Source organism: Phyllostomus discolor, chromosome 12, assembly GCF_004126475.2.
Source record: "Phyllostomus discolor isolate MPI-MPIP mPhyDis1 chromosome 12, mPhyDis1.pri.v3, whole genome shotgun sequence".
NCBI lineage: Eukaryota > Metazoa > Chordata > Mammalia > Chiroptera > Phyllostomidae > Phyllostomus > Phyllostomus discolor.
In genome coordinates this window covers 28,127,507-28,253,894 of record NC_040914.2, presented here as the reverse complement: position 1 = coordinate 28,253,894, position 126,388 = coordinate 28,127,507, and the positions used below count along the sequence as shown (strand labels likewise).

Here is a 126,388-nt window from a genome sequence, read left to right as displayed (position 1 = left end):
GGGAGAGAAAGATGTCAGAGAGAGGGATGCAGCCCAGGGAGGGGTAGGAAAGGGAAGAGGGGTGCAGGGAAGGTGGGAGGGAGACCGAGTGGAGAGCCACCTGGAGAGGGGGGAGGGGGAGGGGGAGGGGAAATTGTAGCAAAGGCGGGGCGTGGGTAGAGGCGAGAAGAGACGCTGTCTACCCTCCGCAGACCTCCTTCCTCCAGCCAGGGACCCTGATAGTCGTGCTGACTTACAAAAAATTTGTAAGGCGTGGGGAGACGCAAGGAAACAAATGATGGTAACCCCAAAAGAAATATTAGCCCTTAGCTTTATGTGCCAGCTTCAGTTCTGGGCATGTTATTGTTGCATGTTATTAGGCATGTTTGGTTACAGAACCAAAGTGGGGGTTCTGCTGCCCGCCGCCCCCAAGAAGCAAGTTCCAAAGGCAGAGGTGGTGAGAAAGTAAAAGAGGTTTTTCATTCAGGTGCTGCAGGGTCGGGGAGAATGGCAGACTCTTGTCTCAAAGCCCACCCGCCCCGGAAAACCCGAGGAAAAACCCAGCCATCCTCAGCCAAACTAGATCACAAGGCAGTGTCCAGAGCTCCTGCTTCCATTCAAATTATCTTTTGGGAAATGCAGGTACTGCTGAGCAGATACCCGGGCACCTTGGTCTTGCACAGTGTCCAGTCTCTGGCGCCCTCCTAGAAACCTTCTGTCCTGCCAAAGTCTGTCATTCTGTTCCCAGGGCCACAAGGTCCCACTAATTCACCAGCTAGTGTGTTCTCCAAGTGGGCAAGACAGCGTTCCTTCCTTCCCCTTGGTTTATATTCTTTCCGGAGGTGAGACAGTCGGCTCGCCCAGTTAACTTCCCAAAGTTCCGCGGGCTTGAGAGGGGAGGGGGTCCACCGACGACCAGTCGCTTTTTTTACCCAGACTAGACTGACAGGCTAGTCACCTCCCACCCGTGCCACGATTCTGATCTGTATGGTGCAGCTGCCTGCCTTCCCTTGTTCCCACCCCCAATCAGGTACCAGAAGTGGATAGGAGGTCTTTTTCCACTATTGAATTATCTTGCCAGGTTGTGCGTTCTCAGTGTTTTACTTCCTCACGTTGGCCAAGTGCCCGGGGCAGGGTACCTCACTCCAGGATAGGTTGCTCTGCAGGAGCTCAAGGCAATGCCGCCCCACCCACCAATTCGCCATTGCCCAGGGCAGATGGAGATCTCTGGTGGCCCCTCCTGTTCCTGCTCTTTGCCTGCTCCCAGTAATCCGGCCAGGCTATCGGTATAATTAAGATGTAAAAACCTCATTTAATCCTAGCAACCAAGCTATTTTCCGGGTGAAGACAGTGATACAGACTAGAGAGGTCAGAGGAGAGGAAAGTGGGGGAGCTGGGGTGGGAAAGAGGCCTCCAAGGTGGGGCAGTCTTACACTATGAAGCACAAAACCAAGTGCAAAAACATGTCTCAGTGACCACAAAAATGCTAACTGCAGCTGCCTTACGTGGCAAATAATGACCCCACCTTTTTTCTTTTTTAATCGTATTCTGGCCAGGGCTGAAGCTCCTTTCAGATAAACTTGTTGAAGCGATCTAGCCAGGCCTACTGAGCTGTCCTTGGTGCTGAACCCTCTTTTCATAGATTAGGCCATCTTGCTTAGTATCTGTGGGAGACCTATCCGGGGTGCTGCTTCTGACAGGGTGTAGTTGTCCCCGATTGAATCTCTAGGCAGAATGCCCAGATCTGTCTACCTCTGACTTCTTCAAAGAACCGATCTGCCAGGGAAAGAACCCTGCTGTTGCCAGTGAACAAATCTCTCTGGGATGTGTGGAGTGTGGGATGAAAGCAGATGAGGGTAAAATTGCACAGTCCTTTTTAAGAGGCAGATTTGGCTTTTAGGGTGGCAGGTTCTGGCTAAAACCTGACTGAAATGATTAACACAGTTTCTAAAACATCTGTTTGAAAAATTGCACCCCCAAAAATGAAAAACAAAAGACAGATGTGTCACGATTCAGGATGGTGCTTATCTTGGCTTGGGGAAAATTGCAGGAGTGCTATGGAGCAATATGTGAGTTATTGGCAAAGTTCTAGTTTTTACATTGCGAGGTGGGGTTAAAGAAGGATATTATTGTGTATTTACAAGAACACAGCATGGTCGCATTTTATGCTAACTCGAACTATAAACATCTGAAATCGTGTTTCAGTGGGATTTTTTGTGGGGGAATGACATGAAACCTTGTAACTTAAAATTTCCTAAAAAGCCTTACTTTCTAAAATGATCAACCATGTATATGGTGAATAATGTGTTATTTTGGTACCACATTACCTGGTGAAGAGACATGCCAATCATCTCTTGTTAGGGTTGGCTTTGAATTTTTCAGGTTTTGAATTGTGCAAGGTCTTCAAAAATCAGCCCCTGATGTAAAAACCCAACCACTCTGGAATTAGTGACTGAACCGATGGATATATTTGTTCTTTCCAAAAATTTGGTCACCAGGGAAGCCACAGCTTCCTCTATTGCTAAGGAGATACACATTCATAAAACAACTACTATGTGCTCAATATTGAAAGAGACAACTGATGTGTGTCCCCTTCCTCTAAGATGATAATTTCCACACCTTTTTTAAGGAGCAGGAAGTTTTGAGGGTCCGCTTTGAACTTTTGATCAGGTAGACCTACTGAACTCTTGAGTCTTCCCTACATTTCCAACCTTATCATGTTGTTGTCCCAGGGGGGTTGTATATTTCAAATTCTCTAAAGAAACTGGAACTCATTACATTAAAAATATTTTTTCTTTATACTGTCTACCTTGCTTTCTGTAATTCCAGCTCCATGATGGTGGTGACCATATGTTTCTAATACGCAGCTGAGTATCTAACTCTTAGGAGTGTTCTTGGCACATGCTAGATATTCTATGATTTCTTTCTGAAGGGTTAAATGAATAAAAGGTGAGGCCTGTAAATGTAAACTATTCCCGTGTCTTTTTAAAAAGTATATTATATTGATTATGCTATTACAGTTCTCCAGTTTTTTTATCCCCATTATTCCCCATTGCTCTGCAACCTCCCACCACTGTATTACTCCCCTCCCCCCCCCGCCAACACACACTTAGTTTAAGTCCATGGGTTGTACATAAAGGCCTTTGGCTTCTCATTTCCTATACTATTCTTAACCTCCCCCTATTTTGTGCCTACCATTTATGTTTCTTATTTCCTGTACCTTTCCCCACGCCCAGTCTCCCTCCTCCCACTCTCTGCTAATAACTCTCCATGTAATCTACATTTCTGTGATTCTGTTCCTGTTCTATTTGTTTAGGTTCTTTTTGTACGTTCACTTGTTGATAGTTGTTTGAGTTTGTTGTCATTTTACTGTTCATAGTTGTGATCTTTTTCTCACATAAATCTCTTTAACATTTCATTTAATAAGGGCTTGGTGATGATGAACTCCTTTAACTTGATCTTATCTGGGAAGCACTTTATCTACCCCTTCATTCTAAATGATAGCTTTGTTTAATAGAATAATCTTGGATGTAGGTCCTTACCTTTCATGATTTTGAATACTTCTTTGCAGCCCATTCTTTCCTGTAACGTTTCTTTTGAGAAATCAGCTGATGGTCGTATGGGCACTCCTTTGTAGGTAACTGTCTCCTTTCCTCTTGCTGCTTTTAAGATGTCTCCTTATCATTAATCTTGAGTAACTTAATTATGATGTATCTTGGTTTGTTTCTTCTTGGATCCAATTTCTTTGGGACTCTCTGAGCTTCCTGCACTTCTGAAAATCTGTTTCCTTCACCAGACTGGGGAAGTTTTCCTTCATTCTTTTTTCAAATAAGTTTTTGATTTCTTGCTATTCCTTTTCTCCTTCTGGCACCCCTGTGGTTTGGATGTTGGAACTTTTAAAGTTGTCCTGGAGGTTCCTCACCCTCTCCTCAGTTTTTGGATTTTTGTTTCTTCATTCTGTTCCAGTTGGATGTTTATTTCTTCCTTTGGTTCCAAATTGTTGATTTGAGTCCTAGCTTCCTTCTCTTCACTGTTGGTTCCCTGTATATTTTCCTTTATTTTACTTTGTATAGACTTCATCTCTTCGTTCATTTTGTGACTGAACTCAATCATTTCTGTGAGCATCCTGATTGCCAGTGTTTTAAACTCTGCATCTGATAGGTTGTATATCTCCTCATCATTTTGTTCTTTTTCTGGAGTTTTGCTCTGTTCTTTGGGCTGTATTTCTTTGTCTTGGTGCACCTGTTATGTTGTAAGGGGTAGAGCCTTAGGTGTTCACCAGGGCAGGGCAATCCTTTTCACTCTGTTGTGGTGCTTTCTGTGGGGGATCGGTCAGAGAGGGAACAATCCTGCTTGCTCAGATCTCACCCCACTTGTCGTCACTTCCCACAAATGGATTGTGCCCTTTCAGGTGCTGATTCACAGGTGGGTGGGTGAGTGTATGTTTTAGAACCCTGCGGGCCTCTGCAAAGGACTCTCCTGTGAGACTGGTAGTTTCTCCCGCCACTGCAACCCCCACAGATTTTTACAGCCAGAGGCTTGCATTTTTAGTTTCCTGCACCGAAACGCTTGGTTTCACAGTCTGTCTCCCTCTCCAGTTGTTCCTCTTGGCCTATCCACACATGAATGTGGGGCTGCCCAGTCAGCCAGCCCACACCTCACCTGCACAGTCTGCCACCTTGCTGTGCATCCTCTCTCCCCCAGCTGCCCATCTTTGCCTCTTATACCAGTCTTGATAAATATTTCTTATCTCCTTGGTTGTCGGACTTCCATGCAGTTTGATTTTCTGGCAAATCTGGTTAATGTGGACAAATCATTACATTTTTAAAAAAGTGAGTGACCTGAATCAAGTCCATCATTTGGCTGGGTGCAGCCAATGGTATTCCCTCCTCTGGGACATTAGTGATGGTAGTACCAGGTAAAGACTCCTGGAAGTAAGGATCAACCCACAAAAAGAATCTACTTCACTTTTTAAATTTTTTTTATTTGAGAGGGATTTGTTATTCCACTTATTTATGTATTCATTGGCTAATTCTTGTATGTGCCCTGACTAGGCATTGAACCCACTAGCTTGGTGTGTCAGGATGGTGCTCTAACCAACTGAGCTACCCCAAACTGGGCCACTTTTTTTTCTTAACAACTATAGAGAATTAATTCCACTGTGTGGATGCATCTAGTTATTGTGACCCTTCCCCCAACTAGGAGACATTTAGGTTATTTACAAAAAGTGATCATCTGAGATGCTGAGACCCTTTGGGACAGGCCCAAATTCAACTTGTAAATGAAACCCTTGGGATTAACCCTTGTTTAATTAGTACTGAAAATTCTTCAACTTATATGGCAGGAAAAAAAAAAGAATGATTGGAATGGAAAAAAACTTACCAAGTTGCCTCAAACCATGAAGCCTCCAGTCACTTTTACTGTCTGAGGTGATACTGTAGGACAGAGTTGTCGATTCCATTAAGAAATATGGGCTTCCTCCCAACCTCCTCCCATGGGGCTTTTCTGTCATCTGACTAATGGGGTAAACACAAAATCTTTATAAATCAGTAACATGTATTTATTTTTATGGGTTGATTTTAGAGAAACTGAGAGGAGAGAGATCAATTTGTTACTGTACTCAATCATGCATTCAGTGGTTGCAGTTGGGTGATATTAGTGTCTTCATTTTACAGAACAAAATAGATCTTTGTGGAATGATATAGAAAGGTCTCAGACACATAATTGCATTGAAGAAGGCAATTTGTAATGACTGCTCTCATCTGACATTACTTATAGCAAAACCCAGCAACACGTGAATCTATGCTAGTTTCCATGGATGAAAGATGTGTGTGTGTGTGTCAAGGCTCGCCAGATTCAAAACAGATTTAAAATCAAAAGCACATAGCCCTGGATGGGTGCCTCAGTTGGAGCATTGTCCTATACACCAAAAGGTTGACTCCCAGTCAGGGCATATACCTAGGATGCACATTAATCTGGTCAGGCCATGTATGAGAGGCAGGTAATCTGTTTCTTGCTCTCTCTGTCTCTCTCTCTGCCTTTACTCTCTCTCAAAAAAATCAATAAACATATCCTTGTGTTAGGATTTTAAAAAGAAAAAAGCAAAAGCACGTAGATTAACAAGTTTATCAATGTTTCATCTGGTCACAGTGAAGGGATGGGTGGGCATGGCCTCTAGGCCACACAAGTGCAAAGAGCTCTCACCCCAGCACCCAAGAGGCTTGAGCCCCCATACCCTGTAGCAGCCATTGAGTCCGCCTGCCTGCAGGTTTCACTGGACCCCGAGGTTTTGGTCATTCAAAGTATTAGTTCTGAGCCTTGCTTTCCTCAGCTGAAATCCTGGGCAAAATAATGCTTTAAGTAGAAATTAATTCCCCATTTATTAATAAATATGTTATGTATTATATTAGTGTTAATAGAGCACCATTCTATATCATTTGCTATTATCAACAACAGATTGCTATTATCATCAATAATGAAATCCTAAGTAAAACATGACTAAGGTGTAGTGAGGCATAGCTGGATAATGTGCCTACCTGATGGAAATCCATTTATTTTCACAGGAATTCCAGCTGGCATGGGGTGGGTGGGGGATTGTTCCTGATCTGACACAGGATTGTCCTCCTATAACTGAAAAGCCCTGCAGGGAAGGGGGACACCTGGGTTGGTTTCTGCAGGGGGGGTTCTTGTCCCCATCTCTGAGGCCGAGGATCTGGGCCCTGCCTCTGGTCTGACCATTTCCAAGCCAGGAATCCAAGGCTGGGAGGGGCAGGTGGCCTCATACCTGCAGCAAGATTGCTGGGCCCCTGGGATTTGGATAAAGCATTCTTGCCCACTGGCCCCAAATGTTGACACTCATTTTGACAGGACAACTGGTACCCATACCTTTTGCACGTGATGACTGTTTAAAATGACGTGAGTCTCAAATCAAATGTTTATTATATATATATATTTTTAACAGACCACTATGAGAAACTTTGGCATCTGAAGTGATGACTTTTATTCCCTAATGGTGAAAAAATAATTTTCTGCTCTCATGAACCACTTGGCAACTTCTACTGTTGCAGGGAAACCAGAGGCTGGGTGTAGGGGAAATGAGGACACCCACAGATAGCGATAACCTGACCTCTGAACTAAATCCAGGCATGTGTGACAAGGGGAGAATGTCTCCGTGGAGCCTACCTCCTGACTTCCTTTCTCCTCCCATTCCTCCATTTTACTATCCAGGAGATGGAGACCCAGAGACACTAAATGCATTGTCTAAGCTCTTACAGCAGTTTACTGCAGCTAGATGATGAGTCACAGTGCCCTGGCCACATGCCCAGATATTAGATCTATAGGGGGACTTCCTTTCCATATGGCCTTGTGGATGCACTGGAAGCAGCTGGTGTACATGCCGTGGCCTTTTCCCATATTGCCAAGATCCATATGGGTAGGACCTCTATTGAGTCCTACCCAGGGGCTCCAATGTCAAGTTTAGCATTACTGCAAACACTCAGAATCCATCTATTGGGTGTGGATTCTGAAATAGCATACCTGCCCCTTTCCCCCCAGCTACGTGTGCATCCTCCTCTGGTGTTGTGTGAGGTTGAAGTTCCGGCTGAAGGTTATCCCGCAGTTGCCACACTGGTAGGGCTTCTCTCCCGTGTGGATCCTCCGGTGTAGGGTAAGTGAGTAGTTCCTGACGAAGGCCTTGCCACACTGGCTGCACCTGAAGGGCTTCTCACCAGTGTGGATACGCTGGTGCAGGATGAGGTAGGCACCCTGGCTGAAGACCTTGCCACATTGGCTGCACTTGTAGGGCTTTTTGCCAGTGTGGCTGGCCTGGTGAGTAGCCAGGGACGAGGGCCTTGCGAAGTGCATTTTGCAGATGGAGCACTCATAGGGCTTCTCCCCGGTGTGTGTCCTCTGGTGCAGGATGAGGTGCTTGTTCTGACTGAAGGCCTTGCCACAGTCCGAACACACGTATGGCTTCTCCCCAGTGTGCACACGCAGGTGCTCCATTAGTGAGGAGTTCTTGCTAAAGGCCGTGCCACACTCCCCACACATGTATGGCTTCTCGCCAGTGTGTGTCCTCTGGTGCACGATGAGGTACTGTTTCTGGCTGAAAGCCTTCCCGCAGTCCCTGCATGCATATGGTTTTTCACCGGTGTGCACACGCCAGTGCTCTGTGAGTGAGGAGTTCTTGATAAAGGTCTTGCCACACTGGCTACACTTGTAGGGCTTCTCCCCTGTGTGGATACGCTGATGGATGGTGAGGCACGATTGCTGGGTGAACTGCTTTCCACATGTGGTGCAGGAGAAGGGCTTCTCGCCAGAGTGGATTTGTTGGTGCCTCTTCAGGGATGAGTTACAGCCATAAGCCTTGCCACAGTCCCCGCAAGCATATGGCTTCTCCCCAATGTGCAAGCGCTGGTGGATGGTGAGGCTTGATTGCCAGGTGAACTGCTTCCCACACGTAGTGCACGAGAAGGGCTTTTCCCCGGTATGTGTCCTCTGGTGCAGGACAAGGTGCATTTTCTGGCTGAAGGCCTTCCCGCAGTCCCCACACACATATGGCTTCTCCCCAGTGTGCGTCCTTTGGTGCAAGATGAGGTACGTGTTCTGGCTGAAGGCCTTTCCACAGTCCCTGCATGCATACGGCTTCTCCCCAGTGTGTGTCCTCTGGTGCAAGATGAGGTTCCTCTTCCGGCTGAAGGCCTTGCCGCAGTCCCCACACACATATGGCTTCTCTCCTGTGTGGACACGCTGGTGGATAGTGAGGCATGACTGCTGGATAAACTGCTTCCCACAAGTTGTGCATGAGAAGGGCTTCTGCCCAGTGTGGATTCGTTGGTGCTTCATCAGGGATGAGTTATAGCCGTAAGACTTGCCACAGTCCCCACACTTGTAGGGCTTCTTCTCTGCGCAGAGTTTAGAGGAGGGACTGAGGCTGGAAGTACCAGAGTTCTTCCCACTCCTGGTGAACGGGTGCATCTGTGATTGTCTTGGTCCTCCCAACCTCTGTGGGGCTGGCATAGAGCTTTGGTGGACAAAAGACTTAAATTCATGACTTTCAGGGGCTAATGCTTCAGATGTGTCCAACTGCCCCAAACACGTCCCTGGGGCCTCCTGTTGACGCCCAACTTGGTCATAATCCTGGGTACCATTCCTTGAGGGTCCTTCCACCACCATGGCAACAGATGGTCTATCTTCCCAATCTTCCTCCTGTGGGTCTGATTCTTTCATGTCAGGTCTAGTCTCTAAGTCTGAGGGGAGAGGGAAAGATGATGACACACATGTAGTTAACAGAGCTGGGGGGGAGGGCCTTCCCAAGACAGGACTAGGCACAGCCTGAGAATAGGGGGCACACTGTCATGTGGACGGAGAATGGAAGCAATAAGCTGTGACAGTGAGGTTGAAGAAGGCGAATAGGAAAAAAAAAGGGTGAATAGAGAGCAAGAAAGACCCCCTTGGGAGTGGAGACAAAGGTAGCCAGCAGAGCTTAGAGCTGGGTGGACATAACCCTGAAGAGAAAGAAGAAAGTGGACTTGGAGGAGCGGATCAAAGGATCCTACAAACCCAGTGAGAGTTCACTGCACCAGCCTCCCCACTACCAGCACTCATCCTCTACTCCGTCAGCCACCTGTGATTCTTAAACCATTGAACTTTATTACAAATGATAAAGTAGCAGCTGACTCACTTGTGGATATGCTGGTTGTCCTCTGTCTCCGCACTGGCCAGCTAAGCTCCCACCATCCTATGCTGCCCAGGAGCGTCCTGGCCCTGGCAGCTGGCTCCTCATCCCTCCTATTTGTACACTCATCCCCCACTGCTGAGCAGAGCCCCTCCGATCCCCTCTTTGTTTGTTCTGTGGGTTCTTCAATCTCTGTTTCTAGCCTAGTAGGTTGTCATGAGTTCCAGACTCTGCATATGGACCTCAGGTTCATCACAACATTTTATTTTATTTTTAAGATTTTATTTAGAGAGAAGGGAAGGGAGGGAGAAAAAGGGGAGAGTATAAGAGATTAGCTGCCTCCTACATGCCCCCGAGTGGGAGACCTGGCCTACAATCCAGGCATGTGCCCTGACTGGGAATTGAACTGGCAACCCTTTGGTTCACAGGCTGGCTCTCAATCCATTGAGCCACACCAGCCAGGCAAAAGGTTTAAAAATCTTTTATAAAGTGCAACTCCATACATTTCTACATCTGTGAATTACATGCTCATAAGCTGTGTTCACATTTCTATCATTCATTCGGTCTTTTCTCGTTTATTCCTAGGAACTTTTTATATATTTACAAACCTCTGGTGGCCATACATGCGGTAAATATACTTCCCCACTTCATTACCTATCAAGTTCATTTTTAGCTTTGAGTAATTTGAATGTCCTACCTAGTCAGATCTGTCCATCTTTTTTATTTCTGGGTCATCCTGAAGTGACAGGCAGATAGTAACGTGGTAAAGCTGCCCCCTTACCAAGCGAGACCAGGTTCCAGTAGTTCTCCATCATCACGTCCCTGTACAGGTCCTTCTGCACAGGCTCCAGCTGCTGCCACTCCTCCTGGGTGAAGTCCACAATCACATCCCTGAATGCCACCGACCCCTGTAAGAGGAAATGCACACCACTCACCACAGGGCCCTCCTCACAGAGGTGGGAGACACAGCCATAAGGGCTGAGAGGATCAGGAAGGCACACAGGATGCACCTGACGTGGTGTTGACAAGGTTCAGAGCTCTGAAGGTCCTGACCAGTCAGTGTCCTTGGTGCCTAAGTCACTAGATGGTCCTCAAAGGGACAAATAAACTATGGGGCTGTTCACCAGGAAGACAAACAACCAATTAAAGAAGAAAGGCCCTGAATAGACACTTATCCACAGAGGACACATAGATGACCAACACATATGAAAAATACTCAACATCACTTATCGTGACAGAGTGGCAAATTTAAACCACAATGAGATATCACCTCACACCTGTCAGACGGAAGCTCCATAACAAAACCAGAATCTAGTCAATTTCATCCTGACAGTTGCCTGAACAGCAGTAGCTCTAGGGGGCGTCTGGGAAGCTGGAAGGTGTGGTCTGTGGTTGGGTCCTTGCGGGGAGATTCCAGGTGGGGGCAGGTGGGTCAAGACCTGAGGCTTAAATGACAGACAGAGCACTGAGGACGCAATGCAATGACCCCGTGAATGAAATAAATGTGGCTCAGAGCATGGTGGACAATAATGCAATGATGACAATGACATCACCACAGCAGTAACACCTGTTACTAGGTGGTTCCTCTGTGCCAGGTTTTAGTCTAAGCCATGTTACCAGTTCAGTTTCATGTTGAGCTCCTGTGTTGAAGTGCTAACCCTCAGCTCCTTGAATGGGACCTGATTTGGAAATAGGGTCATTACAGGTGGATTGAGTTAAGATGAGGTCACACTTAAGAACTGTGGCCACCTAGATAATGGGACATCTGTCCTTATAAAAAGGAGATATTTGGATGCAGAGACATGCACACAGGGACACACCATGTGAGGATAGGAGTTATGGTGCCATGATCCACAGGACCAAGAGAAGCTGGGAGAGACACTGGCAATAGACTCTTCCTTGGTGCATTCGCCCAAAGGTGGTGGGTGTGATCACCGTGTGGGATGAGTAGAAGGTCAAATGATCAATGGTTCTCTCTCATATCGGTGTTTCTCCCTCTCTCCCTTCCTCTCTCTCTAAAATCAATAATCATGTCCTCAGGTGAGGATTAAAACAAGAATGAAAGACAGGAATATTCAGAATAGGCAAATCCTGAGGCAAAGAGTAAATGACTGGTTACTAGGCACAGGGAGTTGATAGGAAGAATCTAGAGCGATGCTTTGTTTTCAGGGTGATGCAAACACAGGGTGGGGCAAAAACAGGTTTACACCTTGTTGTATGGAAAAATATAGTAATTAATAAACCATAATATAAGAATAAACTCTGTGTTTCATGTACTCACAACTGTAAACCTACATTTGCCCCAGCCTGTATTCTGCAATTGAATGTGGCGATGGTTACACAACTGAAAGCCAGTGAATTGTACATGTTGTAGTGTGTGGGGTGTATCTCAATAAAGTGTTAGAGGACATGAGAAACCCAAGCTCATGGGTAAGGGAACTGACACGTTTATACAGCAAAACAAGTTCCAGGTGGATAGAAAAGATTCAAAATCCACTGAGCCACACCAGCCACGGCTGGACTTTATAAAAATTATGCAATGCTTTTGGACTTAAGAAATATAAAGGTCTCCTGTTCAATACCCAGTCAGGGCCCATGTCTAGGTTGTGCTTTCAGTCCATGGTTGGGGCCTGTATGAGAGGCAACCGATTGATGTTTCTCACATTGGCATTTCTCTCCCACCCTTTCAGTCCCTCTAAAAAATAAATAATTAAAGTTGGGGGGGAATAAAATAAGCCGAATAACAAAAAGCAAACCAGGAAGAATATTCACCACAAAAATGTACATACTCCCTCACTCACACTCTTTTTTAAAACCTTCAAGAATGCTAAGATTCCTATAAACCAGCAAAGGATAGGATAATTTGCCCACCTGCAGAAATGGCCAATAAACATTTTCTAAAAATCAAACCTCAGTAATACCACAAACAATGCTACTCGGAAAGAGTACATGTGATACATCAGTTGTCACCTACTGTGTAGAAGGTTTATACCACTTGTCACTTACATCTAGTGAACTGAATAAATACCCAAACAAAGGCCAAAATGAAACAGTGGCAGCCCCTGCTGCATGCTGCTGGGAGAATAACCTGTCCCAACCCAGAACTATGAAGACTTCTGAAAGCCCTTAACAATACCCACCTCCACCTTCTTCTGCAAGGAATCTCCCCTAAAGAAATCATACAAAATGCAGGGGAATGTTTCATGCCCAGCCCTGGCTGGGTGGGTCAGTTGGTTGAAGCATTTTCCCATACACTAAAAAGTTGCAGGTTCAGTCGAGGATTGGGGTGCATGTGAAGGCAACCCGTTGATGTTTCTCTCTCAGTATGATGTAGCTCTCTCTATAAAAATCAATGAACATATCCTCTGGTGAGGTTAAAAAAAAAGATTTATGCCCAGCAATACATTTAATTTATTGATTTGAGGGAGGGAGAGAATTTGTTTTTCCACTTAATTCATGTATTCACTGTTTGCTTCTGGTATGTGCCCTGACCAGGGATCGAACCCATAACCTTGGTGTATCAAGATGATGCTCTAATCAACTGAGCTATCTAGCCATAGCCATATATATTTTTTATTGTAAAATATATTTCTTATATAAAAGAAAATTTATAAAAATACCACAAATAAGCTTTGAACACAGGCAGTATTGTAGCCAATGAGGTTTACCTGAGGTGCGATTATTTTTAATTGAAAGCTTTCCTCTGGCTGGTGGGACTCAGTGGATTGAGTGCCAGCCTGCAAACCAAAGGGTTTTCTGTTCAATTCCCAGTCAGGGCATATGCCTGGGTTGTGGGCCAGGTTCCCCCAGTAGACGTGTGAGAGGCAACAACACATAGATGTTTCTCTCCCTCTTTCGCCCTACTTTGTCTTCTGCCAAAAAAATAAATAAATAAAATCGTTTAAAAAAACTTTTCCCAATACCCTGCCATGACAACTAGAAATACAGTTGGCACTGACAATTTTGGGCAGTCTCTACAGAGACTGGAAAAAAACCCCCAGTAAAACATAAAACATCACGGCGAAAGCCAGGGTTATTATGGGTCCCTGTCCCCAGGCGTCCTCCTCCCACTCCTCTCCAGTCCCCTGGGCATTTAGTCTGCCCACTTCTGAGGGTCCCTTGTCCAGCACATGCTTCCCAGGGCATCTGTCACAATTGTAGAATGGGTTTAATTGCCCCTTTCTAGGTGTATGCCAGAGTCTCCTGAGAGCCCCCTTAGTAGGACAGGTCACTCTTGAGCTGCCCTGTCCCTTGTGGTTAACAAAAGCTAGTGTCAGGACAGTACCTTCCCTCCTGATGGTAGAAATAACCCCAGGAGACCAGGCCAAAGGCCTCGTCACCAAGGGGACCTGGGGGGTCATCCATTCACAGATGTTTGACTTTTAGGAAGGAGGTGCAAAAGAGTGTCATGACTCACCAGGGCCTTCTTGGTTAGCGGCTGGGTGGCCATCCTTTTGCTGACCATGGGGACAAGGAAACAAGCAGGCTGTGTGCAGGAGCAGAAAGAGACATACAGTGAGAGACCAGGTCGAAGCTCAACCCACAATGCAGACAAGACAGACAGACATGCCCACTAGAAGACAGGCAGACAGGGACATGCACACACGTTCATACTGAATGCATGGGGGAGGCTATAGCATCCAAGGCACTGGACACCATATGATTTAATCATCCTGACATCCTACAAGGTATGTACTATTCCCACTCACCCCATCTCACAGATGAGGAAACAGAGGCCCAAAGATATAAGCCACATGCCTGAGATGACAGAGCTGGGACTGGTGTTTGAATGACTAGGTCCAAGTCCAAGTGTTAGCTGTCTCTCAACTGCACAACCCACACCTACACCCTGAGACTCCCCAACACACACATGTGCATCCATACTAACAGTCCCAAGACCTGGATGGAGGAACAGGACCCCCTTTACCCCCTCCATTGGTCTGAGTGCAAGCCCCAGAAGACACCTCAACACTGCCCCCATACTCTGGGTCTCCCGGAGATCTCATGGGGTTACTGTGAGGCTTAATGAACAGATACATGTAAGGAGCCTGGAGCCATATAGCACAAAGTAATACTCAGTTCAGCCCATGCCAGGTGGCTCAGTTAGTTGGAGCCTCCTCCTGTACACCAAAAGGTTGCAGGTTCAATCCCAAGTCAGGGTGGATACCTAGGTTGTGGTTTTGATCCCCTGATGCCTGGTGGAGTTGCGTACAGAGGCAACTGATGGATATTTCTCTCTTCCTCTCTCTGTAAAATCAATAAACATAAAAATGATGTTTATTATAGCACTGTTCCTAGAAGCATAACATCAACCAATCAATGAACAAACAAGCCCTGGATAGGAGGATAGAAGACTGGGTGTCCAGTCTGAAATCCCAGGTCATCTCCAGGAAACAGGAGTTATGTCCCTCAGTGAAGTGACTTCATGCTGTTTTAAGCAAAATTTAATTTTTAAAAAAGATTTTATTTATTTATTTTTAGAAAGGGAAGGGAAGGAGAAAGAAAGAGAGAAACATCAATGTGCGGTTGCTGGGGGCCGTGGCCTGCAACCCAGGCATGTGCCCTGACTGGTAATCGAACCTGTGATGCTTTGGTTCCCAGCCCACGCTCAATCCACTGAGCTACGCCAGCCAGAGCAGAATTTTAATTTTTACAAATGTATTCTTTCTGAACTTGTGGTCTCTGACTCCTATCGCTGCACCACGGGGCAACAACATGGGCTCCTTTTGCTGGACATGGTACCACCTGAGCCAACTCAGGAGTTATAGTGGGCCAGTGACTCCTGGAGTCACTGGAGGAGTTACAGTGGGCCAGTGGCTCCTGACACCTGTAAGGGTCCTAAATATAATTTTTAAAATTTGTAATAGAAAAAGCCCATCTAATCCAACCTGGACTGCATTTGTCCACACAGCAATACAGTCACAACTATAATTTAATCATTTAAAAGGAGGCCATGAAGGCACAATGGCCCTAAAGTGACATGTGCATAGGGCTAGTGACCTCTGAACCCTGTGTGGCCTCAGATCAGTGGCTGCAGAGCCAGGGGTGGCAGCTGCTCTTGCTCCTGCTCCTCTGTCTAAGCTTTCTGGCATTTCTTTCTGTCCATTGTTTCTAAAGGGAAACAAGGATTTGCCATCTGTGGGGTGGTTAGGGTGGTGGTTCTGGAACCCGGATGCCTGGGTGTTGTGTTGGGAGATTCACTTAAAGCCTCTGAACCTCGGTTTCCCCATCTGCAAAATGGGGATGGTGAGGATCCCTACCTCAGAGTTACTGGGAGGCCTATGAAATGCCCGGAACCATACCCTGAGCACCCAACACACCCTCTCTGAACAAATCCATCCAGGTCGGCATGGGGCAGGGTCTCGGACCCTCTTCCTTAGCCCCACACCTGGCCTATCACACACGTCCTGCCCTCCCACGGCCAGGGGGCAGAAAGAAGATGGGCTCTGGGGCCCGCAGGCAGGCAGCTCCACCAGGCAGCCTGTCCAGGAGGGCCCTGTTCTCCACGCTCTCGGGAGGGCACTCCCGACGCACGCACCCACTCACCCGTGTCAGCAATACCCAGAGACAGAGGCGCCGGTGCACACAGACAGGGGAAGGCTCGGGCAGGAGAGACGCACCCCCACACGCACTGACACACTGACACCCAGTCCACAGGCAGGAGCAGAGGAAGAGACCAGACATAGGTGGACACTTGGATGGCGCCCTCACAGGGAGACACCGCGGAAGGAAACAAAGGCAGACACGCACACACGTACGCACAGAGGGACCCCGGAGAGACAAAGACAGGCAGCTGACACACACAGGAGCAAAGGGGGGACACAGGTAATTTCGGACACACTAGCCCTGACAAACACGGAGACACACAGAGACGGCCTGGGAGTCTTAGCCCAACACACAGACGCGCGCACACACAGCCCCAGGGACCACTTTCACCCTCAGGACCCCGCCCAGACCCGCACACTTTACTCCCGGCCCCGCCCAGCCCGCAGCCGAACTCACCGCAAGGCAGGCTTCGCTCTGGAAAGTGATCTGGGCCCACTAGGCCCCCCGGCCGCTCTGCGCCTGCGCCGATGGGTAATTACACTTCCCAGAACTCTGCGCGCCGCCGCCACACCCTCCGCTTGGGCCTCCCCGCCCGCTCGCCGGTCTTAGTGGGACAGACCGCAATTCCAGGAGCGGAGGCTTTGCTCCATCTCCCAGAGGAACACGCGGTACCACGATCCAGAAGGGATTCGTGAGGGATTAGGGTGAAGGGCGCGCACGGGAGCAGGGAGAGGGCCAGGCAGGAGCGGGGTGGGCGGAGGGAGTGAGGGACGTGGAACGGGAGGTGAAGGGGAGAGGGGTCCGGGAGACGCGGGCAGGGGTGGGGAGCCGAGGGAGCTGCACAGGAGGGAGGGGAAGGGAAATTCCAGAAAAAGCGGGGCACAGTTGGAGGCGGGAAAAGAAGCTGTAAGACCTCTGCAGACGTCCTGCCTCCAGACGGGGAACCTGTAGTCATGCTGACTTGCAGAAAAGTTATAAAGCGTGCGGAGATGCAAATGATTATAACCAGCAAAGAAGTAGTAGCACTTCGCGTTATGTGCCAGCCCCTGTTCTGGGCGTGTTATAGTTACAGAACCAAAGTGGGGGTTCTGCTGCCTGCCGCCCCCAAGAGGCAGACTCTAGGGGCAGAGGCTGGTGAGAAAGGCAAAAGGTTTTTTCATTCAGACGCTACAGGGTCGGGGAGAATGGCAGACTCTTGTCCCAAAGCCCATCCCCTCCGGCAAACCCGAGGAAAAACCCAGCTTCCGCAGCCCAACCAGAACAGAAGGCCGTGTCCAGAGTTCCTGCTTCCACTAAAATTACCGCCTTTTGGGAACCTTAGGTGCAGCGGAGCAGATGCCCAGGCACCTCAGCTCGCTTCCGGCTGCTGTCCAGTTTCAGGCTCCCTCCTGCAACCTGCAGGCCCCTACATTGCCCAGGCTGCTTCCAGGGCCACGAGGTTCCACCAGACACACTGGCTAGTACATTCGCCAAGTGCGCAAGAGAGCAGCCCTTCCTTACCCTGAGTTTATATTAGTTTGAGGTGTGGGACGTTCTGAATGCCCAATGAACTTCTCAAAGTTCAGCATGCTCCATTAGGGTCCAATCTGGGACCAGTCCCCTCTTTTCCCTGGGCTAGTCTGACCAGTCTTCCCTCCAGCACCATCCCCTGCCTACATTCTGTCTACTATGTCAACCCAGGTTCTGGTATCCAATTTTTTTTTTTTTTTAAGATCGGAGGTGAAAGGCAGAGGAGGAGGGGAAACATCAATATATGATTGCCTCTTGCACGCCCCCTACTGGGACCTGGCCCGCCTCCCACGCAAGTGCCCTGACTGGGAATCGGACCACTGATCCTCTCAGGCTGTTGCTCAATCCACTGAGCCACACCAGTTGAGGCCGTATCCAATTACCTTGATAGCCTTGTTAGCATTCAGTGCAATACTTCCTCGTGCTGTCATCTTGCCCAGGGCAGGGGGATCACTAGGTGGTTAATACAGTAGCTTGGTTTCGCAGGCAATGCACCCCGCCCACTGCCTTACCAAGGCCTCAGTGATTGGAGATCTCTGGTGGACCTTCTGCCTGCTCCCAGCTGTACTCCCCTCTGGGCGTTTGGAAAACATTTCTGTGGAAATAATTTATCCCCCAAAAAAGGAACACAAAGATTTGTCAGGATTCAGGATGATGATTCCTGTGGCACTGAATAATTGGGAGAGTGCTGTAGTTATATGTGAATTATTGGCAAGGTTTCAGTTTTCATGTCAAAAGTTGAGGGTCACAGGAAGGACATTATTGTGTATTATAAAACTACAATATGGCTATATTTTATGCTAAGTCCAATTATAAACACTTGAATTCAGGTTTCAGTGGCATTTTTGGTGGGGGGGGGAAATGACATGAAGCCTTGCAATTTAAAACTTTCTAAAAATCCTTTCTCACATGATCAACTGTGTAAATTGTAAACCATGTTTGTTATTTTAGGATCACATTAGCTGGAGAGACGAGACAATCACCTCTTGTTAGGTTTGGCCTTGTATTATGCAGGTCTGGGGTGGTGCAAAGTCTTCAGGAATAAGCCCCTGGCATAAAAATCCAGCCATTCTGGAATTGGTGAATGAATGGACGGACGTGTTTGTTCTTCTCGAAGATCTGGTCACCAGGGAACTCACAGCTGCCCCCATCACTCAAGATAGACATTCATAAAACATCCACTATGTGTTAAATACTCCAAGAGCCACCTGAGGTGTGTCCCCTTCCCCTAAGAGGATAATTTCCACCTTTTTAAAGAGCAGGAAGATTTCAGGGTCTGCTTAGAGCTTTTTTGATCAGCTAGACCCACTGAACTGTGGATCTTCCCTACATTTTCAACCTTACATGGAGTTGTTAGCCCAGTGGGTTTTGATATTCCAAGCTCTCTAAAGAAACGGGAACTCATATTATAAATCTTTTTTCTTTATTGGTGTCTACCTTGCTTTCTTTAATTTCATGTCCATGACGGCAAAGAGTGAGTGAGCTGAATCAAGTCCTTCTGTTGCCTGGGTGCAGCCAATGGCCTGCCCATTTGAGTCACCCACGATCATGGAATCCCAGTTGGGTAAGACTCTGCAGGGAGACCATGCCATGGGCAGGGGATCTGTTCTTCCCACTATGGACCTGGCCCAGAAGGCAGGGCTGTATGGCACCAGGTAAAGACTCCTGTAAGGATCACTCCACAAGAAGTATTTACTTCATTTGTTAAAATTCTCATTTATTTGAGAGAGAGAGGGGGATTTGTTGTTCTACCTATTTATGAATTAATTGGTTAATTCCTGTATGTGTCCTGACCAGGGATGAAACCCACAACCTTGGTGTATCAGAGTGACTCTAACCAAGTCAGCTACTTGGTCATGGCCACTTTTTTTTTCTTAACAACTATAGAAAATTAATCCCACTGTGTGGATATATCTAGTTCTTATGATCCCACCAACTATCAGACATGTAAGTTATTTACAGAAGTGACCATTTGAGATCCTGAGACCCATGTGGAGAGGCGCAAACTCAACTTGTAAAGGAAACCACAAGGATTTCATGAAACCACCCAGGGCACTCAGCTCCCAATGACCTTTTTGTTTCATTACTACTGAAAAGTTCTTCAGTTTATTCTGCAGGACAAAAGAATGATTGAAATGAAAAAAACTCACCTAGTTGCCTCAAACCTTGAAGACTCTAGTCACCTGGGGTGTCTGGGGTGCAATGGAGAAGGGCAGAGTTGCCAAGTCTGCTCAGAGAATACAGACCTCCTCCCCACCCCTCCCACAGGGTGTTTCTGTCACCTGACTCATGGGATAAGACTTCTAAACACAATCTTTGTAAATCAAATAACATGTATTTTTTAATTGATTGATTTTGGAGAAACTTAGGGGAGAGAGATCAATTTGTTGTTCTACTCATTCATGCATACATTGATTGTGACCTGACCTGGGATCAAACCCACCACCTTGGTAGATGGGGATGATGCTCCCACCCACTGAATCACCAGGGTGGTCCTGGTTTGAGGGCAGGCGGGTAAGTACACTGTTCTCTGCCCACAGCACCATTTCAGTAAATTAGCAACTGTACTGCAGTTAAGAAACATGTATGTGAATCAAGGGGGCCAGACACAGAGAGCACACAGTGAATGATAGTAGTAAGAGCCGTTATGTTCAGTTCGGAGGGCCCGGTTCACAGATAATGTGGCCAGGATTCTAAGGGCTAATCCACACCAAGTACTTAGGACAGACCCAAAGAAGTGCAGTTAGTGGTATTGTTGCTGTGGGCTTTTAAAAGGACCCATCAAATTTCTAAAACACAACAGAAGCTTTAGAATATATAGTAAAAATAGCGAAGGCTTTATTCATTAAAATTTTTTTCTTTTATTGTTTCTAGTGAGAGAGGGAAAGACAGGGAGACAGAGAGGAAGAGAATCATCAATCAGAGACAGAAACATCAATTGGCTGTCTCTTGCTGGATTCACGACCAGGAACCCACAAACCAGGCATATGCCCTGACTGGAATTGAACTGGTAATCTTTCGGTTTGTGAGATGATGTTCAAACAACTGAGTCACACTGGCCAGGGCAAAAATAGCTAAGGCTTTAGAGCACCATGATCCAATGCAGTAGCCAGAAGTAACTATGAAAATTTAAATGAATTAAAATTAAAAACACCAGGGCACATACAAGAATCAACCAATAAATGCATAAATAAGTGGAACAACAAATCATATCTCCATCTCTCTCCCTTCCTCTCTCTTTAAAATCAATTAAAATTAAACAGGTAAAAATTTAGTTCCAAGGCTGCACCTGCCATATGTCAAGTTCAATGCCCCTTGTAGCCAGTGGCCCCCATATGGACAGTACAGACAGAGCTTTCTGTCCCTGCAGAAGGGCTGGGGGCAGCCCTGCTCCAGCGGGTCCCAGCACGTGTTGTAGGAACCGTGAGTGAATTAGCTCAGGAAACCCACCTAACACCACAGGGCAGGTTTCCTTACTCAATCTCCTTACAGACGAGGGTACGGGGCTCAGAAAATGCCCGCACTGGTTGGAGCACACAGCTGGGGTGTGAGCCTGGGCAGACCTGGTGCCAGAGTTCCTGCTCCCAACCCGTTCTAGTCAGTCACCCACTTCTTCCTGATCTTGCAGTGCTGCTGGAGCAATTCCCCTTCCTTTTACCTCATCTTCCTCCTGCCCCTTCCCTTCCTTCCTTTTCTTCTTTCCCTTCTCTTCTGCCCCCTCCTAGCTCCTCTCCCTTCACTTGTCCCTGCCCACCATGTCCCAAGCTGGGGTGGAGAGACTGGGGGAAGAAGTGGCCATGTCCTCCCTGCCACACAAGAGCAGACTGAGCTCTCCCCAGGACAGAAAGCTGCTGGAGCCCCACCCACACTCAGCAACCATTGAATCCCTTGGACACGTTCACGGGCTCTGGGGTTTTCCTGGCAGAAAGCATCAGAGCTCTCAGCCTTAGTTTCCACAGTGGAAATCCCAGGATAATAACAGGACTCTAAGTAGTAGTTATTGACCTATTAAAAAATACTTTGTTATTTTGTCCTTTATAAAGCACCATTCTTATATCATTTGCTATACATTATTGCTAATATATCGCTCTCATCAATAATGATGCATAGATTGGATAGCATGCCTGTCTGACTGAAGGCACCTTATTTTTGCAAGAATTCCAGTCAGGAGGGGGTGGGTGGGGGACAGATCATGACCTGAGAGAGGATTCTTCTCCTGAAACTGAAAGAGCTCTATGGGGAGGGAGGCTGATTTGCAGGTTTTTTTTGGGGGGGGGCCCTTTCCCTCATCTCTGAGACTGAGGATCTGGGCCCAGACTTCTAGTCTCAGCATTCCCAAGCCAGGAATCCAGGGCTGGGAGGGGCATGTGGCCTCATATCTGGGGCAGGATTGCTGGGATGCTGGGGAACCAGTGGGGAATTTGCACCTCCGCCCACCAAGCGTTGACACTCATTTTGACAGGACAAAGGATAACTGTACCTTTTGTACCTGCTGACCGTTTAAAATGATGTTAGTTGCTATTACATAAAAGTTTTCTTTAAAAAGAATTTAACATACCACTATGAGAATCTGGCATCTGAAGGAATTACTGTTACACCTTAAGTCTGAAAAAAACATTCTTTCCATCATGAACCACTTGGCAACTTCAACTGGTGCAGGGAAACTGGGGGCTGGGTGTGGGGAAAACGAGGACACCCACAGATAGCAACACCCTAATCCCTGGACTAGATTTAGCCCTGTGTGACAAAGGGAGAACGTCCCCATGGAGCCCACCTTCCCTTCTTCCTTTCTCCTCTCCCTCCTATGCTTTACTATCCAGGAGCTGGAGACCCGAGACACTACATTGGTGCAGACAGAATAGTTTACTTGATCTTGGTCTGGAGCCATAGTGCCCTGGACATGTTCCCAGATACTAGACCTGTATGGGGGCTTGCTTTCCACAGAAGTGTAAGCAGCTGGTGTGTATGGTGAGGTCTGTCCCCAGCACCCACATCTCTAAGACCTAACTGCGCAGGACGTCTCTTGCATCCTAACCGTGAGTTCCAATGTCACCTCTGTCACTGAGGCACGGGCTCAGGCCCCGCCCATTGGGTGGGGATTCTGAGATCCCACAAACCTTCCCCACCCCCACCCCTACTGGTGCATCCTACCAGTGCATCCTCCTCTGGTGTCGGGTGAGGTTAATGTTTCCACTGAAGGTTTTTCCACACTTGCCGCACTCATAGGGCTTCTCTCCCGTGTGGGTCCTCCGGTGGAGGGTGAGTGAAAAGTTCCTGATGAAGGCCTTGCCACACTCACCACACCTGTAGGGCTTCTCACCAGTGTGGATGCGCTGGTGCTCAATGAGGTAGGCGCCCTGGGTGAAGGCCTTGCCACACTGGCCGCACTTGTAGGGCTTCTTTCCAGTGTGGCTGGCCTGGTGTGCCACCAAGGAAGAGCGCCCAGAGAAGTGCATCGGGCAGAGGGAGCACTTGTAGGGCTTCTCCCCGGTGTGCACGTGCTGGTGCTCCCTGAGTGAGGAGTTCTTGCTAAAGGCCTTGCCGCACTGGCTGCACTTGTAGGGCTTCTCCCTGGCGTGGCTGGCCTGGTGTGCCACCAGAGATGCACGTGCAGCGAAGTGGTTTTGGCAGATGGAGCACTCATAGGGCCTCTCCCCAGTGTGCACACGCCAGTGCTCCTTGAGGGAGGATTTGTGGCTGAAGGCCTTGCTGCACTGGCCGCACTTGTAGGGCTTTTCACCAGTGTGGCTTGTCTGGTGTGCCTGCAGGGACGAGCGCGCCACGAAACGCTTTTGGCAGATGGCGCATTCATATGGCTTCTCTCCCGTGTGTACGCGCAGATGCTGTGTGAAGAAGAAGTTCTTGTTGAAAGTCTTGCCACATACACTACACTCAAAGGGCTTTGCCCCCATGTGGATGTGCTGGTGTTCGATGAGGCAGGCCTTCCAACTGAAGACCTTGCTGCACTGGCTGCACACGTACGGCCCCTCACCCTTACGGGACCCGTGGTGCAGCATGAGTGAAGAGCTCTTGTTAAAGGACTTGCCGCAGTCTCCACACTCAAATGGCTTCTCCCCAGTGTGCGTCTGCTGGTGCTCCATCAGGTGCACACTCTGGCTGAAGGTGCACCCACACATGGTGCACTTGTAGGGCTTCTCCCCGGTGTGCGTCCTCTGGTGAATGATGAGGGTCACACTCTGACTGAAGGCCTTGCCACAGTCGCTACATGTGAACGGCTTTTCCCCAGTGTGTGTCCGTTTGTGGTTCCTAAGGTGCACATCCTGGCTAAAGGCACGCCCACACACAGTGCACACATGTGGCTTCTCCCCAGTGTGTGTCCTCTGGTGCAGGACAAGGTGCATTTTCTGGCTGAAGGCCTTTCCGCAGTCCCCACACACATATGGCTTCTCCCCGGTGTGTGTCCTCTGGTGCACGATGAGGTGCTTCTTCCGGCAGAAGGCCTTGCCGCAGTCCCTGCATGTGTACGGCTTCTCCCCTGTGTGCATGCGCTGGTGGATGGTGAGGCACGACTGCTGGGTGAATTTCCTCCCACACGTGGCACATGAGAAGGGCTTCTCTCCAGTGTGGATTCGCTGGTGATTCTTCAGGGATGAGTTATAGCTGAAAGCCTTGCTGCACTCCACACACACATAGGGCTTTTCCCCTGTGTGTACCCGCTGGTGGATGGTGAGGTAAAACTGCCGGGTGAACTTCTTCCCACAAGTGGTGCAAGAGAAGGGCTTCTCCCCAGTGTGGATTGGTTGGTGCTTCATCAAGCACGAGTTATATCTGAAAGCCTTGCCACAGTCCCCACACTTGTAGGGCTTTTTCTCTGCACAGAGTTTGGAAGGAGCATGGAGGCTTGAAGTCCCTGAGTCCTTCCTGCACGTGGTGAACGTGTGCATTCCCACTCCTTTCAGCTCTTCCGATCTCAGTGGGGCCAGCTTGGAGCTTTGTTGGACAAATGTCTTAAATTCACAACATTCAGGGGCTAATGCTTGGGACATGTCCAACTGCCCCAGACAGGTCTCTGGGCTCCCCTGTGGACACCCCACCTGGTCACGCTGTGTCCCAGCCCCTTCACAGGTGGAACCATTCTTCAGTGATTCTTCTGCCACCACCACAACAGATGGTCTGTCTTCCAAAACATCATCCTGTGGGTTGAATTCTTTGATGTCAGGTGTAGCCTCCAATTCTGAGGAGAGGGGAAAAGAGATGATGACACACATGTAGTTAACAGCACTCAGAGGGAAGACCTTTCCAAGATGGGACAAGGAACAGCCTGAGAGCAGGGGAGAAACTGTTGTGGGGACAGAGGGAGAAGGGAAGCAGCGGGCTGAGACAGTGAGGCTCAGAGAGGGGAGTAAGAAATGTCCCCCTTGGGATTGGGTGCAAAGCTGCCCAGGGGAACTCAGAGCTGGGCAGACAGAACCCTGGAGAGAAAGAGCAGGAAGGCGGGCTTGGAGGAGCTGATGGAGGCCCCCACAAACCCAGTGAGAGTTTATTGCTCACAGCTGCTGGCTTCCAGGCCTCCTCCTGTACTCCACCAGCCACCTGTGCTTCGCAAACCATTGACGTTTATTACAAACAATAAAGTAGAGCTGACTCTCATGTGGATGATGCTGGTTGTCCTCTGTTGCCCCACCCCCAGCCAAGCTCCCACCTTCCTACACTGCCCAGGAGCAGCTTGGCCCTGGCAGCTGGGTCCAGACCCCTTTTTGCATACTCATCCCTCTGTGCTGACCACAGCCGCTCAGTCTCCTCCTGAGTGTGGCCAGTGGATTCCTCATCTCTGTTTCCAGCCTAGGGGCTGTCCTCAGTTCTGGACTCTGTACCTGGACATCAGGGTTCCTCCCAACATTTCAAAATCGTGAGATCTTACACAAAAATCTCATTAAAAACAGGAAGATCTGTATCTGGCTGGTGTGCCTCAGTGGACTGAGTGCCAGCCTGCAAACCAAAGGGTGGCTGGTTGGATTCCCAGTCAGGGCACATGCCTGGGTTTCGGGCCAGGTTCCCACTAAGGGGTGCGTGAGAAGCAACCACACGTTGATGTTTCTTTCCCTCTCCTCCCTCCCTCCTCCTAAAAATAAATAAATAAAGATCTCTTAAAAAATAATAATAAGAAGAAGATCCAGCCACGTGGAGCCCTCCTTCCTTGGAGGCAACAAAGAAAATGGGAGTCGTAAGCAGCTGTTCCCATTCTCAAATTTATGCCACCACAACCCTGGAGTTTGAGTCCTCTGCCTGAATCAGGGGAGCCCAGATTTCAGTCCCTTCTTTATGCTGACCCCTCCTAAATGGATGCCCCATCCCAGACCCCTTCTGAGCTCTGCTGAGAAATAATCTGGCCAAGAGGCCAAGAGGCCTACTGGGCGCCCCTCTTGGGTATCACAAACATAATGCATTTGATGTGAGACTGTGATTTTGGAATCTCCAGCCCCAAATAATAAGAAAGGCTCACCAAACAGACTTAGGTGAATAAGTCAGATACACAATGACCGATACTATATGATTCTGTTCATGTGAGGCAACTAGAATCGTTGAATTGATAGAGACAAGAAAGGAGGACATGGGTGCCCGGGCTTCATGAGGGGGTGAGGAGTTGTTTGGAGGGGACAGATTGTCAGTTGGGGACAATTAAAAGAGTTTTTGAGATGGATGGCGGTGATGGCTGACCAACGATGTGAATGTACTTCATGTCACTGCACTGTACACCTAAAAGTAGTTAAATGGTCAATTTTATGTTATGCATATTTTGCAACCATTAAAAAAGTAAAAATTTTTTAAATTAAAAAAAAAGAAAAGATTCACTAGTCATCCTTGGCTCACCCCTTCCCTCCCACCGCCCAGATTGTTAACAAATGCCACTGCACAGGAGAACACCTTGAATTGGACCACACCGATGCACCACCACCACCACGGCTGCGATGCAGTGGCCTCCCCCACTCTCTACAACCCACTGTCCACTCTGAAGGAAGAGGAGCTCAGGAGTCAGACCTAACCCTCCAGCACCTTCCCAGTACCTAGGAGCCAGACACAACTCCTTTCCCACTATCCCGACTCCTCTCCACCATCCAGCCCTGCTTGTCTTCAGTTTCCTTTGATTTTCTTGTGCATACCCAGTGCTTCCTGCCTCAGGGCCTTTCCACCTACTATCCCCTCTGCCTTCCCATGGGTGCTCATCCTCGAGCTTCAGTGAACCTTTGTGCCCCACAGGGAGGCCTTCTCTGTCCACCCTATGGTGGAAAGCAGCTCCCGCCTGCCACTCTCTCGCTTGCATCATTGTGAGTGATCATTATGCACTCTTCCCAGATCTGCCCACTGACAGATCCAGCAGCAGGAGGTGAGCTCCGTGAAGACAAGGTCACACCAGTCCCCAGCTCCCACAGTGTCTGGCACATGGGAGGCATCTCATAAACTTTCACCGAGCATTAGTCATGGGCTGACATGGTACAAAGCAGCCCTCACCGCATGCAAGTAGGTGCTGGTAAGATTGTATCCATTTTACAGACAGGGAAAACCAAGGCTCTGAGAATGGAGCCACACCCTCAAGGTCACCCAGCACATGGTCCATGGTCCATGGTCTATGACACGGTTTAACCCCTAAATCACTATGTGGCCACGTACCACTGTCCCATTCCAGTGGAAAACATTTGACAAATATATTAGGTAGAAGAATGATCCTGGTTTTGTGGCTGTGAGGTCTGGGAGATGTTGGGTGTTAGACCAGATGGTGGATTGGGACATGGAGGCCAAGGGTAACTTTCCAGAGGAAAAAGGTAAGGAGGGTGATGGTGGGTGTGTTTTGGGGCCCATGGGTCTGAGGCAAGCTGGGGACAGAACTGGCCTGTGGCTGCAGGGACTGAAGAGAGAAGTCTTGGTTGTGAATATGGTCTGAAACTGGACTTCAGCAAATTGCAAATTTCTGCTCAGGCACAAGATGGTGCTGGGGCACCTGTGTGCACACATTCAAAGGAGGCAATGTGACTTCGGGTGGGAGGCACACAGTGTAGCATACAGATCGTTTATCCTATAAATACACACTTGAAATCTACACGATCCTATTAGCCAATGTCACTCCAATAATTTAATTAAAAAAAACAGTGATGTGAGCCCCTTTTAATCATTCACAGCAATTAACTGAAAAGAAATGGAAGGACTGAATAAAGAGCTAAAATTCTAAAACTCAGAAAAAACAGGAGTAAATCTTCATGGCCTTTGGTAGGGCCAATGGTGCCTCAGATATGATACCAAAAGCACAAGCAACATCAAAATAAACTGGACCCCATCACCATTAAAAACATTTGTGTTCCAAATGATGCCACTGAGGAAGAGGAGTACCACAGAATGGGAGAAATAGTTACAAAGTACATATCTCATAAAGAACTGCCACCAAGAATTAACAACAAAAGAATATACAAAGAACTTTCAAAAGTGAATAATAAGGAAACAAACAACCCACTAAATAAACAGGCAAAAGACTTGAACCAGATACTTCACCAAAGAGAATATACTGACAGCAAAGAAGCACCTGGAAAGGTTCTCAGTACCAGCTGCAAGCTGGAGTGGGGTAAGACTGCATACCCACGAGAATAGCTGCAGTGAGAGAGACTCAGCATGTTCAGTTCTGACAAGCACAGGGAGCAATGCAATTTCGGCTGAATGCTGGTGGAAATAAAAAACAAGACATCTGCTTTGGAAAAAGTTTGGCAGTTTCTGAAAAAGTTAATTATGCACCTACATATGACCCTAAACATTCTCAACAGAAAGGACAGCATGTGTTTGAAATTCTAGAATAGGCAAATTAAGCCACAGTGACAGAAGGCACGCCAGTGTTTGCCAGGAGATGGAGAGTAGGGAAAAGGAAAAAGAAATGTTTTAGGCTAATGGATGCATTCAGATCACGGCAATGCTTTCCTGGGTGTGTGGGAAGGTGGACCCCCATCCCTCAAAATAGGAATAGTCTTTTGGAGGGCAGCCCTTAGTAGTGCAGGCTTCCCCTAGGTGAGCATTCTAGGAACCCAGCTGTATCAGTGTGCCGGTTAGCATTGTTGTGTGAGGCTGCATTTGGCTTCAGTGAATTTTTCCTGAAGACTCCTTGAATGAGTTTTTCCGTTTCATGATGGGTGATTTGTAAAAGTAGCCTGACCCAGTGCCACATTCTCCCTATTCACCTGATTTTGCTTTAAGTGGTTTCTTTCCCTGGATGAGAAAAGTCCTCAAAAGAAAATGTCTTGTTGATGTGGAAGAGGTGAAACAAAAAATGGCAGAAGCCCTAAAAGGTATCAAAATTGATGAGCTCAAACCTGTTTTGAGTCCTAGCTGGTATAGCTCAGTGAATTGAGTGCTGGCCTGGGAACTGAAAGGTCACTGGTTCGATCCCCAGTCAGGGCACATGCCTGGGATGCAGGCCAGGGCACCAGCTGGGGGTGTGTGTGAGAGGTAACCTATCTAATTTTCTGTCCCTCTCCTTCTCCCACCCTTCCCCTCTCTCTAAATGGAATAACATCTTTAAAAGAAAAAACTGGTTTTTTTAAATTAGTTTTTAAAGATTTTACTTATTTATTTTTAGAGAGGGAAGGAGAAAAAGAGAGAGAGAGAGACATCAATGTGGGGTTGCTGGGGGCCGTGGCCTGCAACCTAGGCATGTGCCCTGACTGGGAATCAAACCTGCGATGCCTGGTTTGCAGCCTGCGCTCAATCCACTGAGCTATGCCAGCCAGGGCAGAAAAAGCTGTTTTGAGCAGTGGAAAAAAGTCATGATAGTGTATTGCATCAAATGGAGAATGCAGTGAAGGTGACTGAAGTTTAAACAAGTAAGAGTATAGACACAACTTTTTATAAATAAATTCTGATTCCTTTTGGGTCCTCCCTCTTATACAGATATCAAAATGCATCAAATTGTTCACATTGACTATGTGAAGTTAACTGTAGGTCAGTTAAACCTCCACCAAAGCTGTTAATGAAATGAGACCATACTCCAGTTCTGAAAGTTGGCATTTTTCCTGAACAATGTTATCCAGTGACATCTGTGTCAGTGACTACAAAGGGCGCTCACTGTTGAAGAGCACCGTGATTTCCATCATATTGCTACACCCCGATTTGTTCTGGCAGTCTCGTAGGTGGGCAGCTAGGGCATTTCTTTAGATTTTTCTTCCTTTGAAAAATCTGCACATGTATAGGAAAAATGTTAAAGGATATATTCTAGAAATAGAATTGTTTAAAGTTTGGTTGATAATGCCAAACTGTCTTCCAGAAGAGTTGCCCCAACTTCATGCTCCTAAAATGAAGAGGCCCTTTCCCTACACCCTCATAATACAGGATGCTGTTACTCTTTCTTTTTTTAAGACTCACCTGAGTATTTGCTTATAGAGGGAGTAAGGGCTTGGGGGCGGGAGGAGGCAGGGAAGAGAAATACTGATCAGTTTCCTCCTGCATGTGCCCGAACTGGGGATCAAACTCACAACCTAGACATGTGCTCTGACCGGGATCGAACCCACAATCTTTTGGTGTATGGCACAACACTCCAGCCAACTGAGGTAGCCAGCCAGGTTTGTTTTCTTCTTCAGCTCTGTGTCCTGCACAAGCGAGAACTGTATTAATGAGAATCAATTGGTACTTCTTTGACTATCAGTACGATTTAAACATTTTTTATAAAGTCTAACTCCATGCATATCTACATCTACAAATTGCATGCTCATAAGTCTGGCCCAACTTTCCATCATTCATTTGATCTCTTTCTTATTTCTAGGAGCTATTTATGTATTTATAATCTTCTAACTTTCATACATGCAATAAATTCTCTTCCCCACTTCATCACCTATTAACTTTATTTTTAGCTTCAAGTCAGTTAAATGTCTTACCTAGTAACATCTGTCCCCCTTTTTTTTAATTTCTGTGTCATCCTGAAGTGACAGAGTGATCAATAACAAGAGGAAGCTGCCCCCTTACCCAGCGAGACCAGGTTCCAGTAGTTCTCCATCATCACATCCCTGTACAGGTCCTTCTGTGCAGGCTTCAGCTGCTGCCACTCCTCCTGGCCAAAGTCCACAATCACATCTCTGAACGTCACCAACTCCTGTAAGAGGAAGTGCACACCACTCACTGCAGGTCAGGAGACTAGGCCAGAAGGGCCAAGAGGATCAGGAAGGCACACAGATGCACCTGATGTGGTGTCCACAAGGTGTGGAGCTCTGAAGGGCCTGGCCACTCAGTGTCCTCGGTGCCTAAGTACACTGGATGGTCCTCACACAGGAAAATAAACTATGGGGCTGTTCACAGGATGGCAAACAACACAACTCAAAAACGTGCAAAGGACCTGAATAGACACTTCTCCCAAAGAGGACACACAGATGGCCCATGGACATATGAAAAAACGCTCCACATCACTAATCATCAGAGCTGAGAATTAAACCCACAATGAGATATCACTTCACACCTGTCAAACAGAAACCCCTGTAACAGACCTGCAATCTGGACAATACCATCGTGACAGGTCTGAGGAGCTGAAGCTCTTGGGAGTGTCTGGGAAATTGGAAGATGTGTTATGTGGTTAGGTCAATGGAGGGAGATTCTAGGTGGGGGCAGTTGGGTCAAGACCTGAGGTGTAAATGGCAGACAGAGCACAGAGGACAGAGACACCATGACCCTGTACATGAAATGAACATGGCTAAGCATGCACTAGACGATGACGAAGTGACAGGATGACAATGTCGTCACTACAGCATTAATGACACCTGTCAGTCAATACGCAGTTACTCCATGCCAGATTTTAAGCCATGTTACTGGTTCAGTTTGTGTTGAGTTCCTGTGTTGAAGTACTAACCCCCTGCCCCTCAGGATGGGACCTGATTTGGAAACAGGGTCATTGCAGGTGTATTGAGTTAAGATGAGGTCACACTGGAGAAGGGTGGCCCCTAAGGAGACAGGACTGATGTGTGTGAGCCCTGGTCTGTACATCTGTGATTACATCCTGGCTTGGATCCCTCCGTGGTCTGGGTGCATGCAGAGGCAACCAATTGATGCTCTTCTCGCATGGATGTTTCTCTCTCTCCCTTCCTCAATCTCCCCCTCTCTCTTTCAAAAAAAAAAAAAAAAAAAAAGAAAGAAAGAAAAGAAGAAGCAAATGAAAATGTCCTCAAGTGAGGAATAAAATAAATATCAGAAAACATCCTCTTCTGAGGACAAAAATTAATATTTATGCCCAGCTATATATATATAATTGATCTGAGAGAGAGATTTATTATTCTACTCATTGATGCATTCAGTGGTTGCTTCTTATATATGCCCTGACCAAGAATCGAACCTGGACCCTTGGTATATCAAGATGATGCTCTAACCAACTGAGCTACATGGCCAGGGCCATGTATATTTATTATTGTAAAGTATTTCTTGTATAGGAGGAAATTTAGAGAAAAATACCACAAATAGCCACCCATTAAAACATCATAAAACATCACAGCGATCAGGGATGTGTACGAGTTCCTCCCAATTCCCCGCCCCCCACCCCCTGGATGTTTAGTGCCATCTGCCCAGTTCTGAAGGTCCCTCATCCAGTACGTGCTGCCTGAGGCCTCTGTAGGAGCCTTTGTCACACCTGATCAAACATATATAAGCCCCCACTTCCCAGGTACCTGCCGGGTCTCCTGAGAGCTCCCAGCGTAGGACAGCTCACTTCTGAGCTACCCTGTCCCCTGTGGCTGACAAAAGCCAATATCATGACAGTACCCTCCCACATCAAAGAGGACAGAGACCCAGGAAACTGGGACTGGGCCCTGAGGGGAGTTTGGGTGTGCAGAGGGTCATCCCAGTCCGGGAGCCTGATCCTTAGTAAGGAGGTGCAAGAGGGTGAAATGACTCACTAGGGCCTTCTTGGTCAGCAGCTGGGTGGCCATCTCTCCACTGCCCATGCAGACCAGGGGATGGGCAGGCTGTGTACAGGGGGAGAAAGAGAAAGGCACAGTGAGAGGCCTGGTCGAGGCCTGACCCACAAAGCAGACAGGACAGACAGACACACCCACTAAAAGACAGGCAGACAGGGACAGGAATGCACATTCATAACCAACACCTATGGCATCCAAGGCACATGACAAACGTCTCTGATTTAACCCTCCTCACACCCTACAAGGTGGGAGCTATTTCCACTCACCCCATTTCACAGATGAGGAAACTGAGGCTCAAAGAGATAAACCAGCTGCCTGAGACTACAGCTGGGATTGGAGTTGGGCTGAGTACATCCAGGTCCATATGCTTGGTGCACAGGTCATACCCACACATTGACATTCCCCAACACACACACGCATGCGCACACTGCCAGTCCCACCACTGGGAGGAACAGGACCCTCTGCCACCTCCCTGGGTCTGAGTGCTGGCCCCAGAACACACCCCAGCACCACCGCCACCCCCAGGGCTTCCACAGATCTTGTGCGGTTATTGTGAGGCTCAATGAACAGATACATGTAGGGAGCCTGGAGCTTGTGGCACACAGTTAAGAACATGGTCCTGCCCTGGCAGAGAGGCTCAGCTGGAGCGTTTTCCAGTGCACCAAAATGTTGTGGGCTTGATCCCTGGACGGGACGCATATGGGAGGCAACAGATCCATGTTTCTCTCTTTCTCTTTAAAATCAACAAATGTACAAACGATGTTTATTGTAGCACTGTCCCTAGAAGCAAGACACCAACCAACCAACAAGTAAACCATAAATAAGGGGTATAAGGCAGGGCAACCAGTCTGAAATTTCAGGTCGCCTCTAGGAAGCAGGAGTTATGTTATGTCCCTGGGGACAGTGACTTCGTGATTTTTTAAACAGAATTTACTTTTTACAAACGTCTTTATGGACTTGAGGTCTCTGACTCCTAACCCTGCACCACGACACGCACACAGACGTGCACACAGAAGGACACCCCAGAGAGACCAAGACAGCCAGCCTACACACACACACACACACACACACGAGCAAAGATGAGACACGGGAGACCACCTGGACACAGGCGGTGACAAACACGGAGACACACAGCGACAGCTTGGGAGTCTCAGCACAACACACACACACACAAACACACACACAGCCACAGCCATCACCTTCACATGCACAACCCTCCCCGATCCTCACCTCATCCCGAGTCTACACTTCCCTTCCACGCACTCGCATCCCTCCCGCCCAGTCCGCAACCGGACTCACGCGCAGCTCCCTTTAGGAAAGTGACCGGCGCCCACTAGGCCGCCTGTTGTACTGCGCCTGTGCAGACGTTGGACTACACTTCCCAGAAGCCCGCGCCCCACAGGCTCCTCCACAACCAAACGGACCCAAACCTGAGAAGCAGTCACCAGGCTCAGTCTCCCAGGGGTCCCCACGGCTCCCCGTTCCAGAAGGCGGGGTTTTTGGAAGGGCTTGCAGGGGAGCGGGGAGTAGGAGGCGAAATTGAGAGCAGGGATGGGATGGACGGCGGGAATGGTGGGCCTGGAAGGGGAACGAGAAGAAAACCGTAGAGGGAAGATGGGGAAGGACTGGGAGGAAGCGAGGGAACTGATGAGGCAGGTGGGTAGGGTCACCCAGGCAGCTCAGCTTGCTCTAGGCGGCAGTCTGGCTTCAGTCTCCTTCCTGGGACCCGCCTGCGACCCTGCGCCAACATCAGCCAGACCGCTTCCAGGGCCCAAGGTCCCGCAAACTCAGCGTTCTGGAACGAACTAGTACGTTTACCAGGTGGGCAAGAGAAAAGCATCCTTTTCTTCCCCTGGATTTATATTAGTTTCAGGCGTGGGACGGTAAAAATTGCTAATTAATTCACCAAACTTCCGCGTGCTCCGGGAAGATCTGTGTCCACCCACCACCACTCCTTTCCCCAGGCTAGGCTGACCGGCCACCAATCCTGTTTTCCACAGACTACACTGACAGGCCTCTTCAGTCCAGCACCTCCCCACTGCCGCTACTTTGCCCTCTGCTATTCTGTCCTCTATGGTGCCTTTGCCAGCCTTCTCTTGGTCCCACCTCCAATTAGGTTCCCCTATCCAAGTATTTTGCTAACCTTGCAGATGCTCAGTGCCCTACTTCTTACAGCCACCATCTTGCCTGGGGAGCGGGGCGGGAGTCTGCCACCCAGAGCTGGAAGCTCCATACCTGAGGTGGGAGGTTGCGGGGGGCGGGGGGGGGGGGCAGGAGCGGGTGGGTAACAGGCTTGTGTGCTGAGCTTTCAAAAGGCGGGGAGCTCCGTTACCAGACAAAGCAGCCCGCCCACTGCCTCGCCTTGGCCGGCCGTGTTGGTTCGAATCTCCCGTGGTGGTTCCTCCTGTTCCTGCCCTTTACCCGCTCCCAGCGGTCCTCCCGGCTCTGGGTATCATTAAAGATGCACAAATTCATTTAATTCTCGCAACAAGCTACTTTCCAGATGAGGACAGTGATACAGATGAGGAAGGTCAAAGGAGAGGAAAATGGGGGAGCTGGGCTGGCAAAGAGGCCTCCTGTCTGGGGAACTCTTACACCATGAACCACAAAGCCATGTGCCAAAGGATTTGCTGAATGACCGGAAAAAGGCAAACAGCAGCCGGCTTAGGTAGTGATTAATGATTTCTCCCCTCCCTCCTCACTCGAGGATGTTTTATTGATTTGAGAGATTGAGAGAGAGAGAACCTACTGTTAGATAGCAATACTGATATGACAGCCTCTCAATGCAAGTCCCAGGTATGGAGTTGGTTTGGGGGACAATACAAGGAATGGAGTGTGAGCTCCCACTCTGAACTGGGCTGGTATCCCATTCATTAGGGCGCTCCACCCTTATGACCTAATCACCTCCAAAAGACCCCACTTCCTAATACCATCACCTTGGGAATTAGGTTTCATCACGTGAACCTGGGATGGGGGGAACATCCTGTTCCCAGCACTGTCCCTGTGGAACAGGGGTTACTCTGGCCTTGGTGCTCACCTTGCTCTGGGGGCTAGCTTCCTCTTCACCTATGGACCCACCTGGATTATCTACATCAGCTGAGTAGACCCTTTCCCTTATCAGGCCTCTTTCCAAAAATCTTCCAAGTCTCAGAGCTGGGGCCTGTGTTCCAGAAACAGCTATCCCCTCTGAATTCAGCATTGCATGATCTCCAGAGACAGAGATGTGGCAAGAGCATACCAGGGGGAGACAGACTCCTCTCCTATCCTTAGGACCAGGAGCCCAGGGTAAGAGTCCAGCTGGTACCCAATTTTCACATGTTCTTTCTGTCTCTCTCTCTGCTCCCTCCCTCCCTCCTTCTAAAAATTAGATTCTGATCATTTTTTTTCCTTTGTCACTTTCTGGAAGTCTGGAATGACAGGCAACTTTTTGTGCATTTAGCTACTTACAAAATAATTCATGCATTTAAAAAGATTCCTTTGTTACTTCGTCTGACTCTTGTTCTCAATATCTTTGTTCTTGTTCTGCTTATTGAAGTGACATTTTCAGGATATCTATATTTTTGTTCTAGGAAGGAAATACTCAGATTTTAAAAAATAAATCATTTCAACTAATAAGTTTACATAATTGATTGAGTTTATGGACCCCAACAAAACCTTACATCTGTTTTATATGTTTTCAAAACAATGTGTTCTTTCTAAATTATTTTGATTTTTCAACATTAATATTCATTTTTAAACCTCTTATATCTCTTCAACTTGTTGAGGCACATTTTCTCTCTTAGATCACCTTTAAAATTATTCAGAATTTGATTTCTTATTTCTCCTGAAAACACATTTTAAAACATTAGTGAGATACTAAAAACTCAGAAATACTGGGTAAAAAGACATGCTCAGTGGTGTCAGTCACAATTTTTAAGTCACAATAACTTTTGGGAACCATTTTCATAATGTTTAGTGGCAAGAAGAATAGTCCACAGATGATCACTTATTGATTTTATGAGGAGTGTTCCAGAACATTCCATGAGTTCCAAGCTCCCTGGATACAAGGGGCATAAACAGATTGTGTGAAGGCCATGTCTGGCATGGATGGTGGGAGTTTTTTCTGCTATGATCTAGAAACTTTGATTCCCTCAGCTAATCACATGGCTCCAGTGTCAATATCCAGACCAACTTCCTGTAAAGGCAAGTCCTGGGGCAAATTGCCAGCAACATTTCTCTGTTGTCACAACTTCTTTCAGTAGTAGCTCTGGAGTCTCTCACTTTTTATAAGGATACCAGTCCTGTCAAGTTAGCGACCCACTCTTACCACTTCATTGAACTTTAATCCCCAACTTAAAGGCTCTATTTCACCCTGGCTGGCGTAGCTCAGTGGATTGAGCACAGGCTGCGAACCAAAGTGTCCCAGGTTCAATTCCCAGTCAGGGTACTTGCCTGGGTTGCAGGCCATGACCCCCAGCAACTGCACATTGATGTTTCTCTCTCTCTTTCTTCCTCCCTTACCTCTCTAAAAATAAGTAAATAAAATCTTTTTTAAAAAAGGCCCTATTTCTAAACATTGGGGTCTAAGGCTTCAACATATGAATTTTTGGGGTGGGGATACAATTCAGTCCATAGCAACCCCTCTACAACTAAACATGGAATCAACAACATCCCACTTTAGCAACCAATGAAATGATTCAGTTTGGTTTGGAGCTTGGTTTTGAGCAATTTTGTTTCAAGAGAGAGGAATGGGAGGAGAAAGAGAAACATCAACTTGTTCCACTTATGTATTCATTAGTTGATTCTTGTATGTGCCCTAACTAGGGATCAAATATGCAATCTTGGTGTATTAGGACAAGGCTCTAACCAACTGAGCTACACAGCCAGGGCTTGAACAATCTTAACAATATAACTTCAAACATTGTAAGACATCTTTCAACAATATACAAAAACCTTAGTTGAACTTTTTTGCCTTGATATGAGAAGTTGATAAACTGAGTTTTAAATTACCCAAAGCAATTGGATACCAGCATCAAGTATTTTCTTTGGACTAGCATTCCTCTTCTTCTTAAAATGGTCATTATGAGGACCGTACACCTCTGTTCTGTCAGGAGACTGCAACTAATAATTCACTGGATGTTTGCCCAGTGCCCACACTTTGAGCTGTTATTTTCCTAGGCCAGAAAAGAAACAGGAGTCTCACTTGCCCCATCTCACCCCAAAACAATCCATAACACCTCAAATTTTCTGAAGATCCTATTGCCTATTACTTAATCTCCACACCAAATCATTAGTTAAGTTTGTTCGATGGCAGGAAAAATGGGCAGTTGGAAGGATAATGAGTAGCCTGAGAGATTACAGCCTTAGAAAGCACAATACCTAGGGTGGCTCCAAGGATCACCCCCTTCAAGGTGTTGCCACTGGACAACACAGATCCAACTGCATTTAAACCCCAGAGAATTTGGTCAGCCAGGTTCGTCAGAACCATATGGCAGGGATGCTATATGGTTCTGGGATAAGAGAACAAAGGATAAGAGATGCTATAGTCAAAAGGAGGCAAAGAACATTGGCAGGAAAGTCTCAGATATTCCAGACAAAACATCTTCATGGATATGTCCCCTAAATCAAGGGACATAAAGGAAAGAATAAACAAATGGGACCTCATCAAATTAAAAACCTTCTGCATGGCTAAAGAAAACAGCATTAAAATGAAAAGAGAGCCAACCGTATGGGAAAACATTTGCCAATGACACCTTGGACAAGGACTTGATCTTCAAAATATATAAAGAACTCACACGACTCCACTCCAGGAAGGAAAAAAAAATTAAAAGTGGACAAAAGATTTGAACAGACATTTCTCCAAGGAGGACATACAGAGGGCCCAGAGACACATGAAAAGATGCTCAGCATCACTAGCCATCAGAGAGATGCAAATTAAAACCACAATGATACACCACTTCACACTGGTCAGAATGGCCATCATAAACAAATCAGCAAACAACAAGTGTTGGAGAGGATGTGGAGAAAAGGGAACCCTAGTGCACTGTTGGTGGGAATGCAGACTGGTGCAGCCACTGTGGGAAACAGCATGGAATTTCCTCAGAAAACTGAAAATGGAACTGCCTTTTGACCCAGCAATTCCGCTGCTAGGATTATACCCTAAGAGCCCTGAAACACCAATCCAAAAGAACCTATGTACCCCAATGTTTATAGCAGCACAATTTACAATAGCCAAGTGCTGGAAGCAACCTAAGTGCCCATCAGCAAATGAGTGGATCAAAAAAATTACGGTACATTTACACAATGGAATTCTATGCAGCAGCGAGAAAGAAGGAATTTATACCCTTTGCAACAGCATGGATGGAACTGAAGAGCATTATGCTAAGTGAAATAAGCCAGGTGGTGAGGGACAAATACCATATGATCTCACCTTTAACTGGAACATAATCAACAAAAGAAAAAAGCAAACAAAATATAACCAGAGTCATTGAAATTAAGAATAATATAACAACAGCCAGAGGGGAGGAGGGAGGGGACAGTGGGGAGAAGTGTTTTCAGGAACACATGGAGAAAACCAAGGGGGAGGGTGGAAGCAAGGGAGGGAGGTGGGTTTGGAGGGGGTCAGGAGAAAATACGGACAACTGTAATTGAAGAACAATAAAATAATTTAAATTAAAAAATACAAATTAAAATTTAAAAAAGGAGGCAAGTAAAACCAGGCAGAGAAAAACAGAAAAGTACATAATTTGGGTTTTATTTTTGATACCACAATTAATGAGTTCATACTAGAATACAGGTCTGAAAATTTTATGTCATTTTGGATAGCACAGTTATCTTTCTATGCTTCTATACACATTTATATTTTTTAAACTAGTGCATAATTCTATCGAACAAATACAATAATTACCATTATCCTGCCTATGATCAGTTCCTGACTCATTTTGGCCATTATACAATTACCTACCTTTGTATACTTTGGTTTCTGAGGAATATTGATTCAAACACTGTACATATATGGCAACTTATATAAGTGACAATGGCATTGTCTTTTCACACATTCACCAAAACTGAGTATTATCACTCTTCTGTGATTTAAAATCAATTTATTGGGGAAAAGTAGATATAGCATCACTTTTATTTTGCATTTTTCTTATTACTAGCGGTATTGGGTAATTTTCATTAGCTGTTTTTATTTCATTTTGTTTGAACTAGCTGTTAGCTTTGTCCATTTTAATACTGAGTTGCAGATGTATTACTGATTTGATCAGGATTTTCCCTTATTAGTTGCAAATGATTTCTTTCAGCCTCTTGTTTGTCTTATTAACTTTGACTCTGATGTGAACCACATAAAAACCAGCTCCTGGGTTATGTGCAGTGCTTAAGAAGGTATGTTTTAAGCCAAGATTATATTCTAAGTTTGTCTTGAACATTAATATCTTACATATCCATCTTTAATCTTCTAGTGTGCCAGGGATATAACTGTCTCTCCAGAGAGCTAAGTGTCCCACAGCCATCTGATCACTCCATTTTTCCCAATGCAATGAAGAATCCTTTTGTTATCATATATAAGGGGAGTTATATAAAACCTCCACACATTCTGGATGAGCCTGCCCATCTAGCTTCCATGCCAAAGTAAAGAGGGCGCCCCAAAGCTCCAGTCCCCTCATATGGCCCTCTATACTGCCATCAGCGGCAGTCATGATGGAAGCCAAGAGCTCTGGCACTCCAGGTGAGAGTACTCCAGGGGTGGGAGGAACTACTGAAGGACATGGGATTTCTTTCTGGGTGATGAAAATATTCACAAATTAACTGTGGTGATAGTTACACAACTCTGAACATAAGTCACTGAATTGTATACTTGAAATAGCTGAACTATATGGTATGTGAATTATATATCAGTGAGGTGGTAATTTGGAAAAACAAACAAACAAACAAACAAACAAACAAACAAAAACCCTCCACCAGGCTCTCATCCACTATTGCTAAAGAGTGAACAGAACTCTCATGACCCTTGTTAAACCATGAATTCTCTCTTCCTGCACCAAAGTGTCCTAACTATCTGCCTTGGAACTATTGTGACTGTTCTCATTACACCCTTTGTGTCCAATAGTTACCTTTCATTCTTCCCTCCCCCCATGCCTCTAATGCCCACATGTTCTGGGGGGTAGTAAGGCATTCCTTCCACAACTTCCTAGCTCCTTCTCTTTTTAAAAAGATTTATTTATTTATTTGTTTGTTTAATTTTTTTAGAGAGGGGAAGCGGGGAGAAAGAAGAGAAACATCAATGTGTGGTTGCCTCTTGAGTGCCCCCTACTAGGAACCTGGCCTGCAACCCAGGCATATGCCCTGACTAGGAATCGAACCAGTGACCCTTGCTTCACAGGCTGGCACTAAATTCACTGAGCCACACCAACCAGGGCCCTAGGCCCTTCTTTAGATTATTTCTCATGATGGTACATATCACATACTTATCACATCATGTGTATTTCTGCTTTTTTCTGTCTTCTCCCATTTGATTCTCCATCCATTTTCCACACTGCTGTATCCTCAGCACCTAAAACAGTGCCTAGCACATTACTAAGAGCTCAATTAACAAATAATGAGTAATACAATACATTAGCCACATACTAATCTATTATTAGCCACATTGCTATATCATAATTCTATAAGAAGTCAGAACTGGCTTGTCAGCTTAAAAATATATTGGGATTTTGCCTTGGCTGGTGTGGCTCAGTGGATTGAGCACTGGACTGCAAACCAAAGGGTCACCAGTTCAATTCCCACTCTAGGGCACATTTCCGGGTTGCAGGCCAGGTCCCTAGCAGGGGATGTGCGAGAGGCAACCACACATTGATGCTTCTCTTTCTCCCTCCCTTCCCCTCTCTAAAAATAAATAAATAAAATTTAAAAAATAAGTTAAAGATATATATATATGGGATTTTTATTGGAACATCAATGAATTTACATCTCTGGCCAGACTGAGTCTTTCTATAGACACATATCTACTTCTGAAATAAGTTTAACTATGTTTTAACATGTACATTTATAGGCTATTTACAGTGTATGTTTTGTTTTGCTATCAGTCTTTAGTTTCACACAACAAGATGGGAAGCTTTATTTTACACTCTAGAACAATATAAGTATCTCAGAAATTGTCTATGGTATATTTCTACAGGTCAAGGTGTTAACTACCTTTTTCAGTTTATTTCATGGCTATAAATCTATTTGTTTTCTAGCTTATTTGAGGTTTTTTTTAATACTGTCCCTGGCTAGTCCTACATTCTACCAAATGCTTTTGTCCTAATTGGCCTATTTTCACTTAAGTGTCAGGTGAAGAGAGTTCCTCATCAACAATGCTATGTGTCCTCATATTTATTCACGCAGAGGGAGCACTGAGCCACCAGGGTACTGGTGTTTCAGAATCTTTCGATTCAGAATTTGTTTGTCTTTCATACCTGCAGCAGAGTAAAGAGTCCTCTGTCTGCTGTAAAATGTGCAGGTTTCTTAATCCTAAGCTACTGGTTTCGTTTTACTTGTGGCTGAACATGACTGTTAGGCAACGAACCCTAACCTTAATGGCACTAATTATATTCTAATGAGTAAATGGATTATTTAACACAGTCTTCAAAATGTGTTTTGTATTGAAAAGTAACATGAATACAAATTTTTACTTTTAAGAGATTAAGCTAGCTACAGTTTAAATTATGCACTTGAGGACAGCAAAAGGGAAAACGGCAGTAATGCTATTGCAACAGTCTTGGGCTATGATGATGGGACATGGATTGAGAAAAAGTGGATGGATTCTAGAGGTGTTTGGAGATTGAATCTAGAGGACTTGGTGGTATGGGGGTGAGGAGGAGGGAAGAATTGAGGATGACTCTCCAGTGTGGACTCGCTGATGATGAGCTAGATGTACACTCTGCCTGAAGGCTTTTCCACATGCTTTACATTCATAGGGCCTTTCTCCGGTATGGATTCTCTGATGCAGTGTAAGATGGGCAATCTGGCTGAAGGCTTTGCTGCATTCCTGGCACTCATAAGGTTTTTCTCCTGTATGAATTCTTTGATGAAGGATAAGGGATTTACGATGGCTAAAGGCTTTCCCACATATGTTACATTCATAAGGTTTCTCTCCTGTATGACATCTTTGGTGACAAATCAGGGATGCCCTCTGCCTGAACGCCTTTCCACATTCGAGGCATTCGTATGGTCTTTTTCCAGTGTGGAGTCTCTGATGTTGAACAAGATAGGAGCCATCACCAAAGGCCTTTCCACACTCAATGCACTCATAAGGCTTCTCACCAGTATGAACCCGCTGGTGTTGAACAAGGTGCGCGATTTGACTGAAGGCCTTACCGCATTCCTTACATTCGTAAGGTTTCTCTCCAGTGTGTATTTTCTGATGCTGAGCAAGATGTGCATTCTGGGTGAAGGTTTTGCTGCACTCCTTACATTCATAAGGTTTCTCCCCAGTGTGAACTCTCTGATGATGAGCAAGGTGTGTGCTCTGCCGAAAGGCTTTGCCACAGTCCTTGCATTCATAGGGTTTCTCTCCAGTGTGAACTCTTTGATGCAGAGTAAGAGAGCCACGGTGGCTGAAGGCTTTTTCACAGAGTGCACATTCGTAAGGCTTCTCTCCTGTGTGAATTCTCTGATGCACGGTCAGGGATGAGCCGTGGCTAAAAGCCTTCCCACACACATGGCATTTATAAGGTCTCTCTCCAGTGTGGATTCTCTTATGCTGAATAAGTCCTATATGATCTGTGAAGGCCTTCCCACAATCAATACAGTCAAAGGGTTTCTCCCCAGTGTGATAATATCTCCGATGTCGTATGAGAGAAGCATTCTGCCGGAATGCTTTCCCACAGTCCACACACTCATAGGGTCTTTTTCCAGTGTGAATTCTTCGATGGTGAGCGAGGGATGAACAATCACTAAAGGCCTTTCCACATTCAACACATTCATAGGGTTTCTCTCCAGTGTGGACCCTCTGATGTTGAGCAAGGTGTGCAAGCTGGCTGAAGGCTTTAGTGCACTGACGACACTGATATGGCTTCTCTCCAGTGTGAACTCTCTGATGTTGGATAAGATGAGCATTCTGGCTGAAGGCCTTCCCACATTCAGTACATTCAAAGGGTTTTTCTCCCGTGTGTATTCTCTGATGCTGAGCAAGGTGGGCACTCTGGCTAAAGGCTTTTCCACATTCAATACATTCATAGGGTTTCTCTCCAGTATGAACTCTTTGATGAAGAATAAGGGTTGAGATTTTGCTGAAAGTTTTCTCACAGTCTTTACATTTCAGAAGTTTATTTTCTCCATAGACTTGCTTGTGTTTTTTGACAAATGAATGTGTTTTTAAGCTTTCCTTATCTGTGTCAAAATTGCATATTCTCTCTTCAGTGGGGAATATGCAATTCCCCATATAAGATAATGTATTCAGATGAAAAATTGTCCTGGATTTGTTAGAGTGGCCTTTTTTCTCGATAAGTGCCTTTATATGACTGACTGTCTCTTGCCTAAAATGTGGCTGCTGACTTACCAGCTCCCTCTCTAACAGGTCTTCACCCTTCCTGTTTTCCCCTAATGTGGAACATTCAAGGTTATCAGAGCTTGTAAGTCTTCCCATTATCATTACCTGGGATAATTTTTCTTCATATATGTCCTGGTTTTGAGATAACTCTTTGGTCATCCACATATACTCCAAGTCTGAAAGATATTAAGAAAGCAAATGCCTTCTTTATTTAATTCTAGAAGAATGGAAACTTCCCAAAGGAAAACAGGTTAATCACACACACAGTTACTGAACCCACAGAGATTAATGTTTTTGACAGCTCTTAGATGAAGATAGGCAATGCAATCTAATTTTACATATCTGGAATAAAGCCTCCTTATCTAAGGTATATTATTTCAACATGACTTTTAATTTAAGATTTTATACCAATACTCATAACTGAGATTTTTCTGTAATTTTCTTCCTGAGTGCTATTTTGGCTAAGATTTTGGTATTAAAAGTCATGCTGTCTTTATAAACACATTTTTTCAAAGTTCTTTTTATTCTCTGTCACAAAACACTTTAACCAACATTGATGATATTTTCCCTGAAAGGTTTTATAGTATTTATTTGTGTAACTATTTGGAGTATTTGCTTTTTGTGGGAGGCAGTTCTTAGATAAGTCTCTACATTTCTTAAATTGTACCTGGTCTATTGAAATTCTCTCTCATGTGTGGTATCAGTTGTGGTCATTTATAATCTAAAATACTATCTATTTAATCTAAGTTTTGTTTTGTTTTTAAATCTTTAACTAAGGTTATATTTTATTGATTTTAGAGAGAAAGTAAGGAAGAGAAGGGGAAAGAGAGTGAAAGAGAGACAGAGAAATGTCAATGTGAGAGAGAAACATTGACTGGTTGCCTCCTGTATGCTCTCAACTGGGGATTGAACCCACAACCTAGGTATATGCCTTGACCAGGGATCAAACCCACAATTTCTTGGTGTACGGGATAACATTCCAACCAACTTTGCCACCCAGCCAGGGCAGAAAAGTTTTAAACAAGTTCAGAAAACTATACACAAATTTGTCTAAAGAATTCAGAAATGTTGAGAGTCAGAATGATTATGAGCAAAAATAGGTCAACATAAGTGGAATATAACAGAATTCAGAAAGAGACTATGGAATCTGTATGAAATCAGTAAAGGTACAGGTAGTACAACAAAGCAGTAAAAAACAGAAGAACCACTTTCAAAAATGGAGTTAGAATCAGATGTTTCAATTTGGGAAGGATTTTGAGAGATGTTTTCCAACATGTCTTAGAGAGAAGAAACATTTTACATTCATTATTTTTTAAAAGATTTTACTTACTTAGTTTTAGAGAGGGGGAAGGGAGGAAGAGGGAGAGAAACATCAATGTGCAAGAGATACACAGATTGGTTACCTCTCACATGCCCCCAGCTGGGAACCTGGCCTGTAACCCAGGCATGTGCCAACTGGGGATAGAACCAGCTTGTAGGCTAGCACTCAATCCACTGATCCACATCAGCAAGGGCTAAATTTATTATTTTTTTTTTTATTGATTGATTTCAGATAGAGATAGACAGGCAGACAGATAAACACTGATTTATTGTTCCACTTATTGTTGCATTCATTGGTTGCTTCTTGTATGTACCCTGACTATGGATCAAACCTGCAACCTTGGCATATCAGGATGACTCTCCAACCCACTGAGATACCCAGCCAGGGCTTGAGAAAAACATTTTGAGACTAGTTTTCCAGCTCTAGTAATCTTGTACTTACCTGGGTACAGGCCTCCTGTCATCTCTCCATTTATTACCCAGGGCTCTTTGCCTTGCTCCAACAAGGAGATCATATCTGGTTTAGACAGGCAAAGACCTGCATATAAGATAAGAAAATTGGTTATGCTGTGGCTATTCCAGAACTATAACTCAGTTCAAATGGGACTGAGAGAAGAGGGATGTTGTAGGAAAATGCTGATAAAGGCATGTGAGATGACTCAGGTAGAAAGATTCCTATGGGGAGGTGAAGGAGGTAGATACTCTTACCCACTGAAACCAGGTTCTTGTAGTTCTCCAACATCACCTTCTTGTACAATGTCCTTTGAGCAAGATTCAGCCATTCCCACTCATCTTGGGAGAAGACTATGGCCACATCTGTGAAAGTCACTAAATCCTGAAATGACACAAATATAATCTTGCTCAGTCAGTGTTCATGTCTGCACTCAGCTGGCTCTAGGTAAGGATTATGCTGTCCACACTTTGGGGGTAAAAAACCATGTGTGTAAGTAATTGTACTGTGGGGTCTAACTGATCCAGGTATGGTGGTTAGTTACTAGACAACTTTTCTGCTTAAGGAAAAATAAAAAATATGAGACACATTCTTGTAAATGCTCCAAGTGCATTTACAGTCCTATGAAATTTATGAGCATTTATTTTTTTAAAAGTTGACTGCATTCAAAACAATATCATCAAGTATTAAATTATTTTATCTATTTAGGAGGTCTATCACCTTCCTATGTGGAGAAATTAAATGGCTCTGGGAACATCTGAAGGAAGGATGCTGACATGATGAACACTGATTTCAATCTATACACATATTCCAAGAAATCTTAGTGTTCTTAAGGTGTTAAGAGGTGTGCTTAAAGAAAATGAAAGGAAAAATGCCTAACAATATTCTTTTATTTTGAAATAACAATATATTTGAATTACAAGAGAAGAGCACATTTGGAAAGTTGTTTTTTGATGATCTGCCAAGAAGTATCAGGAGATCATATGAAGTAAGCACATCAACCAATGTGTGTTTTCTTCTTCCATGGCCTGAATTTTTGAGCCAGCTAGCAAGTGGTACCAATCATCCATCCACTGCATGGGTGCTGGCAAATTTTCCATTCCTTATTCTGTTATTTCACTTATATCAACATCTAAGGATAAAAAGTCAGATTATTTTAAGGAATTCAGACTCTGGCACTGACTAGCTGGGTAATCTTGGCTAAGTTAATTAACTCCCCTGTGCTTTGGTTTATCCACCTGGAAAATGGGAATAATTTTAGCACCTACCTCACAGCAGCACTGTGAAAATTAAATAAAGTTACAGGCTCTGGATGGAGGAGGGATGGGAGAGAAGTTGGAGGAGGAGGAGGAGGAGAACAAAAAGGGGAAACATTTGGTTTAATACTTTAACAAAAGTTTTACTCATATTTTACGTAATTTCATAATACTACAGCAGTTAAAAACATGGTCTCTAAAGCCCAGACTACCTATGTTCCAAATCCTATTCTGTTCAGTTATCTTAAGTTACTAGCTTTTTTAAAAAAAAAAAGATTTTATTTATTTTTAGAGAAAGGGGAGTGAGAGAGAAAGAGAGGGAGAGAAACATCAACATGTGAGAAATACATCACTTAGTTGCCCCTCACACATCCTCAACTGGGGACCTGCACCCCAGGCATGTGCCCTGACCGGGAATTGAACTGGTGACCTTTTAGCTCACAGGCAGCTCTCAATCCACTGAGCCATACCAGCCAGGGCAAAGAAAGTTTTTTTTAAAAGGAAGATTTCTGCCCCAGCTCTCTGAGCATTAGATCCCTTTTCCATTACCTGAGTCTGAACCTAAAGGTTTCTCTTGTAGTTCTTTCTATCTGTGCCAATATGCACTTCTGGCTTTTATGCTAGGAGATACAGGGAGGGGAAAAAAACAGTAAACATACTACATGTTTGGTGGTACTCCATGTTTTGTGCTTTCCTTCTAATTTACTGCTACTGTTTTCTTTTTAGAAATCCCAAACTTCTGCTCCAGACACCCTCTTCTGGTTCTCTAGCAGCATTCAGTGGGGAAGACAGGGTGGAGCGTGCTCAGTCCACCTCACCCAGAACCAGGACTTGCCCAAATTCAGTGTAAATGATTATTTTTAAAGTTAATATCTCACTGTAAATAAAAATCCTCATGTTCAGTGCTTCTTCTGCATCAAACATCATATTGCAGTTCTTCAGCTTATATATGTGTGTATGAAAAACCACATCATGGGCATAGAGGCAAACAGCAGCACATAGAACTAATGCTTATATAGTACTTAGTATGTGCCAGACACTTCTCTACACACTTACAATATACTAACTCATTAATCCTCACAATAGTCCTATAAAGTAGTACTATTATGATTATTTCCATTTTATGATTGAGGAAACTGAAATTAAGGTGATATATGTAGTACATAGTGGATATAGAATTTGAACCCATGTTGTGTGGTTCCAGAGTCCATGTTATTAACCTTTATGCCATACTTTGACACTCTTAAAATGTTTCCCTCACACTAGGATTTTAGGTCATCATAAATTAAAATTTGATTTTCTGCACTCAGAAAATATTAGGATAATGGGATTATTTGTTTATTTTCTGAAATTTGTGGAATCAAACATTTAAAAAAAAGAAAAAAGAAGAAGAAAAAAAACATTTCCCTCTGACAACAATAATGTTTTTGTTTAAAATGTTTAAATGCTCTAAGAAATAAGTTCCCTTGGTAGTACATGTTTTTGGCATTGTATCTGGTAAGAAAAGGTGTTTGGCTTTCATGTAAGTTGCTTCTTGGGACTTTGATATAAAATGAAAGCAATTTTTACTGGTTTAAGTTTTTTTTCCTCACATGAGGACTTTTTTTTTTAATTGCTTTTAGAGAGAGAAACATGGATGCCAGAGACAAGCACTGATCAGTGTCCTACTGTAAGTGCCCAGACTGAGGACCAAACCCACAACCTTTTGATTATGAAACAATGCTCCAACCAACTGAGCCACATTGGCGAGGGCCTAGGTTATCCTTGATCTCCTCCACTTCCTTTAAGAAGCAACTCAGGGATCACTTCCTTAAGGACCACTTGTGATTCAAGTTCTCCCAACCTCTCTCCCCAAGGAGGCAAAATGGCGGCAAAATAAAGTAGACTTTCACTTGCCTGACTGTGGCCTGTCACAGAGCTTCACCAGTCCAGAGGAAGGGGCACCTTTCTCTATGCAATCAAAGGTGCTCATGTGGGCTATTAATGACCTTTCTCCACTGCTCCACAGGAAGTCTACTGTCCAGTGCAGTACTAGTTACAATGTATAAATAAATGGTTGCTGACTTTTCATTTCTTCAGCAGATGGCAAGCTCTCTGAGAGCCAGGAAGTAGGCAGATCCCCAGTTCCTTCTCAAATTTCCTCAAAGGACTTTCTACATAGTCATATTCTTACAAAAAGACTGAATGCAAGAGAAGGGGCCAGGTGGGTCACTTTTTGAATGAAGAATAAACACCAAATAGGAAGAGGAGGAAGCTCTGAGATGACACTGGGCTATGAGTCTTTCCCTGTGACCACACTACTCATCAGAAAGGGAGAAAATAGAAACCAGGCCCCAGGGTGCAACTATTAGGCAGGCAATTTTCAGAATGAAACATTACCAAATCCTGAAAAGCAAAACTATTATAAGGAGAAAAGAGGGTATACTAACTCACCAGGGACATGGCTTTAAGTTCAATTCCCATCACCACCTCCTCTTCCTGGCTCCTCATTTGAAGGGCTTCACCTGGGAGGGCAGAGCTGGAGAAGGAGAAAACAGTAGTGAGAGACCGAGCAACACTAAGAATCACAGTCTAGAAACTCCTTCCATCAGCTCCCTCTGTTTTCACCCTCACTCCCACCCAACCTCCCCCTCAGTCCAGGCACTTGCTAGGAGTCCTGTAATTTATAGCTGGGGTTCTCTGCTCTGCTCTGGGTTTTCAGGTTGAGCACTTCTCCCTCTCCCAAAGCCACCCATTAGTTAACAACAGAGATGTATCAGGTGGGCTGCATATATTAATACTCTGATTTAACCTTCACAGTCTTCAATGAAAATAGGAAATACTATCACCACTTCATACATGAAAACTCTGGGAAGTGAAGTCTTCTGCGCAAGTTGCATGGCTTGTAAATAATGGAGCCTAGTCACCAACCTAGGCCTGCCTGACTCTATCATCCAAGTTATTTGCTCAAGCGGACACCAGAAAACAGAAGATATGCCCCCAGTGCAACTACCTAGCTGGGATTCATGTAGATTCTATAAGACTTAGGGAAAAAAAAACATCTTCCCCAGAAAGAATCTATGTGGCTTGCAGATCACTGGATCAAAAAACTATCAGTGGACCCAGGTTCTCATTTTGCATTGTGACAAATAGTAATTTTTAAAAAGTAGTGCCTTGGTCAGGGGGCTGAGTTGGAGTTTTGTCCTGTACACCAAAAGCCTGAGGGCTTGATTCCCGGTTAGGGCACACACCTAGGTTGTGGGTTTGATGTCCCTGTCAGAGCATGTACTAGAGGCAACCAAATGAATTTTGCTCTCACATTGACATTTCTGTCTCCCTCCCTCTCTCTCTAAAATCAATAAACATATCCTCGGGAGAGGATTAAAAAAATAAAAAAATCCCTTGTGCCCTCTAAGCCAAGTTTCCTCTATCATGAAAAGTTCTGATGCAATTGTGGTTTCTTTCCTCTAAACACTGCTTTCTGAAAGCATGTTATAATGATAATATTGGGTTTGCCAAAAAGTCCATTGTTTTTTCTGTAAAGTAAAAAACACATTTTTCACTTTCACCAATAACTTTACTGATTTAGATACTTTGAGTATGTCGACTATCTCCTGCTATTGGCTTCTAGTGGGTAGAGGTCAGGGGTGTTGCTAAACATCTTCCAATGCATAAGACACACAGCAAAGAATTATTTGGCCAACATGTCAATAGTACCAAGAAACTTTGCAAACCACTTTTGACATGTTTGATCAGTCACAGCACCTTCTCCATGTACTGCACAAATAGTTTTGTGTGTGTTTTAGTTGCATTTTTACCTTTCTTTAAAAAAGAGTTTATTTATTTCTTTTTAGAGTGAGGGGAAGGGAGAAAGAGAGGAAGAGAAACAAAGATGTGTGAGAGAAACATGGATTGGTTGCCTCTCTCATGTCTCCAGCTGGGGACCTGGCCCAGAATCCAGGCATGTGCCCTGTCCAGGAACTGAACTGGCAATTTTTTTGTTCACAGGCCGGAACTCAATCCACTGAACCACACCAGCCAGAGCTTACCTTTTTTGAAATAATAAAGCATCATATGCTAAAAAATATTGCATATCTTCTTCCATTTTCAATATTAAAATGGCTATACAAAAATTCACCAATTTTGGTAACTTTTTTTTTTTTATGAATGCTGCTATAACAGCTGTCACAATACAATCTAACAAAATTGTTTTGAGTGAAGTTAAAGACAACTAAGCACTACTAGAGCCATCATATGGAAAAAAATGTAACAGACCTTTTGGCCAACCCTAAGAGGGGACATCTATAGAGCAGTTACTATGTGGCAGGGCCTATATCCCGTGTTTACAGGTATGGGTTTACTTAATCCTTCTAATAGTCCTACAAGCTACATAACAGTATCATCTCTATTTCATATAAGAGACACTGGTTCAGAAAATTTAAGGAAACAAAAAATGTAGCCCGACCTGGTAGCTCACTTGGTTAGAACAACATCCCAGTATGCCCAGATAATGGGTTCAATTCCTGGTTAGGGCACATTAAAGAATCAACCAATAAATATATAAATACGTGTGGCTTATTTATAAGTCTGGCTGGGTGGTTCAGTTGGTTGGAGGATCATCCTGTATACCAAAAGGTTGTGAGCTGGATTCCCAGCCAGGGCACATACCTAGGTTTCAGGTGCAGTCCCTGGTTGGGGCATGTATGGGAGGCAACTGATCGATGTTTCTCTCTCACTTCAATGTTCCTCTTTTTCTCTAAAAAATTAATAAAGATATCCTCGTGTAAGGGTTAAAATATAAATAAATAAATAAATAAAGTGGAACAACAAGTCTGTTTCTTAAAAAGGAGAAAGAAAAAAAACATTCAGTGGAGGTTTTTGGGATCTACATTTTTAAAGTTACTCACCCTCTCAGAATAGGTTTCAATGGTCAAAAATGGTTGAGAAAACCTACCTTGAGCCCCTGTGGAGGGGATTACATGAGAGCCAATACAGAGGGAGGAGTATGGAGTCAGTGTGTCCTGGATGGGAATCCTGGCTCCTCTTCCTAGCGGTTATTTGTCCTCTCTGTGCTTCACTGTCCTCATCTGTGAGAAGGAGACAAAGCAGTTTCCACATCACAGGTTCTGAGGTTTGGTGTTAATGCTCCCAAAAGTCTCACAACTGTGTCTGACCCACAGTAAGTGCATGGTAACCATTAGCAACTGTGACTGCATGCGGTGAAAGAAACAGAGAATGTGGCTAAGGGCAGCACTGTTTTTTAATTTTTTTTTAAAGATTTTATTTATTTATTTTTAGAGAAGGAAGGGAGGAAGATAGAGAGAGAGAGAGAAACATCAATGTGTGGTTGCTGGGGGTTATGGCCTGCAACCCAGGCATGTACCCTGACTGGGAATCGAACCTGGGACACTTCGGTTCCCAGCCCGTGCTCAATCCACTGAGCTACACCAGCCAGGGCTTGTTTTTTTAATTTAAAAAAATATGTTTATTGGCCCTGGCTGGTGTAGCTCAGTGGATTGAGCGCGGGCTGCGAACCGAAGTGTCGCAGGTTCGATTCCCAGCCAGGGTACATTCCTGGGTTGCAGGCCATAACCCCCAGCAACCACACATTGATGTTTCTCTCTCTCTCTCTATCTCCCTCCCCTCTCTCTCTCTAAAAATAAATAAATAAATAATAAATAAAAACTTAAAAAAATATATTTATTGAGTTTAGAGAGGAAGAGGGGACAGAGAGGGAAGGAGGGAGGGAGAGAGAAACATCGACTGGCTGCCTTACATATGTGCCCTGACCAGGAATGGAACCCACAACCTTTCATTGTACAGGACCAGGTTGTCTAACCAAATGAGCCACCAGGCAGGGCGAGTAGAACTCTTTCTCCCTTCTACTTAGTCACTGGGGTGGGGGGTGAGGACACAGACAACTGAGAGGGTGGACCGGGAATATTTTTGTTCGTTTCCTAGAAGATAACTGAGCCATAAGACTGGGAACCTCGCCTCCACCCTAGTTCCACCCCACAGTGCAAACGGCACAGGACTCTGACACGTCAATACTGAGGTAAATCCTGAAGAGCGGATGCTCTCTCCCCAGGTCCTTGGCGAGGCCGAAAAATCTGCGAAGGGTGTGTCCGGTTAAGCGACGCCAGGCAAGTCAACATCCTTCCCCAATTTCAGCTCCTCGGAAGGCCTCCAGGAATAGCGCTTCCCGCAGCCACCTGTCACTCTTACCTCAGCACTCAGTCCGTATCGCCAACTGAACGCAGCTAGGTGTTTGGCCGCCCCGGCCTCCGAGGTTTGGCCGACGCTGGCTCCTGGGCGGCTGGGTATGAGGAGAGTGGTCTCCTCCTCAGGGATCCGGCTCGCAGCCGCGTTAACCCCTCAAGCCAACTCCCACCGTCCCTCACCAACGGCTGAGACTAGCATCCACGGAGAAAAGTGCGGCCCGTGCTACCCACCTGTCGCATCCTCCTACACTTAAACCCACGCCCCTTCGCACCCGCACGCACTCGCCACGCACCGCAGTCCCTCCCGCTCTAGCCTCGGAACACCCCCCCCACGGATTCGCCCGCAATTCAACCTTACCGGAAGTGGGCGTGCTCTTGCGTAATAACGCCCCTTCGGAAATGTAGTTCTCTTGGAAGGAACTGAGCCGCTCTGAAAGCGGGAAACGAAGTTGTCGAGCATTGTTCCCTTCCCAGTCTAGTGATCACCGCCTTCGGTCCATTACGAGTGACTCCTCTTTGGTAATACAGCTGCCCAGGGGCCTCTCAGGCCCGACCCTGAGTCCCAGAAATACAGTCCCCCTCCACAATACCTCCACAACAGCTAAGCGCGGGGGCTTCTGGGAGCCTGGCTCCCAGTTCGCTGGCGCCTCGGACCTGGAAACCCAGGGACAGTGGTGAACTTGGGAAGTGGGGGTTTGCGGCTGCCGCCTTCAGGATAGGGAAAGTGATTTAGACGTCTGCTGTTTTGTGCACTGGTGATTTGTGACACTTGAAGTGTGTGTGGGTAACCTGTCTTAATCAGTTCTCTCTTGCTGGTTATGTACTCCTTGCACCCCATTTTGTCCCTCTCGGCTAGAAGTCTTTGTCCCTCTCGGCTTGTGTTCCCACCAACTAAAAAAGTGTTTGGCATGTGTCAGTTAACTACAGGGACTTCAGAGAAATGTATCCTTCCTCAATTTCTTTGTGTGAACATCATGGAGGTACTTACACAAACCTAGATGGTCTAGCCTACTACCCACCTGGTTTGCAATATAGCTTATTTATTGCTCCTAGCCTACAAGCCTGCGCAGCATGTTACCCTGCTGAATACTGCAGGCAACTTAACACCATGCTAAGCATTTATATATGTAAATACAAAAGATATGGTGAAAATACTATATAAAATATTAAAAATGGTACACCATATAGGGCACTTGCCATAAATGGAGCTTCCAAGACTGGAAGTTGCCCTTAGGAGAGTGAGGGTGAGTGTTGTGAAGGTCCTGGACGTTACTGTATACTTAGGCTACACTAAATTTCTTAAAAATATTTTTCTAATCTTCAAGATAAATTAATCTGACTTTAGTGTACTTTTCTTACATAAACTTTAATTTTTTAAAAACTTTCCCACTCTTGTATTAACATTTAGCTTAAAAAACACATTGGTGCAGCTGCACAAAAAATTTTCTTTACATGCTTATTTTATAAGCTCTTTCGTATTGGAATTTTTTTGCATTATTTTAAAAACAATTTTTGTTAAAAATTAAGACACAAACACATCAACTTAGGCCTACACAAGGCCAGGATCAGCAATATCATTGTCTTCCACTGCTACATCTTGTCCCACTGAAAGGTCTTCAAGGCCAGTAACCCACAGGAGCTGTCATCTATGACAACAATGCCTTCAATGAATGCTTCCTGTAGAAGCTGCCTGAGGCTCTTGAGGAGCTGTTACTCTTTTTAGAAATATGTCCACGGTGGTTTGACCTCTTTATTTCATCATAGATTTGCTTGTAAGCAGATAATGCACAATGAGCATTCCTCTCTATTAATGAAAAACCTTTCTGTGTTGGAGTCCATGTTTTCAAAACTTTTAAAAGGAGGCTTGTTGAGATCTGCAAAAGCTTCTGTTAAACCTTTCACTGTGAATTTTCTTGAGGGTTCTCCTTTTTCTTCTGCAGTTTCCTTTTCTCTTGCCTTTTCTTCAGCTACGTGTTGCTGTTCTACTTCTAACAACTCCTCAGTTAGTTCTTCGGAACCATGTCCAGGAGTTCCTCAATGTGGTCCTCATTCACACCCAGGTTAAAGTTGTTTGCCATCTCAACCACAGCCCTACTGATTTGGCAACCTCCTCCTCCTTGTCAAATCCTTTGGATTCCTAGACAAAACCTCTTGAGTATCTGCTTCCAGATGCTGCTCCTACACTCCTTGGTGGCATCATCCGAAGCTCCAGCAAGGTTCTTGATGCAGTTATAGATGTTGTAATCCTTCCAGAATTGCAGCTGTGTCTTCTCAGTGTCTCCCTCAATTGCAGTAATAACCTGGGCAAAGGTCCTCCTCAGGTAACAGGCTTTAAAAGCTGCTAAAACTCTTTGCTCCATTGGTTAGATCAAAGAGGTAGTATTTGGAGGTAGAAACACCACTTTGATATTGGGATGAAGATCACCAATAAAAGGAGGATGTCCAGGAGCACTATCATAATAAATGAAAATTGAAAGTTATGTCATTCTCCAAACACTTCTCCATTTTGCTAGCATAGTAGTTCAGAAGAGCATCTTGGAAGAGAAGCTGGGTCCATCCATAACTTCTTATTGCTTCTATAGTACACTAGCAATGTGTGCTTATTGATCTGCTTGAAGGCCCTAGGATTCTCGTTGTGCCAGATCATAAAGGGTTTCAGTTTGTAGCCTGCAACATTGCCCCCAAGTAAGACTGTCAACCTGTCCCTAAAAGCCTTGAAACCTGGGGTTGACTTGGCATCCTTGTGGATAGGAGTCCTTTGAAGCATCCATTTCTAGAATAGTGAAGTTTCATCCATATTGAATACTTGCTCTGGCAAGTAATTTTCCTCCACCATCAGCTTAGCTAGAGTTTCCAAAAATTCCTCAGCTGTCTTTATGACAACACTGGCCAACTCACGACTCATGACTCACTTTCACGTTATGTAAGGAACAACAGGTCTTGAATCGCTTAAGCAGCCATAGCTAGCAGTGAATTCAACACTTGTAGTCAGGTCCAGTCTTTCTTTCACATCGCAAACAAACTTTTTGCTTTGGTTTTGATCGTCATGGTGCTGAGAGGGATACACTTCTGAGCCTGGTCTTCAATCCAGGTCATGAGAAGTTTCTCCATGCCTGATATGGGTCCTTTTCAAATTTGTGTTACTTTGTTGTCTTCATAAAGCAGATCCTTTAACAGCTTCCATTACTCTGTTCTTGTTTTTCAAGATCATAGCTGTGGTGGAATGGGACATACATGACTGGTGAGCAGTAACCATCACTGATTTTCCACCTTCATAGTCTTTAATCACTTTTAACTTTGTTTCCAGGTCATTCGCTTGATGTGGCCTCTTAATGGCAATATTAGCAGTGGATTTTGTACACTTAGGGGCTATGATGAACAGAACGACATAAGATTAAGTCAAGCACAAGAGAAAATTATGCAATCAAGAGCTATAGTAAAAATGAGCTCTATGAGGCTGCTCCAGCATAACACAGCATATTTACTATCATTATCAAGTATCATGTAATATGGATAATGGTATGTACTATACTATAAAGGAATGCAGTACATTTGTTTATACCAATATCATTGTAAACATGTGAATTATGCACTGCATTATTATGTCACTAGGCAACAGAAATTTTTCACCTCCATTATAATCTTATGGGACCACTGTTGAACACGGGGTCCATAGCTGACTAAAATGTCATTACGTGGCACACATAATAAATGCTGTTAAAAAATTTAAAAATTACTTAATTTAGCATTAGCAATCTCAACATGACATAGCTAGAGACTGATCCACCACATGTTACCTAAAAATTAAGGTGCTCTCTCAGACATAACCAATCACTGAAAGCTACACAGTCACATCTGACTCCAGTTTTCCAGGATCCAATTTCCCTCAGACTTCATGGACTCCATAATGAAGCTAAGTCTAGCCATGATGTGATCTCTAAAGAATTAAAAATGAAATCTTAGTGTTTATAACATGTTGTGGCTGGTTATCGGAGTCAGGCAAAAACAATACCATACTTTCTATTTAGAACTAGCATATAAGACCTTGGAGACCTTCACTCACATCTTCGCAACCAGAAAAACATCCAAAAAACTGAAAATAAAAAACTTAAAACAATCTATCAGGGGATTGAGGACACAAAGGAAATCACCACCTGAAAATCTGGAAAGTTAGGGGACTGCAGAAAAATCACAGCAAGTATCAGTTGACCTGAAGCAGAAGCTGCTGGAGCCATAAGCTACAAATTCTTAGTGGGCAATTTTGATGGATTGTTGGAAGTTTAGTGTGGGCTTGACTGGGACTTAAAAACTCCTGGGAACCCCCACAAACACATGGATTTTACCTCCAGAAACTCCACCAACTTCTCAAACTAGGAATCAGGGTATGTGTGTGGGGTAGAACCTCCTTTTTGGGGGCAGGGGGCAGGGAAAAGTAAACATTTTGACATACCTCAGAGCATTCTCTATAACAAAGCCCTGAACTCCAAGGAAAACTAAGTACTAGGGGTTTTTTGAACTGGGTGGAGTGCCAACTGGATAGCTCCAGCCCCTCTAGTCTTCCTGTCTCAGTCAGGGCTGAGAAGCACTCTGAAGGTCATGGTCCAAAGACTTAAGCCCCCTGACCAACTGAGAGTTAAATTTAAGATTACAGAATGCTTCCCTTTCCCAATGCTTTACTACTACACCAATGGGGCCTCAGTCTAACAATGAATTGCAACAAGCAGCAAGACACACACACACAAAGACTCTTTTTAAGAAGGAGTTATTGGACCCTGGCTGGTGGGACTCAGTGGGTTGAGTGCCAGCCTGCGAACCAAAGGGTTGCCAGTTCGATTCCCAGTCACAGCACATGCCTGGAATGAAGGCCAGGTTCCCAGTAGGGGGTGCACCAGAGGTAACCACATACTGATGTTTCTCTTCCTCTCTCCCTCCCTTCCCTTCTCTCTAAAAATAAATAAAAATATATTTTTTTAAAAAAGCAGTTGTTGACAAATCTAAGTACACTGGGGGGGAGGGCGGGGCAGTGGGAATAAAGCAAAGAAACTAGGAAAAACAAAAGCCCCTGGCACCCACAGCTACATCAACCATTAAACACAGCCCAGCTCCTACCCAGATTAACATAAAATTTAACCTGGAACATTAGTCCAACTATCAACAAAAATTACAAGGCATGCACAAGGAAAAAACACAGTATGAAGAGACAAAGCAAACATCAGAAACAGACTCAGATATGGCAGAGATTTTGGACTTTTCATACCTTACCCTCTCTCTAAAAATAAATAAATAAAATCTTTAAAAAAATGAGTTCAAAGATATGTCAATAGGAAATTCCCAAACTGAAATGAAGAGAGAAAAAAGTATAAAAACAAAAATGCCTCAGAATATCCAAGAACTGTGAAACAATTACAAAAAGTATAACATATGCATAACTGGAATACCAGAAAAAGAAAGAAGCAGAATATTCATAGTAATGGCTAAGAATTTTCCAAGGTTGATAACAGACACAAAACTGCAGATTCAGGAAGTACAGAGAATACCAAGAAAGACAAATACACACAATATACACATACATAACACACACACGTAAACATAGGCAGAGCATATTCAAGACACAGAAAATCAAAGACAAAATTCTGAAGGAAGCTAGAGGAACAAAACACCTAAGAGGAAAAAAACCCCAGAATAATAAAAAATTCTCAATTAAAACCAAAAATGGCACAGAGGGAGAAACAAAATACTGATTATGTAAGTTAGCTGTCAATCTTCCAAACTCTTACAGGTTATAATTGGCTTTCATGCACAGATGTTTACATCACCTACTAATGACAGCTCTATCTAGTTTCCTCCTGTCATTACATCTCTTAAGTCCTTTTCTTCCCAGGAGATGGCTGGAACACCAGTATTAAGCCAAAGAAGGGTAACAACAATAGATGTACCTGTCTTACTCTTAGTATTAATATGAAAGCATGAAGTACAATTGTCCTTAGTGCACATTGTATTATTAATGTTTTTCTGTGGTTTATTTAACTGGCACTTTTCTACATTAAGGTAATCATATGATTTTTTTCCTTCTTCTATTAATGTGATTAAAGACTAATAAATTTCCTAATATTAAGCAATCTTTGCTTTTTGTGGAAAAGCACTATTTGACCATCATATGCTAATTTTTAAGAAACTGATAACAGCCCTAGCTGATGTGGCTCAATGGGTTGAGTGACAGCCTGAGAAGTGAAAGGTGGCTGGCTCAATTCCCAGTCAGGGCACATGCCTGGGATGCAGGGAAGATCTCCAGCTGAGAGCATGCAAGAGCAAACCATCCCATCAATGTTTCTTCTAATCACATTGATGTTTCTCTCACTCATTTCCTCTCACTCTAAAAATAAAAAAAGAAACTGGTAATATAGTTAGCTAATACTTTATTTAAAATTTTAGCATCTATCTTCCTAAGTGAAATGAACCTTTCCATTATTTTATATTGTCCTTGTGTTATTTTGGAACCAAGATTACATGAACCTTATAAAATAAACTGGGCAACATTTTCTTTTTTCCTATTTTTTGGAATAATTTATGTAAGGAATAAACCATTTCTTGGTATTTTGGTAGTGCTCACCATTAAAGCCACTTATCTGAATGGCATTCTTCTAGAATGAGTGGTGTCTGACATTCTGAGCCTTGAATTATTTTCCATATTTCCTTGTGCAATTTTATATTTTTCAAAGAAGTTATTTTCATTTAGATATACACTTGGTTGTTTATCTATTGTATCTAAAGCTATTGTTTTTCTATTCTGCATTCTTCTGTCTCTCACCCTTTTGTTCAGCTGGTTAGAAAATTTCTCTTGCTCTCTCTCATCAAAGGTGTTATTTTATAAAGCTTTTAAAAAATGGAGCCCTGGGTGGTATGGCTCAGTGGATTGAGCACCAGCCTGTGAACAAAAGAGGTTGCTGGTTCAATTCCCAGTTAGGGCACATGCCTGGGTTGTGGGCCAGGTCCCTGAGAGAAAGAAGCAACTGATCAATGTATCTCTCACACACTCATGTTCCTCTCCCTCTCTTTCTCCCTCCCTTCTGATTTCTCTGAAAGTAAATAAATAAAACCTTAAAAAAATAAAGACAGAACTCCAGGTTCTGTTGTCTTTTTGTATTTCACTGATTTTCTCTTGTCTATGTCCAATTGCTCTTTAACACATTTCTTTACTGAAATACATATTTTGTTATTGACCTAATTTCATGATAAATGTATTCAAAACTTCATTATCTCAGAATTTCAGCCACGTAGTGTTTCATCATGTTTTAAAATATTCCTTAATTCCCATTATTTTTAATCCATTTTAACAATCTCTAACTTGGAGTATTTGGTCCTTTTACATTCAAAGTAATTATTGATATAGTTGGATTTAGGTTTATCATTTTGCTGTTTTAACTTCCTGTTTTAGCTGCCTTTGTTCTCCTTTCTGGACTTCTTTTGAACTGGTATTTTTTAGAGCTTTATTTTAATTGATTTTTTTATAAAAGAGGTTCTTTTTTTTTTAACTTTTTTTTCCTTAAAGATTTTATTTATTTATTTTTAGAGAGGGAAGGGAGGGAGGGAGGGAGGGAGGGACAGACAGACAGACAGACAGACATCAATGTGCGGTTGCTGGGGTTATGGCCTGCAACCCAGGAATGTACCCTGGCTGGGAATCGAACCTGGGACACTTTGGTTCCCAGCCCGTGTTGAATCCACTAAGCTATGCCAGCCAGGGCTTTAATTGATTTTTAAAAAGATTTTATTGACAGAGAAAGGAAAAGGGAAAGAGATAAACTTCAATGTGTGAGAGAAATAGTGATTCGCAGGCCCCCAAGCAGGGACCCAGGCATGTGCCCTGACTGGGGATCAAACCAGCAACCTTTTGGTTCACAGGGCAGTGTCCAACCCACTGAGCTACACCAGCCAGTGCTAACTGATTTTTAGCTATAATTCTTTACACTTAGTATATTTTACATTTATGCTATCTTGAGTATATTTTAGTGGTTGTTCAAGGTATTATACCTCCTTAATTTTTCAATGTACTTGAAATTAAGATCATGCCCTTTCCTGTTAAATGTAAAGAATTTGAAACATACAGTTCTACTTATGTACTTATCACTTATGATACAGATACATGTTACATTTATACACACTATAAACTCCACAATACATTGCTATAATTTTGACTATAATAATGTTTTAAACAGTTGGTAAAAACTGAGAATAAATAGTAGGTTTTAAAGTTTTTAACTACACGTTTACTACTTCTGGTGCTCTTCATTCTTTCCTGGAGATCCAAGTATTCTCAAGTATTTACTTCAAGCCTGAACAAATTTCCTTTAGTACTTAATGTCATGCAGATTTACTAGCAAGAAATACATGTCTTTTTTATATATAAAAAAGTCTCTTACACCTCCATTTTTGAAGGACATTTTCTTTAGATATGGAATTCTAGGTTGAAAAGTTTCCTTTCTTTTTTTCTCTCCCAGCATGTAAAAAAAAAGAAAAAAAAAAAAGCCATCCCATTGTACTTTGGCCTCTGCTTCCGATTACGAAAAGCCAGTCATTATTCATATTATTGTTCCTGCGTGTAATGTATCATTTTGTTTGGCTACTTTTGCAGTTTTCTTTTTATCTTTGGGCTTTAGCAAATTCATGATATGCTCAGACGTGGTTTTCTTTTTATTTATCCTGTTTTGGGGGTTTTATGACATTCTTGAATGTGGATATATGTATCTTTCACCAAATTTAGTGAATTGTTTAACATTATTTAAGCAGATTTTCTATTTCATCCCTTTTTTAAAAATGCTTTTTAAAAAGATTTTATTTATTCATTTTTAGAGAGGGAATGGAGGGAGAAAGAGAGAGAAACACCAATGTGTGCTTGCTGGGGGCCATGGCCTGCAACCCAGCATGTGCCCTGACTGGGAATCGAATCTGCAATGCTTTGGTTTGCAGCCCGCGCTCAATCCACTGAGCTACGCCAGGCAGGTTATTTCATCCCTTTTAAAAATTCTGTTTGTAAGAACTTTTGATATTATCACACAAGTCACTGAAGCACTATTCATTTTCTTTCAATCCTTTCCTCTCTGTATTTTAATGTACCTTTTTCAACTTCATTGATCCTGCCACTTCCATTTTGCTGTTAAACCTATCCAGTTAATTTTTACATCCAGATACTATATTTCTCATTTTTAGAAATCCCATATCCAAATTATTTCTATTCACTGACTGAAATTCCTACCTGCTCATTTATTAATCCCACACTTTCCTTTATGTCCTCTAGAATTATAATAGGGAATTTAACATTCTTGTTTACTAACACCAATATCTGAGTTGTCTCAGCATTGGTCTCAGTTGCTTTTTCTCTTGCATATGGCTATGTTTTCTTGTTTTTTCATATATCTAATAATTTTTATTGCATAATAGATATCATGAAAAATACATGTAGAAGGATTGTTATATTCCTGTAAAGAGTACTGACTTTTGTTTAAGTTGAACAAAAGTTGAGTTTGGTTAAACTCAATCTCCAAACTCTGTCTTTTCTGAGTTAGGTGGCAGCTGAAGCAAATACTTAGTTCTTTCAGCATTAGCGTGAATGCTTGGAGTTTGTCCAATGTTTGCATTTGTAAGGGATTAGTCAAAAATTTTGGACTTTAAAAAGTAAGTTCTGATGAAGGTGTAATGAACAGTGAGAAAAATCTTATTAGAAATTAAGAGTATAGAGGGTTCTTGTTATGCAGTAGCAGAAAGTTTAGCAATTCCATTATTTTCAGTTAATGTGGAAAGTAGAACTAAGGAGACTTTCAACAATGTGTTGAAGATTCTGGCTGTTTTATCCTTGGTGTTTATAAAAACATGTGAAAGGAGAGATAAAAATTGAGGGAGTGACTGTTAACAAGTCAGGATTTGATGCTTTTGAAAATCCATAGCCTCCATTGATGGCAGATGATGCTAAAATCAATAAATAGCTTCTAGGCAAAGATAAAATCCAGGGTACTGCTAGGAACTGGTCTAGAGAAAAAAAAACTAAGAATAAAACTATAAAATCTTTTGTTGGAACCTTCAAAAGATCAAAGTTGGTATCCCAGAGTACTATTTAGTCACCCAAAAGCTCTGGAAAGAGATTAAAGGGGACCTTTAGAAGTACTCTGATCTACATAATGAGGCCTCTAGGAAGTTTTTCTCAATGAGATTCACATGAAGTTCACAAAGTTTTCAAGGGAATTAGCTCAGCAGATACACCATCAGCTTGGAGCAACAAGGATAGAGACAGTTCAAAATAAAGAGACCACTGGATTCCAAAAATTAAAATGCCAGTAAGCAAGGTTAGAAAACAACTGAGCTGCCAACTCATGGCAGAATCAAGAGTCCAGAGAGTGGAGAATTATTCCTAGGCTGTGAAATATAATCAAGAATTTCCAAACATTTTTCTAGCCAAATTTCAGAATTGCTATATGCCAGTGACCTCACCCTCTTGGCTGGGGGAGGGGGCAGCAGACAAAGCCTTATTTCCAAAGGTCTGCAGATCAAGAGGAGCTGTACTTTACAAATTAAACCTTATGAGCCTCAGTAGCACTCGTATCCAATTTAATTGACAAGGTTATTGGCTTTGACTTGATGTTAAGAGAGGAGACTTTGAGAGGGCCTTGGAAGGGGTAAGTGTATTTTGCATGTGGAAGGGACACAGATCACTAAGGGCCAGACTGTGGTAGGTAAGCATTAAGATGGTTACCTCAATGATACCAGCCTCCTGTTATTCATACCCTTTCATAATGCTTTCCCCTTGGAAGCAAGCTGGGCCTAGTGACTCACTTCTAATTAACCAAATACAAGACCAGGGGATGTCAGTTGTAATATAAGTTTCCAAAAAGATTCTTACATCCATCTTGGGTACCTTCTTTTGCCTCCCACTTTCAAGGAAACCAGCTGCCATGTTGCAAGCTGCCCACGTGGAAAGGAATTGATGTGTCCAACCAAAAGTCAGTGAGGTCTCAAGGGCAGCCAACAGTTTGAATGAGTTTGGAAGATCATTCTCTTCAGATAAAGACTTCAGGTGACTACAAATTTGTAAAAGAGACTGTGGGAGCCACAGGTGCCCAGCTAAGCCACGTCTGGATCCCTTACCCAAGGATATTGTGAGATAATGTATGTTTGTTTTAAGCCACTAAGCTTGAGGGTAATTTGTTACACAATAACATACTATCACAGCTTATTCTGACTCAGTGAATTATTGATAAAATAGGAACTCTATCTGTAGTCAAAGATACCATGTTGAGAAGAATTACAGTAGCTACTATTATGATTAAAATCCAACTGTTGCCCTGGCTGCTGTGGCTCAGTGGATAGAGTACCAGACTGCGAAGGAAAGGGTCACTGGTTCGATTCCCAGTCAGGGCACATGCCTGGATTGCAGGCCCAGTCCCCAGTAGGCGTCATACGAGAGGCAACCACACACTGATGTTTCTCTCCCTGTCTTTCTCTTCCCCTTTCCCTTTCTCTAACAATAAATAAAATCTTTAAAAAAAACACAAAACAAAAAACCCAACTATCATTACCTTATTTACCTTAACACATATACATTTACTTTTCACTCATATAATGACCCATTGCTGGTATTCCTGGGTGACTGAGGGCCCAGAGTTCTTCCATCTTCCTGCTTTGCCACTTCATACAATTAACAGTCTTCTTCTGGCTGGAAGGTATATCCTCTTCTTAAGAACCAAGTCCTAAGTGACATATATCACTCCTGTTCAAACCACACTGAAGAAAATTAACTTAATAGCCACAACTAAAAGCAATAGTGGCTGAGTAATGTAGGATGTGCCTGGGCAGTCACATTCCAGAATCAATTCCAGACACTAGAAAGAAAAGCACAAACTTTTGGTGGTCATCTAGTCATATCGTAGATATCATTAACCAATACATACTCAGGATCTTGGAAAATAACCACGGTATGGACTTGTGGTCACTGGAACTGCTATAACCTACATTAGATAAAACTCCCCCCAAATTCCTCACTCTGTATAAAAGAAACTAAAATGCTTCAGGAATTCCAGTGGAAATGTTCATGGTGATTTTAATTATAATCATTCAAGTGTACTCAGTCCTCTTTGTATGGACTCAAGTGGATGCGGTACTCAAAACCATGTCATGGGAGTGCTTTTAATTAAAACTCCAATGCAGTCTCAACCATAAGGATCAATTATTAAGTGCAGTGGAGGAATTCTGAGGTTTATTAGGACCATTTCACTCTGTTCTCATGGTTAACTGCTTCCCTGTAATTCAGCTATTACAGATGCTAAAGTTCAATACCCTTTCCAAATGCAATTGCTCTCATGAGAAGACCCAGTATCTAGATGACAAAACGTAAGAAAAAATTTAAGATGTTGGTGCTTTTTTCATTTCAAAAGAACATGGAAAGGCTACTGGGTCTGGGACAAGGGTCCTTCAAAAGATATGTTAGGGGCATAAACATAAATGATCCAATCCAGCAGTATAAATGCTTGTCCTTATATATTACACAAACTAATTCCTAACCATCTAAATACATTTCCTAAAATTTTGATTTTTTAGATTTTATTTATTTTTTAGATTGAGGAGAAGGGAGGGAGAGAGGGAAACGTTAATGTGTGGTTGCCTCTCCCACACTCCCTACTGGGGACCTGGCCCACAACCCAGGCATGTGCCTGACTGGGAATTGAACTGGCAACCCTTTGGTTTGCAGGACAGTACTCAACCCAAGCCACACCAGCCAGTGCCATTTCCTAAATTTTTGATGGTATAATTAGTGAAGAACTGTAAATATTTCTGAATGAGATTAATCTCCTCCCTATCTTTCTATCTTTCAAACTACAGGTCATATTAAATTCAGATGTTGGTTACCAACCAAGTAATGATGGTGGGACTACAAGAGCAGACTCAGAAATTAAGAGTTTTCTGTCACAAGGAAGGTGTGAAAAGGAAAGTTGGTAGGGAGGTTTCTTACGGTTTGCGGGAGCCAAAGTTTTCTAAGATGCATAATCCTTTGTGATAGCCCCATCCTCACCTTTCTCAGGACTTCAATTTCATTTAAGAGAAGTGGCAAGGCTGGGGATCTAGTCAAGCACCATAGGTCAGCAACTACCTGGATCTACTGCTGCATCTGGTTTCCACCAACAGCAGCCCCATGGATTAGCAGCAGTAAGATGATTCCCAACAAACTAATAAAAAATCCTAACTTCAATGTCTTGCTTAAGGTCAGAATTTTAAGAGGCCTTCTACTTGTAATGATCTCATTTCATTGTGAAGAAGCATCACAAACTTCTGGAACTAGCATCCCTCATTACATGTAATTTGTGGTAACATCTTTCTAGCCCCTAATGCAAAATGGGCTTATTATGACTTGCTGTATCATGCATACCCTTCCCTAGTACAAAACAGAGGTCCAGGTTTGTCTTTTGATCTTCCTCATCCAATTGTCAATCCTTAACACTTTGCTTCTCTACGATCTGACAATCATTCTCTAACACCAATTCCTATACAGGCTAGCTTTCTTTGGCTGAAAGATGATAACTCTGTTAGAATTAGAAGTTAAATATTAGAAGAATACCAGGTACCTTGCAGATATAAAGAATTAGAACAAAATTAGCATGTGAGAAAGCAGAAAACATTTTAATGGATGAATGATAGGTAGAGAGGCAGAAATCTTTAGGTTACTGCCCAAGGATGACTCAATTACAACTACTTCTGGTCCAGGAGTGATGTTTCATGTAGTTAACAGAAGGTACAATAAGGGCGTCAACCAATCGAAGTGAATACTGACTGAAAGAAAGCATCTATTCAGGCGTTACATTAAGCCAAATATTGACCTTGCTCCTGTCCTCGAATCTCCAATTAAAACACAAAGAATGAAACAATCTGATTGCCTCAATTGAAGCCTTGTAACTGGCAGTTTCACAAACCAATATAGAAGAAACTAAAACCATTAACCAAGAAAAGTGTGTTAAAGACAGAAACAGATTTCAACATATACAATGAAAAATATATATACACACAGATGTATATACATGCAAAGATATATTCAATAATATTGATGCTATGACTACAAGATCATATTACACTGAAGTTTGTGCAAATCACACATATCTCATTGAATATATTGTGGACAGGAAATTCCATAGAAGCACACATAGATCTTAGTCCCCTTCTACTGACTGGACAATAGTGTTGAATAATCAACTTAATCTGTTTGGCACACTGCAATCCGGTTTGTCATAATTAAAACAATATTGCAATAAATGTTACTTACATCTACCTATTCATTGCAATGGAATAAAAATTCCTAGATCTAGAATTAGTTTCAAGACAAATGCACATTTATAATGTGGATAGATGTCATATTGTGTTCAAAACGATGAGAAAAACTTATACAGCTAATGATAAACAAGTGCCTGCTTTCTCACAGTTAGTGTGAGAAATTTTCTTTGTCTATTTGAATTTGTGATTTGTGCAAGGCCTGCTGGTATGCACTGTCAAATTTTCCCCCACTGCTTTGAATGTGTTATAGCACTTTGTTCCTAAATAGCAGTTTTCTTTTTGTTTTAATGAAAGTTTTGTATATTTTCCTGTCAATTGACTTTTACATCTTTTTTTTTGGCCTTTACAATGCCTAAATTTTAAATCTTTATATAGGCCAACTTATTTTCTTCCTTGTGTCTTCTAGGACTCCATGTCCTACTTAGATAACTCATCTGTATTATATACAATTGTATTATATGTCTCTGGAAGGTGTAAATGTGTGGGGTTTTTTTTTTTTGGAGGGTAATGTGCTGTCAAAATATCATTTGCCCCCCCCCCCCCAATTTTTTTTAAAGGTATTTTTATATACCAAAATCTCACATGCACAGAAATGAATTTTTAAAATGTCTGGCTACAATCTACAAATTATCTTTCCTCATGTGTTTTTAATAAAAAAAAAAAACCCCTGATGAAGTGAACATATCCTACTGGGACTCTGTTGTGGAAAACAATTTACAAATATTTTAACAGTACTTAATATCGAGTATTTCATACATAAAAATATTATCTTTTTGACATATTTTCTATTGTTCAACATGGTTTAATAGTTTCCTTTCGCCTCTACTTATAAATCGCTTGACAGTTTTTCTTTTTGATGTGAGAGTTGTATTTTCCTCAAGGAAATAATTTGAAACTTTTGTATATTACTTCTCTGTGATAGGGCAAGGGCAAACTGTTTCTGTAAAAGGGCAGTAATATTTGAGGTTGTGCAGGCCATGTTGTATCTGCTACAGATACCAAATTCTGACCTTGTAGAGTGAAAGCAGCCAGAGGCAGTATGTAAAAGAAGAATGCGGCTGTGAACCAACACTTTATTTACATACATTAAAATTCAAATTTCATATAATATTCATGTTGTCATCAAATGTTATCCTCTTCACTTGTTCAACCATTTAAACATTCTAAAACAATTTAGATGATGGGCCATATAAAAATATTCAATGAGACTTTAGCCATGACTCAGTTTGCAGACCCCCACTCTTGATGAGTGTAGTTCAGGTTAATGGTCCTTTGGGAGTTTAACAGAATTCATTTATGAGTCCAGGTAACTTTAAATAGATTAAATCTTGCCAGATTTTCTAATTCTTAACATGTCTGTAGTTTTAACTTTATTCATACGAAGTTCACATTTTTCTGACTGTTCCAGGTGGCCTACTCATCCATATTCTCTACTTGCTTTCTAAAAATGTGGTCAGAGATAATGTTAAATTTCCTAACCAAGTGTACCTTACATTTATGCCAATAAATTGGAAAACCACAACACTAACTCAACATTATGAAATCAAATTTTAAACCAACATAGGCAAAGCTTTATTGACAACCCAGAACTCCCGTGCCTGCCTGTTCTATGCATCATTTTTATTCAGAGGTAATTATGACAAAGCTTCAATGTCCCAAAATAATATTTTTAAAAGAGTTACAATTACTCAACACTTTGGATAGACAAGGCACTGTTTTAGGAGCATCTTAGGCACTAACCAGTTTAAAAGGACCTCAATGCATATTTTCACATGAATAGTGAAGGAATTACATTTATGCCTAAATCAATCTGACTGACATGTGGAAAACAAACTTGTAGAAGACAAACACAAGAGCAGTGAGACCAGTTTTTAACGACTGGTATGGTCGGTCTAGCTGAAATAATGACACTGAGCCTATGGGGATGGAAGTGAGGATGGATTCCAGAGATATTTGGGAAACAGATCCATAGGACTTGATGTAGAAGGTAAAGAGGAGCGAGTTGATGACTCTCCAGCATGAATTCGCTGAGAAGCAAAGTGTGTACTCTGCCTGAAGACTTTTCTGCTTTTCTTATGATTATAGGACCTCTCTCCAGTATGCACTCTTTTATGTTGATTAAGGTGTCCAATTTGGATGAAGGTTTTCCTACATTCCTTGCATTCATACGGCTTCTTTCCAGAATGAATTCTCTGATGTACACTAAGGGACTGACGATGGCTAAAGGCTTTGCCACACGCACTACACTCATAAGGCTTCTCTCCAGTGTGACTTCTGCGATGACAAATAAGGGATGATTTTGTTTTAAATGCCTTTCCACATTCAATACATTCATAAGGCCGTTGGCCTGTGTGAAGTCGCTGATGTTGAGTACAGGATGAGTTATCACCAAAGGCCTTCCCACACTCAATACATTTATAGGGCTTCTCTCCAGTATGAACTCTCTGATGTTGAATAAGGTGTGTGGTCTGGCTGAAGGATTTCCCACATTCCTTACACTCATATGGTTTCTCTCCCGTGTGAGTTTTCTGATGCTGTGCAAGGTGAGCCTTTTGGGTAAAGGCTTTACTACAAACCTTGCATTCATAGGGCTTCTCTCCAGTATGAATTCTCTGGTGAGTGGCTAGTTGGGAACTGATGCTGAAGGATTTGCCACATTCTGCACATTCAAAGGGTTTCTCTCCAGTGTGAATTCTCAAATGACTAGCAAGGTGTATATTTTGCCTAAAAGCTTTCCCACATTCTTTGCACTTAAAAGGCTTCTCTCCAGAATGCACTCTTTGATGTTGAGTGAGAGATGCATGATGGCTGAAGGCTTTTCTACAAACATCACATTCATATGGTTTCTCTCCAGTATGAATCCTTTGATGAACAGTAAGGGATGAGCCGTATCTAAAGGATTTGTCACACACATCACATTTGTAGGGTTTCTCTCCAGTATGAATTCTCCTATGTTGGTTAAGTCCTATGTGATCACTGAAGGCTTTCCCACAGTTGATGCATTCAAAGGGTTTCTCTCCAGTGTGATAATATCTCCAGTGACGAATAAGGGATGTGTTCTGTATGAAGGCTTTCCCACATTCAACACATTCATAGGGCTTCTTGCCAGTGTGACATCTCTGATGTCGCGCAAAGGAGGAGCCATCGCTGAAGGCCTTTCCACACTCATTACATTTATAGGGTTTCTCCCCTGTATGAATTCTCTGATGAACAGTAAGAGATGAGCTCTGGGTGAAAGTTTTCTTACATTCATTACATTTGAAAAGTTTTTTTCCTGCATAGATTCCTGTACGTTTTGTTATGACTGTATTTTGGGGGAAACTTTTCTTAACTGAATCATGATTCTGAATTCTCTCTTCTGAAACGTCCAAAGGGAACCATCTTCTAGGTTTGGTATATGTATGCTCTCTTTCTTTAGAGAGGGTTTTGTTAGTGACTGTCTCTTCCCTGTATTGTGTCTCCTGACCTACCAGCTTCCTTTCAAACACACCCTGAGAATCCCAATTTTCTTTGACAGTGGAACACTCCACATTAGTGCATAAAGTTCTGTCTGTTACCACTTCAGCAAATAAATCCTGCTTTGGGAATAATTCCTGGGTCTCATGTACAGATTGGTGGCCTGAAACATATCAAGAAAACAAATATTTCCTTTATCATATACTAGAAAAATATATGCTAAAAGGAAAATTGTAAATGAATTCACTAAATGGTAAAGTAAACCATAAAAATTATGCATTTCTAAAGTTATTGCATTATTTAAACATGCTGCTTATGGTGTATGTAAAAGAGACCCCAGACTGAATTCATACAGGAACCTTAGAAAACACGAGTAGAAAAAAAAAAAAATATATATATATATATATATGTACAATTGGTTACATATCAGAAGAGCAAGGATTTGAAAAAACATTCTGCAATCACACCACTTAAAACTACACTATAACATGCACAGATTTTAACTTCTCTCTCACTCTCCATCGATCCTGCTTTGGATGCCAGGGCAGTCATCACACCACAAAAGTTGTTCTAAGAAACATGCCAAAGCACAAAAAAAGAGACTGTACTTGTCAACGTTCATGAGGAGTATCTGAAAGCCAGATTATTTCCCTACAACCAGAAAATGGTGCTTCTGTAAACCATATTTTATTTGAGTAATTTTAACAAAACTGCAATACCAACCAATGGCCACAGTTCAGTGGTCCCATAAAATCATTTTTACATTTGTTTACCTGCTTGCGTCCACAAGCCTAACAAAATCTTCACTTCTTTCCTGGCCAGTTACTGAGGATAGGGTCTTGCAATTTAATTTCTCATTTTGAAGAGATTGTTTTTATAACAATGATGACTCTTAATATTATATTTAATTATGTTTAGATATACTACTGAAAATGTATACATCTTATCTCATACTTGAAGCTTATAGGGAGGAGTAAATATATCTGCAATCCTTTTGCCAAATCAGCATATACCAAAAATTGTTCATATGTACTTATATCTTAATAAATATACATAGATGAAATTGGTATGGGGAAATGAGGCAGAAAGATAATGTCTGGAAAAAGATGATGATGTTAAAAAAGGAAAAAGGAGGAAGTCTTTTTTTAAAGGACAAAAAACCACTGAAAACTTCCCTTCTTAGATCAAAGCAAGACAAGGAGGTCTGCTTTCACAACTTCTACTCAACACTGGTCTCGATGTCCTGGCCAGAACAATTAGAAATAGAAATAAAAGGCATCCACATTTGCTGATGACGTTATTTCACATATAGAACCCAAAAGAATTCACAAGCTAAGTATCAGAGCTAATAAGTTAAGTCATCAAAACTGGAGGATACAAGAGCAACACACAAAAATCACCACATTGTATGTAAAAAGGAAATTATGAAAACAATTCAATAAAAAATAGCATTAAAAGAAGAAATTATTTAGGAATAAATTTACCCAAGGTGCTAAATTGACACTGAAAACTCAAATGTTGCTGAATAAGGAGACCTAAATAAATGGCAAGATATCCCGTGTTCATGAATAGGAAAACCTAACGTGCTCAGAAATAGGAAAAGAACAAGAAAATAATTAAATAAATAACAGAAGATCAAACAAATTTGTTATGTGGCACCAATGGGAATAATATATCTATTAGTGAAAAGAAAAACTATGAATGGAAGAAATCAACAAAGCAAATGCTTCTATTAATGAAGATACCACCCAATTTAAACTACCATATAGCAAGAATAATCAGGCAAAATTACAGACCACATAAAACTAAGAAAAAAATGTATCATTCATAAAACAGGACTTATATTCACACTATATAAAGGCAAAAAAATGGGACCCAATAGAAATGTGGGTGATGAGTATAAATACATATAATACGAATTCTAACTGGATTCAAATATATATACTCTCAACACCACAAGTTCTTGGGAAATAAATAAAACTCAATTTTCACCCAATATCTTGGCAAAAATTTTAAAACACCACCAACCAAATACTATTGGTGACAATGTCTAGAAATGGGTTTCTCATATATTATTCACCAACAATATAGCACTGTATTCATGAAACTTTAAAAACATGTATACTTTGATCATGCAAAGTCATATGTACAAACTGGACTGCTTTTACTTTAGGTAAAAACTGGAAAAGACCTAAATGTTCAAATGTCATCAATAGTAAGTCAGTTAAGTGAATTATGGTCTATCTATATACTGTAACACTAGACAGCCACCAAAACCAAAAAATAAATAAAGAAAGAAAGAACTATATGTATTAAGTTTCTAAGGACACAAATAGGAGAAATTGTAAAAGAACATATGAGACTATATAAAAATTTTCAAAGTTTTACATATCACATTTTATAATGTCTAATTAAAACAAAAACTCTCATTACCATATGTAAAAAATAGTTAGAGACAATACATAAAAAAATTAGCATGTTTATATAAAAAGTCACTGGGACTACCCTGGCTGGTGTGGCTCAGTGGACTGAATGCTGAAATGAAAGGCTGTCAGTTCCATCCCCAGTTGGGGCAACCAGTCACAGTACATGCCTGGGTTGTGGGCAAGGTCCCCAGCTGGGACACGCAAGAGGCAACTGACATTTCTCTTTCTCTCTCCCATCCCCTCTTTCTAAAAATAAATAAAATCTTTAAAATAAAAGTCACTGGGACTTATAACACTTATGACACACATAGAGAAATGGGTATAAAATAAGAAAGATTTTATAAAAGAGATACCCGAATTTAGAGAATACCCAAATTTAGAGAAAGTAGTCAACTTCTTTCATAATGAAAAAAATAACTTTAGGCTATAATCTTTCTCCAAACAATAAGCATTGAAAAAAAAATTTTTTTAATCCTCACCCACGAGCATTCTTTCATTGCTTTTAGAAAAAGAAGAAGGAAGAGAGGGAGAAATGTTTATTGGTTGCCTTCTTGCACACGCCTCAACTGGGGATCGAACTTGTAACCTGGGTATGTGACTTGACTGGGAGTCAAACCTGTGACCTTTTGATCCATAGGACAATGCTCCAAACAACTAAGCCACACTGGCCAGGACAATAAGCAAATATTTGTATCAAAATATCCAGTGCTCTAAGGAAACAATTAAACCCATCCTTCTAGTCATCATTAGAGTTGCTGAATGCAAACAAAGCAAGCTTTCAGAGTCTAGCAGATATTCAGATCCAGGAAATATAGCAAACTCCAAAACATATAGTTTTCACTTCCATAAAGATTCCTACTGTAAGTACATTTTTCATACCAATAAACATGAAGTAACCTAACTGAATACGTACAACATGGAAGGTATGTGAAAAACATCTGTATGCACGAGTGAATATATACTATAATTCCTACTATGTTAAAAATGTGTGTTCATCATGGTTTGAAAGAGGTCAAAGCTGCCTTGTTAACATACTGTGTTTACAGGTATCCAGATAGGTGATAGGATTACATTTTCTACAAAGTGTTATTTTTTTTTAAAGAATGTCTTTTCCTTCCTCTGTGTATCAAATGAGAAAAATCTTCCACTGATGCTTTCTTGCCATCCAACTTCTGCTCACCATGTGTGAAAACAAGGTTGCACCTGGGGTCCTCTCCTTTGCCCCTGCAATGCCTTACTGGAAATTCCACTAAGTCTTCCTCATGCCAGTTACCTGTAGATATGTCTTATCCCCACAGCCCGCTCCCCATAAGAGTAATGGTTTGAGTAACATATGTGTAAATTCCCTCTAACTACCTGCTAATGCCAAGCTGTGTGGCCCACTTGTGGTTCTTACAGGAATGAAAGCATGAGGAAGTGAACAGGCCTTTGGCCGTGGAGGAGTGAACCTTTGGAAGAAAGCTCAAACGCACTCTGGGTCAGGAAAAGTCACTGAAGGAACCGAGTGGCTGAGAACAGAAGGAGCACAATCCGGCAGGAGTGCCACCCCATAGAAAGAAGAGTAAGAAGAATAGTTTTGAAAAGGTGGGCCTCATTTCTCTGTAGGAAGACCTGTTAAGGTTTTCTCCTACACATTAGTGAGGACCTGGCCCCAGGAAAAGCTACATCTCAGCCATGGTGGCACTCTCACGCCCAGCCTCCTGCACTCACCTGAAAGCAGGCCTGTGAACTCTCTCTTCACCAGCCAGGGCTCCTTCCCTTGGTCCAGTACAGACACCACATCTGGCCTAGAAACACAGCATCCTGCGTGTGGGAAAAGACAGGGGGTCCACTCATGATCCTGGCATCCTGGAGAACCAGTTCCTGGGCTTTGAGAGAAAGTGTTATTACAGGAAGAAGCAGAAAGGAAAGCGAGGAATGCCTGATAGCAGGGACAAGGCTTCCAGCATAATGAAGATACCAATGTTCAGTCTACAAGGGGCAAGCTCTTACTTTAGAAACCTAGAGCAGAAATTCAGCCCAATGCTTCAGAAGACCCAGTACACATACACACAATTCAGAACCAAGTTAAGAAAGAGCTGGGGGGAGGGACAGCCTCACCTGCTGCCTCCAGGTCACGGGTCTCCCACGTCATATTCTTATGGAAACTCTCTGGAGATGGATCTAGCTGCTGGGAGAAGTCACTGGCCATGTTCACGATGGTCACCAAGCCCTGAAATAGCACAAACACAATTTCTAACCAAACCATACTCGCAAGCCTGAAATGGCACTGGCAGGGTGGCCGGTGTTCACACACTGTGAGAATTCTAGGTTCCAAGTGATCTGGGTCACGTGATGACTGTGCCTTGTCATGAATGGCACATATGTTTGGGGGAAAGAGAATTTATAATTCTGCAGAGAACAGCTTACACGAAGTATGAATTTTCTCATGCTGACTGACAGCTTCCCCACATTCAATACATGTTATTGGGTAAGTCTGCAGGCTTTTCCTCTCACATGAAATCTCTGATGAAAAGGAAGGGTTGTGGCCCTGCCTGAGGTTCCTTCATGTTCATTACACGTCGAACATTTCTGATCTCACTAGACTTGTTACAAATGAACCCCCCTGGGACTTCTGGCAAGATGGAGGCATAGGTGGACGCACCGTACATCCACGCACAACCAAGATTGGAACAACAACAATTTAGAGGCAGAATAACACTCAGAACTGACAGAAAATTTATCTGAATGGAAGTCAGACAGCCAAGAAGTTGAAGTAGACCAGTTCATCCAGACCCGGTAGGAGTGGCGGAGAGGAGCAGCTGGGTGTGGGTCGCGGCGCATGGAGAACAGGGAGAACTGGGCGCATTAGGCAACCGCGAGTGCGTAAGGCATCCGGGGCGCACAAGATCGCAGCGGGTGGACCCTGAGTACGCCAGCAGCAGCTGGCGGACCCAGTGAGGTGGCGATTGTGGAGCAGGGCACAGCGTGCAACCCAGGATCCCAGAGAAGGGACTGAGGTCCCAGGAGAGCGGAGCTACCACCATTGTTCCCTCCTGGCTCTGCCCCTCACCGTAACAGGAGCGACCAGACTCCCCCCCCAAAAAAAGATAGAGAGAGAGAGGTATGTCTCAAACAGAAGAACAGATCAATGCCCCAGGGCTCATCCTTTTGAGCGACCAAGAGATAGCCAATCTATCAGATGCACAGTTCAAAACACTGGTGATCAGGAAACTCACAGAATTGGTTGATTTTGGGCGCAAATTAGATGAGAAAATGCAGGTTACCATAAAAGAGATGAAGGAAGATGCACGGAGAACCAATAGTGATGGGAAGGAAACTGGGAGTCAAAACAATGGAGTGGACCAGAAGGAAGAAAAAAACAACCAAACAGGAAAGAATGGTGAAATAAGAATTCAAAAAAATGAGGAGAAGCTTAGGAACCTCCAGGACATCTTTAAACATTCCAACATCCGAACTATAGGGGTACCAGAACCGGAAGAGGAAAAGCAACAGGTTGAACATGTATTTGAACAAATAATAAAGGAGAACTTCCCCATTCTGGCAAAGGTAACAGACTTCCAGGAAATCCAGGAAGCTCAGAGAGCCCCAAAGAAGTTGGGCCCAAGAAGAAACACACCAAGGCACATCATAATTACATTAGCCAAGGTAAAAATGAAGGAGAGAATCCTAGAAGCAGCAAGAGATAAGGGGACAGTCACCGACAAAGGAGTTCCCATCAGACTGTCAGCTGATTTCTCAAAAGAGACCTTACAGGCAAGAAGGGGCTGGAAAGAAGTACTCCAAGTCATGAAAGGCAAGGACCTATATCCCAGATTACTCTATCCAGCAAAGGATTCCTTTCATTTAGAATGGAAGGGCAGATAAAGTGCTTCTCAGATAAGGTCAAGTTCAAGGAGTTCATCATCACCAAGCCCTTATTATATGAAATGTTAAAGGGACTTATCTAAGAAAAAGAAAATAACAAAAACATGTATAGTAAAATGACAGCAAACTCACAATTATTAACAACTACACCTAAAACAAAACCAAAAGAAACTAAGCAAACAACTAGAACAGGAACAGAACCACAGAAATGGAGATCATATGGAGGGTTAGCAACAGGGAAGTGGGAGGAGGAGAGAGGGGGGAAAAGGTACAGAGAATAAGTAGCATAGATTATAGGTTGAAAATAGGCGGAGGGTAAGAATAGTATGGGAATGTAGAAGCTAAAGAACTTATAAGTATGACACATGGACATGACTAAAGGTGGGGATATGGGTGGGAGAGGGTGAACAGGGTAGAGGGGAGTGAAGGGGGGAAATGGGACAACTGTAATAGCATAATCAATAAAATATATTTTAAAAAATGAACCCCCCTGCTTTTCCCACGTGTCTCATGACTGTGTGCTCCTCCTCCTGGAGGCCAGCCTGTCTGCAGGGAGCACTGCACTCAGAGCGTGGGCATGGTCTCCATCCTTGGATGACTTTCTTAATGCAGGGCACTGCCTTCTTGGTCTGACTTCTGCCCACTCTGTGCCACTGAAACAAGGAAGCCGTGCCTGGGAACCCTCTCCTCTGCCCCTCTAGTGACCTGCTGCAAACTTTGCAAACTCCTCCTCATGCAAGTTACCCAGGAACATGCCCTCTTCCCTCCACACATGGTCTGCCTTACCAGCTGCCTCTCAAACACAGCCTCATAATCCCAGCGTTCCCTTAATATGGAGCACTGCACATGGCAGCTGGCAAGTTTCTCCATCAGCATTGCCTCAGACCATGGGGCTTCACACACAGCCCCCTCTGCAGGTGATTCCGTGGCCCCCGGCAGAGCCTGCCAGTCTGAAAGACAGCAAAACAGTAGGCATCGCTTTCATTATGGATTAGTATGAAGACAACTTCCCAAATGCAACCAGATGAACTAAAATCCTCAGGAGAACATATCATTTTGAAAGCATTTCCCTGACTAACCAGCCTTATGTTCCCCAATTTGTGCAGCTTTAACCCTAAATGATATATGAGCTTTCTCACCAAAATGCTAACCATGCAGGGCATATTATGCTGTTAGCAGAAGAATGAAGAAAGAAATCAAAGACCAGATGAGCAAGCTCACAAAAATTTACATCTAAGATAAAATGTGGCAAATACAGACAAACAGGGAGGGAAGGCTACAGAAGAAAATGCTGTATAATCCTTATCTGAGCTTATTCTGTATAAGTTGCTTTGACAATTCCCATTTTATCCAGCAAAAATGTCTTCTCTAGCCCAATATGCCTTTTTTATTACTAATAAAAATGGGATTAAATATGCAAGTTAAATGGAAAATTTTGACCAAAATACCCTTACAGTTCTGTGCCACCCGATGACACATGTGAGCCATTGTCATTTGTCACTGTGGGCACCCATCCTGTAGATACCACGGTCCCTCTGAAGCAGGATTTGAACAAAGAGGTCTCACAAAACTAGCCCTCAGGATTCCTCACCATTTCCTGTTATAGTAACCTCCAACAGATCTGCAATTATGATTTCTAGTCTTACTTGATTAATTTGTTATTCCAGAAATAACACTGTGGTCGACATCTCTGTATTCCCTAGTGGTGCAAATAACACCACAGTATCTGTAAGAATAGTCCATCAAATCAGAACCATATTCTTTTCTTCTGAGAGCACTCACTCAACTTCATGCTGCCTGTCTGCACCAGGCAGTCCGCATGAACCCCAAACCATTACGGCTGAACCCAAACTTATCTCCTAACCTAATTCTTATGTTCCCGCTAAAGGCTCCAATCTCCTTCTCCTAGCTTGAAACTCAGAATGTATTTCTTCTTCCTCTTAGCCTCTCTTGCACTTATCAGACGTAGGACGGCAGTTTCCATTTCAATGAAGTCATGTACAGGTGTGTGTTGTCTCCCCTGGGAGGTGGCTGATTCTTACTGGCAGACACCCATCTTACCAGCCAGCACCTGATGCTTAAAGCTGACACCCAGGAAGAATTGGTTTTAAAAAGTCTGCATACCAAACAATCATTTCATCAAAAAGAAGATGGTAAAAACTACATCAGAGTCAGCCAAAGATTTTTGAATGATAGGAGATTACTACATAAGTCTGAATGTCAAAGGGTCTGAGAGGGAGCTGGGGGAAAAATGGACCCAGAGTATAGGAATCAAGTTACATTTAGAGGAAGAGGGGCAACTTTGGGGTAAAAATTTGCGGAGTCCATTTTCAAGAGGACTTAATCTGCTCCCAGGCCCAGAGCTTAGGAAGAGCTTGCTGATGATCCTGCATGTCTGAGGATGCTGAGATGTGACCCACAGTGGCTCCCCCACCAGGGTCCCTCATGCTCACCTGGACATGGGCCTCTGGTCACCTTTCTCTTGGCCATCCAGGGCTCTTCCCTTTGTTCTAATGAGTAGATCATATCGGGCTTAGAGAAACAAAGTCCTAAATCCATAAAAAGAAAACAGGCGGTGGTCGGGCTGTGGGTCTGTGATGGGAGAGGGCTAGGTGCTCAAGGAATGACACTTGAGTTATGGGCTCGGACAAGGGGAAGGTGCGAGAGACGGCGGAAACACCCTTACCCAGCGACACCAGGTTCCTGTAGTTCTCCAACATCACGTCTCTGTATAGGGCTCTCTGAGCACAGGTCAGCAGTTCCCACTCCTCCTGGGAGAAATCTACAGCCACATCCCCAAACGTCACCAAGCTCTGCAAGGACAAGGCCATGTTCTCATTCAACCAGTGCTCATGCCCCTCACACATGGGGGCTGCTACGGACAAAACTGTGTCTCCCACTTTGTATGTTGAAGTGCTAGCCCCAGTAACACCAGGAATGAGGGATCAGAGGGCCAACTGTGTGAAGAGGCAGCAAGAGGGGGCTGTCTGCATGCTAAGTAAGGAGGCCTCAAGAGAAACGAACCCTGCGGCACCTTGATCTTTGACTTCTAGCCTCTGGAAGTGTGAGAGAAGAAGCCTCTGTTGTTCAGGTCCCCCCAGTCTGTGGCATTTTGTCATGGAAGCCTTCCCAAACTAACATAGGGATTTAAGGATTGCCTTCTCTTCATTTTGGGTAAGAGAATGAGCATGTAAGGAATAGTATCTGGTAATTTGGAAACCTAGTTTAATGTCACAAACTTGAGACAAAACTATGGAGACAGCCCCTGCCCAGGGGAACTGGCACATCCGTGTGGGTGAAAGGAGGTACACGTGAGAAACAGCTCTGACATCAATTCAAGCAATACATTACAAAGGTAAAATGTTCCATGCACAACAGGGCATTTCCCTGAGGACAGGGCAGAGCATTTTCCACGTGAGGACACTCTAAGCACCTGGGGTGCTCAGCACACACATGGAAAAGTAAACCTGGGCACATGCTTCAGAATAGCACAACCAATCCCCACACCTTGGACAGGGCTCTAGGGCTTTCTATGTGACATGTTCACTAGATGTTGAATGTTCATTAAAATAGAACAAAACAACATGGTAGTATTTGCAGGCAAGAGCCAAGAACAGCATACTGAGCCCTGAGCCAAAGACACGCTTGTGTGCCCCCTTGAGCGAGCTGGTCTGAAACAAATGTGGGAGGGCTGGCAGAGCACGTGGCCACCAAGCAGAGGGACTGATCTGAGGGCTGAATAATGCACGGAGTGTGCCTCTCGTAAGACAGATTCCACGGCAGCCCTGTGGCCGTTCCTGTTGATCTGTTGCTGACACACATCACACCAGCAATTTGCTGAATGTCTTAAATTTTGAACGCTGTGTGAGGTTTAGCAGTGGACATCTTCAAGTATCCTGGAACTCTAACATTTCAATGTGCCTCGAAATAGGCCAGACACAGAAAGACAAATACTTTGTGATCTCACTCAGATGTGGAAGATAAAATTGTCCAACTCACAGAAGAGAGGACAACAATGGCTGCCAGAGGCCAAGGGGAGGAGGAGCTGGGAGGTGATAGTCAGAGAGGACAGATGGTCAGAGATGGTCAGAGAGGATGGTCAGGTACACAGGGTGAGTTCCAGAGACTCTGTACGCAACCCAGTGCTCATACTAACAACTGTGTACGGTAAGAGGGCAGATCTCATGTTAAAGGTTCTTATGACCAAAAACAATATTATGATAAAGGGCAGGAGGAGACATTGGGAGGTGATGGACAGGTTCCTGGTCTTGATGGTGGTGATGGTTTCATGGGTGTAGACTTAGCTTCAAACTCATTGAGTGGTACACATGAAAAACAGGCAGTTTTTTACACGTCCATCATAACTCAAGAAAGTGATTTAACAACAAAAAAGCCATTTTAATGCAATTATTTTAAATTGTGTTCCAAGACACAGGTACTTGGACACATGCCGCTCTGTGTCTGTGACCCAATGACAGCAGACACAGTCACGGACTTGTCTAATTGCTCCTGGGCTGGCAAGTCACGCACTTCTTTCTTTCAAATACTCACCTACTGTTCAGACATTCTTTACTAATTATGTTTTAAAAATCTTTACAATATGTTTACAGCATCTTTATAGCAACTCGGTGAGTCTGTTGATACAAAAGAAAATGATGCCCATTTCTCTCGTGTTTGTTATCACGTTGCATTGGGTAAGAAAACTGAAATGTGTGGGCTTTTAAATTTAAGAACCTATGTTTAACATTTTCTTAGACTTTTCAACAGGATTCTTGTGGGTTTGATGATTTTTCCGTAGTAGGAAAGGGCCCCTCTCTACTGTCTAACCCCACGTGGGCTCGAGAGGGACCCAACATTCACAGTATGTGTCCATTCTCATGGTGTCCGTCCATGCACACAAGCAGTGCCTTGTGTTTGTCAATACTCTGTACTGCAAATAATAATAACCATGGCTCATGGTGCTTACAATATTCCAGACAGACACACAAGCTATTTCACCCCATAACACCCCAATAGCCAGTCCGATTTTGTTCCCATGTTATAGGTGAGGAAGCAGAGCTGTGATTGGCCCACAATCACACAGTCCCCTGCAGAGCCAGGACCTGAGCCTGGCAGTCTGGCTCCACAGTCCACGCACTCACCCTCCACATCACAGCCAGCAAAGTCCTTCTGTAAAGGGTTTTGGGAGCCGTGGAGCCTGCCACAACCACTCCATCTGCCCCCAAAGCAGGAGTGCAGCCTTGGAGAAGGAGTAGGCTGTACTCCAAGAAAGCTCTTTGTGAGCACAAAGTGTGAAATTCATTAATTCTCACATGCCAGAAAATACCATTCTCCTTTCAATCATTTTCATCCACTGAAAAATGTAAAAACCATTCACAGCTCATGAGCTTTGTATACCAAAAGAACTGGGGAGGCCAGAGGCGGCCCATAGGTCAGTTTGACCACCTGTCCCACATTATATATATTGTGTGGTCAATGAATGTCACCTAAGGGTGTGCCTGTAAATTTATACAGCAATCAAGATAGTGTGACTTGCTGATCACTGACACTCAGTGAGTTTAACAATGTGCCAACACCTTCCATGTATTAACTTATGTAACCCTGACAAGAACCAGGAGACAAGTGCTGCCTTTATCCCCATTTTTTAAAAGATTTATTTATTTTTTTTTTGAGAGGGAAAGGAGGGAGAAAGAGAGAGAAAGAGAAACATCAATGTGCAGTTGCTGGGGGCCATGGCCTGCAACCCAGGCATGTACCCTGGCTGGGATTCAAACCTGCAATACTTTGGTTCGCAGCCTGCACTCAATCCACTGAGCTACGCCAGCCAGGGCCAAACCCCATTTTTACAGATGAAGAAATGTGGTCATTTAAGTTGCCTTACAGTTGACACAGTGATTACAGGCTAGAGCTAGCATCCAAACCCGGGAAGCCTGGCTCCCTAGTCCATGCCTGTGACCAGTATGTGACCCTGTCACTATTAAAAGGTTCCACGGTGACCATAGCAATAATGCTTGATGCCTAATCGCCCTGACAGAAAACAAGGTCCGCTAGACAACATGGTTTTCAGATGAAACAAACTTCCACTATCCGATGATGGATCACCCCACTTCATTCAGGAAATGCAAAACACTCTCAAATGTATAGTCCCTATCCTTATTCCTGTCGCTTCCACAGAGATATGGAACTTTCTAAATGGGTTTCCCAGTGTCATACTAAACCAGAGAAAACACGCACGTACAGAATCTTCTCCAGGTGTCAGAATTTGATTAGGTGTTTAACTTGTAATCTAAATAAAGATGAGAAAGAGTCATTAAAGACAAACAAACTGCAAAAGCAACTCTATACTTACAGAACAATATTTTGTATTAATATTTCACAAGAATTGAATAAAAAGTATTTTACATGAAAAATTCATAAAAGAGGTTTTTTGATCCCATTCAATTTAGTTTATTAGAAAGTATACAAATCAAATATTGGTAACAATTTTTTTTGGTAATTCTTTTTTAAAGCATGAATTCTAGCTATTGAGGCCCTATTGCTGTTTCATTGAAATATAATTTTAAAAGCGTTCTGATTTCATCTTAGTATGGTAAACTTTAATCCACAAAGTAAGAAAAACTGCAAACGTATTCATAGGAAATGATCAGGGTAAAGCACATTTTCAGGTACAAAAATGAATATACTGAATAGTTGATACTATATTAAATTAGCAAGACATTGGCTATAAGAGAACTTTAAGACTATATTAAAATATTTAATCAACAAATATTTTCTGTATTAGACACTGGGGCAAAACTGTCTAAAATCTCTGTCGGTGCCAGGTGACCCCTGCAGTAGGGAATCAGACAAGATAAATAAAGTAAAACAACTTAAAAGTAAAACATATATAGGTGATAAAGAGTTTAAGAAAGTGAAGCAGGAATGAGAGAAGTAAAGATCTGGTGGAAGGATTGGAATTTCAGACAGAAAAATGAGCAGGCAATTAAAAAAAATTATTTTGCCCTGGCTGGTGTGGCTCAGAGGATTGAGTGCTGGCCTGTGAATCGAAAGGTTACCAATTCCATTCCTGGTCAGGCCACATGCCTGGGTTGCAGGCTAGCACCCAGTTGGGGGCATGTAATAGTCAACTAGTTGGTGTATCTCTTACACATAGATGTTTCTCTCCCTCTCTTCCTCCTCTCTCTAAAAACAAATAAAAATCTTTAAAACTTTTTAAATTTAAATATGTTTATTGATTTTAAAGACACAGAGAAAGACAGAAACATCAACTGGTCACCACTTGTACATGCCCTGACTAGGGATCGAACCTGCAACCTTTTGGTTTATGGGACCATGCTCCTACCAACTGAGCAACCTGGCCAGTGCAAAAGGCAATTTTTGAATAAGCACAGAGTCAGAAGTGTCAGAGCTACAAGGGCTAGGTCATGTGGGGCCACCAGTCACAGGAAAGATTCCAGCCTCATTCAGAAAAGCCACTAGCAGACTTTGAGCAGAGAGTGACATCACTGTGCCTGCTGTGTTGGGAAGTGACCTTGGGAACAGGAGCAGAAGCAGGAGGTCACAGAAGCAGAGTTAGGACCAACAGTAAGGCAGTGGTGGGGAGCGTGGTGATGACCCTCAGATTCCAGGCACAATTTAAAACAATGCCCCTACGACTTGCAAACAGATCAAATACGGTCAGTGAGGGAAAAGAGAAGACAAGCACAGTGCGAGGTTTCTGGCCTGAGTAACTGAGAGCAGGGCTGCCACAGTCTGAGACAGACACAACTGGGGGAGAGGCCAGTTTGGGGGAGAATCTCAGGAATTTGGGTCTGGTAGTGTCAAGTGGGGGAGTTGAGTTGGATACACAGGCCTGGAGCTCAGAGGAGAGGTGTGGGCTAGAAAGGAGAATTCAGAAGACACCAGCATGTGGCCAGTTTTCACAGACAACAGGGAAGGTGTGCTGATGGACAAGAGAGAGCCAAGAACCGAGCCCTGAGGTGCACCCAGTTATAGTGAAGGACAGGAAGAACCAGCCACAGAAACTGAGGGTCAGGAAAGTGGAGAAAAGCCAGAAGAGGAAGGCCTCCTAGGAGCTATTGGAGGCGTGGGGATAACCCCATCAGGGGTTGGCAGCCACCTTTTTTGTAAATAAAGTTTTAGTGGAATACAACCCCACCATCCATTTACCTAAGGTCTGTGGCTGCATTAGCTTCAGGGAGAAGAGTAGAGTGGCCCCCTGAAAGCCTAAAATATTTACTACCTAGCCCTATACCCTGAAAGCCTGCCAACACATGAGCTATTTCAAGAACCAAAGAGAATCCAAAAAAGACTAAAAACTGAGTATTGCATTTAGTAATGTGGAGATCACAGGTGACCTCCTTAAGAGCAGTCTGGGCGAAAAAGGTGGAACCTGGTTCATATATTTATGAGAAACAGCTGACAAAAACAACTGTCATTTTAAGAAGCCACACAATCAAGTGGGAAAATGACCCTTTCAAACCAAAGATGCTGCCCTTCCCCCTTTTGCCTGCCAAATATCACCTCTCCCTTCAAAAGATGGCTCAGGAGTTGAATGCCGGCCTGCAAACCAAAACACCTCCAGCAATTCCCCACCAGGGCACATGCCTAGGTTGCAGGCTGGGTCCCTGCTTGGGGGCGTGTAAGAGGCCACCAATCAATAATTTTCTTGCTCCGCTTCTCCCTCCCCTCCCTCTCTCTAAAAATAAGTAAATAAAATCTTAACGAACAAACAAACAAACAAACAAACAAACAAAACAGCCTTGGCTGATATGGCTCAGTAGATTGAGTACCAGCCTGCAGACCAGAAGGTTGCCAGTTTGAGGGAAGGTTGCTGGTTAGGGCACATGCCTGGGTTGCGGGCCAGGTACCCAGATGGGGCCCTGCAAGAAGCAGCCAATCATTTCTCTCATACATCTATGTTTCTCTCCCTTTCTTCCTCCCTTCCCCGCTCTCTAAAAATAAATAAATAAAAATCTTTTAAAAACTAAGCAAAACATGGCTCAGATCCTGTCTCAGTAAACACTCCCTTATCTACTTCCACAGCACAGCCTGTGTCATACGACTGGTCCAAGCTCTTGTAGTCTGGAGCCTTTTTACTTCCACATCTTCCACCACAAGGCTGTGGGCTACTCGAAGGGGCTCAGGCTCAGCCACCTGTTTCTCCAGGGACTGCCATGAAGTGGACACCCAACAAACCAGGCACAGCACAAGGAGCAGTCATGTTTCCCCCAAGGAGTACCTTTCTGCTTCCTCAGAGTCCCTCGAAGCAAAGTGGCACAGGGAGGGGCTGAGTCACTTGGCCTATGAAGAAGGAACACTGAATGGGATCAAGAGGAAGCAAGGAGGGAGGCCCTGGGTAGCCCCACAGCCCATCACTCACCAAAATGGGAGGAAATGGGAACCAGCTCCCAGAGCACATCTCTTCAACTGAAACCTCTTAGCACTCTTATGTTCACTGTAGCATTATTTACAACAGCCCAAAACTGGAAGCAACCTGAGCACCCATCAACAGACAAATAGATAAAAAACCTTGTGGTACATTTACACAATGGAATATTATTTAGCCATAAAAAATGCAATCTTACCATTGTGCCAGCATGGAATGACCTAGAGGGTATTGTGCTAAGTGAAATCTAAAGAGCAAAACAAAGAGCAATAAACGAATAAACAGAAACAGTCTCATAAATAGAGAACAGACTGATGGTTGCCACAGAAGACGGGTGTTGCAGGACTGGGTGAAAAAGGTGAGGGGATTGTGCCCTGACCAGGTGGCTCAGTTGGTTGGAGCATCGTCCCATACACCAAAACGTTGCGGGCTTGATCCCTCAGCAAGGCACATACTTAGGTTTCAGGTTTGATCCCTGGCAACCCATTGATGTTTCTTTCTTTCTCCTTCCCTTTCTCTCTCTCTTTTTTTAAAAAAAAAAAAAATTCCATAAACAGATCCTCAGATGAGGATTGTTTTTAAAAAGGGAAGGAACTACAAAGTACAGATCGACAGTTACAAAATAGATGGTTGTGCAGTACAGCATAGGGTACATAGCCAATAATGTAACAACTGTAGATGGTGCCAGGTGGGTACTTGTAATCGTTAAACAGAATGTAAAAGTAACCTGAAAAATTTTTTAAAGTAAGCACTATGCAGTCCTGAAAAGCAAGGTGGAGACAGAAAACATGAACTCACCTGGGACATGGCTCCCGATTCATTCCCTGTCGCTGCAGCCTCCTGCTTGTGCCTTCTGCGCTGGAGAAGGGCGGCATCTCTGAAAGGCAGAACTGGGGGTCGGAGGAGACAAAGGGGCGGTCAGGTCTATCTGCGTTCGGACTCAGCATCCTGGAGACGCTGCCTTCAGGCTGAGTCTCCCACAAACCGTAACCGCAAAGGGCTTCCGCAGGTGGAGAACCCAACACTCTGGCACCAGCAGGATGAGGCCAGGCGTGAAAGGGCAGCTCGTACATGGATGGCCCTTACTCCCTTTCAGGCGGCCACCGGAGGAGCGAGGTGTCGGAGCGAGGTCCTGGGTTTCCAGGACCCTGAAAACGGGAGCGTCGGGCCGGTAACTCCGGGCCAGTCCAGGTCGCTGCCTGCACCAGTGCCGGGGTGCTCTGAATCACGTTCAACGTCCAGACTCTGGGTCCTCTCACCCTGAAGGGATGAGGTCGTCCCCACCAACCCCGCAAGGCCACCCGTCATCCTCACCTCTGGTCTCAGGCCCCATCATCACCGCTCGCCGCCGGCCCTTAGAAATGAGGCCGTTCCTGGAGCGCGGCCTTCCCCGGCCCCGGCGGTCCAGAGAAGCCGGGAACGCCACCGTCGCGCCTAGGCCCGCCCCGGGCTTAGGGCGGAGAGCGCCTCGCTGCGCCGGGGCCCCCAGCTTGTGCGTCCCCGCGCTCGCGGCCGCCCTCGCAGCCCCTCGCATGTCTCCAGAATCACACCCACCCACGCTAGGAACTCCCGGCCCCCTGCGGCCCTGTCCCCGCCCCGTGTGGACTCCAGCCGACCAGACCGACGCCGCGCAGGGCTCGCGAGAGCCAAGGGAGAGCCGCCGTAAGAAGTGGGCGTGACCGCCGCCGCCGCGCCCTCTGGGAAACGTAGTCCCGCCACTGTCGTGAAGGCGTCGCGCGGAGCGTGGACTGCGAGGCGCAGGTCCACTCCGCGATCACATGGCGTCCGTGCGCGAAGCCCCAGGCCTACAGGCCACCCTGCGCTACGGAGCCGTGCCCCAGGGAACTCTGGGAGTCGCGCTTGCGTGGGAGCGGCGGGCGCAGTTGCTAGGCGAGGGCGGGGCCTCCAGAAGAACGGACACAATGGTGGGCGGGGCAAGTACGTTGGTCCTTCGAGGATCGTCTTTCGGGGTGGCACCGTTGTCAGAATAGGGGGCAACAGTGCTGGGCGATGCCAAGTACCAGAGTTTAACACTGTGTATGTGTGGGTGGGTGGGAGGGATTTTATAACATCAATATATTATAATCTTATTTTTATAAAAAGAATAGCTCTGTATACAGGCAGATACGTTGACCAAAATGTTACCAGTCGTAGGATTATGATTTTATTTTCTTTGCAACTCTGTATATTATCTTAATTTTAAAAATAATATTCATTTGCCTCAAACTTTTTCCACCTGGGTGGCTCCTTGGTGTCATTCACTAGTCATCTCAGAGAAGGCTGCCCAGCCTCCCAGGCACAAGTACCACCCCTCATGACCTTTTTAAAACCCTCTACATAGCATTATCGGAGTTAGCTGAAGTTCTATTCATTTACAAGAATACGTCATAGGAGTGCCAGGGTGGGAAATGTGTTAATGAAAGTCATCATTAATAAACAAAAAGTGAAAGAAATCCTTTAAGCCCTGGCTGGCGTAGCTCAGTTGATTGAGTGCGGGCTGCGAACCAAAGTGTCGCAGGTTCGATTCCCAGTCATGGTACATACCTGGGTTGCAGGCCATACCCCCAGCAACCGCACATTGATGTTTCTCTCTCTCTCTCTCTCTTTCTCCCTCCCTTCCCTCTCTAAAAATAAATAAATAAAATCTTAACAAAATAAAAAATATTTTAAAAATCCTTTAATCATATAAATACGTGAGGAAAATGCATCTGATAAAATCCAAGATGCACCTGTAATTTAAGAAAAATGCTTACTAAACTAGGAATAACTTCATCTGAATAAAAGTAATAATAAAATTGTTCTAAACCTCAAATACTTTCATTAAGCTTTGGTTAAAATTATGCTTTTTTTTTTAAGATTTTATTTATTTATTTTTAGAGAGGGAAGGGAGGGAGGGAGAGAGAGAGAGAGAGAGAGACAGAGAGAGAGGGAGAAACATCAATGTGTGGTTGCTGGGGGTTATGGCCTGCAACCCAGGAATGTACCCTGGCTGGGAATCGAACCTGGGACACTTTGGTTCCCAGCCCGCGCTCAATCCGCTGAGCTACGCCAGCCAGGGCTAAATTATGCTTTTTTTTAGGTTCAGGGTAGAAAGAAAAAATGCTAACAGTAGTTTTGTGAATGGAAACCAATATAACAAACTTTGTCTTTTATTGTAAAGAATATTTATTCTTAACCTACTATAAAAGTAAAAAGTCTCAGCCCAAGAGTTTAAGTCTTTCCTGAGTTATATTTTTATGAATCTATCTGAAAGGCAGTAGAGTGAAAAAACCTGACTTCATCTAACTGAAATACTCAAAATGTGAAATAAAGTTTTTTCTTTAAAAAAAATCACTGAAGCCATAATCATTGGCTTCAGTGATTTTTCCATAATATGGAAAATTCATTAACCTTCATCTATAACTATCTTAAGCAACGGAGCTTTAGTTGGCAGGGGTCCTTAAGGTTTCTTGGGGTTTGGAGTTACAATATCCCAAATTCTCCCAAACCCTCATTTCAGTAACCACAATGCCAAACAAAACAGTGAGTTTTATTGGCACTGTGACATTTAGCAATCATACAGTGCTACAAGGAAGAAATCAACTAGACAACTATGTTACAAACATGGCTTGCATTCTAGTTCATGCCTTAAAGCAAAATTTTTAAACTGTAAGTCATCCTTTCTTTTACTTTATATTACCCAATTCCATATGGACAGGCATTACACATATTCCTTACACTGGCACATCTTGTACTCTTTCCATTGGTTTAAGGCAACAGTGATCTAGACCACAGCTGACTGTCGCTATCAGTGCATGCTTTCCTGACAGGAAGATTAGGACCCAGCAACTTTTACTCCATTTCACCCAATAACAAACTTTAACAATAATCCACATTTTCTGAGGATCTTTTGCATGAAACATACCCAATACTACCAATTTTTCTATTGGTTGGGTTTCCTTGATTGACAGCAAAATAATTTAATCTCATTTTATAAGGAAAAGAAACTACTGCTGGGATACAAGCTGGTAAGAACACGTACAAGGCCACCTCTAGCAAGAACAGCAGGAACTTATGCACCATCTTTGAATTGTGGCCAAATGATGTTCATATCATCTCCCACCTGTGTACCAAGGAGAGCATGTGATTGGATTAAAGTGAACCCTGTACAACTGCTAACACGAGCAAAACCTTATAGAATATCAAAGTGGGTCAAAGTGGCTCAGCAAAGAAATTTGTGTAAAATTGTTTGTTTTTTTATTTGTACTGTAGAGAAAAACAACTATCTGATATATATACATTTTCATAATTTTAACTTTATAGTTTATATATTTAAAACTGCCATATTATATTATATAGTTATAGAAATTAAATTTTCAATTAATAAACTACAAACACTTTCTGTGAGTATAGAGAGGTCTTATTCTGCATAATCATCTCTTGAACCAATTTTCCATAATTTAAGTAAACAGTTTACTAGTGTTGGACATTATAGCTGTTCTAAGTAATTTACAATTTTATAATAAATGTGCTTATGTGTGTATATTTCTGCACTTGAACTTTTAAGTTAAATGCCTAGATGTAGAATTGTGACAATAATTAATTAAATACATTTACAATGTTGACAGTTAACACCACATTGCCCTCTAAAGTGGTTTTCCAACAATTTAGCCTCCCAATGTATAAAAACATCATTTCTCACATCTGCAGCAGTACTGGAAACAGTGGTATCTAGAAGTTAATTCATTCTTGAAGGCTGTTCAAGAAGCAATTTGTTTGAAAACCAAATCATTGTCATATTCACACATTCTCTCTTTTGTTGCCTGAGAGAAGTGTGACCCATCATACAGGTATCAGCATGAGAGGGTTGTAAGGTCAAGAACCGAACTTGTGTTCAGCAACTGAGACATTTTTTCCATGAACAACATGTCTGAGAACTGAATTACTCAAGATGGAAGATGTTTGAGTACTTTGGTCTGAAAATATTAGTTACCCTATACATTCACATGGGTTGGATGTTGTTAGTGAGGACTTCTAAATTTTGCACTTATCTGGTAATTAGTATCATTAAGGACTTTATTTTATTTGATTGTTTTAAGCTAGAGTTAAAACAATGGAAGAGTTGCTAGTTGGTATGGTTTGCCGGACTGTATATCTTATCTTATCCTTGCTGGTTTCCAATAGTACTTTTGATGAGGGCTACATCCTTCATGATATACATTTGAACTATCTCTCAGCTCGTCCTGTACCTGTTAACGTTGCATACAGTGATTTATACCATGGAAAAGGTTTAAATTTTTTACATGGTCCTAAATGTCACTTCTCTTAATGGCTCCTAAACTCTGTGTTCTGTTTACCAAAGTCTTCTTCCTCGACTCAAAATGGTAGAAATATTCTACATTCTGCTCCTGAATCTTCATATGTGTCTTTTGTTACATCTCTAATCCATAGTTAATGCAATTGTCTGTAAGGGATAACATATAGATCTGACTTTATTTCTAGTTAGAGAACTACTTGTTAAACAACATTTAAATAATCCATCCCTCTCAATGACACGTCAAAAATACCATTTTTGTAATATACTAAATTGATGGGTATGTGATCTTTTTCAAAAATTTCTGAGATGCCTGCCCAGTTACTATCCTATGTGAATTTCAAAAAAACAGTCAATGCAAAAATATCATACAAAGATTGTGACTGCAATTGAGTGAATGTGCAGACATCTATACAATGTTGAAACTTCCACCTAAAAATCTGTATAGATCTCCATTTATCCCAAGTCTCTGTTCTTCTTCAGTAGAGGGTAATAATTTCCCTTCTGTATATAGCCGTGAGTAAATTCATCTATAATTTCATTTTATTCTGGGGTTGACATCACAGATGAGTTAGCCTCATGACAAAAATGTAATATTTCAAATATATTTTTCTATACTCTATAACAGCTTAATTACTGGCAACTTGAAAAGGGGCTAGATTATTTAAGTTCTCTATTTCTTTAATTTTATTAGTAACATTTATTTTTCTTCCTGGACTAAATATTAATTTTTCCCAGCAAATTCTAATTCATTGGTTCTTGTCTTATCCAGAGCTCCAAACACGACCTGTAACTATTCATCAGGTCATACTGAATTTCCTCACCAACAGAAGAACACAGCCTCAGATTCATGAGAAACCCACTCTTTAACTGTTACAACACCAAGCTTTAAACATACCAATGCTAATCCTCATCATCCATCAAAGATGGCATTTGAGTTCCAAACCTGTTATGATATCCTGGTACTGATATACTGTTTTCCAGAGTTTACTGTTTTATTAAAACAGGCTCTTAAGAATATTGACCCAACATTAAATAAGCACTAAAGAGTCAGGCACTATGCTAAACTCTTTATATGCATTGACTAGTTTAAAATTTCTTAACATGCCCTGGCTGGTGTGGCTCAGTGGATTAAGTGCTGGCCTGTGAACCAAAGGATTGCAGGGCACATGCCTGGGTTGTGGGCTATGTCCCCCATAGGGGGCACATGAGAGGCAAGCACACATTGCTGTTTCTCTCCCTCTTTCTCCTTCCCTTCCCCTCTAAAAATAAATAAATAAATAATATTTTAAAAAATAAATTTCTTAGCAGGGTCTTAGGAGGAAAGTAATATTATTACATTTACATTTTAAAAATAATGCTGTGGTAGTAGTGTGAACAATGAATTTCAAGGGGATTCAAAAGAGGGACAAAAGAGGATGCAAGGAAGTCAGTTCTTATACAATTGGAATAGTCCAGGAAAAAGGACTCGGTTTTGGACTAGGGCAATGAGAACTGAAATAAGTGGATGAATTCCAAAAATATTTAGCAGATATATCCACAGGACTTGGTGGTATAAGGGATGAGGAAAAGCTGGCTGACTGAGCAGACTCTACAGCATGAATTTTCTGGTGTTGAGCAAGGTATACACTTTGTCTGAAGACATTTCCACATTCCTTACATTTGTAAGATCTCTCTCTACTATGGACTCTTCTATGTAGATTAAGGTGTCCAGTCTGGCTAAAGGTTTTCCTACATTCCTGACATTCATATGGTTTCTCTCCTGAATGAATTCTGTGGTGAACAGTAAGGGACTGACGATGGCTAAAGGCTTTGCCACATGCACTACACTCATAAGGTTTCTCACCAGTGTGACATCTTTGATGACAAATAAGGGATGACTTTGTCCTAAATGTCTTCTGACAGTCAACACATTCATAGGGCCTTTGGCCAGTATGAAGTCTCTGATGCTGAGCGCGGGATGAACTATCACTAAAAGCTTTTCCACATTCAGTACATTGATAGGGTTTTTCTCCAGTATGAACTCTTTGATGTTGAATGAGGCGGGTAGTCTGGCTGAAGGCTTTACCACATTCATTACACTCGTAGGGTTTCTCTCCTGTATGAATTTTATAATGTTGTACAAGGTGTGCCCTCTGGTTGAAAGATTTACCACATTCCTTGCATGCATAGGGCTTCTCTCCAGTATGAATTCTCTGATGAGTGGCCAGCTGTGAACTGATGCTGAAAGCTTTTCCACATTCCTTACATTCATAGGGTTTTTCACCAGTATGAATTCTCAGATGACTAGCAAGGTGTATACTCTGCCTAAAGCCTTTCCCACACTCCTTGCACTCAAAAGGTTTCTCTCCAGAATGCACTCTTTGATGTTGAGTGAGTGATGCGTGATGGCTAAAGGCCTTCCCACAGACATCACATTTGTAAGGTTTCTCTCCTGTGTGAATTCTCTGATGTACAATAAGGGATGAGCCATAGCTGAAGGTTTTCCCACACGCATCACATTTGTAGGGTTTCTCTCCAGTATGAATTCTCCTATGTTGAATAAGGCCTATGTGATCACTGAAGGCTTTCCCACAGTTGACACATTCAAAGGGTTTCTCCCCGGTGTGATAATATCTCCAGTGACGAATAAGGGATGCATTCTGCCTGAGGGCTTTCCCACATTCAACACATTCATAGGGTCTTTTGCCAGTGTGACATCTTTGATGTCGGGCAAAGGAGGAGCCATCACTGAATGCCTTTCCACATTCCTTACATTCATAGGGCTTCTCTCCAGTATGAATTCTCCGATGCTGAGCAAGGTGCGCAGGCTGGCTGAAGGCTTTTCTACATTCCTTACATTTATATGGTTTTTCTCCAGTATGAATTCTTTGATGTTGAATAAGGTGTACATTTTGGCTGAAGGCTTTCCTACATTCTTTACATTCAAAGAGTTTCTCTCCGGTATGTGTTCGGCGATGTTGAGCAAGGTGTTGACTCTGGTTGAAGGCTTTTCCACATTCTTTACATTCATATGGCTTTTCACCAGTATGGATTCTTTGATGAACAGTAAGGGATGACCTCTGGGTGAAGGTTTTCTCACATTCGTTACATTTGAAAAGTTTCTTTCCTCCATAGACTCTTTTGTGTTTCTTTATCATGGAATTTTTGGAAAAACTTTTTATATCAGACCTGTGATTATAAAAAGTCTCTCCTGCATAATCTAGATGGACAAATTTCCCAGATTTGTTGTATTTGTGGTCTACTTCATAAGTAAGGGTTTTTTTGTAAGTGAGTGTTTCTTGTCTGATAAATGACTCTTGACTTACCAGGTGCCTCTCAAAAAAATCTCTAGCTTTCCAGTTTTCCCCAAAAACGCAATGCTCAAGTCCATAGTTTGTAATGCTCTCCATTAACACATCATCATACATGCATGGCTTCAGAGATAATTCTTGTGTCTCATAGCTAGATTCCCAATCTGAAAGACAACAAAAAAGCAAATGTTTCCTTTCATGGATTATAACAAAGGAAATATTTAACATGGAATAGGTAATTCAAAAATAATGAATCCCACAAAATGTATTATGTACAGGCATGTCAACTGAAAAATATGCGAGAAGATCCTGGAGACTGAAAGATCATAGAGGAATGTGAAACAGGTGATTAAGAAAATTAAATGTAACATAATGAGGCAAGTTACCGTCCTTGATTCTCTACTTCTAACTGATCTGCATAATAGCTTAATTATTTTAAAATATGAATATCATCGCAAAAACATTATTCCTACTGATGTTTGAAAATCTCTACAGTTCACAACAACCACAAAAATCTCATGCTTTGTGATGTCCCTTGGGGTTTAGGTGAACTCCTGGAGTTATCTTTTCATACACAGAAAATAGTATCCCTGTGAACCATCTCTATGTGCTTCAAAACAGTACACTCTTCATTTCTCACACATCTTGAACTTGAGGTGACATATTAAGGAATTTTCCCATTCATCTTTTTACTTTCTTTTTTTCTTAGATTTCACTTATTTTTTTATCTTTTATTTTTATTTTTAAACATTTTTAATTTACTTTTAGAGAGAGGAAGGGAAGGAGAAAGACAGGGAGAGAAATATCAATGTGTGGTTGCCTCTTGCACACCCCTTACTGGGGACCTGGCCCGCAACCCAAGCATGTGCCCTGACTGGGAACTAAACCAATGGCCCTTCTGTTCGAGAGCCAGCACTCAATCCACTGAGCCACACCAGCCAGGGCCATCTTTTCACTTTCGCTAGTTCAGGAAAGGTGTCACTTCTCAGGTCACATCTTAATGGGATTTTACCATGCGTGCTTCTGAAGATACTGGTTTTATAATAATAGGTTGGCATCGCTATTTTTTTTCTTTTATTTAATATTTATAATTATTTTTAGAGAGAAGGGAAGGGAGGGAGAAAAAGAGGGAGAGAAATGTAAATGTATGTTTGCCTCTCATGTGGCCCCCACTGGGGACCTGGCCTGCAACCCAGACATATGCCCTGACTGGGAATCCAACCAGTGGCCCTTTGGTTCGCAGCCCACATTCAATCCACTGAGCTACACCAGCCAGGGCGGGCATCACTATTATTAATTTCATTTTTTTTAACTGACACATAAGTATCTTTCTTACCTTGTCACCTAGACAATGTCTTTTTTTTTTTTTTAATTGATTTTAGAGAGAGAGAAGAAGAGAGAAGGAAAGAGAGAAACAGTGATTTGTTGTTCTACTTATTTATGCATTCATTGGTTGATTCTTGTATGTACCCTGACCGGGGATCAAACCCACAGCTCTGCATATTGGACAATCTTCTAACCAACTGAGCTACCCAGCCAGGCCTAGACGATGTCTTGAAAAAGGAGTAAATGTGCATAAACACTAGACTCATTTGGTCTCCAAGGCTTAGAAACTCCTATCTTACCTTAACATACCTATAACATACTTGAAACATACCTTAGTACCTGGCATACCAAGAAAACTCTGGACTAACTTATAATGGAAAAGCTAAAAAGTGAGAGAGATGAAGTTGGAGAAGTAGAAAATTGCTCATCACATATGGCCTGATAGAGTTTGCATTTTTATTGGTAATGGGAAACCAAAGAAAGATTTAAAGCAGCAGAGTATGTCATAATTGCAAGTAGCACCTAATTTTGGATTAAGAAACATCTGAGAAACCAAGAAGCTTATATATGTCTGTATGACTTAATGAAAGGGGATAGAAAGGAGCTGGATAAAGATTTTTGCAATATGAGTTATTAGGAGACCAAGTGGAAGAGATATGAAAAGCCCGTGCTAAGGAGTAATATTTCAACCATCCCCTAGGGCTTGGAAGGCTTGAGGAGACTTTTAAGAGGCATAAATGAAGAGGTATCACCTTTAAAAATGGCTGAGCTGTTACCTAGAAAGGATTCCCCTACTTAGTTGTCCCCCACTCACCTGGGAATGGGCTCGTCATCGCACTCTTCATGTCCCAAGGCTCCTTCCCTTGCTCCAATAAGGAGATCACATATGGCTTAGAGATGCAAAGTCCTGCATGCAAAAAAAGACATAAAAATTGGCTATGTTTTGGGTATTTCAGACTAAAAACCAGTTCCTTAATAATGACAAAATAACAAGATAGGAATGATTAGGGAAAGGGGTACAGCATGTTTTTAGGGCATACTACCTAAAGCTTCAGCCATAGTCTAGTGGGACTGCCAGAAGTGAACTCTATGAAAGTTAGACCATTTTCTAAGGGGTCAGGGGCAGAAGTTTAGCCGAGCATTTTTAGAGGATCATCTGACAGCAGTCAATGAATATTGGAAAGAACCTCTAATGGCAGTTTGAAATTTCAGTCAAGTTAACTTCTTTAAAAAAAAAAATCAATACTCTTCCAAGTATGTAACAGAATCTAGAGTCTCTACAATATGTTACATTATTTATAGCATCCAGGATAAAATCCAAAACAGCAGACATAAAAAGAAAGAGGAAAAAGTGCATCATACTCAGAAGAAAAGGCAATCAGTGGAGATCCAAGAACTAGCAGACTGGGAATTTAAAACAGCTGTCACATCCTGGCTGGTATGGCTCAGTGGATTGAACACCAGACTATGGACCAAAAGGTCACTGGTTCAATTCCCGGTCAGGGCATATGCCTGGGTTGTAGGCTATGTTCCCAGTTGGGGGAGTGCAAGAGGCAACCAACTGATCAATGTTTTTCTTCTTCTCTTTCTTCCTCCATTTCCCTCTCTCAAAAAATAAATAAATATAATCTTTAAAAAATGCAGCTATTGTATCTATATTTAATAATATAAAAAATTCTCAGCAGAGAAATAGAAACTATAAAAAAAAAACAAGTGGAAAGTACAGAATTAAAAAATACAGTATTTGGCCCTTGGCTGGTGTGGCTCAATAGAATGAATGCTGGCTGGCCTGTCAACCAAAAGGTTGCTGGTTTGATTCCCAGTCAGGGCACATGCCTGGGTTCTGGAACAGGTCCCCAGTGGAGGGAGCGTGAGAGGCAAACAACTGATTATCTCTCTTACATAAACGTTTCTCTCCTCTCTTTCTCTCTCTGTCCCTCTCTCTAAAAATAAATAAAACCTGAAAAAACAATAAAAATAAGAACAAAATGCATAGGATAAAATTCAACATTAATTCATAATTTTTAAAAATCCCTTATTAAAAAAAGAGTACAGTATTTGACATTTAAAAATTTACTACATGGGCTTAATAAGATATTAAAGAGGATAAGAAAATAAATGATCTAATTTGAAAAACAGAGAGAAAGATTATAAAAAGTGAAAAACCCTTAGTTTCTTGGGCACGATATCAAACATTTGTAATAAAAGTACCAGAAGATGGCTGAAAAAATATTTTAATAATATAATGGCCAAAAATGTCTCAATTTTAATAAAAGACATAAATTCAGTTTCAGATGCTCAGTGAGTCACAAGTGGGATACAAGGACCTTCTAGAGAACAGAAAGCTAGTCTACCCAGTGAGTTGATCCCAGGCCTGAGAAGTGTCCATGTTAGTTTCTCTGATTACAAGTTAAGACATGTTCACAGTTTGTGCTTCAGTGGTTCATTTGTTACATGTTGATAAAAAGATACAAATTTTAAAATTGATATTCTAAATTTATAGTAATCCAGCTACATTCTTGGTGAACCATGTTACTGCCTACTGAGTGCAGGAGACCAGTAACAGTCACATTATTGCCTAGGGTCCCAACTGCTTAAAAATCATACCCATGGAATATCTGATAGATAATCAAATTCATTAAGTCTGAAATTTCCATTAGTCCCTAAATATCCTCTTTCTTCCCTGATTCTATGCTGATCTACACAATATAAAAAAATTTTATTCATAACTAAAAATGTCAAGAACCCCTAAGCATAAATTCTGAATTATGCACAGAGGAAAAGGTCCTCACCCAGTGATACCAGGCTCTGATAGTTCTCCAACATCATACTCCTATATAAACTCCTTTGAGCAGGGTTCAGCCAGTCCCATTCCTCCTGGGAAAAGTCTATTGCCACATCCTTGAATGTCACCAAGTACTGAAATGACACAAATACATTCTGGATTAAGCAATGTTCATGTCCACACATGACTCCAACCTGAAGTGTTAAGATGTCCCTACATTATGTTAGAAATAGACCTGGAAATGAAGACACAAGCTCCAACCTAAGATAGCACTAACTGAAGAGTTAAACTGCATTGTGTACAACTGTACTAACCCATTTCCCATCACTGGGAAATATCGACAGGTAGCCACAGGACAGTAAACCAAGGCTTCAAGGCAGGACCCACACCTATGGTGGAACTTTCAAAAACAGAAACAAAAAGAATATCTAAATTGATACTTTGCAAATGGTACTCTATAGGATTTAGTGTTCAGGTGAGAACAACACTGAATTGATGTAGGTGATTTTTTTCCTAATACAATTAAAATAATAAATATATTTAGAATGCAATATTTTAAAAATCATCATCCTTGGACATGTTTTTATTGCTTTTAGAGACAGAGAAACAGCGAGAGAAACATCAACAGGTTGCCTCCCATACATGCCCTGACTGGGGATGGAACTCACAACCTCTTGATGCGCTGCATGACGCTCCAACCAACTAAGCCACTGGGCCAGAATGCAATTTCTTATGCTATGCCATACCAGAGTAAGCTGGGAAGCAATATGAGGACTCACCCAGCATTAAACATTGAGATAAACATTGATTAGGTGCCTCCCATATGCTTACAAACTGGGACTTGAACCTGCAACCTAGGTATGTGCCCTGACCAGGAATCGAAACTGCAACCTTTTGGTGCATGGGACGATGTTCCAACCATCTGAGTAACCCGGCCAGGGCAAAATGTGTATTTTTGTACAAGATTAAAAACAAGTAAAACTGAAATTGGCCCAATAAAATCAAATACACGCAGGAATTTAATGCAACATGTAGGTGTCAAGCCAAATCAGTGAGAAAGAGATCATTCAATAACAGCTAGTGGGTCAACTGGACAGGTAACTGAAAAAAAAATGAAACTCTGCCTTACTTATCATGATAGGTTAAACATTCACTGTAACTATTTTTTTTAAGATTTTATTTATTTATTTTTTAGAGAGGGGGGAAGGAGAAAGAGAGAGAGAGAGAAATATCAGTGTGTGGTTGCCTCTCACGCATGCCCTACTGTGGACCTGGCCTGCAACCTAGGCATGTGCCTGGACTGGGAATCAAACCAGCGACCCTTTGGTTTGCAGGCTGGCACTCAAACCACTGGGCCACACCAGACAAGACCATTTACTGTAACAATTTAATGTAAAGTCAATTTATGGTAATTTGGAACCTTATAGAAAACAAAATCACAAAAATCAACTCTAATTTATCAGAAACTTAACTGTGATGGGTAAAACACATGTTTTAGGTGGAAAAATAAAATACCTACATTCTCTAGGGGTAGTGAAAGTTTTTTTAAACAAAACACTAACTATGAATGAAGAGAAAACAGTATCTCTTTATACCTAGATTGACCCTGAATGAAATGGAAGCTGAGAAGTTACTGTCTCGTAAGAGAAGAACTGGGAGGCAAGAGGGAATATTGAAGACCTTTTAATTTTATTCTAAGCACATTTATTAAATTTTAAATTTGGAAAAATTAAGTAGGATGAAATTTTTTAGGTGAACAAATGAGGCTTCGAATTCATAGGTAGAAACTAAAGAAAAACTTCAAGAATTTAGGGATAGCCCTAGCCAAGTGGCTCAGTTGGTTGAAGCATCATCCAATACAACAAAAGGTTGTGGGTTTCATTCCTGGTCAGGTCACATACCTAGTTTGTGGGTTTGATCCCCAGTCAGGGCATATACCTAGGTTGGGAGTTGGATCCCTGGTTGAGTCGCACACAGGAGGCAACCAATCAATTTTGATCTCTCACATCAATGTTTCTCTTTCTTTCCCTCCCTTCCTCTCTCTCCCAAATCAATATTACATATCCTGGGGTGAGAATTAAAAAAGAGAAAGAAATTTAATTTTAAAAGAAGATTTTAGGGATATAATTAGAGATTTGGACAAAATTCAGCTAAAGGGATGATTCTGATGTATTCTATGAACAGGAGAGGGCTATTTAATGCTCATTTAGCTTGAAACCCAGCTCACTATTATTTTACTAAGATCCCCATGGAGGGAAAGAGCCCTCTCCTGTTCATGATGTAAGAAGAGGAGGCTTTGTGCCTCATCATATCCAATTCCACTTACCCACTAGGCAGTGTAAGGACAGTGTCCTCTGGGAGAAGTCATCCCCAGACCCTTGGACAAGGTGATTCATCAAGGAATTAAAAAAAAAAAAAAAGAGTCATTACTAAGTCCTAAGAAGAGTGTGTTTCATGGTGGAGAAAGGAAATAACTAACCTGTGGTATGGTTTTCATTAGTTCAACAGTCATTTTCACCTTCTCTTCCTGTCTTCTCTTGGAGAACAGCAGTGTCCTGGGAGGGCAAAGCTAAGGGAAGAGAAAGGATAGTGAGTGAGGAGGTCTGCTCTGCACTCCCAGAATCACCAGCCTAACACCTGTCTCCCTCGTCCCACCTTCCAGCTTTCTTCTGCCCACATAACTGGGAGATCATGGGGACCTATGGCTATTGAGGAGGGTGTAATGTGTAACTGTTTCTCTTATGTTTGAGGTCCAAAATTTAGTGTTTTTCCTAAAAGTTGCCTTCTCATTCTTTGGTCTTATAACAAATAAAAATTGCCCTGGCCAGGTGGTTCAGGTGGTTGGAGCATCGTCCTTGCACCAAAAGGTTGTGTGTTTGATTCCAGGTCAGGGCACATACCTAGGTTGTCAGTCCCCAGTAGGGGCACATACAGGAGGCAGCAGATAGATGTTTCTCTCTCTCTCTTTCCCTTTCTCTCTTTCTAAAATCAATTAACATATCTCCAGGTGAGGAATGAAAATAATAACAACAATAATAGGTGTGCGAGATACTCTGCATAGATTATATTCTTTCACTTTATTTTTGAAATAATCCTTTGAAATAGTTATTATTTCCTCTACTTTGCTCTCCCTTCCCGCTTTGTGGTTTAACACAGTTTAGAATTTTAAAATCTGACTCCTAAATACCAGAGGTCAGAGTTACTCTCCTTTTATCCAAACCCCCACGGGCTTCACCATCCTCTCTCTGGAACAATGGATCCCTTAGCACCCAGTTCTACCATCTTCACTCTCACCTGCCCTCTTTGGTTTTCCCTCCTGTCTGTCACCCAGAACTGAGGGTGTCTCCTACAGTTAGTAACTCTCGTTGCCATATGTTTTCTTTTTAAATCCTCACTGCAGAGTATGTTTATTGATTTTAAAGAGAGAGGAGGGTGGAGGAGAGAAAGAAACATCAACTGGCTGCCTCCCAAACGCGACCGACCTGAGATGTGACCCGCAACCTTTTAGTGCATGGGAGGAGGCCCAAGCAACTGAGCCACCCGGCCAGGGTTGGTCTCTCACATTCTAATTGCTCTTTCTATCTGTTTCTCTCTTACACACAGACACACACAACACACTGGTCTCTCACACTCAGACACACACACACACACCGGTCCCTGTCACACTCGCGCGCGCGCGCACACTCACACTCTCATATAACCTCACATGCCGGACACAACCGTTTCCCCCGCTCACCGGTCTCTCAGGTCTCTCTTTGTCGCACGCCGAGATCTCTCCTGCTCAGTCTCCCGCTCAGTCTCCCCGGGCTGCTCACACTCGGTGACCTGTCACCCTCGTCTCTCACCGTGGCCTCCACACGCCTGGCCGAACCTGGATCAACCGCGGCCACAACGCCACCCTAGGACCCAAACACACTGCGCGCGGGTCTCTGGGAAATGTAGTCGGCTCAGGGACAACAGCGCAGCGGCTCCAGACCCTGGTTCCCGTGTCTCACCTCGCTTGCCGGGCCCGGGCGGCCATCGGGTTCCGACTCGCGACCACCCAGACCACCCACCGGTTCTCACCCGAAGGAGTGAGTCGACACCCTGACTCCACTGCGCAGGCACTGAATCTCTCTTGGCGGTCGGCCTACGAGGGAGGAGTCTGGCGCGAGGGGCGGGGACTAGGCGTAGCTTAAAGGAGAGGAACGCTGAGAATGGGAGGTGAAAAGGCAGTTCTAGAGCAGCCGGCACCTGTACGTCACAGTGCTCGAAGGCGTGGTCCTGGGATTCGGGAGCGAGGCGGGGCTGCACGCGGGTGTGCGCAGGCGCATAAAAGTGACCTCTTCCTTCCCACCCTCCCGGGCCTTGGAGACCAAAGAGTCCTTAGTTACCGTATCCCATTGCTGCCGCAGAACCGGGTGACGGACGGCTGTGCCCTTGGCGTGCCACTGGTGTGGCTTGTGACCTGTGTCTGCGTAACCGCGGTGTCCTGAGGTTCTGGCCCGAGTCTGTCCCTGGGAGTGTGATTTTCCTTCTGGGCTGTTTTCCGACACTAAGAATAGCGACTGGAAACCTTGACTGTGTTTGATCAATTCTGTGACTACAGTCAATTAGTACATTTCTCGCCTGTAAAATGAGAATACTATTATTGTTATTATTATTATTATTATTATTATTCGGAGAAAGTGAATGAGAGGACATCTTTGTGACCTGACTGCGAGGATGGAACCCCATTCTGACCCTTACCAGAGTGGAAGTAGTGCCTGGTATAGGGAACTCATATTACCTTCCTTGGAAGTTGAACCAAATAAGGGGGGAGGGGAACCTTTCATCAGGGGCTCCAGCAGAGGAAAAATATAAGTAAAATTTCGTGCCCGCTTAGATCTTATTTTCAAGTGGATGGAAACAAACCACAAATGAATGAGTACAATCAATAGTAAATCGAATGGCGAAAAGGGCTATGGAGAAATATAAAGGAGAGAAGAGGAATAGAGAGCAGAGAAAATTCAAATGTTTATTGTCGAAAAATGAGTAAAAGAGTAAAAAACAATGAAAGTCGTCCAGAATACCAGAGCTTGGGGCTGCCGCTAACACCATTAACATTTTTAGCCTGTAGCTTAATACATATTTTTCTTTCATACCCAAGTTGAGATTTCTATGCCCAATCAAATAATTTAGGAAAATGGAATTATATGGTAACTGATTTTTGGAACACTTTTTCTTCATTGTATCTCAGGACCATCTTTTCATATCATGAAGTGTTTTTCTTTAGCTCAATTTTCAAGAATTACGATGTAAAAAGTATTGATTACCACAAGTGATTAAAAATGGCTATTGTTGGGCTCAAAGTCCTGAATGCTGAGCAAATTCTTCACCTGCTTCTTTTGTATTTCATATCTTAGCCACTTGCCCTCCTGTTGGTGCAGTGTGGATGCATGGTGAGTATTCATTTCTGGGGTCAAATTTATGGATGTATGAACTACAGAGGATTGTATACAGTTATTGGAGAGCTACAGAAAGCATTGGGGTTACATTCTCCTACCCCACCCTCTTGTCTACCCTGCAGATCCCTAGTATCCTCCACAGAAATGTAACATTAAAAAAAAACTGGGCCAATTTTCCTGCAGATAACAGATATAAACTGCACAAAATATGAAAAACATTTCCCTGAAAGCATCAGAGGTGCCCAAAGGACAAAAAAAGAATTGAAGAAATAATGAATCAAACTGTCTCTATTTGGCAAAAGCTTAAAATTGCAGATTCAAAAAGCATAGTAAGATCGAAGCAGGATGAAAACAGCTACAATCACATCGAGGAAACAAACTGTTGATAATCAAAGATAAAGAGGAAATGTTGGCAGTAGATAAAAACAATACTGTAGCCGTGGGGGAAGCATTGCATAAATTATTGTTGACTTTTCATCAGAAATGTTGGAAGTCAATGAAAGGACTTCTTTAAAGCACTGGAAATAGGGAAAACCAATCATCAACCGAGAATTCTATATCCAACAAAGTAACGACATTTTTAAGTCAACCAAAAGAATTTTTCATGAGCACATCTGCCAAAAAAAAAAAAAAAAAAAAAAGGGAAGTTCTTTAGGCTGAAGGAGAATAGTATCAGATGAAAAGTTTTGGAAAGAATGATGCAAATTAAGATTAAATTCTCTTTCTCCTATTTTTTCCTATTGTGGCAATGTTGGTTGGTGGTGGGAGTGCCAGGCAGGGGTGGCAGGCAAGGAGATAAGAAACCTCGTGTTGCTCCCACCATCCAGGCTCCATCCCCTCCCTCTCTCTTGGGAAAAAAAAATGACTGAATTCAACTGGTAGGGTTGAAGCAATTTTTGCAGTGGGTATTGAAACTAAAGTGAACTTGATTCTATGTGTAATGAGAAAATAGCACCATCTACCATAATGTTCCATTAACATGCTTTGTAATTGTTATTGTACTGTCTGATATGACATTCTATACTTATGTTTGTATGTGTATTGTCTAACTCCTTTGCTAAAAATAAATGCGCCAGGGGAATAGTTCTGTTTGTTTTACCTCTGTTTACAACACTTCCTGTCACAAAGTAGGTAACAATAAATAGATGTGGAATAGATGAATTTTAAAAATGCACGGGTTCTATGCCTGACCTGTAAATGCCTACCAAAGATCTGAGGAGATTACCCTATTCCTAGATTTCCTCATGTTGAAAAGATACCTCTCCTCTCTCAGGCAATCTAATGAAAAGCACTAGGAAATCCCCAGATTAAAGAGGGGTGGGGGGGCAAAGTCGTATTAGGTGAAAATAATTTTGCGGAGCCCTCAGAGGGTGTTTCGCAGTGCAGCAGTGCCACCGTGTGGGAAGAAATACCAACTACAACAGCTCTGTATCTCGGAAGCTGAGATTTTCCTGGTGGAGGCCTCGTTTATTCTCCGTCCTCCTGATGCCTCCCCTCAGGGGCAAGACAACTTTGAATGATTAGAGAGCAAGGGAGCCAAAGGCTTAATTGGTCAAATGAAAATGGTATATCCGGGGGTTATGACCTCTCAGTTTTACATGAAGGGGTGGCAGCTACCCTTTCAGGAAAATTTTACCCCTTTCTCCACCTCCTCTTTAGGACTCTCTTTAGACAGTATTTCAATGTTTGTTTGTTTGTTTTTTAAGGTTCTCCTGAAATGCCTGGGCCCAATTCACTGATGTTTTGGCTAAGATGAAAGCTGATGGTTCTGCCCGCCGAGGCAGCTATGCAGATCCCCGCGGTTGGGACAGCCGGCAGCATGGGCTGAACGAAATGGCATCCGCCTTGCTGCAGACAGTCTGAGAAGCAGACCTTACAACACACTAACACTCTGGTGGAGAAATGGCCCAACAGGAGACATAGAAGGGAACACAGAGTTTATTGGAAGTTTCACGTACTTTAAACGCCACGGGAGTTGTCCAAAGAGGGGGAAATACAAAACCAAGCATATGACTGTTAAAATAATATTAGGATCTTAGGTAAGGCTTCCCCCACCCCTCCACTAAGAACCAGAAAACCTATTTTATATAAAACAATAATTCCTTATTACTCAGCCATAATGAAAAATAAAGTGTTGTCATGTGTGGCAACATTAATGGACCTAGAGGGCATTATGCAAAGTAAAATCAGTCAGTCAGAGAAAGAAAAATACCATATGATTTCACTTATATGTGGAAACTAAAGAACAAAATAAATGAAGAAACAAAACAGAATCAGACTCAGATACAAAGAACAAATTGGTGGTCACTAGATGGGAGGAGGGGGCTAGATGAAAAAGATGGAGGAATTAGGAAGTACAGATTGCCAGGTATAAAAATAGTCACAGGTATGTAAAGTACAGCATAGGGAATATAGTCAATAATGTAATAACTAGTGTAGAGTGTCAGGTGGGTACTAGAATTTTGGGGGGGATCACTTTGTAAGTTATATGTGTCTAATCTCTATGTTGTACACCTGAAGCTAACATAATATTGTATATCAACTATAATTGTTTCCTTTTAGTTTGTTCAACTCTATAGAAGTAACATTTCTGTTGTTACTGTGATTAATATTTAAATATAAAAATGTAGATCTTTAAAAATGTACTACCACACATCTGAGGGACACATCCACCACTGTGAATGCATCAAGTGCAGGGACAGCAGAGAATTCATTTTGGGAGCAGTGTCTGAGCTGGGCCTACCAGGCAATGAGGTAAGGGATGACCTTTCCAGGTGACTGGAAACCCGTATCAGGAAGAGAGTCACATAGTGTGGCATTACTGAAGCTTTCACAAATGAGAAGGGAGCTCTGGTCAGGTGGCTCAGTTTGTTGAAATGCCCTCTCATACACCAAAAAGTTGTGGGTTTGATCCCAGATGGGACACATACCTAGGCTGTGGGGTTGATCCTTGGTCAGGGCACATACAAGAAGCAACCAATGAATGCATGAATTAGTGGAACTAATATATATATATATATATATATATATATATAATACTAATATATATATTAGTATATATTAGTATACATACTAGTATATATATATTAGTATATTATATATATATCTCCCATGGGAGGGCCTTAATATCACACAACATGAACCTCCCCCCCTTGCTTCTGTGTATAATTTCCAGATGTGGTCTGAAACATAGGTTGGAATTACCTGACCACAATTACACCTGAAGTTTCTCTCATACTTCCTGCAGTTGCTGTATTTGAAAGATCTCATCACCGTTTTTACCACCTATGAACAAGAATCGGGAGAAGGCTGACAGACAGAAAAGAATGTCTCTGGGGACAAATAGGAGGTCTATCATAGGTAGATGTTAAGGATGAATATTCCCAAACTGAATTCCTATTCAATGCGTATGTAAAAGCATTGATAAAATTTGCATGCTCATCTAGAGAAGAATACTCATGAACTCACCACCTGAGCTAAGATGGGGAACATTACTGGTACCTTATAGTTCATGGCATGGTCTCATTTTTAAACCATCAGCACCTCAGGTGACCCATTTCCAAAGAGATGCTATAATTCTCTAGGTTTTCATTACTGTTTTATCACCTATGGATGTAACCCTAAATGAAACATTCAGATGATTCTAAGGTGTGGTTAATAAATTTTAGGTATCACATTTTAACTCTACATCTGTGGCCCTGGATGGTGTGGTTTAGTGGATTGAGTGTGGGCCTGTGAACCAAAAGGGCTGCCGGTTCAATTCCCAGTCAGGGCACATGCCTGGGTTGCCGGCCAGGCCCCCAGTAGGGGGCCCATGAAAGGCAACCACACATTGATGTTTCTCTCCCCTCTCTTACTCCCTCCCTCTCTCTCCAAAAATAAATAAAATCTTTAATTCTACATATGGGATATCATTCCTCATTGCAAGGACCAAGTGATTTTTAAACATTTTTCTCTTTTTTAGTTAAGCAGCCTAAACTCTGGAAGAATAACCAACCTTAGACAGGTATGTCCTAAATTCTCAACAAATAATCTAATTTAAAAATACACATCAACTATTATCTTACTGTTTTAAAATTTTAATTTTTAAAGAGAAAAATAAGATGTATTAATTTTCTAGAAGTTACAATTTTTAAATTTAAATTTTAAAAATTTCACATGTAGAAAAGTGCCTGGCACTCATAGGCACTCAACAATTTTTTTTTTTTTTTGTAATTTGGGAGCTTCAGGACATCTGGAAAGTTAGGTTTCAGTTTGTGTATTGAGATTACACAGGACTCAAAAGGAGCTGATCAGATCTGCATCTTTTCCAAACTTGCAAATCTGTGTCATCAATATTTTGTATACCCCTACAGCCTGGCAAATCTTTAATCTTAATGGATAATAGGTTTAAAAAAAAACTCAGTTGGATTCTCTATAAAACCTGCCCTTTGCTAATCTTTAGTCAATTCTGGAAACTTAGTTTTTCCACTTTAGGAAGTGAAGTTCAACTAAAATTTGAAATTTATTGGCAACAAAAATGTAAAGTGTTTAACCTCATTTTTAAATGCCCTTTACATGTGCTATTACAGCCTCCTCATTTTAAATAATGCTCTATAGCTGGGGTCCCTAACCCCCAGTCTGTTAGGAAGCTGCCAAGAGCCAAGCTTGCCTGACCTCCATCTCCTGTCCCCTTCTCCCTTTTCCATCTTCCACCAAACCCGTCCCTGGTGCCAGAAAAGTTTGGGACTATTGTATTTTAATGAAATTTGCTAAATGTTTATAACTATCCTTTTAAAAAAAAACTTCCAGGTTGATAAAACCTACTTTTCTGTTCATGCATTATTTTTTTAAATTGCTTATTGCTAAGTTAGGTTCAGTTTCTGGCTTCTCAAACAGTCTCTGGTTCCTGCATTATTTCCAGTGTCACCATTTTCTGGTCTATAAATATAAATGCATTGAAGCTGGTCACTTTTTTGAGTACAGACAGAGCCACATCTGGCAGGGTTTGACTTCACCACATTGTAGTGTTGTTCTTGCAATGAGCAGGACATACAACATAAAAATACTTGGTTAGTATCTAATGCATTACATTTTTACCTGAGTTAACAGCTCTGTACCACTTGTTACAGACTTCTCCACACCTTCCTCAGATTCTTTGATAGCTAAATACTTAACTGTTGTTTTAAACATCAAGGGTTTCATACATTATTGGCTGATGCACAATGACTGATAAATTCTTGAATGCTTTTCTTTTACTCGTGGTATATTCTTCAGTGTGAATTTTCCTTAAAAAAATTAATATGAGCCCTGACCAGTGTGGCTCAGTTGGTTGGGTGTCGTCCCCCAAAGTGAAGAGTAGCTGGTTCCATTCCTGGTAGGGGCATGTGCCTAGGTTGTGGGTTCAGTCCCTGGTTGGGGCAAGTACCAGAGGCAATTGATCGATGTTCTCTCTCTCTCTCTTTCTCCCTCCCTTCCTCTTTCTCAAAAATAAAACCTTTTAAAAAATCAATATGAAATTTCTTTAAACTTACATCTCACATATGTGGTATTCACAGGGTTATTTTCTCTTATACATTCTTTTATGTACATTAGGATGACTTTCCAAAATTTATCCACTTACATAGTTTCTTGCTGCCATAACAATAATTAATGGCTGACAGGGTTGAGGAGTTTTTCTACATTATCATGTTAATATGGTCGTTAGTGATGGATGCTATAATGCATTTGCTGGTGAGTGTAACATGAGTTGAATAAAAAGCATTTTTGCATTTGAAAAAGTTACTGATAAATTATTTGATGTTCCTTGACAGATGAGACCAGTGAAGTCTTTCCTTCCCTTGTTTATGGGGGTTTTCTGTAGCATGAACTCCTTAACATTGAGGATGATGACAGCGCCTGAAGGCCTTCTCAAGTTTCTTACAAACATTAAGAATAAAATTTCTGCCCTGGCTGGGTGGCTCAGTTGGTTGGAGTGTTGTCTTGTACACCAAAAGGTTGTGGGTTTGATTCCTGGCCAGGGCACATACCTAGGTTGTAGGTTGGATCTTGGGTTGGGTTGTGTATGGGAGGCAACCAATCAATGTTCCTCTCTCTCATCGATGTTTCTCTCTCTCTCCCTTCCTCTCTAAATCAATAGCCATATCCTTAGGTGAGGATTAAAATAAACAGATAAAGACATAGCTTAAGGCTGTTTTCACTTATTAAAAAAAAAAAGGAATGAATTTTCTGATGTCACATAAGTTGTGAACACTGCCCAAAGTCCTTCCCACAATGTACAGTTCTAAGGTTTCTCACCAGGATGGGTTTTTCTGATGTTGAGGAAGATGTAAATGATGCCAGAAGACCTTTCCACATTCTCTTCATTGACAGGGTTTCTCGACCAGTGTGAATTCTTTGATACTGGATGAGGTGTGGGGTAACCCTAGAGGTTTCCCACATTTCTTACATTCATAGGGCCTCTCACCAGTATGAGTCTTCTGATGTTGAGTAACAACTAGTGTCAAGCGACTAAAAGCTTTTCCACATTCATTGCATTGAAATGGTTCTCACCAGTATGGATCCTCTGTGGTTGAGGAAGATATGAGAGATGACTGAAGACCTTTTCATGTCCATTACATGCACACAGCTTCTCACCAGTATAAATTCTTTGATAATACATTATGGGTCCTTCTGAGGGCCTTTCCAAAATCCTTAAATTCCTAGGACTTTTCTCCAGTATGAATTCTCTGATATTGAATAATGATTGGTGTTAATTTTCTACATCTGTTTTATTCTTTTTTTCTCCTAAAGAAAATAATCTGCCCTGGCCAGGTGCTCAAGTTGCTTAGAGCATTGTCCCAATACACCGAAGTTGTGGGTTTAATCCCTGGTATATACAAGAATCAACCAATAAATGCATAGAAAGTGGAACAACAAATTGATGTCTCTCTCAAATCAATTAAAAAAGTTAAAAATTATAAAAATGTATAATCTGACTGCAGGGTTATTTTGAGGAATTATGATTACTGACATTAAAAGAAGTGAGGTAGGCAGAAAGGTTGAATCACACTTTGAGAATCAGAGCCAGAGAGGTAGTATTCTGTTGCTGTAACAGACAAAAGGGAAAAAAGATAGAAAGACTTGTTCCTGCATGCCTTTTTTACATCTTCAAGTTTTTTAATCATGAGGATATCCTGTTGACTCAAAACATTAGTTTTTAAATAGAAATAAACAACTGAGAAGTACTAAGGAAGCAATATGTAGAAAAAGATTTCTTTGGGCCAGTAAAAGAAAAAAGTACGTGACTATCTAAACCTACGCAGCCTAAGTTCTAGATTTTGAGGATAGAAAGAAACTTGAAAAAAAATTAAGTTTATTGATTTGAAAGAGAAACATTGATTTGTTGTTCCACTCGTTTATGCATTCATTGGTTGATTCTTGTATGTGGCTTTACCAAGGACTGAACCTGCAATTTTGGCATTATCAGGACAATGCTCTAATCAACTGAGTTCCTGACCAGGGCAACCTGTGCTATTTTAAGCCACTAAGTTTTTGACAATTTGTTACAGCAACAACATGAAACAAATATACCTATCTACATAAGCTAAGAGAATCAGATCAGCTTTGGGTTCCTATTCAAGAAGACCAGAATTCAATGAAGGAACATCTATGGACTACTGAGAAAACAACTACAATCTGAAAATGTTCTGCCAAAAGTATAATTTGTGAGGATACCAGAAACTTTTTTTCTGACATGTAAGGATTCTGAGAATTACCAGCTATATACCATTTGTTGAGATAAATATAAATATTCAATAAAATAGTCTAACCATGTATCATTTGATATAGAACTGTTCCTGATGATTGGGAAAACAATGAAAGGAAATGGTGGCCAGCAATAAGTGTTACTCAGTGTGTTTAAATTTAAATTAAAATCATAAGTGGGAATGGCAGTAATGGAAGCATCAAATAAATGAAATAGAGGCAAAAGTAAAAGGTTTAGGCTAAAAATCTTCATTAAGTTAGGGAAGGGATGGGAAAAGAAAACAAGGGTGGTGACTCTTCTTGGAGAGTGGCAAAGAAAATGGTAGGTAACAAAGTGTAATAGTGCTCTCATTATTGCACTATTAATGAGACCTTGCACACTAGGTCTGACCAAATAATAATGGGAAGATCACCCTGACTAGTATGGCTCAGTGGGTTGGGCATCATCCCACACACCAAAAGGTTGCTAGTTCAATTCCCAATCAGGGCACATGCCTGGATTTCAGGCCAGGTCCCTGTTTGGGATGAGGGCAAGAAGCAACCCATTGATGTTTCTTTCACACATTGATGTTCTTCTCCCTCTCTGTCTGTCTCCCTCCCTGTCTTCACAAATAAATAGAATCTAAAAAAAAACAAACAAAAAAAAGCAGATCACCATCTCAGCCACAGTGGGAAGTTCCAGTTTAGCAAGAGAAAAAGGGACTAATGAACCAACATAAGAAAAGACCAAGATAATATAAATGCAAAATAAAAGGAATAAAGGAGATTTAGCACACTAAACAAAAATATTAGTTTCCCTATAGAAAAATTCAGTGTTTCAAAAAATCAGCGTGATTTTTTTTAAAAAATGAAATAACTAAAATGACAGGGGTTGAAAATAAATGGATGGGCAAAAACATACCAGCTAAACAAAGATACAGGATGGTAATAAAATACAGAGAATCACACTAGGTCGTAACTGGCAAATTTTTCTTTTCAATCCTCACCTGATGACAGCCTATTGATTTTAGAGAGAAGGGAAGGGGAGAGGGAAACATTGATGTGGGAAATATACACTGGTTTTCTCTCCTATGTGCTCTGACTGGGACCAAACTGAAACCCAGGCATGTCCCCTGACTGGGAATCAAACCCACAACCTTTTGGTGTACAGCATGACACTTCAACTAAGTTGCACTGGCCAGGGTGGCCAGACAGTAAACACAGGCTTCGTGGCCAGTCTTCCTTTCAGCCACTCAGTTCTGCCAGTAGTACACAATAAGTAAATGAGCATGGCTGTTCTGATAAAACTTTATTTATAAATCAGGCAGCAGGCCAGATTTGGTTTGTTGATCACTACCCCTGGCACAATAGGATATTATATAACAATAAAAAGTATGATTCATAAATAGGGCTTAAGTCATAGTCAAACAACATAAATTAAAAAGTAAAAATCTCTGGAAATTCATGATCTTGGTCCAAGAAGTTCAATTTTAGCAAATTCTGACCCAATATATCAAATAATATGAGAACATGGAGAATTTTGTCATTATAATCCACAGGCTTAAACAGAACCTTGTATTCAAACAAAAAATAGTATGTAGTGTTTTTCAATGTTAAGGAACATAAACAATCAATCTTGTACTTAGCCACAAAGAAAAATGTCAAATCTTAAAAGGTAGGTACTGATATCTAGGCCATATTTGCCAATCATACTAAAATCTGAAATGTTATAATTCAGGATGTTTATGGCTGTGAGTATACAAGATATCCAATTAAAATGAACTTTAGCAATAAAGGTTTATTTTTCTAAGAAAGCATCAAAGAAAGTTTCAAAATTGGTTTCTAGATCTTCTGTTTTCTCCTCTTGATCCCAAAATGGCTGCAGCAACTCCAGACACCATGATCTCATAGAAAAACGTTTAATAGCAGAAAACAAGGAAAGTCTTCCTAATATATGTCTCTTCTGAATTAGGAAAATCTTTCCCAGAAGCCCAGCAGGTCCCTGGAACACAGTGGCCTACCTGAGCTGCAAAGGAGGCAGAAATTAGCCTCTGACACCTTCAGATTCTAAAGCAAGACACAGATGCTGCCAACAAGAAGGGGAGTGGGATATGGCTGCTAGGTAAGCAACCAACCCCTTCTCTCTGCAACATGTTATAAAAGATAACCCCAAACAATCAAATGACATGGAAATTAAGAAACCATCTGCTAAACTTAGTTTAGTCTTGGGTCAGGAAGAAATGAAAACTAAGATTGTTGTAAGATGACCACATTCTACTTTATTTTGTACTGACTTGTTCTTTTATCATCTGGATGCTTGGTGTTCTCTTTTCTGGCTTCTTGAATACTACATTTGGAATATTTATGTATAATCTTACAGGTTTTCATGTTTCACATGCATTTAAAGGTTATAAAAATTACTGTGAGTAGCACTGCCTGGTGGCTAAGTGGATTGAGTACTGGTGTATGAACCAAAGGGTCACTGGTTCAATCCCCAGTCAGGGCACGTCTTGGTTGTGGGGCGGGTCTCCAGTAGGGGGCACTCAAGAGGCAACCACACATTGATGTTTCTCTCCCTTTTCCTCTCTACCCCTTTCTAAAAACACATAAAATCTTTGAAATTCCTCTGAGTGGCATCAACCACATCTCTGTCTGTTGGAATGTACAAAAATTCTCCTTGTCTCTTTGAGAGAAACATGGTTTTTGTTCCCCTTAGTTATGTATAACATAACAATATATTGTTACAATATATATTGCAGAACAATATATACTGGGGGAACAGTACATATATATTGGTTGTTTCTTGGATGTGCCTTAACCAGGGATTAACCTGCAACCCTGTCATTTATTCTTCTTTACTGTTTATGGTAATTGCATGATTTATTTTCTTGTTACCCCAAGAGTAATTCCGCTGTTTTAGTTCTTTTTCCTTTTCACTTTATAGGAAAATGAAAACCTTCGGCTACTGTTAAAATTATTACATGGTAGTTAGAAAAGGTGAATCAAGAATGCGTTAAGAGACATTTTTCCCAACCTTTCCTTGCTTCTTTGACTATCATGGTCTAGACAACTTGTATCCATAAAATTTTCCTTCAGTATGAACTTTATGACTTAGGAGAAGGGACAGCTCTGAATGAAAGCATTCTGACTTATGGTACATTTAAGTCTTACCCCGAGATGGAAGGACAAAGCTGTGATTAGCCTAAGCCAATGGGCTCTCCCCATTGCTTCCACTCATGTGGTTGCTGGCTAACATAATTTCTCTGATGATCAACAAGGGGTAAGTGCTGATGGAAGGCTTTTCTACATTTATTATATTCACCTGTGTTTCTCTACTTTGCATTCTCTGGTGCTGAACAGTAGCTGAATCACAATGGAAAGTCCTCCCCTCTTCCTTATAGTCCCGGGGCTTTTCCTCAGTGTGAATGAGCTGATGCTGAATTAGCTGTGAGCAGTGGCTGAAGGCCTTCCTACACGCCTTACATTCGTAGGGTTTCTCACCCGTATGGATTCTATAATGCACAGTAAGGTGTGAGACCCGTTTGAAAGCCCTACCGCACACCTTGCACTGGTAGGGTTTCTCTCCAGTGTGAATTCTCTGGTGTTGCTTAAGTTGTGAGCTCACCCTAAAGGCCTTCCCGCAGGCCTTACATTCATAGGGCTTCTCACCAGTGTGAATTCTCTGATGTCGAATAAGGGTTGAGCCCTGATTGAAGGCCTTCCCACAGTCCTTACATTCATAGAGCTTCTTGCCAGTATGAATAGTCTGATGTTGGATCAACTGAGACCGGTGACTAAAGGTCTTTCCACATTCCTTGCAGGCATAGGGCTTCTCACCTGTGTGAATTCTATAATGTACTTTAAGATGTGAGATCCGATTGAAGGCCTTCCCACACTCCTTACATTGATAGGGCTTCTCCCCAGTATGAATTCTTTGATGTTCAATCAACTGCGAGCTCCGACTAAAGGCCTTGGCACAATCCTTACATTCATAGGGTTTCTCACCAGTATGAACTCTCTGGTGTTGTATGAAATTTGATCCCGAATTGAAGGCCTTCCCACATTCCTTACACTCATATGGTTTCTTGCCAGAATGAATATTCTCATGTTGAATTAGTCGTGAACCATATTTAAAGGCCTTCCCACACTCCTTACATTTATAGGGTTTCTCATTAGTATGAATTCCTTGATGGTTCATAAGGAAGTCCTCTGGCCAGAAGTCTTCGCTGCCATCATTATATGTATAGGATTTGTCTCCAGGATGGATCTTCTGATAAAAAGTAAGGGATACTTGCGGGTCAAAAGTGGGCATTTCTTCATGATTAATTATCATTTGACTCAAATGTCCGTCTGGATTCCCCTGCTGTCTGTCACACTGGTGTCTGCATTCCCAGTCATCTTGGAAACTCGAGTATTCGGGACCACAACTTGTAAGGCTTTCTGTTCTCTCGTACCCGGGTGACAGCACTTCACAAACGGGCTGCTTCAGAGATAAGACCTGAGTATCATATCTCGACTCCAAGACTGGAAAAGAACAAAAGAGCAAGAATATATTAGTTTTTTCCTTTTCCAGAAAAAACAACTTGTATAGTAAAAATTTAAAAGTTTGGACTTAGGATAATACCTATGGGCTCCTGAATGTGGTTAAGCAATTAGAAAACAAACAGTATAAAGAAAGAAGAAATACCATAAATGAGTGAGGTGATGAAGGAGGAGGTTATAAGAGCCATTCTTGGAAATGTCTCTTCCAAGACATTCTAGAGTGGTGGTGGTTATACATATAACCACCACCACTCTATCTGTGGTGGTGGTTATATGTATACATTTGTCCATACTCATCAAAATATTACACTTCAAATTTTAAGTATTACTTTAAGCTTTAAATATAAACTTTAAACTTTAGAATATTATACTTTAAATATTCAACATTACATTCACTGAATATAAATGACTACCTCAATAAAGTAGATTTTAAGAAATGACAGTGAAGGTGGTTGGATCTTCACCTGGCCAAAGGAACAGAGTGGGGTATCTGTTTGCTGGGGGCTGTCATGCTTCATGGGGACCTATGATCACCTGTCCCCTGGAAGTGTAGTAACCCAGTGACAGTCTTCTGCTGGGATGCCTTCTACCTCTGAACTTCAGCTGAACACCAAGAATGGAGCTGGTGTTAACAGAACCTGTCTCTCTTGGTCCTTTTCACTGCCTTAAGGTGATCTGCAAAAAAGGAGGGCCTGCTTCCTTGTTTAGAGAATCAGACTCCAATTTAATGGGGATGGCATCTTCTGAAATTCTCTTTGCTGCTCATTCAAACTGCAAGAAGTTGAATGGTGTAATGGATCCTGATTCCATCTGGTACACGACTTTGGCTGCAGTAGTCCATTTTACTGCAATAACAGGAATCCACTCACTAGGCTAGTAAAGAAATGGTTATAGCAAGAACTACCTAGGGCACGGGGCAGAAAGCAAAGGTGCTCATAAAGAGTATCAGCCCTGGCTAGTGTGGCTCAGTGGATTGAGCATAGGACTGTGAAGCAAAGGGTCACCAGTTTGATTCCCAGTCAGGGCACATGCCTGGGTTGCGGACCATGTCCCCAGTAAGGGGGCATGCAAGGCAACCACACATTGAAGTTTCTCTCCCTTTCTTTCTCCCTCCCTTTCTCTCACTCTAAAAATAAATAAATAAATCTTAAAAAAAAAAAAGAGTATCTGATAGTCTTGGCTGGGTGGCTCAGTTGGTTAAGAGTATTGTCCTGATACCAAGGTAGTGGGTTCAATCCCTGGTCAGGGTACATATAAGAATCAATCAGTAAATGTGTGAACAGGCTGAAGAATACATCAATGTTTCTCTCTCTCTTTCCCCCTTCTTCTCTCTCTTAAAAACAAACAAACAAACATGACAAAGCAACAGTAATTAAAACAGTGTGGTACTGGCACAAAGGCAGACGTGTCAACCAATGGAACAAAAATAGACAGCCCAGAAATAAACCCTCATGCATGTGGTCAGATGATCTTTGATAAGGGGCCAAGACCACACAATGAGGAAAAGATGACAGTACTGCTTTTCCACAAATGATGCTGAGGAAATTGGATATGCAAGTGCCCAAGAATGAAGAAGGATCCTTAGCTCACAACAAATATAAACATTAACTCAAAAGGGATTGAAGACTGAAACAAAGAACCAAAACTATAAAGCTCCTAGAAGAAAACATGGGGGAACAGTTCACAACATTGCATTTGGTGGTACTTTCTTGGATATTGCACCATAAGCAAAAATAGACATCAAACTTGAAAACAACCAGGCATCAAAGGAAACAACAGAGTGAGAACACAACCTACAGAATGGAAGAATATATTTGCAAATCATATATCTGATAACAGATTAATACCCAGACTATATAAAGAACTCCTACAACTCAACAACAAAAACAACTCATCCTGATTAAAAATATGGGCAAAGGACTTGAATAGACATTTTCCCAAAGAAGATACATAAATAGTCAACAAACATACAAAAAGCTGCTCAACATCACTAACCACTAGACAAATGCATACCAAAACTATGAGATTCTACCTCTCAGCCATGAGCATTGCCACTACTGAAAAAACAAACAACAAAACAAAACAAAAAAAGAACAGAAAATAGCCACTTGACAAAGATTCGGAGAAATTCGAGCCCTTATGCGCTGTTGGTAAAATGGTGCAGTCAAGGTGGAAAGCAGTATACACGTTCCTAAAAAAATTAAATATGGAACTACCATACAACCCAGCAATTCCACTTTTGGGTATTTAGCCCAAAGAAGTGAAAGTGGACGGTGAGAGAGATATCTGCACACCTATATTCAATGCAACATTATTCAAAGTAACCAAGATGTGGAAAGAGCCCAACAGTCTATTGACAGATGAATGGACAAAAGTTGTGATGAATATAAACAGCCTTAAAACGGAAGGAAACCCTATCACATGCTACGATGGGGATAAACTATAAGGACATTACGCTGGGTAAAAAGAAATCAGACACAAAAGGTCACATATTGTACGGTTCCACTTACGTAAAATATCCAGAGTAAGCAAATCTATAGACACAGACAGCAGATTAGTGATTGTCAGGGGCTGGGGGGGGTGCAGGGGAGAAGAATGAGGAGTGACCGTTTAACAGGTACAGGGATTCCTTTTGGGGAGCCTCTCAATGCCACTCTTCTGACACTTTAGGTCACCAAACGTTTGTTGTTTTACCCTCACATTAAGCAATTCTCCAGTTCCCTGGTGTCCTAGAAAGTTAAGTCAATTTTCACACTTCCTACCGAGAGCGTCCAACCCTGCAGGTAAAGGGCTCAGTCTATAAGACTGCCTCTCCCCACCTTCCTTGCAGAAGAACCCAGCACACCTGGGAGGCTTAGTTCTTTGTCCTCCATTTGAAATTCTCTTACAATATGCTGTATGTTGTGAAAACTGTTGATAGATATGTTTTTGGTGTTATGTTACATTGTGACATTGGTTTTCAAACACGGAAGCTTTTACCCTCCTGGGACACTTGGCAATGTCTGGAGACGTTTTTGGTGGTCACAATCGAGGGCAGGGCTCTACTGGCCTGTGGTAAGTAGAGGCCAGGGAGGCTGCTCACCACCCCACAGCGCACAGGATGGCCCCCTGCGGTAAAGAACAATCCTGCTGGGAATGTCAACCTTGCTGAGGTTGAGAAATGCTCCATCCCGAGCAGGAGCATCCTGGGCAGAGGGGATAGCAAGAACGGAGGCCAAGGCAGAAATATACCAGCTGTGTCAAAGTCAGGGTGCAAGCTACCACAGCAGAGGTGAGGAGCTGCGACACACACCACATGGCCTGCCAGCCTGAAACAGTTACTGTCTGGCCCTTGAAAGAAAACACTCGCCAACCCCTGTGTTGATGGGGCAGGAAAGAGGCTTATGCAGCTGTAACCAAATGAGCAATGGAGAGTGTAGCAAGAGAGGAAGTCAGAGGGGATGAGACCAAAGAGCAACACAGTCCAACAGAACTTTCTGTGACACTAAAAACGTTCCACTCTGCACAGTCCAACACAGTAGCCACTAGCTACACATGGCTACTGCATGTCTGGTATGTGGCCAGTGCCACTGCAGAATGAAATTTTATATTTTACTTAATTTTATTTTTTAAATTTTGGTGTACTGATTTCAGAGAAACACAAAAAGGGAGGGAGAGTGGGAAGGAGGAAGAGGGAAGGGAAGAGGGAGGGAGGGAGGGAGGAAGGCGGGGAGAGAGAGAAAGAAACATCTATTTGTTCTTCCACTTACTCATGCATGCATTTGTTGACTCTTATATGTGCCCTGACCAGGGATTGAACCCACAACCTTTTGGTGTACCAGAAGGTACTTCGATCAATTGAATCACCTGGCCAGAGTGCATCAAGTGTTTTTGACTTGAGCAAGATGAAGAATCAAATGCCCTGTTACCAAAATGTAGAACGGGGAAGAGTAGACTTGTCCGGGTGGATCAAAGACTCCTTTTGGGACTTGTTCCCTTAGGCGTGCTTGGTGAACACCCTGGTGGCCACAATCTGAAAGCAGTTGGATATTAGTCGCTGGAGTGTGAGGGAGACACAAAGGTGAAGGTAACCATCTGTGTTCTCTGCCAGAACTTTCTGCAGTGATAGAGATGTTATGTATCTGTGGTGTCCAATACAGTGGCCACGAGCCAGAAAGCGGCTCCTGAACATTTGAAATATGGTAGTTGCAACTGAGGTGCTGAAGTTTTGAATGTATTTCATTGTAATTAATTTAAATTTCAGCCCTAGCTGGTGTGGCTCAGTATACTGAGCACTGGCCTGTGAACCAAGGGATCACCAGTTCAATTCCCAGTCAGGGCACATGCCTGGGTTGTGGGCCAGGTCCCCAGTGCGGGGAGCATAAGGCAATGACACACTGATGTTTCTCTCTCTCTTTCTCACTCTTTCCCCCTCTGTCTAAAAATAAATAAATACAATCTTTAAAAATAAATAAATAAATAAATAATTTTCAATGACCACACAGTGGTGCCATACTGGACAGGCCAAGTATGGATGGTGTTTAGCATGGTAACAGAGAAGGTCCTGAGGAGTGGGAATAGACAGGAAGGAAGAGGCCCACATCTGAGCCTGACATCTAGAGAAGGTAAGACGATCCAAGAGAGGAAGCTGAAGGTGGTTTAATAAGCAAGGTGATGACAGAGGTACTGATGACCTAAATACACAAATGCTTCAGGAAGGAAATGACATTTGTCCAATGCTGCTGACAAATTGCCAGAGATGACAACTGGGACCTGACCACTGAGTCTGGTGACTTGGAGGAAACATTTTCTACCCCCAAGGACCTGCTTCCTCGCTGACCAGCTGGACAGTTTTCTGTTGTGGCTTCCCTCCGCCTGCCCATGCCTCACTTACCTGGGCACAGGCCTCCGGTCACTGCCTCCTCCACCCTCCAGGGCTCCTTGCCTTGCTCCAGGAAGGAGATCACATCGGGTTTGGAAACGGCAAGATCTGGACCTGAGAATGTGACACCTGGTTATGTTGCGGGGCCCAGAATTTGGATCTAGGGCCTGGTTATCAAGAACGAGAGGCCATTGCAGGAAGGGACAGGGGAAGATATGATAGTCATCTGAGGGCTGGGAATAATGTGGCTTCAACCCAGGGAGCTGCCCTTGAACCACTCAAAGGGTAGCCCAAAACTGACAAGGAAGGAACAGCTTTGCCCAACGGCGACCTGCAAACTCCCAGAGCAGGGGCCCTTACCCAGTGAGAGCAGGATGCTATAGATCTCCAACATGACATCTCTGTACAAGTCCCTCTGAGCAGGTGTCAGCTGTTCCCACTCTTCTCGGGAGAAGACGACGGCCACATCCCTGAACAAGTCTGACCCCTGCAATGACAGGCAGGTGTGTTATGTGCATACATCATGGAAGCGTCTCTTAGTTGGATGAGAGGCGATGCAGGAGATCTCTGCAGGAATGAGATGTGCTGGTGGAAAAGACCAGGGCTGGAGGCCTCTGCTGCAAGCAAATGGCAGGAGAACAAGGGCGTCAAGAACACCTGAACGTCCCTTTTTACTACAAACCAAAGCTCTGGTACACAGGTCTGGGATGAAAATGAAAATCCAGCTAATTGGAGTTTTCCCAACTATGAGTTACTCTGTCCTCGGCATGTACTAAATTCTCCATGTGACACCTAGAATTTCAACTTTTATAGAATTAAAAAAAAAAACAAACCCAAACCAAAACAACTCAAACAAATGTTTTTTGACAGAAGAGGGCAATGGGAGAAGATACTAGCTGCCTGGTCCTCCTACTCCTGAAACTGGGAAGCCCTGAGAACAAGATTCTTGGATGGAGATTCAGTGGGAAGGAAGGTTCAGGATAAGGAAAGCAAGTATTTACATGATCTTAAAACTCACGATGGACATGACTTTCAGAATTTCATGGGCTGATGAGGCCTTCTCCAGGCTCCTCTCTTGGGGAAGAGCCGAGTCCTGAGACGGCAGAACTGGGGGAAAAAACAGCAAACATGAGAGACCAGGCTTGCCTTGCACTCCCTAAATGCCACAGTTGCAAGTTCCCATCCTCCCCATCCCTTGAACCCCCACCTAACAACAAATTAGAGGGAGTTGGGACAAAATATGGCCCTCACTCAGGTTCAAAAAACTCAACTTCAGCTACTGCAAGTACAAACAGGGAACCAATAGCCTTTCCCATTTCTCCTGAATACCCAGAGAATTCTACCTTGTCACTGATGGAAATCTGAGATGGGGATGCTCAGACCTGGTCCAGTGACAGAGACCACATGGCATCCCAAGGACAAGGAGGGCTGTCCTCACCCAGGCCAAGTAGTTCAGTTGGGTAGAGCATTGTCCTGATACACCAAGATTGTGGATTTGATCTCCAGTCAGAGAACATACAAGAATCAAACAATGAATGCATAAATAAGTGGAACAACAGATCAATGTTTCTTTCTCTCTCTGATTCTCAAATCAATTAAAAAAAAAATATATATATATATTAAAAGAAAAAGGGAAAAAAGGAAGGCTGTCCTCAGACAGGAGGAAGAGAGAACCTGCCTGGCTCAAATCAACCCTGCCAAGAATAAAGTCTTTCCAGGACCTGGCCACTTAACTCACTCAGACCCACAATGTAACACCTTCAGGAGTCTCCCTGGCACTCCCTCAACTTCCAAATTCACAAAGAGCCCCACAGCCCTACTTAAGCCTTGGTGGACACCATTTTGTAAACCCTGCCTAGAGTCAACAGATGGGGTGTGGGTACAGAGAGTAAATTAGATGGAGCAGGTCCCTGCACAGAGATAACAGTGCAAATAAGTCACTGCACAGAAATAACAGTATGTGAAGATGCATGGACAAAATATTTTCTGGAAGACAGAACCAGAAATTAGTACATAACAGCCCACAAGTAGGTGAGTGGTTGAATCAATCAATGTGAGCCCAGCCAGATGAAGGACATCAACTGACAAATGAATGACATTCAGAACTGGACTCTTTGTACAACATCAACTTTCAGGAACAGAAATAAAACCTACCCACCTAGGGACACATGGGGAAAAAAAAAAAAAAAAAGGAAAAAACACCCTAAAAAAATTGGAATAGAAAATGTTCAAGTGTTGAAAGTGATGTCATTTATCGACTTCTTGAGCTGTTTATGGAGGAATTTGGGACAGTGCCCAACGTGTGTCTAATATATATACATATTTTTACAAATATTTAATTGTAAGCAACGTGTGAATGAAATAATTATAAATGTTCCTTGATGTCGTGTTACGACTTTTTCTCCTATGACCACTGTTTTAGCATTATCTGTAACATTTTACGGCATGAATGCCCCAGGATTTCCTCAACCCTTTCCCCACAGATTTTGAACACAATCACCTAAAATATTCCTAGGTATATGTCTCTGCTTCTAAATCTTCTGGGATCTTGCAACTCTTTGAATCTCAAGAAATAAGACTTCCTCCCGAATTTTTTTTTTTTTTTTAAGTGAGTAAAAAAGAACTCAAAACACCCTCAAGCATTTCCGTCGGGTCGTGACCCCTTCACACCCACGTAAGGGGGTCTGGGGACTCGGTCGTGGGCCGTGACGCCAAAAGGGAGCGCCAGCGGGGACCGATGGGAAAAGTAGTCCAGAGCACGGGAACCGCAGACCGATGCTACGCAGAGACATTCCGGTTCCTCCCAGGCCCGAAACCAGCCCGGCCGCGGCGCCCGTTCCCGCAAGATCCCCTGAGCGCTTGGGAACCTCCGGAGCTCCTCACCTGCCGCCTCCTCGGGTCCAGCTGCCACCGCGGCTGCGCTCCCCACAGCCGCAGCTGAGCTTCTTTCTCAGTACCGGCGGACTAGCCGCCCGGAGCCGGAAGATGGCGCAGACGCAGACGCACAAAGCCGCGCCGGGGCTGCATCACGATTGGGACCGCATCGCAGTGTCTCCTGGGAAACGTAGTCTCTGTGTAAAGGCTGTAGCCAAGAGGTAAGGCCGGATATCGCGATGTTTCGTAGTGGGCGGGACCTTAAGTGCGTGCGGGTTCCTAGGTGGTGCGGGGACGCGAGGGAGAGTTTTGTTAACGAGGGTTGGTGTGTGAAGGTGTGTGTGTGTGGGGGGTGTGCTCTTTGCATGCGATCGTCTGTGGTTGAGGTTGTGTGAGTGGCCATGACTGCATGTGCGGTGTTTCTTGTGACGGTGTATGTCATGTTTGGTTCTGACCCGGTCGTTGGTGGTGACATCAGGTATTTCAGATCATAACGTGGTTACTTTCGATCTCTTGAGTTTTTAAGGCCCGTATGGAGGCCCATTCTGAGCTTGTCAGTTTTATTAGTGGTTCCTTTTTCGTCCACGATCGGAACCATTCAACGCTTGTTTGTGACTGAGTAAAAGAATGTGTGAAAAAATTGTCTCATTTAGTAAATCATCATTTCTGTGGAGCAGCCATTTTACCAGAAGGGGTGGTGGGGGATGAGGGGGGAAGCCCGTGAGTTTATGTGATAACCAATTTTAAAAATTTATATTTACGTTGAAACAAATATAGACTGGGAATGGGAATACAAAACCGGCAAAAATGTTCCAAATGAGACCACATCTAGGCCCAGTTCCCGATTGCCACCGGCAGTAGACTTCTGTGTGTGGAGGCGTGGGGGAACTTGGGCTTCACACATAAGGGTTCCACACATTCTGAGGAAGCGTGGCCCCCTGTAGTTAGGAGTCCCAGTCCTGGGTGCTGGTTAGGCCTTGTTATGCTTGGCCTCTGAATGAGGAAACCTTTCCTGTCGGTGCTATTTATGCTAGAACCACATCCAGAGTCCCCCTTGGAAACAGACAATTTGAGTATGAGTTATCTTCTTGTGCCGAAAAGGGAAATGCTTAAACAACATCAGGGAGGTTTCCTTTCTCCCAACTACAGTGGTGTAATTGTACTAAACTTGCTGGCCTAAACAGAAAACTAGATAATGTGTAAGAAACCAGTCTCCAGACTTTGGACAATTGGTTATGCAAGGTGGGAAATAAAGGCGTTCCTGCAGTCGCAGTGGCTTTCTCAGACCTCAGAGCAGAGAGGAGGAACCAAGGCAGAGCACTGATTTGCTCAGTTGATGCAACACAATTTGGGGAAACTGATGTGACTGGAACTTATCGGGCAGAGTGTGGCTACAAGGCCTTAGTACTTATGGGTGGAGGAAATGCTGCTTCTGGTTTCTGAGTGGTGGATGAACCAGTGTGGGGTCTTCGACAAAGGATCTCAAGAGACAGGACAGGCATTATGGTA

General features: G+C 42.8%; 3 protein-coding genes and 1 non-coding gene across 6 annotated transcripts; 1 reads left to right on the top strand and 3 right to left on the bottom strand.

The window, feature by feature from the left end:
- Window positions 1-6,955: 6,955 nt before the first annotated feature.
- On the bottom strand, window positions 6,956-30,968 carry LOC114510795 (zinc finger protein 420-like). Its single transcript, XM_028529280.2, has 5 exons — window positions 30,665-30,968; window positions 22,861-24,905; window positions 14,073-14,141; window positions 10,437-10,563; window positions 6,956-9,227 (listed from the first exon to the last, which is right to left on the bottom strand). Exons 1-5 carry the CDS (start codon window positions 30,696-30,698, stop codon window positions 7,534-7,536), a joined length of 3,969 nt encoding a protein of 1,322 aa, XP_028385081.2. The 5' UTR covers window positions 30,699-30,968; the 3' UTR covers window positions 6,956-7,533.
- Window positions 30,969-41,421: 10,453 nt separating this feature from the next.
- On the bottom strand, window positions 41,422-88,420 carry LOC114511020 (zinc finger protein 470). Of its 3 annotated transcripts, XM_036012729.1 has the most exons (10): window positions 88,090-88,420; window positions 87,574-87,665; window positions 80,074-80,200; window positions 79,841-79,936; window positions 78,174-78,337; window positions 75,621-75,732; window positions 75,231-75,323; window positions 69,850-71,257; window positions 43,517-43,844; window positions 41,425-43,345 (listed from the first exon to the last, which is right to left on the bottom strand). In XM_036012729.1, exons 1-10 carry the CDS (start codon window positions 88,307-88,309, stop codon window positions 42,401-42,403), a joined length of 3,585 nt encoding a protein of 1,194 aa, XP_035868622.1. In that variant the 5' UTR covers window positions 88,310-88,420; the 3' UTR covers window positions 41,425-42,400. The 3 variants fall into 3 exon arrangements, with proteins under 3 accessions (XP_028385407.2, XP_035868622.1, XP_035868621.1); XM_036012728.1 differs by lacking the exons at window positions 41,425-43,345; window positions 43,517-43,844 and having other exon boundaries at window positions 68,695-71,257; window positions 79,841-79,897; window positions 88,090-88,414; XM_028529606.2 differs by lacking the exons at window positions 69,850-71,257; window positions 75,231-75,323; window positions 75,621-75,732; ... (3 more) ...; window positions 87,574-87,665; window positions 88,090-88,420 and adding exons at window positions 45,867-45,962; window positions 46,133-46,259; window positions 49,565-49,649; window positions 52,065-52,362 and having other exon boundaries at window positions 41,422-44,280.
- Window positions 48,367-48,501, top strand: LOC114511799. Its single transcript, XR_003685763.1, has one exon. It is a non-coding gene; the product is annotated as a small nucleolar RNA SNORA79 (small nucleolar RNA).
- A 4,942-nt stretch (window positions 88,421-93,362) lies between the features above and the next one.
- LOC114511023 (zinc finger protein 850) lies at window positions 93,363-125,123 on the bottom strand. Its single transcript, XM_028529616.2, is given in 10 exon segments — window positions 93,363-95,188; window positions 97,526-97,549; window positions 107,413-107,418; window positions 111,301-111,424; window positions 111,427-111,524; window positions 115,944-117,126; window positions 122,018-122,119; window positions 122,366-122,492; window positions 123,024-123,112; window positions 124,889-125,123. Coding segments are annotated over 9 exon segments (3,357 nt in total). The 5' UTR covers window positions 123,033-123,112; window positions 124,889-125,123; the 3' UTR covers window positions 93,363-93,504.
- Between the last annotated feature and the right edge of the window lie 1,265 nt (window positions 125,124-126,388).

Bases quoted from the DNA above. Each gene is read 5' to 3' on its own strand.
- LOC114511020 (XM_036012729.1), bottom strand. From the start codon at position 88,309: ATGCGAGGGGCTGCGAGGGCGGCCGCGAGCGCGGGGACGCACAAGCTG. The intron at 79,937-80,073 runs GTAAGGGTGTTT...TTATGGATTTAG, and splicing joins CAGGAACCTGGTGTCGCTGG to GACTTTGTTTCTCTAAGCCC. The intron at 78,338-79,840 runs GTGAGCATGAGG...GCTGTCTTTCAG, and splicing joins GACCAGAGGCCCATGTCCAG to ACTGGCAGGCTCTGCCGGGG.
- LOC114510795 (XM_028529280.2), bottom strand. From the start codon at position 30,698: ATGATGGAGAACTACTGGAACCTGGTCTCGCTGG. The intron at 24,906-30,664 runs GTAAGGGGGCAG...CCCTCTCCTCAG, and splicing joins CTGGAACCTGGTCTCGCTGG to AATTGGAGGCTACACCTGAC. The intron at 9,228-10,436 runs GTAAGGGGGCAG...CTCTCCCCTCAG, and splicing joins CTGGAACCTGGTCTCGCTTG to ACTTAGAGACTAGACCTGAC.